The sequence below is a fragment of the Pantherophis guttatus genome, chromosome 5 (assembly GCF_059756535.1).
Source record: "Pantherophis guttatus breed Tessera chromosome 5, ASM5975653v1, whole genome shotgun sequence".
In the NCBI taxonomy this organism is placed as follows: domain Eukaryota; kingdom Metazoa; phylum Chordata; class Lepidosauria; order Squamata; family Colubridae; genus Pantherophis; species Pantherophis guttatus.
Window position 1 is genome coordinate 89981454 of NC_142067.1, and position 144179 is coordinate 90125632.

General features: G+C 36.6%; 1 long non-coding RNA gene across 1 annotated transcript; it reads left to right on the top strand.

The window, feature by feature from the left end:
- The first annotated feature begins 13078 nt into the window (after positions 1 to 13078).
- On the top strand, positions 13079 to 107659 carry LOC132710469 (uncharacterized). Its single transcript, XR_009621168.2, has 5 exons — positions 13079 to 13210; positions 37675 to 37743; positions 100234 to 100455; positions 103259 to 103313; positions 105392 to 107659. It is a non-coding gene; the product is annotated as an uncharacterized LOC132710469 (long non-coding RNA).
- Positions 107660 to 144179: the final 36520 nt, after the last annotated feature.

The window sequence follows — 144179 nt, forward strand, 5'->3', positions numbered from 1 at the left end:
ATCTCCTGAGAAACATATTGCATTTCATTTAGATCAGTGGTTCTCAACCTTCCTAATGCCGTGACCCTTTAATCCAGTTCCTCATGTTGTGGTGACCCCCAACCAGGGGTGGGTTCTAATTTTTTTTACTACCGGTTCTGTGGGCGTGGCTTATTTTGTGGGCGTGGCTTGGAGGTCATGTGACTGGGTTATGTGTATAGGGACTACTCAAAGAGCTGAAAAAAGTCATTTCTGACAGGTCCTCGGACTTTTGACTGGTCCTCACACTTATGACCATCCTCACATTTATGCCCATGCAGCATTCTTAACAACCATGTCACTCATTTCACAACTGCTTCTTTTCACCATGGTGATAAGATAGGGCAAAAAACGTAAAATGTGAGGATAGTCGTAAATTCGACATCTGGTCAAAAGTGCGAGGACCAGTCAAAAATAACTTTTTCAGCCCTCTGAGTAGTCCATGTGCACAAAAGGACTACCCAGAGGGCTGAAAAAAGTGATTTCTGACAGGTTGTCGCACTTTTGACTGGTCTTCGCACTTATGACTGGTCATCATTTATGCCCATTGTAGCATTCTTAACAACCGTGTCACTCATTTCACAACTGCTTCTCTTCACCATGGTGACAAGATAGGGCAAAAACGTAAAATGTGAGGACAGTCGTAAATTCGAGATCTGGTCAAAAGTGCGAGGACCAGTCAAAAATAACTTTTTCAGTCCTCTGAGTAGTCCCTATGCATAAAAGGATACAGCAATAGAGAGGGATGAAGGAAGGGAAGGGAAATTAGAATAGGAGGGAGGATAAGAGAGGGAGGAAGAGAGGAGGAGAAGGAGAAAGGAAGAGGAAGTAGGGAGGAGAAGAAGAGGGGGAGGAAGAGAAAGTAAGAAGGAAAGAAAAGAGAGAACTGGTAGGTTTGAGGAGAAAGATTGCTGTACAATAAAAAAGATGAAAGGGAAGAAAGCCAACCCCAAACAAATATAAAGATATTAAGATAAAGAATGAATTGTTAAACTTTAAAGAATAAAAGAGAACAAATATGAATAAATAACAATAATTAGAAACACACATACAAACATACAATGTATTTTCTTTGAACAGAGTATTTGCCGGTTCACAAATTTAAACAGTGTTTAGTCATTTCAATTAAATTTACAGTTTCTATATTTCCTTTTTGCCATATTTATTCCTCATCTATTTTTGTAAAAAAAACAATATTACCCTTCATCCTCATCTTTAATCTTAACCAAATTCAATTTTTCCCTTCTATTCTATATTATACCCCTTCCCATTGTCATCTATTTTTATATCCATCCTCACATTGGTTAATTATGTAATATTACAGTTGTTTAATATAAATTCAACATTTTAATATAAATCAATTAGTTATATAACTACCTTTTTTGTATATTAATCAATATGAACATGAATATTCCAATTTTTTCCATGCAATCCAATTTCTTACAAATCAATTAATTATATTTACCAGTAATAATAAACCAAATAATTTCCCCCATATATTCCTCCAAACCACAACTTAACCATTTCTGCTTTCAACACAATATACAATTAATAGTATCTCAATTATTACAATTCCCTAGTTAAATAGAGCTTTTTTTTCTTTTGTGTTTTAAAATCTTGAACTCTCCTCTTTTGCCCTAAATTTCCCATTGTTTGCACCTACCTTTTTTGGTGAGGAAAAAGAAGAGAAATCTGCCTGCCTAATTTTCCAACGTTGCAGCAACAGCAAAGCCAACAGTCTGCTTTACTTTCAGTTTCGTTTTTCAGCATAGCTAGGGGTAAAAAAAATCTGCTCCAGCAAGCAGCAGAGCCCTGAGCAAAACAGCTGAGAGCAAATCAGCTGAGAGTCAGGAGCCAATCTAATCAAGGGCTAATTAGCCTATGCTGAAGCTCCGCGGGCCAATAAAATTACAATTAAATTGCTGGCTCGCCCGCCCTTCGCCCACCACTATTTATTGGCAATAAATAGTGGTGCGGAGGGGTGGGGCAAGGGGCGGGGTGAGCCAGCAATTTAACAAACGGCTTGGCCGAACCCCCTAGAACCGGCAGAATCCCACCACTGGCTGTAGGGCGGCCCTTTGAAGCCCTGCGGCAAGAATTTAAACAGTTTTTTTTCCTCTAGCCATCAGCTGGGACTCAGGAGACACTATAGATTGGGAGTGGGCGGGGTAAGCGAACAGCCAGCGATCCAACAGAGCAGAGTGTGAGGGTGAGTGAAGGCATGGGGGGGCGAGAGAGGGCTTTGGTGACCCCTGTGAAATGGCCATTCGACCCCCAAAGGGGTCGCGACCCCCAGGTTGAGAACCGCTGATTTACATGAACCAAAGTTGCATCCTTTTGTTCAACACAACATGAGATTTGTTTTACTTTCTAAAGTAAGTCAAAATAAATAAAAAATAAAAAGGTCAAAATAAATAAAATTGCCTTGAAGGCAGATACTGAAGGTAGACTCATCTGCAGTAAATTATTTCTTTGAAAAGGTAAAGCAAACTTTCTCCACAATGTTATTCATTAATCACGATAGGAAATGGTGTTTATGATCATGCTGGCTATGACATGTTAAGAAAACAATTCCAATTTCCAGAAAATTATGTGTTTGCTATTGAAGAGATGCTAGTTTGAGATACGGGAAATGCAAACCGTCTTCTTCTTTTCACATGGTAGAGACTGCTAGCCTAGGAAAGCAAATTGGTGGTGATAACAGTAGATGATAATGTGGATTGACTGGAAAGGGTTTTTTACAAGTCACTTTGTAAGCTAGATCTCTTCCCTTCTTGCCTTGAATCCCTGGATTGTAAGATTAGAAAGGACTTTCCTGTCATCTGAGATAGCCCTCTCTATTGAAAAAGGTGTTTCCAACATTTCCAAAAGATTACCCAAGATAACAGCACGCTTTGCCACCCTGGCTGCATCATAAACAGTCCAAAGATAGGAAATAGAACATTAATGTATATACATGAAATAAATACAATAAAGTCTGGATATAGGTAAATACGTTTCTGTAAGAATAAACTTATCAGGTTGAGTGGCAATCAATATCACTTGTACAAAAATCTACATGTTTGTAAACTAAGTCAATTTTTATTTTTTAAAAAATATAGAAATAATGAAATGCTGATTAAAGCCTATTAAGCAAATTAAAGGAATAACAAGCAAAATAAACAACAACAGCAAATAGACTGTATGGGTCATTCAGTGACTGTTTTTCAGTGAAACAGATCAGACAGTAAATATTAAGCTATCAGTTGAAGTACCACTTGAGGAAAAAAATGGTTGCCGTCTTAAATCATGGTCACTTAGCATCTAAATACTTAATGTTAGATATTATGTAGAGTATCTCATAGCCCCTCTTTTAGATAAATCCAACGAAATATGTTATATACTTATTAGCCTTCTTTTATGCTGACATCAGAAGTACAGCTATGAGGGATGCAGACAGTAAATTTATGGTATCAGAAAGCAATCAGTTGTGAACACAGGTCTGCTCAATGTACAAAAAGGTATTAGAATATGCTCCCAAGCTTGTTCATGCTCTTATTTTCTTAATGACATTCCATCTGGATATGTACAGTCTTATTGTCAATTTTGTGACACCCCCAATCATATACGTATTTTGTATGCAATCTTGACTTCACATTTACTGATAATCTGCAAATCTTTTCCATAATTGTTACTTGTGTGTTAATTATTTTGCAAACATCTGAAATTACCTGCAAGACAAATACAATGTCCTCAAATTGACCAGAATTTTTTTGGTTATCCATACTCCATTTATATGGGAATGATGTTCATGAAAATTGAGAAAGTTCATAAAATGATGGATTGAAAGAAAACATTAGCCCATAGTAGGACAGAAACAAGCTATCAGACTATTAAATTTATTCAGAACCTTATCTATATAAATGTCAAGACAATCATAAGAGATATAAAAAACATAATTTTTACAATAGATATTTTGTATTTGCCATTTAGATACTACAAATCAAGTTAATCCCTTAGTTGTCTGACGAGGTGATATTTGCTTCTCAAATTTTCCTCTGAATATCCATATCAGGAATTCTTTTCAATAGGTGGGGTGGAGTAAGGTAGGGGGAAGGAATCAAACTGGCAATTATGAGCTGAGAAAAATGAATAGGAATACTGCTGTTGCTGTTATTTTTTTTTTGAGACAAGTTTCACTTTTGCTGTCTGCATTCAGGTCTTGCTAAAACATTTAACATCCCTTTGTGTATGCTGTAATTCACTCACCTTCTTTTGCATATAAATTACACAAGATATTCTTTGACAAATCCGGCAATGACCTTAACAGGAATGTCACAGTGTCCTGAATATTGGCTCCAGGCAGATTTTTCGCAACACTTATTACCAAGGATGTATCTCACTATATTAATTAATGAACCTTAGAAATACCATCTCAGTGTCATCCTTATTGAGCTAATTATGTGCTCTTACTGTCAGACCCTGTTGTAATCATTGCTCCCTCGGTGGCTGAAAATAGCAGCTTACCTCGCCAGGCATCAGACAATCAGTTATGCTAACCAACTCCTTGATGCTCGTGTAAAATAAGAAACGATTACTGTAGAAGTAAAAGAAAAATAATTAGAACTTCCTTCACAGGATTTTAATCCAATAAGATCCTCATTTTATTTTGTTTTCACAATATATTAATGGAGGAAAAACTAAGCTTCTGATTTCCCTTTCTTTTGGAAGCAAGGGAGAGACATATTATTCTATGGGTCTCCTTGAGTAGGGTATTGGAATAAAAAAATGTCTACCTACCTAAAATAAGAAGGCCAACTTGAATATTTATGCCATGCACAAAAATATTAGAAGTATATTGATTTATCCACAGCAGTTCTGGGTACATCTAAGATTACTGAAATTAATATAGGTTTTAACTTAAACACAGATCAGTCCAGGGTGTCTTTCCCCCCTTTCTTAAACTGTCAGCTTTGGATTGTAGGAGCTGTCATATTCACACATTCAGAGAGCAGAAAATTAGAAAAGAATGATTCATTAGTAGGAGATCAAAGTAGAATGGGTCTATCTATTTCCTGCAAGAAAGTTTTAGGAAAATCTCAGCATGAAGCAGTCACCAATTCTAGATGATTGAGAAAAAACATTGAGATGAAAGATTACTGCAGTCAGGCAGGCAATCATGTTACTGATTTAATTCAAAATTAATATATGTGTCTTCCAAAAATGCTATTCCTTTTGATTACTATTCTAAGTAAAGCAAACAAGCCAACTTCATGGCGGCTATTACTAAGACACTAACAGCTGGTCAGGTAATAAGTTTATAATTATTTTATCCACCAGCATGAATTAATAGCTGAATGCATTTTATTGTGATAGGCAGGCAGCACAGAGCCAGAGAATCTTTAAATATTAGCCATATGTTATCTTTGCTTCCTGTTTAATTATTTCAAAAATGAAAAGAAAGCATGCTGAAAATAACATTATTTACATTGTATTGTAAATAAATTCCATTACCCTGATCACTCATTCTAGGCTTGAGCCTAGCTTGAATGTGAATAAATATACTTATCTAAGCCAATAATACTTGCTTGTCTCTTTAAATTGTTTGCAAACATAACTTGCAAAGACATACACCTATAATCATGGTCAGTAGCCTGTATTACAGACAAGAGGTCATTATGTCCCTGCAAAATGTAGTAGCACAAAAACGGTCTCTACTGTGTTAACAATCCCCAATGCATTTACAATTCTAAAGTGATTATCAAGTGTTTTTCAATGAATACTCTGTAGAGTAATGGTATAGTATAGTACACATTCCTATTTGAAAATGTAATGCTACTGAAAGAACCGTATACTATATTTTTATTAACCATTTCTCCTCCTTCTATATATAGTGAGTGAATTTCAGCAATGTAGAAATTCAAGTACACTTTCCTGTCCCAATATTTGCTCTTGATTCTTCAAAAATTACCCCTTATTAGAATAAGATCTATGATGTAACCAGGATGGGAATAGTGAAACCATCTTGGGTCTTCCAATTTCTCAGTGGTTTTCATTATTGTCAATCATCCTATTTTTCAGGACCATTTTCAGGGACTGAGGATGGAAATATTATTGTGCTTTTCTTCTTTTCTCTGGGTCAATTCTAGATGATTGAGAAAAAACATTGAGATGAAAGATTAGTGCAGTCAGGCAAGCAGGAATTTCCTCTGGAAATCCCATTTAGTTGAAGAATTTAGGTCTGATTTACTTATATATATTTCCTCTGAAGGATGGACCTTTTAGTTATCTTCAGTGACCTTCCATTTCATCTACATTTACATTTTTTCTGTCCTTATTCAGTAACAATTGCAACATTTTAAAGAAGACTTTATGAAACTTCTTGTGCATTTTCATGCAATGTTATTAATATATGTAACCTGAATAATAATATGTACTTTGTATACTTAAAAACGTGAAGAACTATGGCACAACCTTTTGAATACTAATTTTATTATTCACATACTGTATTTTTCAGAGTATAAGACACACCTTTTCCCCCCAAAAAAGAGGGTGAAAATCTGGGTGTGTCTTATACTCTGAATGTAGCCCTGCCCAGCCTCTGAAATGGAGGTTTCAGAGGCTGAAAAAAGCCTCTGAAATGGAGCTTCAGAAAAAAAGCCTCCAAGGCAGAAAAAAAAGCCTCTGAAACACAGGTTTCAGAGACTGAAAAAAAAAAAAACAAGGCACAGAGCTCACAACCAATGAACCTGTTGCTAAAATTCACCTCTGGGAATAGCTGATTGGGGATATTCCGGGAGGCCGATCCACCTGCCAATCAGCTTTTTTCTTATTTTCCTCCCCAAAAACTAAAGTACGTCTTATACTCTAGTGCGTCTTATAGTCCAAAAAATATGGTATTTATTAGGGATAGATGTAGTAAATTCTTCTCAAAAACTGAACCCAATTGAGATCTTTTCCCTCCGTAAACTTGTTCTTAATCATCTTTTCATAAACTAGATTTGTAAATGTACTCCCATAGTTGTACCACTTTATGTATCATAAAGAACATTATACTTATCCTGATATTGTTAGGCTTACTATATCACAAGAAATACTTGCAGAGAGCTCTTGTCATGCAACTAGGCATATGAAATAGTGCCATATATATTTTTGCCCATCAAAAAATATAACCTCTGTGTGCTCTGTCTTTTCAAGTTACAGAAAATCACTCTAAAGAAATTATGTAATGCATGAATACATCCACAAAGATACATGTGGAGTTCAGTAATTAATACTACGCTGTGAAAATGTTTTGTTACATTTGAATATAACTGAAGCAAAGCCAACAGAGAGTTCAGAATATAGAAGTGAAAGTTTTTAACTGTTCTCCACACCAGCTCAAAAAGATGGAAGAAAATTCAGTGTTGCAAGAACTCAGGTCTGCAAAGTAATGCCCCAGAAAATGTGCAATTTCATATTCTTGTCTTGAAAATGGAGAAAAGGTATATTCCCATACTTACCTTCAACCTAGAGTGACCAAGGCTGTCTCAGATCAATGTTTACCACCACTGCAGAAGGCCAGAGCTTTAATGCTTGCTGCCTATAATGAGCTAGTCTTCATTTTCTTCCACCGTGGATCTGCAGCACTTTGTGCCTTCCAAGAGCTCCACTTCACTTAGTTGGAACTTATAAAGATGCTGTCCAGCTGAGAACACACACTGAGTAGTTTAATGAGGAGGGCACTCAGCAAGGGCACTTGGAAATCTCTGAAATGTTCCATAGTGTGACAATATTTTACTTCAGACAATCACTTTTTGAGTGTATAATGAACTTTATAGGCATTAGAATGCCAATGTCCTATCACTTGCTAATGGAAAAAAAGAAAAAGGAGTCTGATGTTTTAGATTTGCACTGCAAATGAGATTTGTTTTACAAAGAAATCTGTAGAGGAACAAGACTTTGAAGTCCATAAATTCCTCCCTCTGCATTTCCTTCCACTGGAGTACCACTCTTTCAGTCAGTAAGTGTATATTTAAATTCTCTTGAAAGGCTCTGTTCCTCTATTTGAAGATATAATACTTAATTTTGTACCATGGACATTTCTTAAACCTGACTTAATTCAACAGCAAATATACTCTAGGTATCTACATTATTTGAAGGACAAAGCTTTGATCAAAACCCCATCAAGGTAGATCAGCAAATCAAAGCAGGAGCATGCCTTAAATCCATGAAATAAAATATGTAGTTTTAAAGCACTTCCAACTTTTGCAGATTCAATGGTGGTGGTATTTGTACTGAGGGGAAGCTTTTGTGGTTGTGCATAAAATAGACAGTGCTGCCATTTTACTTCCAGGCACAAACAACCAGTTGCTTGAAACATTGATATTGAAGTCTTTCAATTAAAAGATGTTTCAACTATATACCCATCAAAGCACTTTGGGAATGGAGTAATATTTCCTTGGCTTTATTTACCTTTATCTATTCTCAGTGGAGATCATTGTAGATTTTAGAAAGAGCTGGCATAGTCATACTCCACTCAGTATCAAGGTGTAGAGGTGGTCAACAGTATTAAGTATGTGGGGGTGTAGATAACTAACAATCTGAATTGGTCTCTCCAGACATCATCCTTAGTGAAGGGTGCAAACCGGTGTCTGCATTTCCTGCATCGGATGAGGAGAGCACATCTTTCTCCTTCTCTTTCTGGTCATTTTTTACAGAGGCACGATTGAGAGCATTTTAAAAAACTGCATCACTATTTGGTTTGGTGGCAGCAGTGCCTCAGATAGAAGATCCATACAGAGAGTGGTAAGGACAGCCAAAAATATTATAAGAAGTTCATTTCCTGTTATTCAGGATACTGCTTATAAGCACTATTTTCTTAAAGCTCAAAGCATTGTTAGACCCCCACACACCCATTTTACACTGTTTCTGCTGCTCCCCTCTGGAAGGAGGTTTTTGAAGTATTTCTAACAGAACTACCAGATTCTGTAACAGCTTTGTTCCCTATGCCATCCATCTGGTAAACTCATAAGTTTCGTTTTTCTCTCCATGTACTTGTATAGGTCTGAACTAGACTGTATTCTTTCTCTGTGTCATATAATATATGTGGATATATGCATATTGATTGATTGATTGATTGATTGATTGATTGATTGATTGATTGATTGATTTTGTCATGTTTATGTAGTGTGCATTGGAGATGGTGACCCTTTAAGACACAACAAAATTTCATTTTAATGAATGCCAATTAGTGTACATTCAAAGTTTTTCTAAGTCTTATTCTAAGTCTAAGTGTCTTGATCACAGTCCATCAAAGGTGTGAACTTTGCTTTTCCTTACTCTATCACACTGTTACACAATTATGCTTGTTTTACCAAGAGATCTGGGAATTGAACACAGCACTATAGGATCAGCCTAATCAAGGGTACAAGTAAGGTGTTGATGCATGACTGGGAAGGCTCAAGATTCTAGTCCACCTTGAGCCACAGAAAGTCTTGGGATGACTTTTTGCTAACCAAAGCTTTCCTCACATGATTGTTGATGTAGGGATAGAATAAAAAGATAACATTTTTTAAGTTACCTATAAATTCTGGAGAATAGGTAGAATATAAAAATAATCAATTTAATCGGTAAATAATACAGCTATGAACATCTTTATTTTCAAATCCTGAAGAATAGGGACATATTTAAATACTCCAAATCAATTTGATGCCAAAACAATGCTGACAGGTGCTGGCCCAAACATTTACTAATTTAATAGTTGCTAATGACAAAGTTATGAATACCACTTTCTTTGTGACATCCTCTTTTGCTATAGTGTGTCTGTCAATGTGGCCTTATATTTCACTGTGTTAGCCCACTTTCATTTACTAATGAATTAACTAATGTTAAATATTGTCCAGAATCTTCATGCAGCTGAGTCCTGACAATGAAAAGAGCGTCCTTCTCACAAATCATGCCAAACTTACCAACTAACTATGCCAAATTTCCTGTCGTCCCATACATTATAAGTCAAAGTTTCTGGGCAATAGTTTTTCCTAGAAATTAGATTTATCCCATCATTGACTGCTTTTTGGAAGATTAAGGAAAGGGCTTTTCTGGAAGACATTTGGTGGTTGCTTAGATGATGCTCTCTATGTGATGATGCTTTCTAATGAATGTCTTAAATTATTATGTATTATTTATGTGAGCACCCTAATTCAAATTGATTTACTTAGTTAATTCTTGATTTAAGTGCCAGAAACAGTTGATCTTTTGTTCTGAGGGAAAAGCAATGTCTAACATTTATTACAATGTCTCAGTTGGGCACAAGATTAGTTGAGAAATGCCCATGATTGCTATGGGTGACTTGAATTCATAGGTTCCTCTGACTCCCAAGATATAGATCCCAGGCTGAGAATATAGCCCCAGGGCCATGTCTAAGAGCCCAGAAAGGGATTCACTAGGCAGCAGAATATCCACTGTGAGAACCAAATTCTGCAGCCTAATTTTAGATGTGGGCATTCACACCCAGAAAATTCCAGAGAAAGATCTCTGGTCACAGTTAGGATTCTTTTAACAATGAATGCTATGATTTCCTTCCAGTCCTGAAGCCAAAACTCAGAAAGCAGGTAATTTACAAGGCTGACATTGTCGTCCTTTTTCAATTAAGCCTCAGTAATACATGATAGGTCTATTTATCCAATGTGTTTGTTGAGTGGCTATTCTTACTAAGCTGGAGGATATTTGATTTTATAAATATGAATAAGGGAAATTGAAAACATGAGAAGAAAACAACAGTCAGCAAAACCTATGCTAAAATGTGAAATGTTTTAATGAAAAGATTCTTCTAGGCCTTTAAGTTGGAATGGAACTTTTGCTTTTTGGAGTTTCATAACAAAATCCTGTCATATTTTACTGTATACTATAATTATAACTATAACTGTCATAGTTAAACATTAAAATTCACCAGATTATACAAGTATTGTTAACAGACTTGTGTGAATATTCTTAATTCACCTTGATCCCACAAAGGTGATGATGTAACTCAATTTGCTTCAGTGACAAACAGTTTCATATTACTTCATAGCTTCTTAATTGTCCTCTCCAACAGTTTTAAAAGCTGGAATAGTTTTCTTCACAGAAGAAAAATTGTTTTGAGAAGCAACTTCAAATAGACATTTCACTTGAAATTTATACTGAAGCACTTCCTTCAGGATGTTCACAGTTCTAATGATTAATGAATCCAATGAATTAGATCCAAGAATAAAACCTAATATTAATCTAGTCAATGACAATTAAATGTAGTACAAATTACAGCTTCAATATATTGTACATGTATAACATGGGTTTTTTTTCAAATTAAAGATATTGTTTATTTATTGCTGATCAAAGATTATTGTTTGCCAACCTTAAACTTGAGAATAAGGCTGAGTTGTGACATCACATAAAGAAGATACTGGTACCATTTATCATGGACTGAAAGAGCCTGGATCAAATTCCTTTATTTTGATAACCAGAAAATAAATATAGATTATATAGACAGCCACTTTTTCCGTTTTCATGATACAAGATGGCAAGAAAGGAAACTAGAAGAAAATATTGAGGAATAGAAGAAATTATTGAACTTCTACAAAGTGTATTGGAATACTTTCCTGAAGCTGGAATGAAACAATATAAATTTAGTAAATTACTTAGCTTGTGATCAAGTTCATTTAATAATTTTCTTCATGATTTTTAAGATTTTCAACAGATAAAGAGTATACATGAAATAATATAAAGATTAAGACAAAATAAAAAGAATTGAAGTGAGAAAGTTAAAAAGTGTGATAAGAAATACAAATAGAAGAGTATATAAAGTAGCAACTTCTGTTCTTTATAGCAGTTACAAACTAATCTTCTTTCCTCCCCTCATTAAACTACATCATTATTCTCTTTTTCCCATATTCTACCCATTTTAATCAGCAAATCCATATATCACTTCTAGTTTCCAGTCCTTAATTAAAATATTTGTTGTCTTATCCTTGATCAAACAGGTCAATTCAATTTCACCATTTTTATTTAGACATTTTAAGATTGCAATTCAATGCAGTGAAACACAATCCCGGGAATAATTGAGACTTAATAGAATATAAGAATAAATATATATTATCCACTCTGACTTTATTGTTTCACATCCCATTGCACTGTAGCTATGGCATAAAGTAGAGTCAAATGCCTAGCTGGATTTATTTATTGGTTCAATTTATATGCCGCCCTTCTCTGGAGACTCAGGGTGGCTTACAATGCGTTAAGCAATAGCCTTCATACTTTTGTATATATCTGCTTAGATAAGCTTAGTAGGGCTTTCAACACCCCCGCCCCAGCGGTGTTCTTTTTTATACAAAGTCAGCTTATTGCCCCCACAATCCGGGTCCTCATTTTACCTACCTCGAAAGGATGGAAGGCTGAATCAACCTTGAGCCTGGTGAGTTTCGAACTTGCAGTAATTGCAGGCAGCTGGTGTTACTTTAACAGCACTTAGTTTGCTGCACCACCAAGGCTCTTCATTTCATATCAATATACTGAATCTGTACTACCACTGCTGTGAAAAGCATTTAGCAACCCTTCAGGTCACCAGTTTACAAAGCTATAGCAACAATTCAGTCCCTGGATGTTTTCTTCCATGAGTGTATGGCTCCCAGATCCCTTAACAACTTTTGAGAAAGCTTCATCAGCCTCAGTGTGAATGCAAATTCTTTTCTTCATCATCATTTCATTAAATGATATGGCTGGGAAAACAGGGGACTCATCCAAATTACTGCAGAACAAAACTGCAATATCTGGGAAACTGATTCTGTAAATAAGATAAGACCTAGTTTAGACTGCATGCATTTGGAAGAAGAGAAAATGTAATTGCTTCCCCACTACCTGGATAGAGAAGCTCCAGCATATTTCTGGCTGATCCTGATCTTTTATTTTCAAAGGATACGACTAGCAAAGAGCCATGTACCTGGCATTTCTCCTTCAAAGGGGATGGAACAGGAACAGCTGAATGTAGCAGATGTGTGGCTTTACCCCCGCTGTATTTATCCTTTCCCTGCAGAGAACCACATGGCTTTGATTGTATTTATTTATTTTTTATTTTTTTTAACAGAAAGTTGTAATTCCTGCCATCTCAGTTGGAGGGATGCTTTGGAGAAGAAAAGGGAGATCTCACTGGAGGCTCTGCAAACCAGATGGCCTGGCCTGGCAGGTTACAGTTCTGAACCAGGTATGTTCAATCCATAACTTAAAATGATGTGGTCTATATATATAATTGGATTAGATTTGGCAGGATAAAACCTTAGTTGGAATTTATGAAAAAGCAAGTTGGATGCTGTAAAACAGCATGGAAGCAGGGATGCTGTGCTTAAAAAGTGTTATTATAAAAAAATTAATTTAAGATTTCAGAACCGAAAAAGCATATATGACTGCATATAAGGATGGTATTGTAGGATGTGCTGCCTGTGGGAAAGGATTCGTATTAAAAGTTTGTAGTGGTCTTATGCTTGGATCCTGCATTTAGCAATAAGTGATTAATGCTAAAGTGCTAAGGAGTCTGTCTCTTGAATCAGAATGGAGTGAAAAAGAAGAATCAGAACAAATGGTAAAAGAAATTAATGGAAATGAACTCTTAATGAATTTGAAAGATCTTATTCATTGAACTCTAACGACCTGCTTTGAAGAAGACAGAACAATTGAGGTCTGGGTAACCTTTACACGGAGACAATGCTAAATATACAAGCAAATTGTGTATACTTACTTTTATAAAGAATGTATGACCCAGATTTTATATTCCAGTGCCTAATAAAGTTAAGATTTTATTTAGACAAGAAAAGTGTAGTATGAAAATATTCAGAAATATTGCTAGATGTTATACAAGGAGACCATGTGCAATTCAAACAGCTCTGATTTTGGATATTTTGCTCTTGTTGGAGTAATGTTCCTGATATTTATGTATTGACATCTACACATATGGCAGTTGTTTGAAGTTTATTGAGACAGCTGCCCAGCACTTTTTATCACCTCCAGCTAGAAGCCTGACAATAACAAATAATTTATTTTTAATAACTATAATTTATGATCAATATGTCACCTGAATCTCCAAAAAATTGAAATAGGGATCCATATTTTTATTACCATTATTTTTCAATGTTGAGTTTGGAGATTGTTATGATTTTGGAAGCCTTTAAAAAATTCAAAGTCCCAAGGCCCCTCTTAATCACCCCTATTTCCAGATGTGACAGATGCATCCTGTAAAGACTAGCATACTTAAGGAGCTAAGCCAAAAGTGTCATGATGGCCATCTGCTATTTGCTATTGCAGCAATACAAATGAAGTTTCTGAGAATTTAGGAAAAAAATAAAACAAAATAAATATACAAATTTCTTTAAATAAACTCTCCTTGTCGATGAATGGTACCCCACTCTCTCTCCCTCTCCCTCTCCCCCTCTCCCTCTGCCCCCCCCTCAATCCTCAGTAGGGTTTCCATCATTACAGCAGCAGAGAATTGTACATTCAGTCTGCCACTGTTAAATCCATTACTTAAAAGTTCAATATAATAGGCAAAGCTGAAATGATTATTAAAATTTTAAAGACAAACAAAGCTTGTATCTAGAAATGGTTAATTAAAATTTCTCTGCTTTTGTTTTAATCTAAAATAAAAAGCTTCTGTCCGCACTTTTTAAAGCTAATGGCAAATCCCAAGCATAACTGCAAATTAAAGCTAATGCTAAAATTATATGAAACCTCAATTTTATTAATTTGAAAAAAACACAAAACATAAAAACAATATTTTAAAGCAATTGTTCTCCTTGCTTCAAAAGTTCCATTTGAATTATGGTAACTTTATATTCTTTTTCAATCTCAAAAACTTGAAAAAGGATTTGCAGGAAAGATTTATAAATTCATTGTTCATTTTTTATATTGTTTTACTTGATTGTTTGTCTGGTCCTATACCCTGCTTACCTGTTGCTGCTAAAGAGAATGTGTTCTGATCTTTTTTAAAAAAGCTTTTTAATTGTCCCTTTTTAAACTTGAGTTGTTAATATGTTTTCCTCTTCTAATGAGGAAGGGTATCTAGGAAGGGTAGTATGTTGTTGTTTTGTTCTTTCCTTGTGAATGTTATTCCTTTGAAAATGATGTTGATACTTTCACATGTCTTCTCTAGTTGTTTCTTTTTCATTATGATGAAGGTGTTGTCAACATACTGGATTCATACTTTTAATTATATGAATGAGAATTCTACAGTTTCTAGACACGGTCTCTGCTATAAATCCTGAAAGTGATCCTATGGGTGTTTATCTGATTTGACCGTAAAACAGAAAGTAGGTAGTGATGTAGAGGTAGATGAGGTCTATGATTCCATGTATCTGGCACAGTGGTTAGAATGCAGTGGCTCAAGGTTGACTCAGCCTTTCATCCTTCCGAGGTCAGTAAAATGAGGATCCAGATTGTTGGGGGCAATATGCTGACTCTGTAAACCACTTAGAGAGGGCTGTAAAGCACTGTGAAGTGATATATATCGTAAGTCAAAGTGCTATTGCTAATTCAATTTAATGTATTTGACTCGCTTGGGTATGTTGTATAGTGCTGCTGCTATGGATTCTTTCACTCACCACCTCTGGTTATCTATCTATTATCTATCATCTTCATTTTAAAAATCCATTTCTCCAACTTACAATTTTATTTGGAACTGTCCTGGCACACTAAAACTTTAAAAATTAAAAGTTATATAATTAAAGTCGCCTTCAAGTTGAACTTGAAATCCTGGTAACCCAATGGAGCTATCTATATAATTTTTTCAGCAATAATACAAAATTTTTGTGTTATTTTTTTCTGAGATTCTTTTCAAACTCACAATCTGTCATGCAGTCTTGGTTTACCTAGTGACACCACCACCACCCAAATACTAAAGTCTAGCTTGCTTAGCCTTTGAGCAGGAAAGGATCATCAAATATCAAGTGCATAATGCCATCTGGATGTGTTATTATTTTATTATATACACTAATCTAATATTTAAACTATAGCCTGCTGGTTAGTCAGGGCTGAAACTGCAATTTAATTGGATAGCTGCTCAGATACCGTTATTTTATAGTTCTTTAGTTCACAACTATAAAAATTAAGGAGATTTCTTGCACAAATTCTCCTTTAATTAAACTGATCATTTTAAGAAAGAAAACAATGTTGATCAATGAAATTGAACAGGAGAACACAGTTTTGCATATGATAACATATTGCATATGTGCCATACATACTCTGAAGAGTTAAAGTTCAGCTAGTTTTAGGACAGCTTTGAACAGTTGGTGAGGGGGCTTTAAATCAAAAATAGTTTTCAAGTTTATTTATGGCACCTTCCATTCTGCCAGAAAGTCTCATTTTGGCACATGTTATCTCTAATGCTTGCTGACACCTGCACATACACTCTCTGCAGCAGGGCTGATGAATCTGTTTACACAGCTCAGCAGCACTCCTTTAATAAGCAATTCAAGCTAGCTGACTTTGGTAGACTAGAAATACCCTGATGACTTTTGCAGAAAGCAACTTCATATTGACGATGAAAAAGCAAATGGTTTTCTTTTCAACTGACGCTTAGGCAAGAAATATATTCCCACAATGCTATCGTTTACCAAATCTATGAGATCAGTGGATATGGGTTTGCTCAAAGGAGTATTGTCAATGAAGAACAACTTTGTGTCTTGCATTTAAATTGTCAGGACAAGATTCTATTCTCTCTCTCCCTGTCCTCTCCCTCTCTTGTCTGTCAGGCCTTAGCACACTTCCTGAAGGCCAGATAAGAGGGGGCCTGCCTTGCCACTGGAGCAAGTTCCATGAATTAATTTCAACATAAGATCCCCCCACTTTTCCCACATGAAGCCATATCACTTGGGATCCTCCTTTCTAAAGATAACATTGTCCTGCCAGGAAACTTATCACTAAAGGTGATTATCAGCATCTCACTCTTACTACACTGCAGAAAAAAGCCTTTTTGAATAATGAAGCAATAATGACTTAGTTTCCTATAATAAAATATAGATTCTTCAGGTGGATAAGCAAACACATTGAAGGACAGGGGAGAAGTCAGTCAAAGAATCTACAAAGAAGACAAATTTGAGGGAGCCATGTATATCTCAAAAAGGAATCTACTTTGATACTGGCATTTTGTGTACCCTTTACTTTAGTAGTGTTGTTTCCACGGTTTATAGACCAATATTTCTTACATGCGCCCCACATGAGTATTGCAAATAAAATGCTGTTTCTGCTGTCTCTAAAAACTCCTGGGTCCTGTAGGGATTTACCGAGCTCTTTCCTTTTCTCAGTTAGGTCATCAGACTATACAGGCCAGGGAGTGGTTATTCAGCAAATACAATTGTGACTGACAACTCTGTTCTAAGTGCCACAGTTGCTAAGGAAAACATCATGTGACTGTGACAGGCTTATAACCTCACTTCTGCTTTAATCGTTAAGCAAATAATTGTGATCAGTAAGTCAAACATCATATGACCATAATTTACAGTTTTAATTCCACCTATTGTCTATAAGAGCCAAGGTGGCACAGTGGTTAGGGTGCAATACTGCAGCTCCTCAGCTGACTGCTAGTTCAGCAGATCAGCGGATCAAATCTCACCAGGTCAAGGTTGACTCAGCTTTCCATCCTTCCGAGGTGGGTAAAATGAGGACCCAGATTGTTGGGGGCAATATGCTATTTAGTATACTGTCTTTGGTGTAAGCCGCCCAGAGTCCTTGGAGAGTGGGCGGCATAGAAATATGAATAATAAAAATAAATAAAAATAAATTAACTCTGCTTTTCACAAGCCAGTTGTGAAGGACGCAAATGGTGATCATGTGGCTGTGGAACTCTGCAATGATTGTAAATGTGAGCACTGGTCACAAAGTGTTTTTTTTTCCTTGGAACGAATCCAGGAAAAATACTGAAATCATTATTTTTAAGTACTCCTTAGATTTTTAAGTACTCCTTAGATTTAAACTCAATCTTGGTGACATGATGGACATATATCTGGTGAACATATGGAAAAGATTTCTGACTAACCTACTTCCCTAATATTTTCTGACATTCCTCAATCAAATACTAATGCTAACCTACCTTAGTTTTTGTAATGTCAGCCAAGAAGCTGTGATTATAAAAGGAATTCTAAGAGAAAAGATCCAAATAAAGTCTAAGCCAAACAGAATGCTTTTGCTTATTCAGACCAGTGTCTGACCAGATTTTCATAATCTTTAAATGGTTTTAACTTTTGGTATGTCAAAAGTACGGAATTAGCAATTCTCCCTCCCCCCCCCCAAAAAAAACCATTTATTTCAGAATTGTTTTTAATGGAAAAACAGGTAGTTGTGCAAAAATGTTTATATTACAAAAAAGTGTAGAAAACTTCTTATTTATCACAGTGATCCCTCTGCCACTCTTAATCTGTCTACCTCTCTTAATCTGTCTACTTCTAAATACATTTTGTGAAAGAGGGGAAAATCCATGAAGAACAAAGATATATGCTACAGAAATGTACAAAAAAAATGTTTATGTTAGAAGTCAATAGGAAAATGAACGACTGTGTAGAATATGAAGAATATGAATGTTTATTGAAAACACACTTGACAAAATAGACCATAATTAAATTATGTGCATTGCATTTCAAAACTTGATATATAGGCTAATACATAAACAGGAAAATATAGGATTGTATCGATTTGTTGATGTTTAAGTCCATCCCAAGGAAATAGTTAAAATTCTGCTGTCAAAAAGTATACTGAGATGGATATCTGTGCATTATCCAGGCATGATTGACACGGAGTTTGAAGAAAATTGTACTTGCAAATCATATTAAGTACATTAGAACTGGGACAATCTAGTCTGCAGGGACAAAAAAATTGCAAACACATCTCTTTCTGTTTTTGCTAGAAGCCCCAGAGAGAGAGAGAGAGAGAGAGAGAGAGAGAGAGAGAGAGAGAGAGAGAGAGAGAGAGAGAGAGAATTCTGTCATTTGTAAATGTCATTCATGTTCAATACAAAATGACAAAGTGCATATTTATGGCATCAATACTTCTATATTAGATTAGAAAAAAGCCAGCACTGTGTTTTTTCCTCTTCTGCTCAGTGTTGTTTTTGCTAAATTAGTGAGGAGTGGTATGAAAACTTAGGAGTAGGGAGCAGAACAATGAATCAAGCTCAGAAAGAGTTCCTCATAAATGGAAGACTTATAATGCTGAGTTGGGAAAAAGAGCTGGATTTAGTCTTCTTCCCCAGTAAAGTGTTGCAGATCACAATCCAGTGGTGGTTTGCACTCCTCAGGAGGGTTGAAGAAGTCAGGGAAGCTTAAAATAGACAACACTTTAGGATGCCATAGGATACAATACATGGACTCAATTAGTTCTAATTACTTTCTCACCTTACATTCTTGAACAATCTTAAGGATTCTTAAAATGCATTACGCTTCCATAGCATCTGACTAAAAGGAATGATACCTTATTAATATTTCAGAAAGTCCCGTCTTACTCTCTAGTCTTTGTGTAGGCAATTGTACATTCCTAATAGAATTGTTGTGGGTGTGGAGGAGAAAAAAAGACATATCCTTCATATTATTTACACAATGATGAGAAATTGACATCCAACGTATTTTGGAATGAAGTGACCTGGTCCAGACTGCACAGTAAAATGGGAATTGTGATCAGAAGAAACTTCATCACTCTACAAAGATCCTCACTTGGTTCTCTCTTTGTTATCTATTATTACCAATGGGGAGGGGGAATAGATTTACTGATGGCTGTGAGAGTGGATCAATCTGGAGAGAGAGTATGTACATGCACATGAGATCTTTATGCCTAGACACATGTACAAGAACAGTATCAATTACTTTCCTAAGACACTGTAGGGGTGCTTGGATCTTTTTCTAGTTCATATAATTCAATCTGAAGAAGGTAATTGTATTCACATGCAGGTGAAATCCTTCACAGGGCTTTCATTTGTTACAAATGTCATTGTCTCCAACAGACAGGAGATCAGGATTCACAAGGTCTTCCAAATAAAGGTTTCATAATTAGAATAACTTATGAACTGGAACCAAGGACTATTTATTTTTATCTATCCTTTTTTTTTTTCCTTTTCTAATGAAAAAGTACCAAACACTAAGACTTTTACTTTATAGCCAAGGGAAGGATTTCTTCAACTCCAAAGTGCCATAAAAGAAAAGCAATTTCAGCAAACAATAATCTTAAATTCTCATAGCAATTTAATACATACTCTCCTATTTTTCTCCTTTTCATTGTTTTTGAAATGTTGAAAGGCAGATTAATTCTCCCAGAAGCAATATTGTATATTTTGTCACATATAACTGTCAACCGATCAAAATACAGAAGCAAATTCTTACAAATATAAACTACATTGCTGACTCATAATCTTCAAGGCAATAATAAATGCAAAACTTTGTGATATACAATTTCTTGTGATAATTCCTCTAATAATCTGTAAAAAAAAAATAGTCTGCAGGTAACCACTTCTCTCTTCAAATACATTGAAGCTAAGAAGTCTTTGAAGCCACTTCAGATATTATAGCTCTTATGTAGAATCCATCTTTCAGAACTGGTACAGGTAGTCCTCTAGTTATGACAATTTACTTAGTGACAGTTGAAAGTTACAAGCCCCGCAAAATTACTTATGACCCAGTCCTGAAGTTACATTTGTTGCAGCAACAGTGCACTTGTTCACCTTTAAGACCGACTGCAAATTCTGCAACACTTGCCTCCACCTATTTCTCTCCCTCCTGCCCTGCCTGGGTCCACCCCACTCTATCACTGATCACTCACTTACCATTTGAAGGTATCCAGAGCTCAAGATTCTGGGGTATAAAGGTGGACAGGCTTCTTTGTTACTGCACCATGTGGCAAAAAAGTGGCCATCTTTTTCTGAGGCACTGGAAAAACCTCCCTGTTTTCCTTTTGTCACTAGACTTAGTTTTCCATTCCCCAGTGAAAGTAAATGGCAAGAGAGAGAAATCTTCCTTCCCTTCCTTGCAGCTTGACTTCAGTCCCTTGATAATGGCAGGTGGAGGGAAAACTTGGAAGGAACAGAAACGTTTTCCTCTGGGATAAGATTCCCTTAGGTGCTGATATCCTTGTAGACAAACACAGATGCAACTATGATGGGTGGACAGATAACTTGGAAGGAACAGAAAATGTTTCCTCTAGAATAAACTTCCCTTAGATGCTGATCTCCCTGCAGACAAGAAGACATTGAAACACCCATAAAACTCTTCCCTTCCCTATCTACTATTAGCAGCATGTGTGCTCATCTTCAGGGAGAACAGCATCTAAGGAAAATTTATTCTTCTCCTTCCAAGTTTTCCCTCTACTTGCCACTAGGAAGGGACCCAAGGCAAGCAGCCACTTTTCTTCCAGTGGCCCAGCAATAAACAAGCCTGTCTCCCTTCTTACCTCTGAATCCTGAGCTCTGGAGATCTTTGAAATGGGAGAGAGCGATCAGTGACATGGGTGGGGGATATGTGCAAAGGATGCACAAGACGGACCCCAGTTGGTAGGAAGTGGAGCATGGGATATCTTGGTGAGGGAAGGTCTTGGATGGTTGGAGACATCCTGCACTAGGCCCCTGATAGTGGTCCCCATGTATCAGGTATCCCATATACACTTAACAACCCATACATTTGATTAACAAATGCATTGGAAAGTTACAACCATAATGGGCAGGCTTTATTAGATTAATAAATCGAAGACTATCTGATTGCTATCTAAAGCAAGAATAGTAAGTATCCCCACACCTCTCAAGAGGTGTTATAGTTCCAGTGGATGCTGATGAAAGAGATTACCTAGATCCCTTTCAGTCAGGTTTCAAGCTTGGCATAGAAATGGCAGTGGCCACACTTGTCAATGAGGAAGATAAAGTAATGAATCTAATCCTCACTCTCCTTGACTTCTTTGTAGCTTTTAATGCCATCATCCATGGTATCCTTTTGGACTGGCTGCAGGATTTGGGACTTGGTAGTCAGTGTTGCACTGGTTCAGTTTCTTTCACCGCAGCCAGTTCTAGTCTGTGCGATAGGGGATGAGAGATCCAGCCCACAACACTCCTTTTTGGGATGCCACAGACCTTGGTGCTCTTTCAATTCCTTTCTAACATCTACATGAAGCCACTGGGTGAGATCAACCAACACCATGGGATGAGATAGCAACAGCATGCTGGTGATGCTAAGGTTGATATCTCCATCCATGATCCACTGATGGTGTGACTGCCCTCTTGCAGTACATGGAGGCTGTAGAGGCCTGGATGGGGACAACAGGCTGCAACTGAATCCGAATAAGATGGAGTGGCTGTAGATTTGGAAATGGAAGTTTATCATCAATTCTGGCTGGGGTGGCACTAGCCCAAACACACCCTGTGCGCAACTTGGGAGTTACCCTAAGAAACATCATCATAGCATTCGACCATGTATGCATTCCTTTCTGAACTTTGGAATGTCCCTTTGTGGTATTTTTAATCATCAGTAAATTATAACAGAATTCCAAGATGTTGCCCAAATACTATTTGGGAAATAAATTACATAGAAAATATTTCTTCAGATTATAGGTATTTTTATTGAACAAATAGATCTGGAAAAGTAATTGAACTCAAACTCTGTCAGCAGTTCCACTGAAATTATTTCCAGTTTTATTAACTATAAAAATTTATAAACTATAAAACTCTTCTCTCCCCCCCCCAATACCCTTCTTCAAGGACTTCTTATGCTATGTCTAGATTGTGTATTAGTTTGAAGATTTTGGCAATATATAATATATCCTCAAATGCAAATTTAAATCACAACTAAATGCAAACTCAGCGTTAAAATGGACAATATTTGTTTCTATTTTCATTCCCATTGTAGGTAGTACTTGTTAGTGATGATAGTTAAGAACCAACAATTCTGCCACTAAGTGAAGTGGTTGCTAAGTGGGAAGTCATGTGACTACAACTGTGCTTTCTTTTTTCCTGCTCATTGTCCTTTGGAATGTTCACCCTGGTGGTTCTGGAATAGCTAATTCAAAACGGACAAAACTAATCAGTTTCACACTCCTGGGTTTTGTTTGTCTCCTAAGCACTTTCCCACCCTTTGGAATGCTCCCCCCAGTGCTGGGATAATCAACAAGAAGGTATTTAATGTTTGTATTTATATACATCGGAGAAGAAAATATTACAAGAAAGTAAACAGGCACACAACAGGGAATACGCATGAAAAACAATGTGCTGGCAATTGTGATCGCACAATGTAGACAGACTGAATGCAAAAGATGTATTCCTCATTATATGGCTGCTTACTCTATTGTAATATTTTCCTCTCCAATATTTCAAGGAAGGAAGGAAGGAAGGAAGGAAGGAAGGAAGGAAGGAAGGAAGGAAGGAAGGAAGGAAGGAAGGAAGGAAGGAAGGAAGGAAGGAAGGTTGGTTCAATGATGACCACATGACTGAAAGACATGGCAAAGATTGTAAATACAGGCATTGATTGTAAAGTTATTTTTTTCAGCACTGTAATACCTTCTAGGGGGCACGGTGGCTTAGTGGGCTGTTGACCAGAAGGTTGGCAGTTCAAGACCCAAGTACCGCACGACAGAGTGAACTCCTGTTCCTGATCCAGTTCTTGCCAACCTAGCAGTTTGAAAACATTATAGTTACCACCTTGGTGGGAAGGTAACAGTGTTCCATGCAACTCAGCATATACTCATTTTGACCATATGACCATGAAGCATCTTCAGACAACACTGGTTCCCTTGGCTAAAAAATAGAAATGAGCACTGCCCCCTAAAGTTGGACATCATTAAATTTACCATAGCTTTTTTTCACAAAATCATAGGCAATTAAGAATTAATGTAAGTCATCCCTCAACTCTTCCACCCTCTATATAATATTGATAAAAGATTACAAATAAAAACTGATGTGGAAAAGTTTGCAAAAGCAATATCAAGCATTCTAATTTGTCCATTATTTATTTCAACGAGATGTGTTTGATAGCAAGGCTGAGATGGAAACAGATTAATACAGCAATCAAGTGATCCATACAGGCTGTGCCTTATTTTCCATCATGCTTTTTATTGAAATGTATGTCAGAACCATCACAATAGTAATCCATAACTCACAAAGTATGCCAGGTGTTATGTATTCCCATAAAACTGCATCAATAGATTGTTACAACTGTTGTCAATGGTTGTTCACTCAGCTAGCATGGAAATGCAAACTGTAGGTGAATGCTAACAGCTTCTGTCAGGCCTTTAAGAACAAGTATTTGTCCAACTATATTGGCTCCACATTTATTTTTGCTATCACCACTGATTCATCTCATGCTGAGATCTAAAGGTAAAAGACTTGATTCACCTTCATTTAAACTGACAGCAGCAACAAAAGACTTTTTTTCAGAAAGAAGAAGTAAACAGGCCACCCATAAGTATACTGACTTTTCAACTCTGGATGTCATTCATTGTAATTAGCTAGTTTAATCCTGGTACAATTAAATATCATAAACTAGTCATGTTGAGACTAAAAAAAATATGCTATTTTTTCTTAAATGTTCTTAAAACACATGGAATATAATAAATTTTAAAGTAGTACAATCTGATCTGCTCAAGTCCCTTTACATAAACAGTCAATTAACATTTGACCTAGCCATCTTAAATACCTGCACCCCAGCTGCAGCAGTGGGTAGAGCCTGCTGCCGCTACCGGTTCACCCGAACCGGGGCGAACTGGTAGCAACCCACCACTGCTGCAGCCCATTTAGCAAGGGATCTACTTATAAAATAAGAGCCCTATCACAAGAAATATTTGTTCTTGGAAGCTATTTATGAGCAAAGAATATCCGTAGTAGTTTCTTTTTCTCTTTTGAAAATTGAAATAGTATTAGTTAATCTGAGGATTTAGTCCTTTCTTAATTTCTTTTCTGCTAATATAGATTATTTTTGCTATATATTCAGTAAAAACAAATCTGACAATAAAACCCTTGATAATTTAGCATTGGAATCATTGGCTAAGTGCACTTCTGGAGAAGAAATAGTGAACTGAGGATGTCTCCATGAATAGTGAAATGGACAATCACAGAGAAATAAAGGGATGCGAGTAGACCAGCTCTTGATTATTCCTCTCAGAACAAGATGCCTATGAAAGGACATTAAATTTACATACTTCTTTTTCTAAACAAATCACTTTTGGAAATTGTTAACTGCTTTTCAGTTATTACATACCTTTGGATTGACAAGTTTGATGACACTAGATGAATGTAAATACAAATTTAAAGACTTTTTTAAAGGAAAAGTACAATTAAAAAATTCATTTTAGAAAGATACAAATGGATAAAGGGTGCAGAAAATTTGAAATAACATTTTGGAATTAATTATAAAGGATCCTTCCCATGTGAATATGTATTCTATTTTGCTTTTTTTTTTTTTAAGTGTAATAAGTTAAGACTTTACAAATTGGACAGTAGAAAGAACTAGAAGGAACTAAAAAATTACAATTAAAGGAGAAAAACACTCAAAAATTGACATTGATACAAAACGAAGCAAAATATTTTAACAATGGAAGTATTAAATGATATTTTTAATTAATTATCCAAAGGTTAATTTTAAGATTCTTCTTCTATAGAATAACTATTCTTAGAAGATTCTAGGGAAGAGGAACAGCTTTTATATGACATAATTGAAACTGATTTGATAGTAGATTTATAAATGACAGGCTACAAGAATGACATGGAAAAAGATTTTACACTGGACATACAAAAGAAATTGGATGATGTCTTAATAATTAAAAGAGGCATATAAACAATAAATCAAGAGAGTGAGCTGGATGATTTTTTCTTGTTAAAGGCTTGTTAAAGCTTTGAAGAATCTCGTGAAAAGGACAAAGAATAATGGAAAAGAAACCAAATGCTATATTATTTGAACGGACTATTGAGTAATATTGTCAGAAGTACACTGAGTGTTTCTGTACCAAAGACCAATTCCTTTTATATCTAATCACTCTTGATTAAATAAAATATTAAATTCAATTCAAGTAAAAGGAAGTAATACAAAGTTGGTTTATTTTATCAAGATTAAGATAGATGATAATAGACAGATGATAGATAGATAGATAGATAGATAGATAGATAGATAGATAGATAGATAGATAGATAGATAGACAGATTGATTGATATTGATATATATTGATATATATTGATACATTTATATTGATAGAGATAGAGATAGAGATAGAGGTAGAGATAGAGATAGAGATAGAGATAGAGATAGAGATAGATAGATTGATATTGATATATTGATATTGATATTGATATTGATATTGATAGATAGATGATAGATAGATAGATAGATAGATAGATAGATAGATAGATAGATAGATAGATAGATAGATAGATAGATAACGTATTTTTCGGAGTATAAGATGCATCTTTTCCCCCCAAAAAAGAGGGTGAAAATCTCGGGGTGTCATCTACTCCGAATGCAGCCCCGCCCAGTCTCGCAAATGGAGTTTTCAGAGGCTAAAAGAAGCCTCTGAAAGAAGCTTCAGAAAAAAAGCCTTTGAAAGGCTTTTATCTAAAATAATATAGCAAAAGAAGAATTAGTAAAGGTTCTAACCAAACTGTATTAACAAATCTGGAGAATGCCACAATAACCAACAGATTGGAAGAGGTTAATCTACATACCAATACCAAAGAAAGGAGATTGAACAGAGTACAGATAGTCCTTCAGAGATAAAAGCCTTTTTTTCTGAAGCTCTGTTTTGGAGGCTTTCAGAGGCAGAAAAAAAAGTTTTTCCTGAAATAGAGTTTCAGAAGTTTTAGAGGCAGAAAAAAAGCAAGGCACAGAGCTCACAACCACGGGAATTATTGCTAAAATTCACCTCTGGAAACACCTGATTGGGAGGCCGATCCACCCACCAATCAGCATTTTTCTTATTTTCCTCCCCAAAATCTAAGATGCGTCTTATATTCCAGTGTGTCTTATACTCTGAAAAATACGGTAGATAGATAGATATAGATATATTGAGAGAGGGTGGGGAGATCTGATCATCCTTAATGGACTTTTGCTGACATTGGGACTAATATGGAACCTGAGTGGCGCAGCAGACTAATGCTACTGTTAAAGGTAGTATTTAGCTTCCAGATGCCTGCAATTACTGCGAGTTCAATTCTCACTAGGCTCAAGGTTGACTCAGCCTTCCATCCTTTCTAAGGATGGACTACTGCAACACTCTCTACATGGGGCTCCCCTTGAGGAGCACTTGGAGGCTCCAACTGGTGCAGAATGCAGCCGCGCGGGTACTAATGGGGGTGACATGGCGCTCCCATGTGACACCTCTCCTGCGTGAGCTACATTGGCTTCCGATGGTCTTCCGGGTGCGCTTCAAGGTATTGGTTCTCATCTTCAAAGCGCTCCATGGCTTAGGGCCATGTTATTTACGAGACCACCTTCTGCCACCGATAACCTCCCACCAGCCAATATGCTCCCACAGAGAGGGCCTCCTCAGGGTGCCGTCGGTCAGACAATGTCGGCTGGTGACCCCCCAGGGAAGAGCCTTCTCTGTGGGGGCACCCACCCTCTGGAATAAGCTACCCCCAGGGATACGACTGATCCTGGATCTCCGGACCTTCCGCCAGGCTCTGAAGACTTTTTTATTTCAGCAAGCCGGGCTGGGTTAAAAAATTTTAATTGGTGAATTTTATGGGTAAGGGGTTTTAAATTGGGGGAAGCCAAAGATAAATTTAATTTTGTTTTATAGTATTTTAATGTTTATATTGTATGTTTTTTAATTTTGGCTGTTCACCACCCCGAGTCCTTCGGGAGAGGGGGTGGTATAAAAATTTTAAAAAATAAAATAAATAAATAAATAAAATAAGGTAGGTAAAATGAGGACCCGGTTTGTGGGGGCAATAAGCTGACTGTATAAAATATACAAAAGTATGAAGACTATTGCTTAACGCATTATAAGCTGCCCTGAGTCTCTGGAGAAGGGCAGCATATAAATCAAAATAAATTAAATAAACAAACAAATAAATAAATAAAATAATAAGCTTTAGGATTTGTTTATAAATAAGAGATAGGATATGGAAAAAAAGACACAATTCCTGGTAATTTAAGAGGAGGTGAAAAGGTACTAAAATTGTCTGTATTTGTGATTAAGTTTGGAAGTCATTTCTTTACATTTCTTTTTCTTTGCCATATTTTTACTTTTTGCTTTTATTTTTATTTAATGTCTTTTCTATTTTTTTCCCACTTGTACCTCTTACCCATTTTTCTATCTATTTTAGTTTCTATTAATTTTTATTAATAATTTTAATGAAATTATTGAAAAAGAAAATGTCATTGGTTTAAAAAAAATCTAATTAATGTGATCCTTTCTAGGACAGAGATGATGTTCCTATACTTGATCAAAGCAATTCCTGCAAGTCATTTCTTTAAGCATGCATATTTTTAATAATGCTTCATTAAGATGGTGGATAAATTCCATTGAATAGAATAAATGGATGAAATGAATGAATAGAAGTGAGGACTAAAAGCGTCAAAACAAATGGTTTTGAAAAATAAGTGGAAGAAAGTATTCATAAAATGTTTGATAACATGACCTTTCTGAGCTAATAGCCCTTAAGCATTTACACACATTTACCCATCTGCTAGAGAAGATGACCTAACACTTTGAACTTCAGACCTTCAGTCCCTTTGGTCCTGAATATAAAGCACTTTGCAATAGTGGCGAATATCTCTAAATGCAGCTGGCATCCATGACTTTTTTTTAAGTTTTTTATTTTTAAACAAAACATAAAAACATCCATCATCCATTCCAATTACAAGTAGTGTGTCGGTCGGTTACAAATCTTTTGTGCTTCATCTCATATTCATCTTTACAAATTCTTTAATTTCTCGCATTATCAATCTAACATATATCTTTATATCATTATTCTCATTTGTCATTCATTTAACAATGGCATTTTCATCCCATTAAAATCATTTCCATAAATTGTATTATAACATCTATTTCGTATTTCATATTTCATTGCCATGTTTTATTATCTAGCCATTGATAAAATAAATCCCATATCTTATAGTATTGTTTATCTTCCTGTTCTCTAATTTCAAATGTCAATTTACTAATTTCAGCCAATTCCATAATTTTCCTAATAACTTCATCTTGTTTAGGCATCCATGACTTTTGAAGGGTCTTTGTACAAATCTAATTTGTGTGCTAGTTGCACCTGCTTTCAGTGAGGACATCTCAACCATAATCACTCACACCTTGATCACCATTGTTTTGATTATTACAAAGTTCTCTATATCTTGGTTATGCCTTTGAAGATCACTTGGAAGTTAGAGCTGTTCCAGAATTCAATGGCATGGGTAGTTGTGAGTATGCCTCAGTATGCTTGTATGACAGGTCTATTTTGTGTAGACCGACACCTGAATGTAAGTTGCTAGGAATCACTATAAAGCCTTTCACAGCACAGAGCTGGGTTATTGGCAGAAACTGCTAGTCTCCAATTATTTCTGCCTGTCCTTCAATATCCGACAAGATGGGAATGATCCAATTCTCTTTTATTAAAGTATGTCAATTAATGGGAGTCAGGGAGTCTGTTCTATTGAACTGCATGCTTCCTGAAGTTCAGATAACTGATCCTGTCAGTCTATTACAATGTGCTGAAGACTTGGTCTCTTACCTGTCCAGACAGTGGGCCAGGCTATTGCATAAGTTTTTTTTTTTTTTGATTATGTGATTGCATGCTCTTCAGTAACCCTGAATGTGATGTACTTTTAAAATTCGTTTTGCTTATTTATATTTTAAAGGTTTTTAGCTGCTCAAAATCATGTGTTATTTAGCCAAACGTATAAATGGAATGAGTGAGTAAATGAATAAATAAGTACCTTCAAGACTCTTTCTTCTAAAGTTTTATAACTGGTATTTACTACTCTGGTCTTATCTATTCTCCATTGTGGGGGGAGACAGCAGCCAGGCATGGGTTGTACTCATCTGTTCAGATTGAAGGACTGAGTCTGTCATAGTTGTTAAATCCCGCACTTGTTGCTAGGGGCTTCCAGTTTTTGACTCAGTCCTTCAGACTGGACTGATGTGTGGGACTGTCTCTCTGGCTTCAATTGCCTTTCTCCTTCCATTCTACTGATCTGGACTCTTGGACTTTGATTATTTGGACTGTTTTTTTGACTCTGCTTCTTGTGAGTGCCACGGCTATTTCCACAGTTTGTGGATTAGCTTTTCCCCAGCAGCTAGCGTTGGCTGGCCTGCTGAGGAATTTGTTCTCAGCTCCCTATTTAGCCTCAGACTTCTCATTAGCCCCATTGACCAGACAAGCATTCCAGGGCATTGTGAAGCTTCGTGCTCCCAGGGGTAGCTGGATATTTCATTTCTGAGGAGCTTCACTCTCCTGGCAGTTGGAGACGTTTTTGTGGAGCTTCGCACTCCCCTGAGAGATAGTCAGGCAGCCATTTTGTATTACAAATGACAGCTGCTGCCCGACTCTTTGTTTTAAAAGTGGAGCTTCGCACTCTGGTTTTTGCTGGCTTGCCTGGCTTGGCGATAGCCTTTTTAGACATCTCTCCTCCCCGGCTTCGTAGAGGCAGGCTTGGAAGCATCACGCTCCAGCCTTCATCTTCTAGTGGTTGGCAGCCATTTGGAGGAGTTTTGCACTCCTGTTTGCAGCGTCATTTAGCAGCCATCATTTTGTTTACCACCTGAAGGTTCCTCAGTGTGGTTGCACTTTTCTGCTGGCCTCCAAGCATCAGCCTGTGTCTGGATTGCATTAAATTCCTTTGTGGCCATATTAAGGAATTTAGGGCTCTGAACTGGTCCAGTTGCCCAGCTTCTCTGGCTGTTTGAGCCTTGGCGATTGCAGCTGTATCACCACTAGTAGTAATTAGAGGCTTGTCTTTGACAGCCCTTTGAATTGGCTGTGGATCTAAGGGGCAGGACTCTTGGGCGGCCATTTTATGCACTGTGGAACTGTTTGTCTGGCCTTTTTCATCTATCTGGGTGACCTTTGGTACCCACAAATTTTGAGGTATCTGCAGCAGACCGCCTTATTATGCCCAAAGCTTTAGGTAAATCTAAGCATGGCCGGAAGCCCAGGTCAGAGGAGCAAGTGACCTCAAAGTCTAGGACATCTGTTCCTGAACCATCCCGAGCTGATGGCCCAAATGACACGCCTACCAGCAGCACGGATTCACATCCTCATCACAAGCCTTGCAGGCATACTTTAGCATCTTCCAAAGATGAGAGGTGCAGGGACAAGGTTTTGAAGAAAATTTGTGAGAAAGCTACTGGTCATCTGTCTCACTGTTGACAATCTTCAACAGAGTCTAAGGAAGGGGTTTATCCTTCAAGCACAGAGCTCCCTGTGGAGCGGCCTTCTGCGGTGACTCCAAACCAAGTGTCTCTTCGAGACTGCCCTGTGGCCATCCCAACATCTGGGTTGTGGGGGCCAGTTTTAACCCCAGAGTGACTTTCTTCATCACAATAAGTGTCAACAATTTCAATAAATTATTATCTTCTATTAAAATACAATAAATGATCTCTTTTTATATATACTTCATCTCTTATTTATAAACAAATCCATTAAGCTTCATCATTTCAGGGTTATGAGAGATAACAACATGTTCATTTTAACCTTGATCAAGTAAACTAACTTTATATTTTTTTATTTTTATTTCTAAATATTAATCTTTATTCAATTAAAATAATGTCCTAAAATTTGGTTTCCTTTTATTTATTTTTTATTTGTCCTTTCCTAAGTCTGTTTTGTCCCAGAACAAGCATATTTTTGTAAATCCAATATAGAAAAAATTATCCAGGTCAGTCTCATTTATTGTTTTTATGCTCTTATTAATTATTAAAATTACATGGAAACTTGAAAAATGTCAGTCTGCTTTAATGAATGACCAGAGAGTTATTTATGTTTAATGTGGTCAAAAGACTTCTTTTCAATCAGTGTCAAATTGTACAGAACCCTACTTCTTATATTATCAGTAGCCTAATAATCATGCATGTCAACATTATTTATTCAAAAGGAGACTTCACTTGCTTCAAAAGAATTCCTGAAACAACTGCCAAAAAGAATCACAACTAAAACTGTTACTTTTTCCTATTTTCTTCATGACTCTTTTTATATAACCATTATTTTAGTCCAAAAGATCTGCATTCCTTTCAGATATATTAGACAGCTGCTTGATTGCTTGATTGCTGCTTGAGATAATTTGGTGGAAGTATTTGTCAAGATAGCCATTTGTTTCATAGCTGTGATTATCATTCCATCTGCATGGTTTAACCAAATCATTTGAATTATATGAATAGCAAATGTATTCTGTTATTTCATAGCCTGAGGGAGCCTTTAGGCCAAAGAAGCAGTTGAAACCAAGTAACAAAATATTAATTACATTAGCGTTCTCCCTGTTTTTCAGTTGTAGCTTACTGAGATTTTGCAGAACTTGATCCAAACTATTCCATTAACGATTTCAGTAAAAAATACCCTGGTGACCTAGCTAAAGAAGATGCCATAAATGCTATTCAACTTTCCTTTCTAACTCCATCCCATGATGGAGTAAAAAGGAATTAGAATTTTTATTCCAGCCATACATGGCCCTTTTCCATCTATCAAATATATCTTTTGACTTTTCAAATTTCTGGATGAAGATACAAAATGATCATCATAAACCTTTCTTTTCTTTTCTTTTTTCTTTTCTTTTTTATTTTTGTATCTAATGCCAATTGCAAAATAAGATACCTTCTTAGCAGGGGTAAAATCTACTTACCTTCCATACCAGTTTGGAAGTGCGTGCACCGTGTGCTTCACGTGCGATTTTAGACCCTCTGCGCATGTGCAAACTCTTCTGCGCATGAGCAGAGGGTCAAAAACAGGTTACTTCCTGGTTAAAACCAGGAAGTAACGACATCCGAGTGGGTGGGCGGAGCCTTGTGTTGCTGCCATTACCAGTTCTCCGAACCACCCGGCACCGCTACCAGTTCGCCTGAACTGGTGCGAACTGGTAGCATTTCACCCCTCCTTCTTAGCCTTAGACTTTGGTTATGTCTGTGAAGCTTGCTTTAAAATTGCTTTGCTCTGCTGTGATTGATATCACATAGATCAGAACTGGCCTAATGATTAATCCAGGGCTAGTATTAGGCATGGTTCTATGAAATTCAGACAGATCTATTTCTTCAGAGCCCAAAGAAAGAGAAATTGCTGCTCAGAAAAAAATGGGTGGGTCAGTAACCAGCTTATTCTCATAAAGTATGTTGCAATTATAAACCTTTCCCAGTATGGTGATAATTAAGTTTAGCCACAACACCTGCTTGGTTTTAACACAATGTACTTTTTTCTTGATCATCTCAGGGGGTGGAATAAATTTAGGGGAAAGAAAAACTAAGTCTTACCTCCTTCTGGCTGAAATCTATGGTGGTGGTGGTGGGAAAAAAGCAAGGTAGTAATCGAAGCTCCACCCTTTTATATGTGGACTGATATTGTGGGGCCATAGTAGGACTGGATTTCAGATGTAGTTGCTGTAAATCTTTCTGAAAATATGTCTTCTTCACTCATCAATCAAATTTAGAAATGTAGCTCCCATTCTTAATAAATAAAATGATGTTTTAAATGCAATTGAAAAAAAAATGTTTTTGCATGATTTCAGTACTGGCAACTTCCAAAACTGCCCCCATTCAGAATGGGGATGCTTTGCTTTGTTTTGCTTTTAATTATATTACTAATCATTAAGATAAGGAGTGCAATGGCTCAATGGTTAAAGATGCTGAGCTTGACTGCCCAGGTTTGACACCTGAGCACCATGCAACATAGTGAACTCCTGTTACTTGCCCACAGCTCCTGTCCATCTAGCAGTTCAAAAGCATGCAAATGCAAGTAGATAAATAGGTACCAATTCAGTGCGAAGGTAACAGCATTCCGTGCACTGCACATATAGTCCTGCTGACCATATGACCACAGAAGAGTCTAGCTCCCTCAGCTAAGAAACAGAGATGAGCATCACTCCCTAGAGTCAACTGGACAGGGGAAACCTTAACCTTAACCTTTAATCATTAATGTAATAATTTAGGATTGGATGACAATTAAATTATTCTTGGCAAACTTTTCCTTCTGAGTACCTTCAATCAGAGATGAAATCCAGCAGGTTTTGACAGGTTCTTGAGAACCGATAGTGGAAATTTTGAGCAGTTTGGAGAACTGGTAGCAGAAATTTTGAGTAGTTCAGAGAACCAGCAAATACCACCTCTGGCTGGCCGCAGAGTGGGGTGGGAATAGAGATTTTGTAATATCCTTCCCCTGGAGTGGGGTGGGAATGGAGATTTTGCAGTATCCATCTCCTGCCATGCCCACCAAACCACACCCAGCAAGCCACACCACACCATGCCCACCAAGCCACGCCCACAGAACAGGTAGTAAAAAAATTAGATTTCACCACTATGAAATGGAAATGGAATCCCTATTTCCTCCTGATCAGCTGGGACTCAGGAGGCAGAGAACAGATGGGGGGGGCAGTCAGAGGTGGTATTTAACAGTTCTCTGAACTACTCAAAATTTACGCTACCGGTTCTCCAGAACTGGTCAGAACTTGCTGAATACCACCTCTGCACAAAGTGGTGAACAAAGAATACTGAGTAGCAGAAACAATTATAGGCATGAAAGGAGTATAGTTAAAGAAGCTGGATGAAATGAAGCAATCCATTGCATAAAGGGTCTTCGAATGTGGATATTTTAGGCAAACAAATATAATTATGACCATTTACATCTCAGAATCCAAAACATTAATCTCACTTGAGGAGAATCTTAAGCACATTAATATAAACTTTTAAACAGATATATTCTTAATGTAATCTTGAAGAGTAAACAGTTCAACAGCCAACACTTGTGAAATATTAAATTACTAGGATTAAGAAATGATTTGAAAGTTGATGTCCTAATACTAGCTGTAATATTACAGGAGTGTGTGACCCCTATTCATTATGCAGAACTTGTGTCTTAACTGACATACCAAAGAGAATAAATTAAGCTATGATTATATCAGAAAATAAATATAGCAGAGATTAAAAATGAATTTTGATTAATAACTTCACTATTCACTATACAAAATTAATTTGATTAATATCAGTGGAGGGTTATTTTTGCTTAATTAACTTTTCCTCAAAAAGAAGACACCTAATATCAACTACTGCTCTATTTCTGAGTGTTTTATTTACAATCTGCAATCTGCAACTTTTCTTACAGTAATAAACATTTTGCCCTACTCTATTTCATTTTTCTTCCTGTTATAATATGTGCAAATTTCAGATTGACAAATCTGTTAGATTTTGAGGCTGATTTATTAAAAGTAATGAGCAGAACTAAAGCAATGCTAATTTAACATATTGTTTACAATTTATTTAATAAATGGGATAGATGGAAACTGTTTTTTGTATTCCCAAGCATTACAGATACATCTACCTATCCATATGTATATCAATATTGATATATATGTACAGTATATGTCTCAGAAAGTACTCCTGGTAACTTTATACTGCTTTATGAACTAATGCAATAATGGGTAAATTGTCCTTTCATATATACATTTTATTCTCAAAGTTTTATTGGGTTTTCTAGATACTTACAGTTTTCAGAATTCCATACCAATAGTTTGGAAACTAACAGAAAATAGAAATGAAAATTGCATCAAAAAATCAATTACCCATTTTTGTCAATTATACTTTGATAAACTTTTCTTTCCTTGCATATTAAAATACCAATTTTGATCATTGGGAGGTCTAAGGGAAGAATATTTAGAAATCTGAACTGTATGCATTAGTTTATATGCTTAGTTTCAAGTTTTCATTTTCTTCTTATTTTCTTAATAATAAATTTTCATTTCTTATTCTTTTTCATATTCTGCTTACTTCTTATTAATCATAATTATTATTTAATTAGAATAATAAAGTAAGCTGAACTGAAATGTTAACAATACAACATCTATATAGATTTTTGAATGGTGCTTTGTTTTAGTAAAGACTAATGTGAAGCATTTTATCAAAGCTATTTTAAAAAGTAATGTGACTTCCTTGCTTTGCTAGATCTATCACTAGATTTACTTACGTTCTGAAGTCTTCTCCTGTATATTCCACAGCAAATAATTGAGACAACAATTATGTTAGAACACTTATTTATGGTTCTGCATTTTCCTGGATCATGTGGCATTTGCAGGTGGGGAATAATACTGTGCCTTTACGCAGGAATACTCTGCAAAGGTTGGTCATTTTTAAGTGAGTGGGTAAAAATAAAAATAAAATAAAAAACTTCAAAGTTTTGCAGCAAAACATTTTTTCAAAAATGTTAGTTCACCAAAAGCTTTCTCCTTTTTTATAAAAACACAATATAACAATGAGCACATTTAAAAAAAAAACAAGCAGAGATTTGATCACACCATTGTGACTATTATCTTGGCTTTTTGAGTATGCCCTGAAGACTCCTGACATTATCAGTTTTATGAATAAACATGCTGTTTTGCTTCTCTGTACTTTGGGAAGTCAACTAAGAGATTTCCCAACAATAAATAAAACTTATGTAGATTCCTGAGCTGCAGTAGATTTAATTTAAGCAAGAAACTTACTATACAATTACACCTGTAATTGTATAGTGTACATAATCATACAATAGCCTTCATGGACAATTTAAATGAAGAGTCATTCCTATGTACTGTATGTTGTAGCGCGGGAATAACGAGAGGCACAAGCAAGCTAGTGACAACAGCTCTTTAATTCAGGGTGAGACTTCAGCAAAGAAATACAGGCAACAGCCCTCCTTATATACAGTTCTGAAATAACCGTTAAGCAATCACAAGCATTCCTGCATTTGAATTTCCCGCACAAAATAGATACATACATAACACCATATTTCTTGGAAAAAAAGAGAAGAGCATTATAACCCTTCATGGTTACCCAGCATGAATACTACTCTTGTTCTTTCCTCTCACGTTTTTTGTTCCACCAGTTATTTTAATAACTACATCTCAACCCCAATGGCTATTATGCAGGCTCAGTATCTATTAGAAGTGGCTCTATTCTGTTGGGGAATGTATAGACAAACACGAATCAGAAATTTTAAAAAGCTGTTTTAGCACATCAGGCATCTTTTTTTAAAAAAAAAATTAAAGACAAATCTCCATATGATACCACATTCAGCTTTGAAAATCCCATTGCTTTCAAAATCAATTTGCTATTTGACATGAAGGCTTCTGTTCATGAAGCACATGCCCTAAACCATCCTTGCAGAATGAAATGGTAAAGCAGATACAACATATCAACTGGGAATAATGCATTCATACATAAATATCAGTAGCAAGTTTCTGAAGATTGTTCCTGATTTGAAAGTCTCTTCACTCCGACCCCTACCTAAAAGAACCACTTTCCAAATGTGATAATAAATGGTTTTGGATAAATAATATCTCAATTCAATTCAAAATTTTCATAACATAACATTTTAAGAATGTCTCACTAAATAATGATTTTCTGTTAGCATGTTACTCTTCTCAGCTTTGCTAAACTGTTAAATTTCTAGGATCTAGCCCAATAACTCTCAGTACTTCATCAATAACAGAAATAACTTATTTATTTATTTTTGAGAATATAACTTAAGCTATTCATATACATCTATAACCTTGCTTCTGTATCTCATAGGTATTCATCTAAATCTGATGGAGAAGTTTTACAGACAAGGACTTATATACCCAGAGGGAAGAGTCAAAGGTAAGGCGGAGTTGGGAATGGGATGGGTTTAAGGGATTTAACCCATGCTAAACCATAGAGTGCAGAATAAATACAAGAGTTAGATATTTTATCTGACAAAACCCCCTCTAAATGTCTAACTGATAGGTAGATTTTGAACATATATACATATATATACATATATTTGTATAAGCATTACATATATACACACAGTTTTTACATTAAATAGGCATGTTGTTTACATTGTAAAGGCCTGGTGAGGATATCCGCAGTTTGCTCTTCGGTTTCACAATGAACGGCCTTAACAAATCCAATTTCTGCTAGTTGTCTAACGTGTTTGTATTTAATGTCTATGTGACGTGATCTTTGTCCAATAGCATCAGACTTGGATATATCGATGGCACCTTTATTGTCTTCATGAACAATAATTGGATATGAAGGTTCAGTCCAGATGTTGCAGAGCAAATCGTTGAATCAGGTTAGGTTGTTAATGGCCGTGGATAAGCATACAAACTCTGCCTTTGTGGTGGAGGTAGATACAAGCTTCTGTTTGCCCGTATACCAGTGTATAGGGCTATTATTGAGGAAGAAAATGTATCCAGAAGTACTTTTTCTCCAACTTCTGATGTCTCCTGCCCAGTCAGCATCTACATAGCAGGATAATTTTGGTTCTTTCGAGACATCTGGTTCAAGGCATAAGTATGCATCAGAGCTGTATTTTAAGTATTTGAGTAGTTTCTTGATTGCATCCCAATGGTAAACAGTGGGATGACTGACATGCCTGGACAAAAGGTTGACTGGTAAAGCAATATCATAGCCAGTTGGCTATGTATAACAGTGAACCTATAGTGGATCTGTATAGTTTGTTGTCTGTGAATGGTTTGATTCGTTGTACATGTTATTAATAAAATCAGGCTGCATAGGTATCTCGCTGGGTTTGGTTTCCTCATGTTGCATCTATGGAGCAGTTCTATGATTTTTTCTTTTTGGGAAAGTCAAAATCCTTTATCTGTCTTGGTGATATGGACTCTCAAATATTTGTCAATAGTCCCCAGGGATTTAAGTGAAAAGTGTTTTTTAAGTTCAGCAGCAAAAGCATCACATTTGTATTTATGTTTACCAATATATAATATATCATCTACATAAACAAGAACATTTTCAATTAAATTATTTTCCCTCTTTACAAAAAAACATTTGTCTGCTGAGGTAGCCATAAAACCTATTGATTTGAGAGTCCTAGCTAGGCAGTCATACCATCTCTTGCCAGATTGTTTTAGGCCATACAGACTCTTATTTAAGAGCCACATTTTACCGTCCCTATCATCGATTCCTGGTGGAGCTTTAACATAGATACTTTTATCTAATCTAGCGTGTAGGTATGCTGTTTGGACATCGAATTGATATACTTCAAGCCCTAATATGGAAGCTATTACTAGGGTGCTCTCGGCTCTGACTGTGGAAAAATAGGTGTCAGTGTAATCATCTGGATATTTTTGTGCAACTAGTCTTGCCTTGTATAATACCTTGTTGTTTTCTTAAGGTTTGATTTTGTAAATCCATTTTGTTCCAATTAGTGTCTTGTGCTTTGGTGCTTCAGCTGGTTTATATACCTGTAAGTCTCTGAGGCTATTCATTTCTCTTGCCATGGCCTGTTCCCAATTCTTTCTTTCTTCCTGGGGCAATTTGAGTACTTCCTCATATGATTTAGGAGTGGTGTTATATGTATGTATGGAAACAATATAGTCTTCAAATATTTTGGGTGTTTTGTACCTATTTGTTCTGACTGGCCTGTCTGGTGGTGTGTCTGCTAGGTGTAGGTATTTGGCTTCTTTATCAGTGAGTTTATCTATTCTTTTTTATTATTATTTAAAAAGTTTTAACAACCATTACAACACTTTTCCCCCTCCCACCCCCATCCCCCCTCCAACCCCCCTCCCAACCCCCACCCCCTGGACTTCCCAGAGCAAAAACAGGGTATAGCATAACAAACATAAGCTAAAATAAGCAAACTTTCTGTGGTCTCCAAACTCCCCCTTGCTCTTTAACGCCCCTTTCAACTAACTAAACATATTCAAGAAGGAAATATAGATTTCATTCATAAGCTATTTGAAACTTTTTAGTCCAATATTTGTTTTGAATATAGTCATTCCATCTTCTCCATTCCAATATATATCTTTCATTTGAATTGTCCTTCAAATACGCTGAATTTAGCCATCTCTGCTAAATTCACTACTTTTAGTGTCCATTCTTCAATAGTAGGCAAATCTTCCTTCTTCCAGTACTGTGTCACCAAGAGTCTGGCTGCTGTTATTAAATTAAAAATCAACTTAGTCTCTATAACAGTACAATCTGTAATTATGCCTAACAAAAAGAACTGTGGAGTAAATTTTATCTTCTTCTTGAGAATATTTTGAATAATCCACCATATTTTTATCTAAAATGCCTTAATTTTTTTACATGTCCACCATATATGATAATACGTGGCATCATCACATTCACATCTCCAACACTTTGGTTGCACACTTGGATACATATGGGCTAACTTTTTAGGATCCAGATACCATCTATAAAACATTTTATAAAAATTCTCTCTTAAGTTTTGGGCTTGTGTGAACTTGACATTTCTAACTCATATTTTTTCCCACGTTTCCATTATTATTGGTTCTTCAATATTTTGTGCCCACTTTATCATACAGTCCTTAACTAACTCCGTTTCTGAATCTATTTCTACCAACGCATTATGCAACCTTTTTATATGCATTTGACTTTGATCTCTAATCTGTTTTACCAAGTTCTCCTCATTTTGCAAAAAACCAATTTTCTGATCTTCTCTCCGTCTAGCTTGCAACTGTACATATTGAAACCATGTTCGAATTGTCCTTTCTTCTCTTAGTTGCAAAGTCCCAGCATTTTTGGGGACAATAGCCTTAATTTGTTTTGAAGCCAATTATAGTTTCCCATTTAAATTTAATCAGCTGCCAGAACAATAGATCCACCAAACCCAGAAATCAGTCTTTAAATAATATCAATCCTTTTTTAAAAATCACTGCTGTAATCTTTGATCTTCTCCTTTTAAAAAAAAAACCCCACAAATCTCTGATTTTGAACAGGGGCTGCCACTCTAAAAGAAACTTTCCTTTTTAACTTTCACTTTCACGCCCCATTAAAGGTCAATCGCCATCTTGGTTTCACTTTCTCCCCTTAATAAATCAGAAGGAAGTAATACTCATTTGGAGTTAAAGCTCAGTACTTGCAGATCTAATCTCTCCTGAGTTTGCTCAGCCTGCTTCCGAACGATGTTTATTCAAGCATTGTTTGCAGGGGTGGTTGCGGCATCTTCTTCTGCTTGAAGCAGAAACGTCCCAGATCCGGAGCTCTGTCGGGCTTCCAGGGAACTCTCATTCTTCGAGCCCCAGAATTGTTCCTGGGGCTCCTGTCTGCTCTCTTCCTCCCCTTTTCCCGGGGAGAAAGTTTTCAAGCCACTAGACGGCTGATTTGCACTGTTCTAGCGGCTTTATGAGATCGCGGGGCTGCCGCTCAAGAAAAGAGCGTCCTCGGCACCTGCGGTGCCACCGGAAGTCCCAGGTTTGTCTATTTTTAATGTTGGGTGTCCTTCCTTCCACTCTTTGATCTTAACCTCATGATGTTTAGTTCTATATTTTTTGTGTTCTTTTGCATTGTCTGTGTCTTGGTTTCTGTTATCTTGTTTGAGGTTAGAATGTTCCCTTTTAAAGAAAATATCGTTTAAGTGTATTTTTGACCAGTTGGACTGTTCATGAAACTCTGCTGATCGTGATACTATGAATTTGTTATTATTGTCTATGAACCTAAAACCTTTTGTCCCTGGTTCGTATCCTATGAATCTCAGTCTCTTGGAGACCTTGTCTCCTTTCCTTCTTAATTGTTTGGGTATGTGAACATCAGCGGTGACACCGAATACATGTAGGTGTGCTAGGTTGGGTTTTCTTTTGTGCATTATGGTGTTCTGTTTATTATGCTGGACCATAGTCTATTTAGTGTATAATTGCAGTAAAAGAGAGCTTCTGACCAAAAAACCTGACTCATCCCTGCATCTTCTAGAATGCATCTCATCATGGTTTGGAGAATTCCATTTCTGCGTTCCGACACTCCGTTCTGAAAGGCTGAAAAAGGAGAAGAGGTGAAACGCAATACGCCATGTTCTTTTAGCCATTTTGAGAAATCCCTGGACATAAACTCGAAGCCTTGGTCTGTCATTATTTGTCTGATCCTAATGTTATGTTGGACTTCTATCCTTTTGTAAAACTCTGGAATGCCTTGCTTTTCTTCCTAAGAGTGTATACAAAGCCGTAACGACTAAATTCATCTACAATTGTAAAAAAGAATCTTTCTTTGTATCTAATAGAAGGTTTAAGTGGGCCTACCAGGTCCATATGCATTAATTGAAAAATAGAGTTAGTGGTGCGTCCTGACCTTTTTGGTCTTGGCTTTACCTTAAGATTCGAACTTTTTCACCAAATTTTCCTCATTTTGCATAATCCCAATTTTTTGATCCTCCCTCTATCTAGCTTGAAGCTGACCATACTGAAACCAAGTATAAATTATGCCTTCTTCTTTTAATTCATCTAGAGATTTCAATTGCAACTTGCCCCTTTCCAAAAGAAGAAGATCTTTATAAGTAATCACCTCTATTTTTTGCTCTGTACTTATATTTTCTATTACATGTCTGGGGTTTGCCCATATAGGTATCTTATAGTTCAGCGTATATTGATACTTTTTCCAAACCCTCAACAATGCATTTCTAAGTATATGACCCTTAAATACTTTATCCACTTTTTTTCATACAACAAATAAGCATGCCATCCATATAACAAATCATAACCTTCTATGTTTAACATTCTTTCTTCAGTTAAGTTAAACCAGTCACTAATTTGTGATAAAGCTGCTGCTTCATAATACAATCTTAAATTAGGCATTTTAAGACCTCCTCTCTCACGTATATCCTGTATAATTTTCAGTTTCACTCTTGGTTTCTTCCCAGCCCAAATAAAAGTATTAGCCCCTTTCTGCCATTCCAACAGATTTCCATCTTTTTTAAGCACTGGTATCATTTGAAACAAAAATAAAAACCTAGGTAATACATTCATTTTTATTGCTGCTATCCTTCCCAGTAGTGATAGTTGTAACTTTTTCCATTTTTCCATTTCTTTCTGTACTTTTTGCCAAAGAATTTCATAGTTATTTTTATACAATTTCGTATTTGAGGCTGCAATATATACTCCTAGATACTTAACCTTTTTAACTACTTCAAACCCCGTTATCCTCCCTATCTGTGAAACAGATTAGAGATCAAAGTCAGATGCATATTAAAAGGTTGTATAATGCATTATTGGAAATAGATTCAGAAACTGAATTGGTTAAGGATTGTATGATTAAATGGGCACAAAACTTTCAGGAACCAGTGATGATGGAAACGTGGGAAAAGATTTGGGTCAGAAATGTTAAATTTACGCAAGCACAAAATTTGAGAATTTTTATAAAATGTTTTATAGATGGCACTTAGATCCTAAGAAATTATCATGTATGTACTTGAATTTGCAAGCAAAATGTTGGAGATGTGAATGTATTGATGCAACCTATTATCATATATGGTGGACTTGTAAGAAAATCAAGGCATTTTGGATAAAAATTTGGTGGGTGATGCAGAACATTTTGAAAAGAAGGTTGAAATTTACTCCTCAATTGTTTCTATTGGGTATAACTACGGACTGTACAGTTTCAGAGACTAAATTGATTTTGAACTTAATATCAGCAGCTAGGCTGCTGGTAGCTCAATATTGGAAGAAGGACTCTTTGCCTACTATTAAAGAGTGGATATTGAAAGTAACAAACCTAGCAGAAATGGCGAAAATCTCGGCGTACTTGAAGGACCACATGCAAGAAAGATACGTATCAGAATGGAAAAGATGGATTGATTATATTCAAAATAAGTATCAGACAAGAAAATATCAAATAGCTTATGAATGAATGTTAGTATTAGAAGTTATCTGTTGGTTATCTGTTGTGGAGTTAAGGTTTCAGTGGGGGAGGTAGTACTTTGAGGATAAGTAGATTAATCTAGTTTATGTTTGATTAAATGAAATACCTTGTATTTTGTTCTGGGAAGTTGGGGGGGAGGGGGGATGAAGGGGGGAAAGGGTGGGGGGAACGGGGGGGAAATTTTTTGTATTTTTTTTTTTTTTTGTAAAACTTTTCAATAATAAAAAAAAGATTCGAACTTTTACAGACAGAGCATTCGAGGTAATTTTCACTTTTTACTTTCAAACCTTCAGTACAGTTAACCATCTTTTTTATAACCAGGAAACTAATGTGGCCCAATCTTCTGTGAAGGAGATGGGCGCAATTGTCGTGTATGGGTTTCCCTATAGAAAATTCATTATCTTTAGGCAAATTACAATCATTGTCAGCATTTTTTAGATCGACCCCCTCTGTTTCTCTATTCCTTTTTACATTGGTTGAACTTGCATATACACATTGTTGACTACTCTTTTTTGGTATAAAATATGATAAACCACCATTTACTATGACATCTCCTATTCCTTCGCCATTATTGGACATGAATACTCTACCATTTTTGAACACAACCTCCACATTGATATCTTGGCATAGTTTTATGGTGGCTAGTACATTGTATGGTATTTCAGGTACAAATAGTACCGCCTCTATTTTACCAATCCCTGGTATGAATACATTCCCTTTACCTACTACCCTGGCGTTGTTTTGATTTGCTACCTTTATCATGAAATCCACTTCAGTAAATGAAATGAATAGTTTGACATTAAATGTTGTATGGCTAGTGGCTCCTGAGTCTATGAGCCATATGTTCTCCTTCTCTTTTTGGCTAAAGATAAAATTTCCATTTCTAAAACCATATATGGAACCCATATTGCTGTCTTGTGAGTTGTCCCTGTGTTCTCTTACTTGTCTGGGGGTAGGGGACCCTCTATGCCCTCTCCCGCCTGTGGATCTGCGTTCTGGGGAATGCCTTCCCTGATATCTTTGCCTGGAATCAGATCTTTCTCTGCATTGATTGTACACTCTATTTCTGATGTTTCTAGGGCAGTCTCTTTTAAAGTGATTTCTAAAACCACATAGAAAGCATTCGGGAATGCTGTTTACCCTTTCCTGAAATTCTACCCTCTTAGCTGGCCTGAGATCCTTGCATGATAGGGTTCGGTGTCTCCTTAAATTATCCTCAGCGATTAACCTATTGGTGAGGCTATCTAGTGAGATATTTTCTATACTTAGACTAACTAATTGGGTGATGAAATTGTCCCAGCTGGGATCTAGAGAGTTGATGATGATGCTCATCATGCTTTCCTCTGTAATTATTTCACCCCTCTGTAGTAATTCTACTCTAGTGGCATTTAATTTTAGTAGATGTTCACTCATGGTCATCCCAGGTCTAAACCTAGCTGAGTGGAAATCCCTTGAGATCCTTGTAGTTGTAGCTCTGCTCTTACTATAAAATAAACCATAAAGTTTTTGTATAATTTCAAATACAGTCATGTGATTACCAAAACTGGGATATATGGCTGGCGCAATACTAGCTAATAATAGACAGTAAGCTTTATGATGTATGCAGTCAGTTTCAAAAGACCATGGTTTCTTTGGTGGTTTTAAGATCAGGAACAATACATTTTCTTTCATGAATATGATCGGAAGTTGTTGGTACCACTCTAGAAGATTTTTTCCATCTATTTGCAACTTAGGAAATTGGTAAAGTTCCAGAATGATGAGAATTGCTATTTGCAAATGGCAGCTGTCCATGGTCCTGAATGTGTGGGTAATCACAGTAAATAATTGGTATAGCAGCAGCTAGGTTAAACAGGCAGGCTCCAATTTTTTTTCTTCAGTTTTATTTGGAAGGTTCTGCGCATGCGCGAAGCCCATTCTTCGCTGGAAGCCATTGGGTGAGGAGCTCTTAGCCGCGGCCTCTGAAGCTAGGCCCAGTCCTGTTAGGGGAAGATCAGAATTATCCCAGGGATGAGTCTGAGTTGTAGGATCCTTACCGTACATTGGTAGGAAGCTCGGAAAAGTTGCGGTTGCTGGGTGGTGTCCCCAGAAGTTCGGCTGTGCAGTCAGCATGGCGATCGGCTTTAGGTCAGAGGCGTCGGTCATGGAGAGAGTCGGGAAGCCCGGTGGATGCTGCTGCACTGGTAAATAGTTTGTTTGATTTTTGGATCTTGGTGTTTGAGGCAGCAGCGTGACAGGAGGGTGATTCGAGGAGTGTTGTGGTATGCGATTCGGAGCTGCGGTTATTTTGTTTTTCAGATGGCTTGCAGTTGTTGTTTGTAAATCATCTAGAGGTTTGATAGTGTTTTGTACAATCGGGAGAGATGGAAGTGATGTAAAAATGGAGCCAAACACCACAGTAAGGGTTTCTATAGCCTTTTGTATTTCAAGTTCATTGGGAGAGCTTATGTTATTTTGGGTTTGTTTTTCGCTATTATTTTTGGTGAATTCCTCATTCTTTTTCACGTCAGGACTAGCTCCCGCCGAATGATTTGAATCTTGTTCTCTCATTGGGTGCTGGTTTGTTATCTTCTGTGGCAGTTCGTATAAAGATGGCTGCCGGAAAAAAAAAGGCGGGAAACTAGATCCTGTTGTGTTTTGGCAAGATGGCATTTCTCTCAGTGACCTGTTGCTCATTTGGTTTGATTCTTGTTCTTCAGTCGCTGCTCCATGGCTTTTGAGTAAGCTCTGGAGGTTCGCGATGAGATCTTTGTTAGTGATGGGCAATTCTAGTATTTTAAAAACGGCTAGCCTGAGGTCTTCCCTTTTTTGCGTTGTTGTTTTAGATTCATTCTTTCCTTCATTCCCTTGTTCTTCTTTTTTGAGTGAGGTGTATGGTTCAGGAGTCTGCTTGTTTTTGTCTGAGGTGATTTTTGGTATGTTTCCGTTGGGTGATAGTTGTGCAGCCATTTGTTTTGTTAAGGCCCTAGTAGTTATTCTATTTCTTTTTGTTAAATGTTCAGTAGTCTCTGACATATTTCTATTTGGAGTTATGGGCAACCATCCTCTGCTACCATATTTGTTAAATTTCTAGGATCTAGCCCAATAACTCTCAGTACTTCATCAATAACAGAAATAACTTATTTATTTATTTTTGAGAATATAACTTAAGCTATTCATATACATCTACAACCTTGCTTCTGTATCTCATAGGTATTCATCTGAATCTGATGGAGAAGTTTTACAGACAAGGACTTATATACCCAGAGGGAGGAGTCAAAGATAAGGCGGAGTTGGGAATGGGATGGGTTTAAGGGATTTAACCCATGCTAAACCATAGAGTGCAGAATAAATACAAGAGTTAGACATTTTATCTGACATAAACAATGAAAGCTTTTCTGTTTTGTACAAACAATATCAAATTCAGTAATTCAAATACCTTTATATTTCAATGACCCAAATCCCCTGGCAATACTAGTTAAAAAACTTGGTCCAATATTTTGACATCAAGCATAGAATTTGTTCAGATATTTCAGGGTTTTGATGTCAGAGCCCCAACTTTATTAAGTTTAGAGCTCCATCATTCAGATGTTATCCATTGTGATAGGCTAATACATCTCAAAGAATATATGAATCCAGTTTCTCTGTTGAAAGAAAGTAGAAGTCAGATAAAAGGTATTATAGCTATTATATCTCCCAGGTTTGGAAGAAATGAAGCAACATCATGTGAATACTAAAAGCTCTGAATAAATAACACTTCAAGGTAATTTTAGGCAGAAGCTTCAGGTTGTCAGGTGGTGAAAACTGCAATTAGATAGCTAATGTGAATGATTAAGTGCAACTTGTATCTCTCTGTAGAGGATTCCCCAAAAAGTTGTTAAAGCTCAGAGACACATTTAAAGAAATGACCATACTCAATTTCTGGCTCAGATTACCTGTTTTCCCCGTGGGCTTGCCTTCTCTAATGCTGGAGGATAGATATTAATCTTCATGGAAGCAATCTCAGCTGGTGTAACTTTCATTAATAGGGTTCTTCGTTCTAATCTACTTTCCCTGGACAAGGTACAATCCAAAAGGCTTCTTAGACAGCTGGTATTGGAACACAGAGCACCAAAATGATTTAAACAGGGCTCCAAATCTCCTATGGTGTGCTGTACACCTGCTATGTACAGTATATCATTCCAAAGTCCCACACTGTAGGAAAGTCTTTATTTTGTTTCATTGCAGTGTTTTGGTGCTTTCTTTTTCTGCATTGTCAGATGGATAATACAGGAAGATCCATTTTGAGAATAGCTGTGCTATTATAGCACTGGGTAAGCTAAACTATCAAGCACAGCCTTCAACTCTATTTATTTTATAAAAGATTTCATAGTAACATTATTTTTCCATTAATTGTCAAGTTGCCTATGCAGACAGACCAATTTTATGACCCTCTATTGCACTTTTGGCTGTGATTTTTTGAAAACAAGTAATGTTGCTAGCTTTTGTATGACAGCATGCAAAATTAATCAAGAATGGATTGCTAATCAGAACTAATCAAGACTGACATAGCTTGTATCTGCATTATGCTTTATCCCATACTTAATGAGTATTACTGTTAAAATGTACTTAGAGGTTTTCTAAATTCTGTAGAATATTATTATTGTTTCATAACATAGACATTGTTTTATGTTAACCTTAGCAAAGCTTGTAATTGTAATATATTTCAAGCTTAGAATAATTTTGTAGTTTTGTGTCAATATTTTTCATTTTTATATCTTCCTAAATTGTGGGAACAGATTATCTTTCATGGAATGAAGAAATATTAATGTTGTCAGATTTTAATTTCTTCTGGTGAATGAACAAAATAAAGATATTATTATAACATATTAAAAGGAAAAGGGTGAAATTTTGCCTAGTTTAGCTTCATTTTCCTATACCTAAAAGAGCATTTTTTCAGAACCTTTATAGCAGGGGTGAAATCCAGCAGGTTCTGACTGGTTCTGGAGAACTGGTAACAGAAATTTTGAGTAGTTCGGAGAACCGGTAACAGAAATTTTGAGTAGTTTGGAGAACCGGCAAATACCACCTCTGGCTGGTCCCAGAGTGGGGTAGGAATGGAGATTTTGCAATATCCTTCCCCCAGGAGGGGAGGGAATGGAGATTTTGCAGTATCCTTCCCCTGCCACGCCCACCAAGCCACACACCTACCAAGCCACGGCCACCGGTAGTTAAAAAAATTGAATTTCACCACTGTTTTACAGCACACTGTCGTAATCTGATAAAATATATTAGGATTCCAGTTCTCAGAATTCTGAACTGCTTGTCTAAAGGCCAGATGTTCTAGGATGTCTAATTACAACTTGATTTTCCCTTGGAAATATAACAGACAACCCTGAAAATTGTCATGCTGACCTGGTATTAGGTAGTTCTGGTGATATGTTTTTATGCCTTCTGTTGATAGGTTTTATCCCTGGTCAGTTCATTTAAATAAAGAAACCCCAATTGGAACCCCAATTCCAATTCATCTGGAATTTTTTCCAAGCTGGAAAACACTGGAAAGATTGGCTCTTTGACAGTTCCACTCATCTTCCCCAAAAGCCAAAGTGAAAATATTGGATAAGATCTAAAAAAAGACTACGTTGGCATTTTTCAATAATATTGAGAAATATGCTGACAATTATACAGTACTTCATGTTTGTAATTCCACTGCATCAAGTGTAACATCTCTAACAATGGGACCAATCCAAGTATTTCTTTTCTATCCTACTGCTGGGCTGTTTCTATATAAGAAGCAAAACACTTCCATCATAAAACAGTTCAACTGATCCTTCTAATTGACACAATGCCACATTTGCTTTCAGTTCACCTGATGGTCTATGCATAATGCCATATATCAAGGCTGAAGTCAGAACAAATAGGAATTAATCTTTCAGAGTTTCTGCAAGTGGACTTTGCTTCAGAAATTAGTCTCCAAAAATGTATGGATTTAGTTGTTTTCAGAAACAGGCCATCAAAATAGAATAATTAGAAGGAACCTAAAACCAACCTGAAAGAGGATATGATAAGCATATTTTATATTATTCTCAAGCTAGATCACTTGAGCCAAAATACTTCTGGTTGGCATGCTATCCTAAAAACTGGGAAATGGTCCAGTCTGGTTGTCATTTTCATTAATGTTGATGTCAGCAGGACCAATCACATTTCCACCCAGGGAAATTTGTTCACTAATACATTTCCTAAATTGCTATGGTGGGAAAAGCTTGGGTAGTCTGATAATGAGCAAGTTTAATTTGGATGCAAGCTTCATACATATTTTCATTTTATTAACCTTAACCCTGACCTCCTTTCTTGATGTGGCTGGATAATTTATACTCACACACTTGTTTAATTTGTGCCACTTACATAACAGCTGGTAACTATGATTGTGCATTTTTTCCCCTTTCATTCAATTATGTCCAATTCTTGGAGACTGCTTGAACAAGTCCCTACAGTTTTCAGAAATGGTTTGCCATTGACATAACAATGGTAAATGCATACCTACCACCATTACCACTCTTAAGAATTCTTTCTCCATCCCTCCTCCCAAAAAACACATTTCTTTGTCTTCTAACAAAACAGCAGCTCGGTTTTGAATAAGAAATATTGGACATAGCATGATTGATATATATCTTGCTCATATCTTGCTCATATCTATGGAAAAGACATATGATGTCATATGACTTGATCTTTATAAAATACAGTTCTTTAAAGTCAATAAAGATTGACTTTAAAGTCAATCTTTAAGCACCGTGGTGGTGCAGTGGTTAGAATGCAGTACTACAGGCTACTTCTGCTGACTGCAGCTGACTGCAATTTGACAGTTTGAATCTTACCAGGCTCAAGGTTTGACTCAGCCTTCCATCCTTCTGAGGTGGGTAAAATGAGGACCCAGATTGTTGGGGACAATATGCTGACTCTGTAAACCACTTAGAGAGGGCTGAAAAACACTGTGAAGGGGTATATAAGTCTACGTGCTATTGCTATACAACAAAAAAGGCATTGTAAATTAATATCATGCATCTGTGCTTTCAAATCACAGACACACTGATATTTAATTAGGAATTATTCCTTTTCCTATTTGCTTGATCTCCTTTTAAAAGACAACACTTGAGATTACTGGTACTTTTTGTAACATCATTGGGTTACATATTTCTAAGCCTGCTTGTTGGTTGAAAATTATTTTTAGACTGAGCTTGCATCTTAACTCCAAGTAAATTCTTCCCTTAAATAACTTATTCAAATAAAATCTAAATGCCTCTTAAAAATAAAGTAAGTGTGTGTGTGTGTGTGTGTGTGTGTGTGTGTGTGTGTGTGTGTGTGTGTGTGAGAGAGAGAGAGAGAGAGAGAGAGAGAGAGAGAGAGAGAGAGAGAGAGAGAGAGAGAGAATTTCCTGGAAATATTGGTTTCACAATTATTTGGTACTAATGGTTTTATGTTATCTTGTATACTAATCTGGGTTATTTCTACAAGTCATTGCCTACATTGTGGTGTGTGTTTTTTTGTTTGTTTGTTTCTCATCATTTTTTCACTGTTGCATGAAGCCTGAATATGGGAGTAAATAAACCTGACCTTTGTTTAATGTTTTCTTATGAACTGTAAGACAATTAACAGTGATTAATGCTCTTTGAGCAGAAAAGCAAAACCAGAAATCATACTGTAGATATAAAGCCAAGAAGAGGGAAAAACAATTAGAAAAATAATCTTTGTGCTGGAGAAAGAGTGTTGTTTTCAGCAGGAAAAATTAAGTGCTGAAATTATGTTTTGGTTTATCTCTTTGAGTATTTCTTTATGTATCTTATTTTGGACATGGTCCTAATGAATCTTTCAAGCGAAAAAAGGGATAATACAGATATTTCAATATTCTTCCACTTAATTAAGCAGTATTGTTTCCCTGTTATATGTATTAAATGTATATCATTTTATTAATAAATTGGACTAGGCATGTTAGGTAAACCAAAATATCTATTGATATTTTGCAAACATCAATTAAAATTAATACAATTAGAAACTTAAATATTTTTAAAACAGTGGTATTTTTCTTTTATAATTATTATATTCGAATGTAGGATTGTTTGTAGAAAAAAAACCCACCTATTTGAAGGCCTTTATTAAAGATGGGTGAGCTAGGCTTTCTTCTCATCTGCTGATTTCATGTTTGAAGCCATCTCTTTCTATGTAAATCAAGGAGCACACAGCATCTATTACTTTGGATGCTGGGAAATAATGTCTGCAGCTCCTGCACTGTTGATTTGGGTTCCAAAAGCTTTAGTCCTAGGTTCTGTTCAACTTGATTATTAATGCCTGGGTTGAGAAAATAGAAGAAATGTTTATCAAATGTAGAGATGACACAAAATTGGTGGGATATTTCTAGAACAGGGAAATAAAATTCTAAACTAATTATGGTGGATTTTATTTATTTATTTATTTATTTATATCATAAATTTATTTTATTTTTACAAATAACTCAAGGCAGCGAACATATCTAACGTATCTTTCTCCTCATGTTTAGCCCACAACAACAACCTTGTGAGATGGGCTGAGAGAGAGAGACAGACTGACCCAAAATCAGTCGCCCAGATTATGGAATTATATTGAAATTAACAGAATTAATTTAACAAAGACGAATTGACTCAGACCTCAGATATGGATTTATGGCCACCTGGGTAGAAATCATGATGCATGATGATGACGATGATGATCACGTCATCAAATGGGTATAACTTATAAAATAATTCACTCAATGATTTGAAGATCTGATTAAATTACTGTTTATGACCAGACTGTCTACAGATTTTGACTTTGTCCATGTATGTATTATGAAATATGAAACTTATTTATACAGACTATATGGTTAAAAAAGCATGATATTTATATAAATGTGTGTATGTGTGTGTATGTATACACATACATAGATAAACACAGTGGTGGGATTCAGCCAGTTCTCACCAGTTCAGCCAAACCAGTAGCTAACTTTTTGTGCAGTTCGGCCAACTGGCTGAAAATAAAGTGCAAGAGAGGGGTTTTTTTTTTTCCTCTCTCTCTCTTCAGTTAATAGCTCCGGGCAGCCAAGGACTACTTAACAGGCAAATACTTAGTTGTGATAACTAAAACTGCAGGAATGCAGCCGGCACACTCCTTGAATAAACAATAGAAACTGACAGGATTAGGACAGGGAAACACCCAGGAAACCCATCAATCACTCATGTAGGGATGGGATTAACCTCTTTCCTTCAGGAAGAAGAAAAAGATTACAAACATGTTCATTATAAAGGATATTAAGTAACACTTCTGTGATCTGCTGATACTCCCTGGAGTTCCCCAAGACCTTTGATAGCTGCTGCAGTGTTGGCTACTTCTTGTTTCTTCCTGGGGAAAAAGATACAGGATGGGACAAGGATGCAACTTGCTCATACAGGCCCTGAATTTAATGCATGTGTGGTCCATCCAGCTGTATTGCTTCTGCTGTGAAGCACCCAATTTAGAAAATAGAGAACATAGAATAATAGAATTGGAAGGGACCTCAGATGTCTTCTAGTCCAAATTCCTGCTCGAACAGGAGACCCTGTATCATTTCAGACAAATAGTTGTCTCACCTCTTTTTGAAAGCCTCTAGTGATGGAGCACCCACAACCTCTGAAGGCAAGCTATTCCATTGGTTGATTGGTCTCACCCTTATGAAATTTCTCCTTAGTCCTAGGTTGCTTCTCTCTTTGGTTAGTTTACATCCATTGTTTCTTGTCATGCCTTTTGATGCTTTGGAAAATAGATTGACTCCCTCATTTTTGTAGGAGCCCCTCAAATATTGGAACAGTGCTATTTTATTGTGAGTTGTGAACGCTATTTTATTGTGACTTGGGGAGATGTTTGGCAAAATTGATTAAATGGAAAAAGGTTGAATTTGCTTTTTAAATCTTGTCAGCACTTCTCTAGACAAAAAGTGAAAGATCAGACAGGATTATGTAATGAAAACTGGTTATTTTTCATCTGCCACTTTAGCTTTATTAGAAAGTTGTACATGAGCAACTTGTGATCTGTTTCACAATCATCCTCTGGCTACATATTTGCTGTTATACTGAACTATTTCATTTATTTGCACCTGTAATGAAGTAAATGTGATTTTTGTATGCTCCATCTGGTGATGTCCATGTACATACACATTATTTTTGTTGTTTTAACAATGTGTAAGCAATGAAGAATTAATTGTGTTAGTATAAACTGGTAAAGTCATTTTCCTGCTTCATTTCAGTTCCCCTGGCTATACAGTTTGACTGTGCTTTCCTCCTTCCAATTTCCAATTTTGGCCTACCAGTCTCCAAACACAATTAACACATCTTGCTTTCAGCTTTCAGTTTCATATTGAACTTGACCATAACACTCATTAACCTTCTCTTTTTCTGCATTAGTGGTTGCAGCTTATATTTGAATAGCCATCATGTTAAAAGCTTTTCTGACAAATCTAGTTGATATTCTTCAGTCATTTATTGTATTGGAGCCAAGTACTGTTCATGCTGTATCCTTCCGGACTATGAACGCAATATTATTCCTTCTTTGTTGATCGTGTACTAAGTAAACAGCATGATATTCTGACTGAAAGTGTCAAATTGCAGTCCATTTCAATTCTCTGATGCCCTAGATAGCAATTCATAGTTGATGTATTGCAGTTTTCATTGTGTTAATCATTACTGTGGTCATGCGTCTTATATTCCACTGTAAGTCTGTCTTTGCAGTTTTGAATTTTCTTTTCCTACTTAGTAATCTTAACAACTAGACATCCAGAAAGTTTTAATTTATCTGTGTCTATAAACACCAAATAGACATATGCTGGTATGAAATTTGCTGTTATCAATCTGCATCCTGTCTCTTTTGTTTTTGTTTCAAGTCATTTACCTCCAAGGTAATGAGTCACAGAGCTGGCCTTGGATGATGTTAGAACCCAGGAAAACATCCATTTACCATTTCTTCTTTAGTAGTCTGTTAAGTGTCATCTAACCTGATGGGCTTCAGTTCCAGCATTTTATTGACTTTATGTTAAAAGCTGGTAAAATACAGGAGTAGTTTAATATTGCCTCCTCCACTGAGTAAGTAACAAGGCCTTTATCATTATCGGTAATGTGATAATGTCCTCTAACACTTTCCTGTATTCTGCTGTCTGATAACATATCTACTTGTTTTTCCTGGGCAGCTGGGATAAGTTTCATGTCTTGGGTGACCGTCCTGGAAATAAGCATTCTTTGAATATACTCCTGGTCTGCTTTGCTAATCTTCCTAGGAGTGCCCCTTGCCATAATGTGGCAGCATAGCTATCTTTGAGAAGGGGAGCAGGCAAAATAGTTTTCTATTATGCTCTGAACTGAATTGCTATAATTTAGTTTAAGGTGAAAAAGTGTATAGCGTACAAGTTTTGTGGTTGCAGTAATTGTAACTGAGGATACATTCTATCATTTTGCAATGTCATCATCCCTAAAGAAATGGCTAATATTTCCACGGTATCTAAAATTTACTGCAATAAGTAGCTCTATAGTTTCTTGGGTCATAGACTTTGATCTTTTTTAAAAATCCAGCCAAAAGGATGGATTTAATTTCTTTGTTACAACCAAAAGGAATCATATCGTATCATATCATCATAGATATCATATCATATCATAATGTACATAGTGAAGACAGCAGACGCCTAACAGCATGGGTTAATTTTTGTAAGGATTTATGAATATAGCCAACTCTAGGAGCCTTCTCGGCTTGAAGCTGATGAATTATGACACACACACACCCAAAAAATTATTCTAGATTAGAAAAACTGTGAATGTGGCATTCATGGAAAATCAAGTGTAATTATGAGTTCCACACCGCAGCAGGAAAATAGCAACAAAGGGCTTAAAGCACAGGAGCAAACACTCTTGAAAGCAGCCACCTGAAATTATTGCTGAGAAAAGCATTTGAGAAAATGATCATGCATCTGGTTGGCTCTGATGTTTTTGGGGAAGAACAGGGCCTTGCATTCCTTTAACATTGCAAATATCATTAAGAAAGCCTATTCTATCCAATTCTCAGAAGCAGATGGAAATATCTGAGTTTCTTTTCTTCAGACATTTTCCACACAGCACTTGAGTACTACACTTGATTGAAACCCCTCTGAGATGAATTGCAGTCATCAATCAGTATTTCCTGGAAAGGCTGATTAAATTCTCATATGCCATATGCTTCAATAATATCAGAGGAGAATAGATAATGTAATAGCAAGAGGACAGAAGTCAACTTTGTTTGATAAGGTCACTCCTACATATTATCATTTCACTCTTAGTCTCTCAAAACCTCTAATTCACAGCTGTCTATAGGATTCAACACTTTCTTCAACATGATAGAAGCAGTGTTACATTAGGAAACTTCCAATGATGACTTGACAAGTTAGATGTTCCTTAATGAAATGGAATGTATGGGGAAAGAAAGGAGATGCCGCCTAGGAAACTATCACACAAAAGTAGCAGGACCTTACTGTCATTTAAGAGAAAGAATTTTATGAAAGATCCACCCTAGTTGATCAAGTAGTTAAAAATGGAAGTGGGAAGTTTGTGTCTTCAGACTTGCAAGATTTTGTTGCTGTAGCTTAACAATGAAGTAGTTCATTTTGCTAGGTTACCTGTCTGATTTACCTGGGAGGGCTGTCACTGAAGGATCAGGGATGGTGTTTATGGAAGAGATTGGTGGCTGGATGCTGTAGCTGGTGAAATCTCTCCAGAGAAACGAGATTGTAAGATGCCCAGACACCTTCTCTGTAACGGTAGACTGAAGGAACTGAGGGTTTTAGTCAGCTTATAAATCAAGTGTTTGGGAGTTGAGGAATTCCCTCTAATGTCACAGTCACAATATAACCCAAAACTCAACTGAAAATTATTCAGACTTGTTATGAAGGAGTAAGTTTGTATATATATTCTTTCTTTATTTCTATTTTTAAAATATTTTGTATTTTCTGCACTTTTTCATTTTTCTTCTTACTCTTATATTTTTTAGTTTGTATTAGTTTTTATCTTTTCAACTGTAATCTTTAATAAAATTGTGGAGTCCTTAGTGCTCTGGGTTTGGTTGTTTATTTGCAGATGTTTCATTACTCAACTAGGTAACATCATCATTGATATTAATTAATGAGTAATGAATGGTTAATGAAAGATCTGTAAGCAAATAACCAAGCTCAAATAGTACGAAGGACTCCACATTTCGACCTGAGCTACAAATATTCTCGTCTGTTTCAACAAAAATTATTATTAAAAGAGCAGTGTTATGTTCTGCTTCTGTCATACATGTGACATCATGATGCATATATAGGCATAGCATGTTGTATGGTAGCATGACACTCTTTTTATCATTTTCCCCATCTTTATTTCATGTTCTTCCAATATCCTGCCAAATTACTGCAATAATGTAGAGGAAATGAGATACCTGCATACCAGTTTGTGGAATTAGAACCAAGGATACAAAAAACTAAAGGTTATTTTCTCTTTTGAGACCAATGTAAAAAATATTTATCTGAAGGACAAATACTGTATGGAACCAAGTAGTAATCTATAAACTTAAATCAGATTAATCACCTCTGCTTTTACCTGAAGCTAACCCATTTAGGATTAATGGAATCCAATCTATCCTACAATGCAATAACCAGCAAAATCTAATCTTTTGAGTTTCTACAGGAAAAAAAAAATAAACAGTGGATTTTTTTCCTCCAATAAATGATGCTGAATGTTATTAGAATGAGAATTTCTCTTCCAAAAGGTAAGGACTGGCTTTAAAGTATCCTATTACTGGATCTTAGGACCTTTAGTCAACTAATTTAAAAGAAAAAAAATACCTTGGTCCAGATCTTTTCAAGTTTAAGATGAGACAAAAAGTAGTAGATTTGCACTTCAAATTAATTAAAACAAGTAAATCATTATTTTGGCAGTGAGTGCCATACCTGACTTGAGGTGATGTTTATTGACAATTCGTGCAGCATTAAGAGAATGGATTGTAAAATATTCTAGAAAAGTATTAGTATTGACCCGTTTCATGGAGCAGAATTATATCAAAATAATGTATATACTTGAGAGGAAAGTTCCCAGTAAGCTATTTTTTATAAAATGATTTTAAGTGAGATATATTGACTCAAGAAATATCTATTATCAATCTCTATCTGTTAAGTATTCCTTAGTCATCTCTAAAACACCATAATTGTGAAAGGATGCCAATTTCACCAAAATTCTGTAAAAGCAGAGTAGTTTAGGTTTGTTGAATGTCAGGAGATATTTTTCAGTGAAAGATTATGGTAACAACTTGCCTCAAACATCGTTTATCAAAGTACCATTATTCCGTATGATTTGAGTGACTTATGAAATTCCACACAGGAAGATTCCATTTTGTGTATTGGTATGAGAGGAAATGTCATCAGTTCAGATTGCACACCTAATAGCTTCTTTGGCCTTTTGCTTAACATTAAACTGTCAAAGTTTAAAGCTATTAGCAGTTGGAATTGAATAGACCAATACTGATTTTCATGCCGATAGCCAATGCATGCATATTTGTCAGTTTTGCTCTGCATTGGGTTAGTTTGCATGTTTGCCATTTGAATGATGTGTTTTTGTTTCCATTCCTATTAACACCATAGTATGACAAAATTAAAACATTTACATAATTAAAATAGTCAATGATAGTCAGATAAGAATTAAGCAACTATATGTATCAAATCAAATCAAGTCAAGTTTATTACAGTTGAAGACCAGAGACCAGAACAAATAAAAACACTCAAGGAATATCCAATTAAAAATTATAGAATAAAATAATAAATAACAGATAAAATCTATATTAAAATCACAATTTGGCATCCAATCTGTCAGTTACACATGGCCTAACTATAGTATAATATTAGTCCTTAAACTGTGAGGCCCATAGTCCTTGAATACTAAAATGCAAAAGAGCAATTATGCAAAAGGGATTGAAACATTAGTTGTGTAAAATAGTTATGATTAATCATGTGCTTCTGATGAATTTCCAGTTCTGCTGTACAGAATCTAGGCACCTGCACTGTAATCACAGTCTGTTCATCCTTAAGCAGCCAGTGTAGATAAGCAGGGTCGGGACAGCCAGTATACCTATAGATTATTGGGAGGATATCCCCCCCCCCGAATATCTCTATAGAAAGAGCATTGAAGAGTGTGTGTCCAATGGTACCCACCTCTCCTGACCCGCAGAGCAGAGTCTTACATTAAATGGTATCTTTTTATACTTGCTGTACAGGATAGCTGATGGAAGCCATGGCACCGTGCAAGCGAAAATGCTTTCCAGTGGTTCAACATTTCCAACTGGCTAAGATAACTGGCAGGAGTAACAACTTATCTAATAGAGTCTGGAGCCAAAAACAACAGAACTTTACCTAAGTCCACTTGCCTCTCGATATCCTCTACCCTTTGTCGCAAGGTTTGTTTTGTTTAGTCATAGTCCAACTTGAGTATTAAGGCTGGAGAGAAGCCTAGTTTGGCAAGTTTGGACTGGATGATTTTCATCCATGAAGATGAGAATTTGTCTTGGAAGTTTAACGAAGCAAGGCCTTGAAGGAAGAAATTAAGCTTTAGCCAAAGATTTAAAGAAGTTATACAGATTCTTGCTTTGACTTTGATCAATCCTATGTCCAGGCACAGAAGTGCATGTGATACACAAAGTGGCATCTGGAGAATTGCTCTAATAAATTTGGATTGAATATCTTTCCAACTCTTTCCATTCTTTGACAAAGTGAGTAAATTAGTAGACCAGCAAAATGCTATGGACATAGTATATTTAGATTTCAGCATGGCATTTGACAAAGTAGACCACAATCTACTTCTTGGTAAACTAGAAAAATGTGGAATAGACAGCATCACCATCAGTTTTGGCTTTGTAACTGGCTGATAAACCATACTCAATGAGTAGTCCTTAATGATACTACATCTACATGGAGGGAGTAAGCACTTGTGTACTACAAGGTTCTGTCGTAGGCCCAGTACTCTTCAATATCTTCATAAATGATTTAGATGAGGGAATAGAAAGGGAAACTCATCAAATTTGCAGATGACTCTAAACTGGCGGGAATAGCCAACACCCCAGAAGACAAGCTCAGGATCCAAAAAGATCTTGACAACTTGAACAATGGGCCCTATCCAACAAAATGAAATTTAATGTTGAGGAAAGCAAGGTCTTACACCTTGGGCAGGAAAAATCAAAGGTACAAGTACAAAGTAGACAAAACCTGGCTCAAAAACAGTAAGTGTGAGAGGGACCTTTTAGTCTTAGTGGACATCACTAAAACATCAATCAGCAGTGTGCAGCAGATTAAGATTAGTTGTTTTTTATCTTTTCCTATTGTTTGGTTCTGAAAGACTGGTTAAAGACATATGTCAAAGACATTAAAAGATGTCTTGATACAGATAGATAAAATGATAACAAAAAGGATACCCAGTACTTTGGATTAGTATGTACAAATAAAACTGGCTTCTTACATATAGAACATTCTTTTCTATACTAGATGTTTTCATTTAATATTTCCAAAAATTAAGACAATTCAGGAATTATAGTTTTCAGTTCCAACAGCTTGATAGCAGCAGCTTGGATAAAGCTATTGTATGAAGATTACTTATCAGTATTTTTAAAAAGCTGCTAAATACTTTATTAACTAAATTTGGGGGAAGCAAAAAGAAGTCCCTGCAATATCATTTTATATTGATTTTAGGAATCTAATTTGGCACTAATATGTAGTCAGTATTTCCTATTACTTTGTTAATGTATTCCTACAGGACTTACAGTCAAAAGTTTATTCAAAATCTGATGATTATGCAATAGCCTTGATAGCTGTTGATGTCAGATTATCATCTAACAATCTGATGTTAAATCTTTTATTTTGATTGTGTTGTAGTTTAGCAATCAATTAGAAAAGAAGCCCCAATTGTGTGTTATATTTTAGCTACAATCTTGTGTTTTAAAATGGTAAGAGAAAAACTTGAAATGTCCATACACATTACCTTTACTAGCTCTTAAAATGGAGAAAATCAAAAGTAGATAAAATAAATAGGAAGGTGGGATAAAAAGGGTTATTAAAATCCTAAACCCCTCAATTTCATTGAAGAGTACATTACAAATGAATGGCTTCATCTGTGTAAATCATGGATATATTCCCAATTAGGGCTTACAGCATCTTCTATCTATACAAACTAAAAGCTGCCAACATTAAAAGCAAAGATCTGAATTGCTCTGAGGCAAGAGAATTTAAGAAAGCAATTGAATTTAAGGAGAATGAGAATGAAATGAATACTACAAGGAATACTATAACATATATATAGTAACCAAAAATGTTTGGATATGTTCAGTAAGGAGTTAATAATGCCATTTAACTGGAGGTTGATGGACAGAATTCTACAATTCTCAAACACAGATCTTTTGTTCCACTAGTTCCAAAAAATTTTTGGTGGCGCAATGGTATTACAGGCTAATTCTGCTGACTGTTAGTGGTTTGATTCTCACTGGGTCAAGATTGACTCAGCCTTCCATCCTTCCGAAGTCAGTAAAGATTGTCAGATTGTTGAGGGCAATATGCTGACTCTGTAAACCACTTAGAGACGGCTGTAAAGCACTGTGAAGTAGTATATAAGTCTATATAACAATAGCTATTGCTATTGTTATTCTATAGTGAATACACAATGAGGCAAAAACTTTTAGATCAGTATTGAAAGAGATTAGAAGAACATATGCCATCATTTGCCTAGTTTAGAAAGAAACCTTTTAGGTTCATAATTTGGTAAAAACTGATAATTAATATTTTCAAGTAGGAACATGAGCAAGAATCAATTATAAGAATTACAGAATGGTTAAGATTATTATTTTTAAAAGTTCATCTATGGATCACTTGAACATAAAACTTTTGACATACCTTAACAATAAAGAAAACCATACACAGAAATGCATATTTAAGAGATGAGTTACAAAAAATGTACATATTAGGAGGAATTGCATGCAGAAATAGCGAACAAATGTTTTCAGGTATTTTATGTTTGCAGACGTGTGTGTGTGCACATGCACACGTGCATGTATGTACATATATACACACAGTACATACACACGTGTATTTAAGAAATATTTAAGGAATATTCAAACAAGTGCTGACATAAAATGAAACAACTTTTGAAATGGATAAAAAGTTTAGAATAATACTCTTCTTTTCCTTTCCAAATTGACCACGCAGAAAATAACACAAGATAGTGCAAAAGCCCCAGACTATGGCTATGAAACTATGGAAATACTATATAATTATACAACATTAGTATTTGCACTGTATAATAATAGCATTTCCATGATGTGACAGATTAGTTTAACCAAGGTAATTTCACTGAGCACCTAGCTATTTATACTGTCTATGAAATGATGCCTCACTAAAGAGATAGTGGCAGATATTCAAAGGCAAGGAAATGATTCAAACTGTTGGAAGTGTGGATGAGAAGGGATATTGTATTGAGTATGACATAGATTCAACATTTTTCAAAAATGGTATTTTAATCCTGGTGCTAAAGGAGCTATTCTGGTCACTTTCCTCCTAACTATGTGAGGGCAGAAGTGTTTTGAAGAAGGAACCCCAGCCTCGTAACACTACATGAAAGAATAATAATCTAGATCAAGGTTTCTTTCGATTATCTGACAGTAGATAAAAACAAGGTAATCTGAACCATATTATGTTATTGATGTAATACATACTTTGGGTTATAAATTTAGTATGCATAATTTCAGAAGGTGTGTTATGACTAACAGACTTTGTAGAAGAATAATCCAAATAGTAAAGATCTAAATAAGTACAGCTCATTTCATCATTTTACTCTGACAATTGAAAAACACCTATTAAATTAAACTGTAAACATTTTGTAACTTTCCACTTACATTGGTGAGCTTTAATCTTTCATTGATTCCCTGCAAGATTTATAAGATGTAACATCCTTAATCACATACTTATTATATTTTCAAAAACTGCATAATAAAAATATAATTCTATAAATGAACAAAGTATTATACTATACTGTAAAATGAAAAACAATTAAGATTTTTTTTCTTTTCACTAATCTCTGATTTTAATTTATCCCTGAGTAAGTAAGCATCCAAACAACCAATTCTGGCTATTTCTTTATTCTTAACAATAAAATATTTGTCATATTTTATCCTATTCATTCAAACAATACAACTAACAATGCCTAATATTTTATGCTTAATTCCTTGCTTCTTCCTAAGAGGGACATTTCAATTCTCTTTCAAGTATTATGAATCCAGTCATCTGAGTAAGAATATATGTTACAAAATTATGCACATAAATACATACAGATAGTGTATATACATGCAACTATGAAGAAATAGCAGTAGCACTTAAACTTATATACCGCTTCACAGGGGCATTTCTCCTAAAGAATAGAGACAAGAGAAATTAAACTCAGTTTAGAACAGGTATCAAAACTGCATGTACAACTCACTTAGCACAAGGATAGAAGTGACCCAGATGGATAGGAAAAGAAGCAAAAGTCAAATCTGAGAGATAGGTAAGAAAAATAAAATGCCTAGTGATAATAAATACATAAAAGCAAGAGTGTTACAAAAACATTATTCATGAAATAATGAGAAAGAATTCTCTTGGCAGCACTAGCCACTGCTGGAAATCTCTCTACAACAATGAAAGGAGATTCAACTTGAAGGTTTATAAGTGATTTTCATTTGTTGGCCCATTTGAACAACAGGGATAAAGGATATGAAAGTTTCATCTACTGAGAAATTAGCCAGTAGATTGAGATGGTAGCAATTATGGTTTACAAAGGCATGACAGGAGAAGTCTCTATTCAGCTGGGCCAAATGCATGTTTAAATGTTTAAAAATTTTAAAATGTTTGAAAAACCAAATAATTGGAGTTTACATTTCCTGCTTTTAATCCGCTTAGGCTGATATAATTTGATGCTATAACAAATTCCATCAGAATTCTGGATAGATTGGTGACTTCCTTATTGTCGTTGGAAGCTTTCCATATCCAGAGAAAAGGGAAGATCTGCGGGATCTGCGATGAGATGTCAGAACCACTAAAATAGCTTTTGTTTAACATTTTTTTATTCATTTCAGTGATTTTGCTGCCCAGTAAAAATTACCAAAATGATTTAAATATCATATAGCAACAAGAGCTTGGTTGTTTTGATTATCATCTGATATTTTAAATTTGATGTTCCATTATGTTTTAATATGAGAAATTTTGACTATAAGAGAGCCTCTAGTGAATGGATGTCAAACTGATGTTGTCCTGGTGGTGTATCAGGACTTTTTTCCCCTTCGCTAAACTGGGTTTGGGCATGGCCAGCATGTGACACATCTGGCCCATGGGCCAGGAGTTTGACAGCCCTGTTCTGGTGAATTACTAAATCTTGAAGATATTCAAAAACAATAATGATCGTGCGCTCACACACACACTCACTCTCACACACACACACACACACACTTTGCCTGCAAGAATTCAAAAGTTCTCTTGCTTGCTTAATATGCACCATTATTGGCTTCAAATATGACCATCAAAGGAGAAAGGGCATTCGTTTCTGGAATACATATAACATTAGTCTTTTGTGATTCTGTATGTTGTTTTTGGATTTGATGTACAGCAGCACCACTCACTGTCTGAACTATCAAATAGCTTCAGAAAATGACATAATTCAACTTATTCCAGGGATTTTTTTAATATCACATCTTCACAGTATATACACTGCTCAAAAAAATAAAGGGAACACAAGCAGAAGACATCCGAGATCTGAATGAATGAAATAGCCTTATTAAATACTTTGCTCATTACATACAGTACAGTAGCTTTGTGTTCCCTTTAGTTGTTTGAGCATCTTCCAAAAAGCCTGGATTCAGAAGCTTGGTTAACAGTGGCTGTTTGACTTTTATGCATGTCATTTCTAATTTTGATAGGAAAAATGAGAAGAACACTGGGAAAAACATCTGCTGTCTTCTGCAAGTAACTTTCTGAAGATTATCAATCAAAATTTCCAGAACCCTTTTAAAAATCTTTCAGGCTATACTTCTTTTCAGGTTAATTGCTAGTAACCTTACTAAGCACAATAGGGCTTAAACCTGAGCAGAGCTGCTCACAGTGTAAACCCAAGAAATGTCTTTGTGTCCAGCTGCTGGAGAGTGTCTTATACTTGAAGGCAAAAAGTGCCTCCGAACATGCCTCAGAATATTTCTCTGCAGCTTTTTAAAGCAACTAATCTTTTTCCTGGCATCACACAGATGCTTTGTGCATCTGCTGCATAATTCTGGACAAACCAGAATTTTAAGCACCCCACATATAAACCAATGTACCTGTTTGCTTTTCTATCTGAAACCCTGCACCACCTTAAATGTAACCAAGAATTGTTGTCTTTCATTAATAAGCTTGAAGTTCTGAAAGTCACTTGGATTTCTTTTTTCTTTTTAAAATGTTAAGCATGTTTTCCACTTCATTTTACAATGTTTTGCATCACATCTCTTCTTATAGTTGTTTTAGTTTCCTGAAATTTTATTATTGAATCCTTCAAGTCATAGCTTGTTGGCATAGCTACTCTCTTTAACATTTTAAGCTTCAAGAACTGAACCCATTAATGCAACATCCCATTAATGCAGTAATAAGACTGTTTTTAACATCAGTTCTAGTTCCAGACACTTTGAGTCTTCACATGTAAGATAAGATATCTAACAACAACTAACTTGGACTGACATTTAAAATTGTCCTCCTCAACACAGATTGGGAACTAGTTATTGGAAATGGGAAGAGCAGGCCTACCCCAGGAACATAACCTTTTCTTTGTCCGTAGAAGGTCATAACCATATTGCAAGTATCTGCTGGCTAAAATGATAATTTCATTCTTTCTGAAAATTTGTAAGTATATTTGGCACACTAGTAGTTCAATGTGATGAACCAAGATGTTTAGTATCCAACTGGTAAATAGACATTCTCAGCCAGCTAGTACAATTCATTTATTCATGCTACAAAGTTTAAAGAGGGAGGGAAATGGTGAAAGAGAGAGAGAAAGAGAGAGAGAGAGAGAGATCCGAATAAAAATAACAGGAACCTCATGTAGAGAAGAATTTGATTCAAGTATATAATCAAAGATAGTTATAGAGACATTTTTATTCAGCTAGTATAATTCATAATTCAGTCTATGGAGTGTATTAAAAAAAGAGATCAGAATCTAAATAACAGGAACCTCATGTAGAGAAGAATTTGGTTCAAGTATATAATCAGAGCTAGTTTGTAAGCCATTTTTGTATATGCCCACAGCTGGTAGTCCAGGAACTGATTTGTGTGCTGCTGATAATCATAGTGAATTGTGTTATTGATATATCTTATTCTGCATTTGTCAATTATTTTATTGTTTTGATATTCATTCCTCCTGCTGCACAATAATAATTGCAGTTGTTATCTATAGCTATTTTTTTCAATTGTTGTTATGAAATCATCATCATCATCATCAGATGAACATCAAAGCTAAAATAGGAAATAAATCAGATCAATATAATTGGAGAAATTCATTTCCCTTTTACTGTAATCATTGTTGACATTTCTTGAAAAAACAACCACTTATACTAATTTCTGGCAAATAAAAATGTAGACTAGTAAATATAATAGACAATATAATATCTTTTCACAAGCTCCCACATCGTAGTGTTCAAAGTCATTGCATTTGTTGTTCAATATACAGAATATCACTAAGGAACTGGAAGATTTCCAGTATTAGTTGAGGCTGCAAAAAGCTAGTGGTAAGTCACTTTGATTCTACCGCGTTTTTTCCTTATTTTTCCCTACTGCTTCTTCTATACAATATCTTCTCTTCCTATTCCCAGTCTTCATTTATTCTTAAATTTGCTTCTTCCATTCCTTCTTTGATGATTTTTAAACTAGTATTGGGCAGAAAACCTATCATTTTTTTCCCCCATCAGGTCTCATTCTGCTGATAAAAGAGAATTTGTCTTAGATCTTCTAACAAAAGGGGAACAGTCTTTAAAGAAATTCTTGTGGATATAATGAGGTATCTTAAAGTGTCCAGGTATATGTAAATATTCATTGTATAATCGTGTTTGATATGCTTAATATCATATCCAATGGAGACTAATGTTATATTATATACCTACGCTCATTCTGATTGTGTTACATTACTCACAACTGAGCAGCAACTTCATATATAGTGTACAGTGCTTCAGGCCATAATGTTCTACATTTAATCCTATGCATTAGATGCTTTGTTTCATATTGCTTGAAGCTGTAAGTAGTTTACTTTACTTTATGACATAACCACCAACAAAGATTTATTATTCTCTGACTGTCATCTCTAATCCTTTCAAAATAACTAATCAACCAACACTTGATGTAAACTAGATTGCTAATATACTCAGATGTGTAAGAATTGATAAAAATGATCATTATGTATTTAGAAATATAACAAAGATGTAAATTAGTCCAGACTAAAAGTCAATGAAATCAGGGCACATGATAATTATGATGACTGGTTACTTCCACATGCATATTGGCAAAAAGACTGACCCTTTAAAGCACAAATAGGTAAAACATGATCTTCCAGAAGTTCTTGAATTAAAACCCATGTTATTTCTCACCCATGCTTATGCTGGAGAGGCCTAGTGGATTTAAAAAAAAAAAAATCTGGAGGATCATACATTGCCTGCCCCTGTTGAAGGTATCTCAAAATATCACAGATTACTTTTCTAACTTTCCACTTCCAAATTGAAATTTTTTGAACTGCTACATCAGCATTATTTCAGTTTTAGAATGAAGTATGCAGAAAAGAAAACACAAATTGAAAAACAAATCTGGTCTACAAGCTATATATACTGTATAAAATTATTTACTAAAAATATAAAACTATTTACTAAGTCTGCACTACAATTAATCTTCTCATCATTCCTATCACCCATCTCCTCCCACTTATGACTGTAAGACTGTAACCTTGTTACTGGTATCCTGATGATTTATATTCACTGTTTCCTAATATGATTTGATTGCTTATTTGTACCCTATGACTATCATTAAGTGTTGTACCTTATGATTCTTGACAAATGTATCTTTTCTTTTATGTACACTGAGAGCATATGCACCAAGACAAATTCCTTGTGTGTCCAATCACACTTAGCCAATAAAGAATTCTATTCTATTCTATTCTATTCTATTCTATTCTATTCTATTCTATTCTATTCTATTCTATTCTATTCTCTCACAAAAATTCTAAACATTCATACTGAAACTAGAATTCTCTGTGTATACATGACTATCTACGTACCAGGGCCTAACACTATACACAAATTATTCTATGTGAGAGGGAATTGTGCATTACCAGGGCTCCAGGTTATGATGAAGTATATCAGTAGCATTCAGTTTCTTACTATTCCTTGTGTATTGAGATTAAATATGCAATTGCACTGTCAATCAATTTCTCCTGATTAAATTGAACTCAAGAATATTGGCAAATTCTAAATATTGATGTTTAGAATAAATGCTGAGCTGCAAAAAAGTATGGAATTCAAAGAAGGCATTACCATTAGAACATATTAAAATTCTGCCTATATTCCTAATTATTTCATGAATGATTGATTTAAGAGAATGTTTATCTATATCTAATTCCAATCATTGAGTAGTTGGAATATATGGATACAGCAATTTATGGAAAGAAATAATATTTCATTTTATTAAACTTATAGTCATTAGTCTTTGCTTTTTAGAATTTAATTTTTAAAAAGTTAGATATACTGATAAGAAGATGCATGCCTTCTGAACTGAATAGTTATAAAATAAGTTTACTGTTTGTGTGCATTGCATATATATAAAGCATGCTCATTGAAGTATGAATGTAGGGTAATATTGTTATCAAGGTAAGGAGAAAACAAACAAGTACTTGAAAATGGGAATCCCATTTAAAATGAAAGAAAATATACAGTGAGGTGTGTAGCTGGCTTTGAACTGCCTGAAAATCCCATTAAAAGGTCTTAACTATGTCATGAATATCTAACTGTACACAATGATTTTAATATTTTGCCCTATTCATTCACACACACACACACACACACACACACACACATGTTTTCTGAGGTTTTCACGGATGTTTCACTGCATCATTAGCCACTTTAAACCCCTCCAATCCATACATGAAGCAAACTGACACCCACCATGAAGATGTGGCACAAACGCGAAGCCAAACAACCTCAACGCAGCTCAACAGCTCAAATCCCCCAGCAACTCAGACTAATCCGAACACAACCAAGCCCCCACCCAAACAGAACACACCCCATCCAATCAGAGCACAGCCAAGCCCCCATCCAATCAGAGCACAGCCAATCAGAACACACCTCCACCCAATCAGAACACAGCCAAGCTCCCACCCAATCAGTTCACATCCCACTGGCAGTTAAAAGGAAGAAACAGCTGCGATCACACATTGCTCCTTGAAGCATGAAGCCAAAAACACCAGCCTGAAGATGACGAATGAGACTTCGTCGAAACGTCGCCAAGTCATTCTACCCCTAATCTATTCCAGCTCAAAGGAATTTTCCCCCTCCCATCCCATCTACTAGGGGATATTATCTCCAGGGAAAATAAGTAGGTGAAAAGTCAAACGTCCCTTTCCAGATGCCTTCGCTTCTCCTTCTTATGTCAGCACTAGAGTAAATGCAGCTTGAAGTGCTGACACATACATACATACATATATACATATATGTATATGTATGTGTATATGTATGATATATACCCAGGAAATATTTGATGGTCTTTTTTGCTATTTTTGAAGTGCTTGTTACTATGAATGGTAGTAGATTCATAGCAGATTGGAACTCAGAGATGGATCATTAAGATTGCGCACAAGCAATAAATACACTGTGGAAAAATACAATGATCTGAATGTGTTATGGCATCATACAGCAGGTATATATATTGTAAAGTTCTATTGTATCTGCTATCTGTAATAAACAGAATTGATTTGTATGTAGTATGTACCTTGTCACACTAAGATCTTTGTGGATCCCACCTTGATGGTATTGTGGAAGGCCTTTAAAGCTCTTTTCTGCAGTCTTGGATTGATGGAACTCTTCTGCTTGTGATGTTCTATATTTTTATGTGTTTTGGGAATTGCCATCTTGCAATTATTTTCAGATTTGTTTTTACTTTGGTAATTTGTTTCAGTCTGATTAACTGTATTTTGTTGAAATTTTTATGTTGCTTTTTGTGTTTTTCGGAGCCACCAAGAATCGGCTGAAGTTGGGTAGCATCAAAACTGAATAAAATAAGTAATGTGTGAATAGATGCATCTGAACTATCATGACTATTACTTTGGCTATTTTTACCATACTCTGCTAATCTTTTCTCTCCTGCCCAACTCCCATTTTGGGATAACTGCATCCAAGATATAGTAATGTAAGTATGGATTATTAAATTTATTATGAATTAGTATTTAGTATTAGTACTTAGTACTAATTAGTACTGATAATAAACTGCTTCTGCTTTTTTGTTTTGTACTTTTTCTCTTCTTTGTACGCTTTATAGATCTAGCAAGAAAAGATTTAAAAGTGAGCAATTTGTAGGTCAGGGGTTTTATGTTTGCTTTGTTCAACATCCTTCTCTATTAGTCTAGCAGTGCAGAGATGATCACTATGCCCTATGTGGGAATAAAACAGATTGAGTGAAATTTGCTTGTGACATTGCCACTGACATTCCTGCACATTTTCTCCCTAGGGAAAAGAGAAGCCATATATGGTGGTGATATTTTTTTTTCCTGTGTCTGTGTGTGTGCAAATATTTACATTCAGCATAACCAAGCACATATGCACATATGCTTCTTGTATTGCCAAAACCACAAAGGATGGGATGAAGATTGAACATCCATGCCTACATACAAGCATGGATGTGCATTTTTTTCCTAAAATGCAGAAGGTTTTTGTTTCTACTAAAAACGAAGCAGTCAATCTTGAGTAGACTTATGGGACTTTGAAAGTTCCCTGCCTCTACACACAACCTTTTCTCTAAAGTAACTGAGGAAGAAAATGCATCAAGGTGACCTACACATGTACCTTTTCTCAGTGGAATTTCACATTTGACCCTCTGACAAACAATTCACTGCTCCTGGAAGCTGATTTCACTGAGGATTTGGACTGTGAGCCTCCCATTCCTTCTCTAGCATTGTCACAGCAATGATGGTTGCACCAATTCAGTTTCAAATATAAGACGGGGGAAATACACAGTGAGCAAGTAATCCAGGAAGTCTTTAAGGAGTCCATGGAACCCAAAGACTGCAGGCTTCTTGCCCTAATCCATAGAAGCATAGACTACATGATCCCTTTCTCAGCTTTATCATCCTCTTACATGATGAAAGTCCTCATACGAGTATAATAAAAACATTTTTTATTTTATTTATTTATTTGTATCCTGAATTTACTCTTCTTAGAAATAACTCAAGGCAGTGAACACATCCAATACACCTTTGTCCTTCTATTTTCTCCACAACAAACCTGTGAGGTGAGTTGGGCTGAGAGAGAATCGCTGACTCGAGGTCATCCAACCAGTTTTCATGGGGAGTTTATCTACTTTTCTTAATAAAATCCAGTTGATAGAATGTATTTTTATAGAATAGAATACAGTATTGTTTTCCTAATTGTAGATATATCCAAGATAATTCACATTACAACTAGCTAAGAAAGCTAACTGAAACCCATCAAAGCCTATAATGTGTGCAATTCAATACTTACTTGAATTACTTTTTTTTTCCTGAGTAGTCTTTGCATAACTGGATACCAATTTTTTATGTTTAGTTTTACTTCAGTGAATGTAATTAAATCTCTCTGTGTGATTGCACAATTATACAGTGTGGAACACTTAATTTCAAGTTTTATGGACAAGGTGAGAACAACTAAACATAGAGCTATTTTTAAATGAATGAGGCCCTATCAGCATTGTTTGGTCTCTTAAGAATAAATACAGATTGTTTAATTAGTGAGTGAAATCAGAGGATAAAATTGATTCCTAGTCTCAACCTCTACTTTTACACCAGCTATTAATAATTCCAGCTTTACAGCTATAGTATATATATTTCTACATGGACTATATTATGGATTGAAAAGTCCAACCACTTGGTGAAAACCAGAAAGGAATAAACTAACCTAAAACATATGCAAATTAACCCCATCCCCAAATTTACTTTCAACACAGTTGGAATGATTGGTCATCATATTTTAAGATATACTTGCATGGATAGAAAGTAATTGATAATTGTCTGTGGAGTTTCTCAGTCATCCAGGTCATAGCTGTCTCAAAGATATCTATCCTTCCATTCCTCCCTCCCCCCGACATCACAACTGATGAAGCTTCTTGGATGAGAAGTGAAGTGTTTTCTTCCTCTTCCTCAAGGGAAAAACTGCTCAGTTTCCTTTGAAAAAGCACATTTGAAATAATTAAGGCTGAATTTTAAAGGATTAATTTAATTCAAAGAAGGTTTGATTAAATCATATATTTGAACTGAATCTTTATGTTTAATCCCAAATTGACAGAAAACATAAAGTAAAATCAGAGAGAGTAAAATCATTATGCTTCTATATGCTCAAGACTTAGTGATAAGTATAAGAAATGAATTGATTTTATATTGATACTATATGGAGGTTTAACTTTTTATTATTTTCATTAGTTGCTTTTTCTTTTTTATGCCCACTGTATTTTGAGTTGAATTTACTTTATTGATTAGCCCTTGGGCCATATCAAAGTGCAGAGACACAAATTATTATTAAAGTTTCAGACACAAATTATTATTAAAATCTGATAAAAACAATTTAAAATGTAATTGGATTAAATACGATTTAAAATGAAATTGGAATAAAATATAATAATTTAATATAGAGATAAATAAAATATGATAAATGTCGGTGTCACCCCTACAATCTACTCCAATCAGCCCCACATATGCCGATCTCAACCGAACCATTTTGATTAAGTACTGTGCTATGTTAAATGTTATTTTCAGATTCTGGCCACACATAAGGTAAGTTGTTTTGATATGGGGATCCCAATTGGTCATTTATTTAGCATATAAACCAAGATACCTGTCTCTCCCCCGCTTATACAGGCAACAATCAAATAAGATATGAGCCGGGTCTTCTACCTCTGCCGCTCCGCAAATGCAGAGATGTCCATTGTAGGGTAGAGAATGGAATCTCCCATATCTGACCATTGTGTCAAGCTGTTCAAATCTTGCTCACATAAATATCTCCCTAAAATGTTTTGGCAGTTGTAACTTTAAATAGTTATCTATTTGAAAAGTTGTATTTGTATTTGCTTCTATAGCCTTAGTTATTTGGGCAGCTTTTTTTTTTTTTTTTTAATCATTCTCCTGTCAGTTTGGTGATCCAGGAGATTTTTTATTGTGATTTTTTTTTTCATGCTCTAATTTTGGATAATGCATGAATTGTATAAATTCCCAATTCAGCTCTAACTGGTGCAACAGATGTTCTTAGATCTACACCCAAAATAAATCTCAAGTGCTGGTACTATGTTTGTTCTAATACTGTAGTTGTGTATAGACTCCAAACGTCTGTGCCATACAAGAGCATAGGAGTAGCTTTATATACTTTAATTAATGGCGTATGGTGCCCACTGTATTTAAATCACTGCAATGCATGTAATTATTTATTTTTACATATATTCACTGACTCTTTTTGGTGTTGTCTATCTATATACTACTAAAACTGCCCTGTTTGGAACCTTTCATTGGGTGAAACGGTGTACATAGGGCAACAATGTACCTCAAATGGGCTAACTTAAAGAATGCATCCAAAATCTGGAACCCATTACGCCCTTCATTATGCAAGTGAAAATTCAAACCTCTTCAAACTGGTTGTATTTGCATAGTTGTAGCAGGAGTGAAATTCACTTACCTTCCCTACCGGTTCGCAAATGTGCACGGACCATATGCACGGTCGCTTCGCTTGCATGCACTGTCATCAGTGCATATGCAAAGCCTTCTGCGCATGCGCAGAGGCTTAAAATCATCGCAAAAAAGTGACGTCCTGATGTCCGCAGACGCAGAGCCTCCCACAGCAGAACTTACCGGTTTGCCTGAGCCCCCCATTGCGAACCGGTAGTAAAGGTAAGCAGAACCCACCCCTGATGAGCCCCGCATAATACATCTACAGAAGAGGCTATTCTTGCCATTTGAAAAAGCTTGCCAGATCAAATAAACAAGTGATAGGAATGATAGACTACATATTTAAATATTATTTTTTTCAAAGAGAAACTTTTGAACAATTTTTTTTTTTTTAAGTTGGAGTAATTACTTTGACTTAGTGGAATTCTCTGTACATTCTTTTTAAAACTGCTACGTTGTCATATCATAGTAGACATTATCATACTTCTGGTGGAAAGTGTAAATCTGGTTAAAATCCATGAAGGCATCTGGTTAAAATTTGGTAAAGTTATTTTTTTTTCTTTAAAAAAAAGATAGAAGCAATCACAGGGATTGCTATTCTTCTTTAAACACTTAGATTGAACCTTGCACTACGCTGAATCTTGAATCTCAAATTAGTATTCCATTTTGTTGCATTCAAATTTGGAATCTCAGTTTTGAATTGAATTGTGTTTATTTCATACATACTTTATCATTACCTAATAATCATCTTATGCAACCAAGCCTTGTAAAAACTAAAATTGAATAATCCATCTCTAATCAATTTTTAATGGCAGTTATTGATGTTTTAATTGTACAAATCATTGACTCATAAATTAACTTTAAAATGTGTTTTGCATGGATTCAGCTGATTGTTCTTAATGCTTCTATTGATGCTTTACCCAAGATCCTCTTATGCCATTTATTTTCTAAACATTGCAACAAGCTATTATGTGTGCATGTGTTCTTAGAATATTTAACAAAAGCAATGCCATTTTAGAAGAGAAGTAGAAAGACCATTCGAAGGAAGCTTGTTTAAGCAGATCAGTGATGGGTTTCAACCAGTGTTACCACTGGTTCGCTTTGTGCATGCACTTTGCATGCACATGCTCACTTGGCTCGCAAGTATGCCAAACTTGCGCTCCAAGCAAGCACATTGCATTTCAAAACAGCTGAGCCGGGGCAATCCACTCTGCCGCACCTATCAGCTCGGCTGATAGGTGTGGAAAGAATATAGGTAGGTATAGTGCAGGGGCAGGCGGGAGGGCCCAGCTGACAGTTGGAGCAAACCGGGTTGCTGTCACCTCACCATCACCACTACCGGCTCTCCTGAACGAGGGCAAACCAGTAGCAACCCACCACTGAAGCAGATGTAAGATAAAGAAACAAGTAGTCACTCAGAAAGAAGACATTCCCAAGTGTTGTGTACATCCTAAAGAAATAAAAAGTAAAGTTTGAAGGGGGAGGATATTTAACAGTGGTCCTGAGTCTCAAAGGTGTTTTTTCCTAAGGGAATTTTTGCTGTCTTCAGAAGTGTCAAATTATGTAACAGCTATGTTATGTAACAGATAACAGCTGATTTATTTGTTTTGTTGCAACTAGGGCAACACCTACAATGTTATATCTGGATTTTGGGGAATGAGATATAGTATTTCATGATGAACATATTTATATTTGTGAAATGCAAGAAACAAAGTACATAACACATACATTATTTTAATGTCAATTATATAAAAAAGATAGATAATATCTTGGACCACTCATTAGATGAATGGATATTAGGAATGTTACATTAAAACAACATGATTCATTTGCACATATCAGTACTACAGACGATAGAAAAACTTCAATCAGTATTCAGAGTACTTATTCGGATCGCATATTACATAAATTTACAAGAAACAATATTTAAAGATAGAAAAAAATATATGAAAAGGCTTTTATTTTTTCTGGGAGGAATTTGAATAATGATGCTTATCTTCAACAAATTGATAGACTGAAGGAAATTCAGATCACGTCATATGCCAGAATGTTATAATTAAGTTCAAATATGCTATATTTGAAACTAAGGAGTCATTCATGAAATACTATGTTGTATTTTTGCTTCCTTGAAATTTCTCACATTTCTTCCAGTGGCCAGCCTTCTCGTTCTAATTGTTGCTTCTATCATCCAAAATCTAATTTTCTTTCCCCTATCATAATACTACTCAAAATGCTACCTGGAATCATGGCTCAGTAATTAGCTCTTAATACTACTGTACCAGAATTCATAATCCATTAATTAGCTCTTATCACAAAAAAGTGAGAGCCGGTTTGGTGTGGTGGTTAAGGCACCAGGCTAGAAACCAGGAGACTACGAGTTCTAATACTATTGAAGACATAACGTCAGTTGAGTCTCCATGGGCCAGTCACTCTCTCTCAGTCCCAGGAAGAAAGCACTTCTGAAAACCTTGCTGAGAAAAGGGCAGGGACTTGTCCAGAGGCTGTCAGGAGTCAACACTCAAAGGCGTACACACACACACACACACAAACACACACACACACACACACACACACACACAACACAGAAACAAATCACAAAAACATGAAGCCTATTTCAGCATTTAAATCTGACTTAACCTAACCTAACCTAACCCTACACTATAATGCCCACATATCTTTCTATTATATTTGCAGAAAATATACGGGTTACCTTTGAATGCTGCACAAAAATGCTTCAAAAGTATCTGTCAGCTAAACAAGTGATTGAAATCTTTGCAAAGGCTTCTCTTTTTTTTTCCTAACCACCTTTTGATGGAAGTCACCAGCAGCTAGAGAAAAAACTGATTTTGGATTATTTTCTTCATAAATATATAAAAGTGACATTTGACCTGCTTGTTTTCCCAGAAGTACTGCAAAATGGGATTGTTTTATTATTTGCTTGAGATAAATGATTCAGTATCAAAGAGACCCAGACAAGTCTGATATCTGGAAGTAATACCTTTGCAAGAAAAGAACACCAAATAGATTCCAATATTGCTTCAGGGGAAACATTTTACGAGAAACATAATGATCCTGTTACCCATGTTAAAAAAACAAAAAACAAAAAACCCTAGAGGTTCACTTTAGTTCATCCTGTCTTCACATTTATCCATTTCCAGAAATTCACCTCAAAAGCTTTTTCTTTAGAGAAAAATCTTTGAAGAATCTAATACAAGCCAATCCTCTTTCATTTTATTGTTTCATATAAAACAGGATTTCTCAATCTTCACAACTTTAAGCCACATGTACTTCATCTCCCAGAATTTGCCTACCATTCTGGGAGTTGTAGTCCATGCGGCTTAAAGTTGCCAAGGTTGAGAAACCCTGATCTGACATGTTATACCGAGTGGTGGGATTCAGCCAGTTCGGGCCAGTTCAGGAGAACCAGTTGTAAAATTGCTGGCTGGCCCCACCTCTCCCATCCCCGCTCCTTCCAGGAGTCCCCCCGCAGCCCGTTTTTGATCCCGGGGGGGTGCTGGAGGCCGAGTGCTCCCTGTCATACCCCTGGCCACGCCCACCATGGCCACGCCCACCCAGCTGGTCATTAGGGCAGGGAACCGGTTGTTAAATTATTTGAATCCCACCACTGGTTATACCCAGATAGCAGATTATAGCAAAATCTACTTTCCTAAAGTGTAGGGGAGAGAGAAAAGTCTAGGCTGTTTTTAGGTGCTTTTCTTACCCTTTTTAGCAAGAGAATTATTGCTGAACAATCCAACCTTGAGGAACTTTTGTGTGTTCATATTTTCCTACATACTCATGGAGAGAAGATTTGCTTTCCACGACAGAAGCTGGCTGCTACACAGGGATGTGACAATTGCTTTATCTATGAGTGAAGAAATTTTCTGATTTCTAAACTGGACATTTTCTCAATCTCTGCAAAATGAAGTTGTGATGTTTTGTTTTTCAAAAGCATACATCTAAAACGTGAGAGTTAAGGAAACCATATATTTGTGGATGAATTAAAGGATTGTTGATTGCATCTGGAATGGTGACCCTCACTTTTAGAAAGATCATGAATCTTTTTAGAGTTGAAAGAAAGTAGCATATCTTAACACAACAGGTCCAAGTGATCAAGGATGACCATTTTCCAGATAACTAAATATCGAAAACAAAAAAGAAATTGGCTTCAGACTGAAGAATTCAGTTAAGTAGTTTCATAAAAGCTGAGGAATTAATGGGTAGAATTATCCTTGGATAACTACCTTCTACAGATTTGTTTTGAAAATCCAACCTTTGTATTGATAATGTGAAATATCAGAGAGGCATCTCTGTTATTTGGGTATTATTGAATAACTATGCAACATGTTCTACTTACTGTATTTTTCGGAATATAAAACGCACCGGAGTATAAGACGCACCTACCTTTTTTGTTTTGTTTTTTTATAAAAAGTTTTTTGTTTTTTTTAGACAAACACACATACAAACATACAATGTATTTTCTTTGAACAGAGTATTTGGCCGGTTCACAAATTTAAACAGTGTTTAGTCATTTCAATTAAATTTACAATTTCTATATTTCCTTTTTGCCATATTTATTCCTCATCTATTTTTTAAGAAAACCAGTATTACCCTTCATCCTCATCTCTAATCTTAATCAAATTCAATTTTTCCCTTCTATTCTATATATACCCCTTCCCATTGTCATCTATTTTTATATCCATCCTCACATTGTTTAATTATGTAATACTACAGTTGTTTAATACAAATTCAGCATTTTAATATAAATCAATTAATTATATAATTATCTTTTTGTAATCAATATGAACATGAATATTCATAATCAATATGAACATGAATATTCCAATTATTCCATGCAATCCAATTTCTTACAAATCAATTAATTATATTTACCAATAATAATAAACCAAATAATTTATCCCATATATTCCTCTAAACTACAACTTAACTATTTCTGCTTTCAACACAATATACAATTAATAGTATCTCAATTATTACAATTCCCTAGTTAAATAGAGCTTTCCCCTTATGTTACTCATTTTCACATCTTAAACTCTCCCAATAACCTAAAGTTTTGCCCATCTAATCCTCCAAATCACAACTTAATCATTTCTAATTTCATCACAATATATAATTAAAAATATTTCAATGGTTACAATTTCCCTAATTAAATTTAAAAAATATTTTAGCTGTTATCTAAGCTACAACTTAATCCTTTTTACTTTCACCACCATATACCATTAAAGGTATTTCAATTGTTACAGTTTATACTTATTCCTATTTCTAAAAAAAAATAAAAAAAGAAAAACTTATCATTGTCTAGATTTCAAAAATACAAAGGCAAATATTCCAATTATTATTCATTTCATTTTTACAATCATTATTTTCCATTTATTTCTTACTACTATTCATATTTCAATTCTAAATATGTATAACATCTTTCTCTTTCATTTCTTTTTCTCCCTTCCTATTTTTATTATTGCCTTTTTCTTTTTCCTTTTTCCTTTTGTGTTTTAAAATCTTGAACGCTCCTCTTTTGCCCTAAATTTCCCATTGTTTGCACCTACCTTTTTTAGTGAGGAAAAAGAAGAAAAAGAAATCTCCCTCTGCCTCTGCCTAATTTTTCCTTGCAGCAAACAGCAAACAGCCTGCTTTACTTTCAGTTTCGTTTTCAGCATAGCTTGATTAGCACAAGGGAAAAAAAATCTGCTCCAGTGCAAGCAACAGAGCCCTGCCCAAAACAGCTGAGAGCAAATCAGCTGAGAGTTGGGAGGCCAATCTAATCAACTTGTGCTAATTAGCCTATGCTGAAGCTGAAAGGAGCTGTTTTTTCTTGCTGTTTGCTTGCAAGGAGGTAACTGCTGCGAGGCACAGGCCAAAGGGTGGGGGCCAGTGGATGGATAGGGCTTCATTCGGTGTATAAGATGCACCTAAATTTTCACCCCCTTTTAGGGGGGAAAAAGGTGTGTCTTATACTCCCAAAAATATGGTACTCTTTATACAGATGAAGAAGGGAATACAGATTTAAATTCCTGGAATTCAATCTAAATATTTCCTATAACTAATGGCAAATACACAACTCATGGCTTTAACTCTGAGAAAGCCTGCACTGAGCTTTTCTATGATTCTGATGAATATCTCAATTGATGGCATTCAAACTTTTATAAACTCTAAGATCCAACACAAACTGGATCACTAGTACTTATACTTGTCATGTATGCTATGGCTACAATATGAAATGAGAGAGGGTTGATTGTTTTTCTAAGAACAGGACTACATTTTTGAGACTGGAAACTATAATATCACAACCAAATGAATTAAGATTTTAATCTAGACCAAAGTTGTGTTTGCATCTCAGACTAGGCCATATTATGATTTGTTGATTCTGTTTAAGCATGATACACTATATGAAACTTATATGACAGAAGTAGAATTTAGACAGAGCTCCAGAGAATCAAATAGATTAGCAAATGACAATACAGTCAGTCAGGAAAAAAAATAGGCTAATTGTTCTGTGTTGAGGAAATTCAGAGATAACTACCAGTGAAATCTTTTATATACCAGTATTTACTTCTGAATAAACATCATGAAAGTATTATCATGCATAAACATGGAATGCACAATTGCACATTTTCTCTAAAGTATGGTCATTTAACTGACAGAAACTGACATTGTAGAAACATTGCTGAAACCAAATGATTAAAGAAAACATGACAGGCTTTTGGTCATTTTATTTTAGTTATGTTTCGTATAAATGTTATAGTAGAAACTGCTCACAAGAGGATTCCTGCATGGTTCTAGTTCATAGTTCTGGAAACAAGTAGGTGATAATATGGATGGGTGGATGGATATATGGATGGATGGATGGATTGATGGATGGATGGATGGATATTTGAAATGGAAATGAATTAACAAGAGATATTTAAGAGATACTTAAACATTAACAATGATTGGTGTACATCTAACATTGGTATGTGCATGCATATATTTGTGGAATTTAAATTGAATTTTCACCCAGTAGACACCAAGTCTATAGTCCAGGCTTGCAAACACTCAATGATTATGTCGATTCTAACCTGGGCCTGCTCTAAAATATATATGAGTGCTTTATCAGAAATCTCAAACTCTGAGGAAAACTAAGAAATTCTAAAGTGTTGCCGTAATTCGAGGATCGGACTCAATAAAGAATTCAGAATTATAGTATTCAAACAAAGTATTGTTTATTTACAGCAGGCATTCTATATTCACTGAGTGATTGTAGATAGAAGCAAGTAGGAGGAGTATGCATCTCCTTTTATATCATTGAGGCGGGGTTAGAAGGTAGGAGTGGTTACAGAGGAATACATTAGGGAAGGAAGAATAAATTAACCCTTAGTACTCTATGAGCATATGTCTCTTTCATCTAAGAATAAGGCATTTATCCATGACAAATCCCCCTCTAAATGCCGATTCGACATACAGCAATAATTACATTCAGATTCAGATTCAGGACAATATAAAACATACAGTTTTGAAGTTAAATATTTATGTTGTTTTGTTTGTAAAGGTTTAGTCAATATATCGGCTATTTGTTCTGTGGTTTCACAGTGAATAGCTTTAATAAATCCATTTTGAGATAATTGTCTTACATGTTTGTATTTGATATATATATGTCTAGATCTCTGACCAACGGCATCTGCTCTGGATATCTCTATGGCAGCTTTGTTGTCTTCATGTATAATAAATGGTAGTGAAGGACTTTTCCAAACATTGGTTAATAGATCATTAAACCATATGAGATTATTAGAGGCTTTTGACAAGCATATATACTCTGCCTCAGTAGTTGATGTAGCTACTAGATCTTGTTTTCCAGTATACCAGTAGACTGGACAATTGTTAAGAAAGAATATATAGCCGGAAGTACTCTTCCTGCTTTTAGTGTCGCCTGCCCAGTCAGCATCAGCGTAACAAGTGAGAATAGGCTCTTTAACATTGTTGGGCTCTAACAATAGGCAAAAATCTAAGCTGTGTTTCAAATACCTTAACACTCTTTTAATAGCTTCCTAATGATAAATTAAAGGCTTACTGACATACCTGGACAACAAATTGAGGGGTAGAGCAATATCGGGCCTGGTTCAATTAGCAATATATAAAAGGGAACCAATAACTGATCTGTAAAGTGTATTATCATTAAACTCAGGGGATGATTCATTCATATTCCTTAGAAAGTCAGCTTGCATTGGGGTATCACAAGGTTTTGCATCATTCATATTGCATCTATTCAATAGTTCAATAATTTTGTCCTTCTGGGACAGTCTAAATCCTTTTTTGGTTTTACTAATCTGTACTCCAAGATATTTATTTACTTTCCCCAATGATTTCAATGAGAAATGTTCTCCTAATTTAGTTACAAATGTATCTCTTTTATCTTTATGTTTACCAATATACAAAATGTCATCTATGTAAATTAACACAAATTCTAATGAATCACCATCCCTTCTAATAAAGAAACAATTATCTGCAGTTGTGGCATTGAAGTTCATAGTTTTGAGTATGTTGACCAAACATTCATACCAACGTTTACCAGATTGTTTTAATCCATACAAACTTTTGTTTAGTAACCATGTTTCGTTTCTATTTGTGTTTTGACTATGAGGAGCTCTTACATATATTTCCTTATCAAGTTTTGCATGTAGGTATGCAGTTTGTATATCGTATTGAAAGACTTCAAGATTAAGGGCTGAGGCTATTACTAAAGCTGTCTTAACACTTTCAGTTCTTACAGTGGGAGAATATGTGTCGGTATAATCCTCAGGATATCTTTGAGCAAACCCCTGTGCAACCAATCTTGCTTTATATAAAGTGTTACCCGCTTCTAGATTCTTAATTTTAAATATCCACCTAGTGCCTATAATTGTTTTATCTTTAGGAGCTGGTGTTGGAGTGAATACTTTGAGTTCTCTTAAACTGTCCATTTCTTTGGCCATGGCTAATTCCCATTTCTTTCTTTCTTCTGTGGGAAGTTTCAATACATCTTCATATGTATTAGGTGTTGATGTATCATTATTTATATGCATTATGTAATCCTTATATCTTTTTGGTACTTGATTCCTGTTACATCTAATTGTTCTTTGTGGTCTGCTGTCATTATCATGTAAATATCTTGCTTTCTTTTTTGTTAATGAGTCTGTTTTGATTTTGGGACAATTTCCCATCCATGTTTTGGTGTTGCCTATTTGTGTACTGTAGTTTTGTCCTTCTCTTTCTGTTTTATCTTGTGTCTTAGTATCTGGTCTTGTTGTTGGAAGTATCTCATTAAGATGTATCTTAGACCAATTGGCCTGTTCGTGAAATACAGCTGTCCTAGAAATTATGAATTTGTTATTATTGTCAATAAATCTATATCCCTTTGTACCCGTTTCATAGCCCATGAACCTGAGCTTCCTAGATACATTATCTCCCTTACGTCTCAATTGTTTCGGTATATGTACATCTGCTGTAACTCCAAATACATGCATGTGGGCTATCTTGGGTTTTTTACTATACATCAATTCATATGGTATTTTTTATTTATGACACTAGACCAAAGTCTGTTAAAAGTATAATTGGAATATAATAGTGCTTCTGACCAGAAATGTTTGCCTAAACCAGCATCTTCTAATGTACATCTAATCATGGTTTGTAATGTCGAGTTTTTTCATTCCGCTACTCCATTTTGAAATGCAGAGAAAGGACTAGAGGTGAAATGTAACATCCCTTTGGCTTTTAGCCATTGGGAGAATTCCTTTGACATGAATTCAGATCCTCTGTCTGTCATGATCTGTTTTATTTTTATGTTGTGTTGTGTTTCTACACGTTTATAAAATTCTTTAAACTTTTGAAATGTTTCATCTTTGTGTTTTAAGGTGTAAACAAAGCCATAACGACTATAGTCGTCTACAATAGTAAGGAAGTATCGTTTTTTGTATGTAATTGATGGAGTTAATGGACCAACTAGATCCATATGTACCAGGTTAAAAATATGATTTGATGATCTTGTTGCTTTTTTGGGTCTGGGTTTGGTTCTGAGTTTTGAGGACTTACATACTGAACATTCCAAGTAATTTTTACAATCTTTTATTTTAACACCTTCAGCATGTTCAATCATTTTTTGTATTACAGGAAAACTGGCATGTCCTAATTTTCTATGTAATATATGTGCACATTCATCATGAATTGGTTTTCCAATTATTGGTCTTTTGTTAGTATGTGTATTGTTGACAGATATGGTTTCATCATTATGTTCTGGTTCGTGTTCCTCATTGTCACTGTCACTGTTATTTTCATTTTCTATACTAGTGTCATTTTCCATGTTTGAATCAATGTTGTGTAGCCGTCTTTCCTCTGTGATTAAATATGGTAAATCTCCTTTGGTAATCACATTACCTAAGTTTATTTTGTTTTTCTCTAGAGTTACTTTTTCCTTTGAGAATATTATATTTATGTTAGAGTCCCTGCTTAGCTTTATTGCACTAAGAATGTTATGAGGTATTTTGGGTATTAATAAAACCCCCTCTATTTTCCCTAGACCGGGTAAATCTACATTTCCTCTTCCAATGACTTGGACTTCTTCTTGATTGGCTACTTTAATTACAAATTTATCTTCTATGAAGGAAGATAATAATTTTTTATCATGCGTTGTGTGATTTGTTGCCCCGGAATCAATGAGCCAGGCATTATCCTTTGAGTCTTGGTTTTTGGTTATAGTGTACTTATCTAATCCATACAATGATCCAGACTTTCTATCTCTTGAGTTATCTCTGCCCCCTCTATGTTCTCTAAAGTTTGGTGAGTTTCTATGTCTGCATCTGTCAATAGATGATTGTCTGTTGTGGTATCTGTTTCTAGTGTCATGTTTTTGTCTTTCTCTGAGAGGTTTTGGACAGTCTCTTCTATAATGTTCTTTGGATCCACAATTATAACACTCAATTGATTCTTGATACCTGTCTTGAAATACTACCCTTTTGGTCTGTCTGTGTTCTTTGTATGTGCTGTAGCGGCTTCTTCTCAAATTATCTTCAGCTATTAATCTATTTGATAAACTCTCTATAGATAGATATCCTAAATTAATTGTATCCAAATGTGATATGTAATTATCCCATGATGAGTCTAATGAATTAATGATAACACTTTTCATTGTCTGATCTGATATTATTTCTCCCCTTAAATGAAGTTCTGCTCTAGTTGTGTTTAGTGATAGTAAATGTTCACTTACAGTAGTTCCAGGTTTTATCCTGGCTGAGAAGAAATTTTTAGACATTCTAGTTGTGGTTGCCACACTTTTACTATGAAACAATTTAAACATACAATGAATTATTTCTGAGACAGTTAGATTATGCTTAATACTATGATAGATAGCAGGTGATATACTAGATATTAGTAAATAGAATGCTCTGTGGTGTAAGCAGTCCAATTTTAGGGTCCATGGTTTTTTAGGAGGGTTAGTTATGAAAAATAATAAATTCTCTTTTAAGAAAACAACCTGGAGTTGTTGACTCCATTCCTGTAAATTAATACCGTCTATTCTCAATTTTGGAAAATCATTAGGCAAGTTTCCAATGTTATTTGTTGCATTACTTACAACTGGAGGCTGTCCATGGTCTTGTAAATGCTGATAATTGGAGAATGGTGTAGGTATACTCGCGATTAGTCTGAATGGTTCTCTCTGTTCTTCATTGTCTCTATATTCATCTGGGTGTATTTGCGCATGCGCGTTGTTCATTTCGTTCCTGAAGCTGTCGGAAGAGGTTCTCGTCGCTGTAGCTCCCTCGTAGTGTTCTTCCTCTGATGATTCGCTCTCTGGTTCGACTTTAGGTGTCCAGGTGATGATCGGGGCTTGCTTCTTTCCATCGAAGTCGTCTCGGTTGAAGCCTCTGGCTCCCGGAAGCGTTTGTGGTGTGGGCGAGTACTTGCAAGGTTCTCTGGGTTCGGACGTTGGTGTTCTTGTCGTTTGGGTTGAAGTGGATAGATGCTGAGACGTTTGCTTGCTTGCTTCTGCGTCTTTGCTTTTGGATTGTGCTGTCTTTGGTGTTTTCGTCGATTTCTTTGATATTTTTAAATTCGGACCGAAAGTTGCAAAAAGTGTTTTCATAGCTGTTTCGATTTGTAGTTTGGTTGGTGCTTCTTCGGTGTCTGTATCAGATTCTTCTGAAGAATAGAATTTTTCTTTTTTATTTTTCATGCTGTGTAAAGCTTTTCGCGCCAGCCATTTTGAACTCTGCTTTCTGATTGGTTCTGATTTGGCCATTTTGCTGGTCTGGTGAAACCAAGATGGCTGCCATTCAAAATTTTGCACGGGACCATTAGTCTTTCGTTTAGTCACACTCTCATCTATAGGTAATTCGCTTACCATTTTGTGAACTTTAGATTCTGTTGCGTTGGTGTGGTTTTCTCTCGCTGCACTGCTATCTTTTATGATGTCTTGGAGATTCGCAATGAGATTTTTGTCGTCTTTTTGGCTTTTCAGCAGTCTTAGTATTTCCGATCTGAGAGTGTTGTTTTCTGTCTCGCTTGCTTCTTGGTCGTCGGGTTCATCGATTACCTCTTCGTCGTCTGTAGTGAAGTCTTCAGATTCTCTTGTCATTATAGTTGTAGATTCATCGATCATTTCTTGATCTGTTTCCATTTCTTTGTTGTGTGCCCTGGTGTTGGGTCTTTCTCTTTTGTTTCTGGAGTTTTCTTTCTTTGGCATGTCTGTTTCTTATTGAGCCAGCCAACCATCCTCTGCTACCAGATTGTTGCCGTAATTCGAGGATCGGACTCAATAAAGAATTCAGAATTATAGTATTCAAACAAAGTATTGTTTATTTACAGCAGGCATTCTATATTCACTGAGTGATTGTAGATAGAAGCAAGTAGGAGGAGTATGCATCTCCTTTTATATCATTGAGGCGGGGTTAGAAGGTAGGAGTGGTTACAGAGGAATACATTAGGGAAGGAAGAATAAATTAACCCTTAGTACTCTATGAGCATATGTCTCTTTCATCTAAGAATAAGGCATTTATCCATGACATAAAGCTTCAGTACAACTCTGCAGACTGCTTTGAAAAAGAATCATATTATTTCAAAGAAAGTAAAAATCCCCTAACAATCTACTTCAATTTGACATTTGGATGTTGTTTAAGGACCACTTGTGCATATGTGTGTGCTTGATTGCTTGACATTGAGTATACTATTTAAATAACACTGGCTTTTCTTTTCTTTTTAAGCTCAGAATGAATCAATGTCTTGAAAGAAACGAAATAGGAGCAATAGAAAGAAATATTCACCCTGCATTAGTGCATGATAAAATCTGGCTTTTTTGTGCTATATCATTAGACCCTTTTAGCTTCTAGCCACTAGAAGTGTCACTATTACCTTTGAAAATACTGGTTTCTATATTTTCATTTATAGATAAAGAGCACATACAGAAGCTATCTGACCCACAACTGGAAAGTTATTTATTTCCTGGGTCTTTGGGGAAAATGAAATTGAAATGTGCATCATAGCATTGAAATCTTCATTTATTACTAGCATTTTTTTTAGAAATTACTTGAACACTATTTGTACAAAAAAATGGAGTAGACTGAATATAATTCCACAGCATCCTGCTCTGCCTTTTTTCAATAGAAATGTTACATGCAATATCAGTGTTATCACTGGTGAAGGTGATTCTCTATCAGTTTTCTCTGTATCAAGACTGTTAAACTACTAAGCAAGCATTTTGGGTGATCCAAAAAGAATACTTATTTGTTTTCTTTACTTCAGTTTTCTATTTTCAGTTTTATTCCCCTAGCACCTTGGGGAAGGAATGAAACTAGAGAAACATAATGCTGCTTCAATCCATAGAGGGGTTCTCCCTCCCCTTCTCTTTTCTAATGGCATTTTATGGACTTCTCAACAACAACAAAAAGTCTCTCAGGGTTAGAAGGCCTTGAAATGATAAACTATCAGAGATTCACCAGAAGCAAAAATCAGTAAGAATATCTTGAAAAATATTTCCTAAAGTGAACAACTGGGCTTATTTAAACAGTAATCCAGATGTTTTTGTCCTTATTTCTGTTTCAGTTCTACAAGTATTTTACTTGGCAATAGGCCTTAGGGCACTTCCAAAGCTAGTTCTTTCATTACCCAAGTCTTCATGGTCAGAACTGATGGACTGTTCTGATTATCAAAGTTTCAGAATGCTCTGAGCTTTGCTGTACCATGAATCTCTGGGACTTGTTGAAAACAAAGAACAAAACAGAATTTAGGAACAGAGAGGTTGCTGTTTGCCTAGTGACCACTAAATAAGTAACTCATTTCTGCTCCTTAAGAAAAACAAACTCTTTCTTGTTCCCTAAAGAAATAAAAATAAAAATAATATGGTGCAAGCATCTTATGCATTCATTTTGGTTTCATCATCTGGCCATTCTGCCATCTTATAGAAATGAAAGAATTGGAAAATGGTGCATGCTTGCAGTGACAACATCGGCTATCCAGTTAAAGATAATGAGGTACTGTTCTGCACAATAATAACTTTTAATTTGTCTTTGTTAAAGGTCTTGTTATCTTGTTAAAGGTCTATTTATCCAATTGATCAAGATAGATTTGCATTTTCTTATTAATTTCTAGTGCATCCCATTTTAGTCACCACAATGTAAAAAAGATGTTGAAATCCTAGAAAGGATCCTAGAAAGATTACAGAAAAGAGCAACAAAGTTGATTAGGGGACTGGATATATGTCCTAATGAATACAGAACATATTGCAAGATCCAATCTGGATCGGTCCCCAGGACGAGAGGTTTAGTCTTCCGAACTTTTAGACTTGTGGTGGAGCCCATCCTCAGTGAACTTCTCTCTACTGGAATTTGTGTTCTGGGCTACTCTATGCATCAAATTTGTGTGGTTCCTTCTATTGGTTGATTAGTATGTTAATGGCCAGTGATTGGCTGTGGTTTCCTTAAGGATGGGCTCCAGCGTGAGGCCAAAAGCTTGGAAGATTAAACCTTTAGTCCCAGTGACCAACCCAGACTGGATCTTGCAACATTATTCTGGGACACATATATTTGCTTTCATTCATGACAGAACATCTTGTTTCTCTATAGACTTGCATAGTACTATTACAATCTGTTCACTAACATATCAAATATGTTTATCCTTTCAGTCTCTTACATTCTGTGATTCATTGAGAATATGGTTGGCTTTAGATAGCATACTGTAAAAATAAATGTTCAGTCTATATACTGTTAAAACTCTTATGCCTATAGCCTTTAACTGGGTAAAACAGTGCCTCATAAGGCAGCAATTTTTGAACAAAGGTACCTAATTTAGAAAATGTGTCCAAAATCTAGGACCTACAGGACTTTTTTTGGGACTGAAATTAAAATGACTTCGTAGAATGATTTGATCTGATTATTCAACCACATGATTGGTTTGTTGTCATGTACTTTGGCATTTGAGTAGTTTCTACTTTTCTTCTACATTCAAATAATAAATAAATAAATAAATAAATAAATAAATAAATAAATAAATAAATAAATAAATAAATAGTTATTTTCTAAATAAATAAACCAAGGTAAATTTATTTAAATAACATATTTCCCTGACAACATCCTTCATCATCTGGCTATATGCTAAAATGATTTGTGAAACATCTGAGAATATCATAGAGACTGAGAAGATGAGGCAAATGAAAATGGTTCTTCCTTTTCCATCCCAATAGAAACCTTCCTTTCCCTGGCAGGAGCATTGATGTTGCCTAAAAGAAATATTTTATTGAGCCCCTGTACCTTAAAATTGTTTGGATATTTCATTTGATATACTTATAAAATTACATTTTTAAAATTAAGATAAATTTAAATATTGACCTTGATCTGCTTTTTCATTTTGTTAATCTTAAAACCATACCTATAGTTACGTACTAATTTAGATAGCATAAGAATGCTATGAGATTAAAGTTTAGCTCAGATGCAAAGTCATTAATTAATTTTTATTTCCCCTCAGTAGATGGTATTATCAAGACCTTATAGCTACAGGCAGGAACAACATGCACTGAATAACACAACCAAGTAGCTGGTATGCATACAGGAACATCTGCAGAATGTATGGGCTAGACCCTCCCAAATTCAGATGAAAAATTTGCTATACTGATTCAGCAAATCCAAAATATGAGGAATAACAAGGCTAAGATCCTATATAACTTCCAGATGAACAGACAAGTACTTGCCTGTCAACCCGATATTGTGGTAGCAAACAACAGAAAACTTTATAGTAATACATAGTGGTGCCAAGTGATACCAAAATCTGTCACACAAAGAAGAGAACGATAAACGAAGCAATTTTGTCATTCAATACATTGATGGAATATCTGAAAAGCTCAGGAGGATCTTCAGCCAACACAACATACACGCACACTTTAAACCCAAGAATAACTTAGTGCAGAAGCTTGTCCACCCCAAGGATAAAACACCCAGACATAAACTGAGCAACGTGGTATATGCAGTACAATTGTAATGAGATATGCAGATCTGTACATCGGGTAAACAAAACAACCACTTCATAAACAAATGGCACAACATAGGAGAACAAATCCATTAGGACAAGATTCACCAGTCCATCTGCATTTAAAAGACAAAGGCCATTCTTTTGAAGACAGCAAAGTCCACATTTTGAACAGAGAGGACCACTGGTTTGAAAAAGGGGTCAAAGAGACCATATATGTCAAAATATTCTAATATACTTTAAGCTCCTATTTTAATATGTGGGTTAGACAACTTGTTTTGCTCTTTTATTTTGCTGGTTTATATAGCAATGATAGAATTATATTTCACTGTGTTTTACATTAATTGGCTCCCTCTAGTCCCTCCCTCCCTCTAGTGAGGGAAATAATTTAAACAACTTTTCCCCCAAAAAAAGTACAAACTTCACAACATTACAAACATTCTCCATGCTCCCAATACATTCAAAATTATCAATATTCTATTTGTCTAAGCAGCAGGAACAGCAACAACAACATTTTCTTTAATCTGTCTTTAGGTGTTAGTTTATGAAGACCAAAACTAAAAACTTCGGCCATCCCCCACCTTCCAAACAGTTTCCAGGGCCAATGGATTTGCTGAATCTGTATAACAAACTTTTTCTTCAGCATTTGCTAAACCGGATGTAGGATTGTCCTGTGTGGGGTGATCTTAGGCTCATGGCAATTGTCAAAGGCAAGAATATTGCTTCTTGCCTTCTTTTTTCCTCTTCAGGGGATAAAAGAATACAATTACAGAACTTCTTATTCTACAATTCAAGGCCAATCAGGATGATTTAACTTCTGTTATGAAAATTAAGGTAAATGAAACAAGAAAATGAGAGGCTAGTATTTCTGCTCTCAGGCACCAATATCAAAATAAAAGAAAGCCTAACCCTTCTTCAAAGAACTGCAAATATTTGCTTCCCTGCAATATACATATGTTGCCATTTGATAAATGCTGTTTAAACTAAGAAAAATTGCAGGCAACAAAAATCCCCTCTCTGTGTGGCACAGAAAAAAAGATTGCAACTGCAGGTTTCAAGTCCTTATCTGAAAAGGAAAAGAGATGATTGCCTTAACCTTTGTTATCAGTATGAGACTTGCTTTAATGCTCACAAAAGCTCAAAAAGACTTAAGAAGTCTGAGCTAGAGGAGCTTAATTTTTTCTTTTTTTCTGGCAATGAAGTGACTCCCTCTTGAACAGAGAAACCTCTATGAAATGTGGGAGAACATATATTAAATGCAGAGAAACAGTGCCACTCAGAGGTTATGTCCCACGGCATGGTGAGTTGGTCTCACACAGGGTTTAAACACAGGAGCATACAGTCTAATAAGAAATAAAAGCTTCACACTATATGGACAGGAGACTGCATCTCAGTAGTTAGCTGACTCAAATTTGACCCAGAAGTGCAATAATTAGCACTTGACACTACACTGGATATGTTATAAATTTAAAATAATTTCCTAGGAAGCATTTCTGCCCATTTGAAAGCAGGGAGGGCAGTGTAAGTTAAATTTATTTCCTGCTCAGCTGTATCATAACCGAAAGCCTAATTTTTTATGATTCTTTAAGTGATAATGGCTTTTTTCCCCTTTTTCTTCATTCCTAATCTTATATTGGAAAGACTAGCATGACATATTTCCATTTTGTGGACTTTGGTAGCTCTCCCCCAACAAAAAAGGAGAGCTAGAATTGATTAATCTTTTGTTAGATTGTCTGCTACTTCAGCAGGAGAGGAACAGCATGCTAACTATCATTTTTTCTGTATCTCCCTCCCCCCTCTCCCCCTTCTCTCTCCAGTCCTCTTGGCAAGATGTGTGTCTGAGTGCACAGAGTGGGATTGATGACATTGTTTGTTGCTTCAGAACCTGCAAGAAGTTGTGATGGGAGGAGTGGTTTTTACTCCTTGCTTTCAACATTGATAATCCTTAAATTGCTCCTGAAGGTTTCTTTGAGGAGGGAAAATGAGGATAGCATAGAAGAGTTCAAAGTAATTTGAACGTATTGTATAGCTGATATAGAATTCTTGGGTTCTACTAAAGTGATCCCTTTAGTATGAGGCGCTCGAGATGAGTATTCTGTGCTCATCTTGGAAACATGGTTTTAATTTTTGACACTCTGCTAGAGAGAAGTTCCCTGAAGATGGGCTCCAGCACGAGTCTGAAAGTTCGGATGATTAAACCTCTGGTCCTGGTGACTGACCCAGATTGGATTCTGCTACATTATTCTGGGACACATATATTTGTTTTCATTTGTAACCTATGTTTATCTTGGAAACATAGTTTTAATTTTTCTGAAGCACTGAAGAACAGGCATGGCCCTCTCCTTAAATTTATAGAGGTAGATTAATTTGAATGTTATCATTCAAAGGCTGCAACCTGAGCTTTGGTAAAAGGAGATTCTTCTATCTCAGGTATCAAATGGATCATCTCTTTCCATTCCATTCTGAAATGGAGATTCTTCTGTCTCAGGTATCAAATGGATCATCTCTTGATATGTTCTGAGCTAGAAAAGAGAAGCCATATATCTTGTGTTGAGCCACAAAACCTATGGTATTTGTTTGTAGCATTATGCAAATATTATTTAGGCATTTATAAACAGCTGCCAATGATCTCATCTCAAGAAATATTAGAATAAAACTAATATATTTCAATATTATTTGTATGCCAATAATGAATGAAGTAAAAAAAAAGCCTGATTGAAAAGGCTTCTGATTTTGTCAATCTTTGAATTTTCAAAGGAACCATGTTCTAACTCCCCAGAGATAATCTCTGACAAGACTTCACTTCAGGTCATTGTAGACAAACCAGAATTTGCAAAGGCCAAAGCTCATGTTAAGAAACTCTATAAACTAGTTCCCAAGTGTATAATCATTGTAATGTCTGCCTTGTAGTAACTGTCCCAATAGCTTTGCAAATTAGATGAAGCATTTCACTAGGGCATCCTTGCGGCTATGATGCAGTGTCCTCAAAATTTCAACTAATTAAGCATCGATCTTATTCACTCCTCAAAAGCCTTCAAGACATTTCACTGTTCCCCATTTCACTTTATTGCCACATTTAAGATTGAGCCAAAGCACACAAATAACTTAAGTCAATCTTGCCCATAGGCTGAATGGTTCCTTACATTCTTAAACAATATTCTGCCGAAATCTGTCTTCCAATTTTCAGAAAGTTATCTATGCAATAAATGGGTTCATCAAATTCATTTTTATGATGCTTTCAACATTAGTTTAAGTTGTCTTTATTGTGAGATGACAGAGGGTGCTGTTGTTAATTAAGTTAAGTACATACATTAAGTAGATACATACAATGCCATCACTCTGCAGTTTGTCTGGATGACTACACTCCTTGATCTAGGGGAAAAAAATCTAAGAGAAGTTCTTCATGATGTCTTCCCTCAGAATTTAAGGGAAATGTAGGAAACCAGGGAGAAATTAAAGACATTTAATACATACCATATCATATCATATCATATCTTATCATAACCACATTATAATGACAGCCAGTTTGATATAGTAGCTAAAGGCAGCAGGATGGAAGCTGTGAGTTTTAATCCTGACTTCTATTTCTGCCTTAGATAAAAAGCCAGCTGGATGACCTTGGACCTCTTTCTTGGCTTTCTCTTTTATTGAATGTAAGCATTCAAGGGCTGTCAAAGTCAAAGATTTTCCCACTTATTAATGGGAAATTAATTAATTCAGTAATATTAATATTACTGAAATAAATTTCTACTCAAAAAATAATAGCAAATTCATTTTTCATTTTTAACAGGAAGGGAGGGAGGAGAATAAAATGGTCAGCATATTATTCTCATGAAAAATAAGCATTTCAGTGACAATATTGTAGTCTAGCCTTCATCTAACACAGAAATTATATGAAAGGTACGATTATATGAATCAGAATATATTTTTAATTTTATACTTTTAATCCAAAGTACTGAACTTCAGCCATTCTAATAGAGTGAAGAAAACCAGAAGTGAAATGAACCACTTTACATTTTGTTGGAACAGTGTTTCTCAGAGGTCAGAGGAAGGAAGGAAGAAGTAGTAAGTTTTGGATAGAATTATGAATTTGCTCATAATAAATGTATATATCAATCTGACAAAAATATCTACTAAATTAGGTAAGCTTCAATGCTTACTGAATAATCAGGACATTTACAGTCCAAACACAGAAACAAGTTACTATTCTTTTCAGGGATCATATTTTTTAAAGTGCCTGAATATTACAATGGATGGGGATAATAATACCAAGTGTGTGGACTCATCACAAATATGATATGGCCAGTATTTGCTCCTGGTGCTGTAGAAGTGAATTGGAAAGGGATTTTTCCTTAAAATAATTTAGAGAATATATTGGTGCTTTTTGTGAATTTCTTGTGCCGCTGATTATCAGAAATTCTGAGTGGGCTTCCGGGAGTAGTTGCAAATATAGGTTTAGGGGGTTGCATACAAAGAATAATAGTTATGCATTCCTATTCAAAATTGACCATAACTTCATTACACTGGATGATTATGTTTGAGGACAGGAGCTTCCTTAATTCCATTTCTAACTCTTGTTTTGATTAGAACTGGCCAGTTGAAAATTCAATAACCTATCCCAATCTTAACAGCATAGGCAAAGCAACAGATATCATCGGTATACAATAGATTGTACTGGTATAGTACAGTTCTCTTTTACAGTAAACCAATAACCTTAAGCAGTAAAAGAAACTCCAGTAAACACATCAGATTGGAAAAAGACCACAGTTTTAAGAAAAATGTGGTGTCTTCAACAGCCCCTTCCATAACTCCCTAAATACTACTATTCTAAGAAGTAACAGAGAATAAAAACAATACTAAAAAAAACCCAAGGAGGAAATTTTTGCAAACATGCCCTTCAACTCTTCTCATCTCCATGTTTGCAGCCTTGCTACAAAGCTCAAAGTCTACCAAGCAGTAGTACTAACCAGGGATGAAATGCTCCCGGTTTGGACTGGATCGCCAGATCCGGTAGTGATAGCGGTGGGTGGTTCGGAGAACCAGTAGCAAAAATCCCTGCGCCTCCCCTACCATTCCCAGCTGAGCTGCACGATCATCAGACGCTTTTTTTTTTTTTACTTTTAAAAGCATTTTTTCTACAACCTCTTCCAACGAAAAAATGCTTTTAAAAGTAAAAAAAAAAAAGCCTCTGATGATCGCACAGCTCAGCTGGGATCATCAGAGGCTTTTCAAAGCATTTTTTTCTGCAACCTCTTGGCCGAAGAGGTGGTAAAAAAAATGCTTTGAAAAGTCTGTGACGATCCCAGCTGAGTTGCCTGATCGTCAAAGAGGCTTTTCAAAGCATTTTTTAAAAAGCCTCTCTGACGATCCCAGCTGAGTTGCCTGACCAGCAGAGGCTTTTCAAAGCTTTAGAAAAAATGCTTTGAAAAGTTAAAAAAAAGAAGTTGGCCATGCCCACCCAGTCACATTACCACCACCACCACCACCACCAAGCCACGCCCACAGAACCGGTAGTAACAAATTTTACATTTCTCCCCTGATACTAACTACCCTGATGTATGCCAGTGAGACTTGGACTGTTTACAGGAGGCACGCTAGGCAATTTAACCACTTCCACATGACCTGCCTCTGTAGAATTCTGAGGATCCGGTGGCAGGACAAGGTGCCAGACACAGAGGTCCTCTCAGCAAGCCTGCCATCAGTTCACACCCTGCTGATGAAAACCCAGACATGTTGGGCAGTCCATGATGTTGCAAGAATGCCAGACCATCACATCCCTAAACAGCTCCTCTATGGTGAACTGTCTCAAGGAAAGCAATTGCACAGAGGACAAAGGAAGCAATACAAAGACATGTTGAAAGCCTCCTTCAAGTCCCTGGATATCGACACCACCTCCCGGGGAATCCTGGTACAAGATCGATCGACATGGTGCACACTGATCCACCAAGGCTGCCAAACATCTGAGGACAGAATAACAACCATAGCACAAGAGAAGTGAGCACTCTGCAGAGCTGCAAATGCTGCAACAATAATGCCCACACATATCTACCCGACATGTGGCAGAACATTTCGTGCCCATATAGGCCTTACCAGCAGACACATCGTGGACAGCCAACAACTTGTTAGATTCAAGGTCCTCCTCGAACACGATGGACAAACATCATTTCCATGTTATTATGGCTAAAACAATGGCAGGTGGTTTTAAATGATTCTTTGCACAAGAGAATGTTGCCAGAGCCGTGAGCTGTGTTTGGGTTATTCCTTTCTTTAAACAGAGCAATAGGCATACAACAGTATGCTTTTTAATGACTGTTCTCTGTCACTTCATAGTTTTTTTTTTCTTTCTTTTAATCAAAAGGTGCCTGGAAAGTCTTTTCAAACCAATCAGCTTTTGGCATTGCTTTTTGTCCTTGATAGGAGAAAAATCCATTAACCTAACCCAGACATCTGGCCTAACGTTTCTCACTTTTGATTTTCGGGTTTTCTTTTGTTAGTCTTGACACCACTTCTTTAGTCTTCCTTTTTTCTTGGTAAGATCACCTGGATTAGCAATACTTTTGCCTCAGGGCAAAAGTATTACACCTATAAAAGGAGAAGAAAAAATCTACTTCTCTCTCCTCTGTCTTTTTTACTAGTAGCTGAAGTCACTCAGAAGAGCCACAGAGGATTGCCAACTCAGGTTTCCACCTTATTGCCTGACTTTTGTTTATCACAGAGCAAAACTACTTTGAGCCATCTACAGTCAAACCCCTCTTCACAGATTGGACTTGAGTTTAACCAGTATAATATTCAAAAGGGTGGGTAGGTTTAAAAAGTCAAAAAGGTGAGCAGTTGAGGCCTCAGTAATCTAAACTTTTATGTTGCACGTACAATCTATGGACAAAAGGGTTAGAACTTCGTTATCCAGTTGTAGACACCAGCATGTCTCCCCCACTAAAGCACCTATCTTTTGGTGTGTGTTTGTGTGTGGGTGTGTGTGTGAATGGAAATGTTACAGCTCATTTTGTGCTGTGGCAGGAAGCTTCAAACAGTCTGCTTTTTTGGAAAGGAGCGGGGTTTGTGGCATTATTATCTCTATTACCATTTTCTTCCTTCTACTCCAATGAACATTGTCTAAATTGAATCGCTTCCTGAAGCTTCCATTTTACTTGCCACTTTCTGAACTCATGCTTCATCTTTTTTTAATCAGATATGTTGTTTTGAAATTCTTTGCTTTTAACTCTGAATCACATCTATTAATTCACTCATAGACTGTTGGTTCTTATTTCATTCCTTTTTATTCTACGTCAGATATTTGTGCAATATTCTCCATTATTTGTCAACTACTAGAATTGTTGTTTACTATTAGACTATTATTAAATACATTGAATTGTTTTATTTATTATAGTTTCAACTTTTGAACTGAATATACAATTCAGTTTTAACAGAATACATAAGCATGGTTAAGCATATTTAGCATCCTGGTAGAATTAACCTATGGGAACCACATTTTTTAATAGCATTAGACTTATATACCGCTTCACAGCCCTCTCTAAGCAGTTTACAGAGTCAGCATGTTGCCCCCAACAATCTGGGTCATCATTTTACTGACCTTGGAAGGATGGAAAACTGAGTCAACCTTGAGCCTGGTGAGATTCAAACTGCCAAACTGCTGGTAACCAGTGATCAGCAGAAGTAGCTTGCAGTACTTCACTCTAACCACTGCGCCACTGCGGCTCATTTAATGGGCTAATAATAGCCCATCCATTTTATTGGAACAGTTATGGGCCAAACTGTCCTAATACACATTAGAGGAATAAAACTTTCAGCTGAAAGCAAACTGAGACAGAAAAGACTGAAAAAGAAAGAAGGAGAAAAGAGAAAAATTACAGACAAAAGGTGAAGAGAAATAGAGGAAGGACAGAAAGAAAGCATAAGCAACAGAAGAGAGTAAAAAAAATCACTGAAGGCGAAGGATAAAACCATCAGCAGGGTCTTCTGACAATATCTGAATAATTGTAAAAGATGAAATGTTAGAGACATGAGATTGGCTGAATTAGAATCCAATCAATCATAATCATCTGAATTTATTAAGCAGATATCATCACAGATGTCCCCATGGAATGTCTTTGTTGGGAAAATATCTTAGCACAACTTTGTGATTGGCTTTGATTTGTTAATCTAAAGAAGATCTTTCAAAGAAAAAAAGGAAACTTAGGCAATTTTGCTGAATCCCCTTGCTAGACAACTGTTTTATATTATCCCAGAAACATTTCTCCAGGAGTCTGATTCAGATTCATTGCCCATAAAAGGCCAGAGTATTTGGACTGAATACCAGGAAGTGAGGAGATGCTAAAGCACAGATGCCAATGATTACATATATCTGAGTAGCCCTAAAACCAGCATCAGTTAAATTATGCCATGAAAGCTACAGACCTCCAAATAAAATTCATTTCTGGAAACACTAAACTTTATATATTAATTTATGTCAGTAGATATTTTTTGCCTTAAATCTTGATTGCATACTGATCTGCTTGGGATATAGGATAACTCGCGGCCAGCTCGCCATGGCCAGCTCACTATTGCTAATTTGCCTCTGCCAACTCAACACTGCCAAGTCGCCACAGGACAACTGCACACTGAGGGAGAATTGGATATATGGGTGAATGAGCAGGTGGGCAGAACACAGAAAGTATTGTGTTAGGGGGCTGGAGGCTTTCTATTTTCACACCCCCTGCACTGCCACATTGGTCTCCAAGTGGAAGAGGCTGGGGTCGGGGCAGGTGGCGGAGAGGTGGCAGCAGCAGCCAGAGGCTTTCCATTTTCACACCCCTTGCTGCCACCGCCACATCAAGCTCAGAACCTGGTGTGGCGGCAGCTCCAAGCCTGACATGCTGCTTCTAATGCCGCCACTATGCTGTGGGCAGAATGGCCGCTAATGCCCCTGCCACACCAAGTGCAGAGCTGCAGAGCCAAAGTAAACCCTTATAATTACAAAGCTGAATTTCTTTGTTGTAAATATGGTATTTAAAGCTTAATTATGAAATAAGGCAACCAACAGAATGGTATACAAGGGAAAAAATAGAATACTGAGTGACAGCCCCCTGAAAGGGAACATTTTGGTGCACAATAACTGATTGTGCTGATTGGCTAGAGAGAGACAACTAAAACCAAGGTTTAAAAATTGCCTGTCATACTTAGGGATTATAGCTTCATCTGTCTGGTGGTCAAGAGTATCAAGAGCTATAGACAGTTTTTATAACACTGACATTCAGGAAAGGCCACCTTAGTTGATGACTTGATCAGAATCCTGACTGGAATGGATCAGCACGATCATGAATGAATAGTCAATTGTGGAAAGGTCTAACTCTTTCAAAAATTTTAGACAAAAAGAAGAAATACAATATAGCAATTAAAAATACTAAGGAATCTGGCCCAGATCTTCAACACTTTGCTGAAAAAATGGTGGATTAATACAGTTTCCATCTAATGGGGTTTGGTTTATTGAATATAGCCAAAATTATAGATACATTATCATTTATACATTGCAAATATTGCCCTATCCTAAAATGAAAATGACTTATTCTCAAGAAATGTATCAGGCCAGTATGAACACACATGATTTCAGTGAGTTAAAGTTATAAATTGCAACTGACTAACAAACCTTTTGAAACAGAACTACTTCTAAAATATAGAGTGGTATTGAAAGAACAGGAAAAAAGAAATATTGGTTATCCTTTGTTGCTGGAATGAGATGGCATGGCTATTAAAAGGGAGAGAGGCATAGCATTATTAAAACCAGGATACAAATGATTAGAGAAGATACATGATGGGGAGCAAGCAGATGTGGAAGAAAGAGGTAGTTATAACAAAATTAAAGTTTGGAGAAAAAAAATGTTTAAAAGAATCCCTGAAAACTGGGTTTGAAGAAAAAAAAGCCAGAAAGAAACATAACTTCTTTATTACCTCTCTTTTCCTGAGTGACTAGGGGGAAAGTGACAGTTTCCCATTCCTACAGGCACAAAGCAGCTGATGGAATGGATTGAATAATCTAGGTTATCCCAAAGTTAAACAACCCTTTCTTTTCCCCTAGGCATTCATCAGGCTGATATACAATAGATGAAAAATGAACTCCACACCTCTGGAAGGTTTTGATGACTAAGGAGGGAAGAGGAGACAAAGAAGCAATAACATTCTGGGCTTCCATGTGAACTTCAAAAGATGATTTAGAAAGCAGGCATACATATTGATCTCTGCTTTTCAAGAAGAAATGCTGTGTATATTTGTATTTTAAATGGGGGCAGGTGACTCCAAGGTAATATATTCTTATATGAACATCTGATAAGGTTCCACAGTGTAGCTGGATTGACAGATCTCAATCACTGCTGAAGTTTATGAGTCATTCTGTTATTTACTGATTTGTCTGCATTCAAAGCACACTTCAATGAAAGTATCCTGTTCTTCTTTCCAGCAATCAGTAAGTAGTCATTGACATCCAGGAAAATAGAGTTCACAATCTCTCTGTGTGTGTGAGAGAGAGAGAGAGACAGAGACAGAGAGAGAGAGACAGAGAGAGAGAACAGAGAGCACAGAGTTAGCTTTTATTATTAACATTTTTAACAAATCTGATATTCCCATCAGATATCATGAAAATAATATTTATTTTCCCAGTGTACGAGCACATCGAAGCAAAGTGAAGGTTTAATATAGTGGAATAGGTTGCCTCCTGAAGTGGGATATTTCCATTTACTGGAAGTCTTCAAACAGAGTGTGGATAGGCAACTGTTCAAAATCATTTTGGTCTACTGGTTAAGGTACCAGAGACTGTGAGTTCTAGTGCCACCTTAGCCATGAAATTTAACTGATGACCTTGGTACAACCACTCTCTTTCAGCCCAATCCACCTCATAGAGTTGCTATTAGGGGGAAAAGAGGAAGGAGTATTTTGTGAAAGAGAGATGGGTGATACTTAGATTTGATAGGTAAATAAATATTTGCTGCCTTGACTTATAAAAATAATAAATACAGGACAAATAAATTTTAAAAAATGAAAATGCTTTAGTAGATTGTGTATCAAATGATTCTGTAGCTGAAAATGGAAGTCCTTCCAAGTCTCTTTTACAGCCCTGTACACATTTCCTCAAAATTTTGCGAGCTTAGAGGCCTAATTCTAGTAGATGATATAGAACCATACAATTAAAAATAATCACCATTGTATCTTTAATATTCAAAAACTAAACATGGCAAAGTATGCAAAGATACCACATTAATAGGACTAATTCTAAATAACTTGCATGCATTTTCTTTTGTATATATATTTTCAGTTTTTGAGTTTTTAAGATATTCAAGCTTTGATTGAATGGTTTACAACAGGGGTCACCAACCTTTTGGACCTCAGGGACCACTAAATTCATAATTTTAAATCCCGCGGACCACTAATATTATCTGCTTAATGACTGGCTGGGTGGCCATGGCCAGGTGGTCATGTGACTGGGTGGGCGTGGCCAACTCAATGTCACTCACATTGAGGGGTGCCTTGGCAGCCTCTACTCACCCCTCCCCTCCCAACTACTCCTCGCCTCCCTGTCCAGGCTCCTTAGTGCCCCAACAGGAAGCAGTTGTTGGAGCTAAGCAGCCACCACGAGAAAGAGTTGGCAAAACAGCTCCGTTCAAATTGGATCCGAGAAGGAGGCTTAGCAGAAGCACCTCACTGAGGACTACAAGCATAGGCTTTCCAAGCAGAGGGAAGACCTGCGGGAGTGCAAGACCAGGTATAGACACCAGGTGGCTCAGTGGGCTGAGATGGTCAGCCAGTTCCAGGCCATGTTACAATCCCCCTGGAACAAGGCCCTCCAGCTCTTCGTCACTAGCAGCACTTCCCTCCAGCCTTCGTCCAAAGGTCCCCCTCCGACCCACACAAAAAGACCTCAAAGGGGGAAACTCTCTGCAACAACACAAACGTTCATTACATGTATCTGTCCCAGGGGGCATAGTTTGAGGACCCCTGATTTAGTGCAATATAAAAAATGCAAATAATTTTTCTGCAGGCCACCAAAATTTTCACGGACCACCAGTGGTCCAAGGACCACCAGTTGGTGACAGCTGGTTTAGAATGTACCTTAACAAAATTAGCAAAAAAGGAAAAATAATTTTCATTATTTTCAAAAATCATCTATTAGTAATTGGGACAATTATTCGTCTCACAAAAGTATTTTCCTAAAGGGAGATAGCAGTATTTTGCCTTTTCTTAAATAGTATTTGTACAGGCTGCTGATAAGAAATCTTGGCTTCTAACAGCCAGATTTGCAAGTATTTATTATTCCTTCATGATGTCTTCTGAAATAACATTCCACAGAAATTACTAATTTAAAATTGTATTTATAATGCTGACTGTACTTGACTTTGAACCCACCAAAATAGATTAAGGAACTTGTAGCTGTGAATTATAGCAAACTCAAAGCATAATTGAAAGGTAGCTCAGTTCTGTTTGTAAAAAGGGGAGAAAGCACTTTGGAGCAAACTAGAAGCAGAGAGAAAAAACAGTACTGATAGCTGAATACAACCAGCATCCAGAAAGGTTCTTACACTTGCTATATAAAACATTTTGTTGGTGTATTTGATATTACAAAAGCAGCGTGGCAAATAAAACAATATCACTCCAACCAAAGTGACAGTCTTATGAATTTGTTTACTTACCAAAGCTTTAAAAGCAATAATATTTTTAATTTAATTTTTAATTTAATTGTATTTGCTAGATAGAAAGAGAAGAGAGATATCATTTAGACCAGAGGTCTTCAAACTTGACAGCTTTAAAACTTGTGGACTTCAAGTCCCAGAATTCTCCAGCCAACATAGCTGAAGTCTTAAAGCTGCCAGGTTTGAAGACGTCTGATTTAGACTTTTTAAAAAAGACTTGGCTATGTGACTACGGCTCCCATGGAACTGGACACTTATTTAGATGACCCCATTGTTTATGCAGACATTTTTATTTCTTTCAACTATTGATTGTATTTCTGTTATTTTAGGTTATTATTTATTTATTTAATATTATAGCATTTGGAACTGCATTTGCTGTTTTTATATTCTCATTTTTTTTATCTATTGTTGTGTGCCATCCAGGATCATCTTTGGTAAGATGAGATAACAAGCCAGAACATGACTCCTGTTTTCCTGGGTAAGTTGGAAAATATTAGAAAAAATAAAAGAATTCCAGGCACATATCACAGTTAACATCTCACCTGCAATGCTCAGAATAATTGGTACAGTCAAATGTATGACATGAATCATCCAGATTTTATTTGGAGCAAAGCTAAAAACAATGTTTCCTATACGTTTATTTAGGATTATTTCAAGGTTGAAAGATAAGCCTATATGTGGAAAGTGTACTTTAAACTATACCAATGTATTAGGAACTTATGGTATTTTTAAACAAATTATTCCTGAAAGGCACTATGCAAAAACCACACCTAAAATCAAAGAAACATTTATATATATTATATATATATAAAATACATTTTGGAACCTAGCTATATTTTTCTAATTGGACTTGATGGAAAATAACTACGGCAGCAAATATTTTATTCCTTATTGGCATGTAGCCTCATAATATGAATGTAAAAAAAAGTAGATTAAAAAACTATGAATAGTTAAGGACATTTCATAAGTAAAGCTCAGCTAATTTTAATGACAAAGTTGAGCAATTGTTACTTTGTCTTCCCAGTTATAATTGACACTTTTTTGTCTATATCCATTTTGATTGGAATAGTAGAAATTAACTTTTCTATATTCTGATGTGACACCTGTTGACAATGTCTACATGCAGGGGGAAAAAAACATAACCCTATGAATAGTTGTATATTTTTCACTTTGTAACTAACAGTATATTCAGGCTAATGATACAGGCTAAAGAATTAGCCTAAGATAAGAAAGTTATTTCCCCTTTCTCTATGCAATGAACTTAATCCAAGTTGGACTTCCAGGCAACATATGATAACAACAATTTATTATAGATGCATTCATAGATCATCAAACTTGGTGAATGTTTCATTTGGAAAAGTTCAAAGCATTGAATGACTACTTTATTCTGAAAAGACAGCCTTGGGTTCTAAACATAAAATATCCCTATGTGGGTAATAAGAGGGCACAGTGGCCTAGCAGTTAAGGCTCTGGGCTTGTCAACTAGAAGGTTGGCAATTCAAGATTCAAGTACTACATGATGGGTGAGCTCCTGTTCTTGCCCAAGCTTCTGCTAACCGAGCCATTAGAAAGCAGGCAAATTCAAATAGATAAATAGGTACCACTTCATTAGGAAGGTAACCGGGTTCTGTGTGCCTTGGTGTATAGCCATGCTGGCTACATGACCATGGAAGAATCTTTGGATCCCTCAGCTAAGAAACCAAGATGAGCACTGCCTCCTAGAGTTGAACACGTTTGGCAGGTGACACCTTTACCTTTTTATATGGATAATGCTGTGAGATATTACAGCATATAGGTGTCCCTGGTCTTTATTTTAACAAGGCATTCTTGCTTAAGGGAACAATAACAACCAATTATTATCTAGTTTACTGACTGGTGCATCAGATAAACTCTTTCAAGCAGTCACTGAATAATTTACCATAATCTGCATTTAAACCTCAATGAATTAATCTATATTTTAATTCTGGATGTCACAGAAAGTCTTACAAAGTTTTCAAATACAATTTATATATAACAGGTTTTTTTAAAAGAAACCTGCTCAACCAGATTAAAAATAAATATAGACATCTCCCTTATTTTACTTTCCTGTAGATGAAACATTATATTAATTCTCTGAAAAGAAACAATATGCAAGATCAACCTTGGTCATTGTGAAAAGCTCTTACAACTGTCAATCACAATGCACTAATTTGTGCATTTCAAAACTGCTACATATTGCCTTTTCATTTTTTTTATAATTATATAAATTTATCTTTCTCTCAAATACACAATGTATGATTGTGTGATATGGAGTTATCTCATTCTTGACAAATGCTCATTTGGGTGGTGATTTCTTAACTGCTAAATCTGTAAAACAAAACACTCTGTGAATTTAGGGTTAAATCTGTATCACAAATCTATCATTTTATGTTTCCACTAGACTTCTTTCTCAAAGCAGCTTAACTTAATCTACAAATGTCATTTGTACCACAGGGAGCCTTAGATCTTTGAACACCAAAGAATACTCTATTATTTAGTACCAGCTATAAAATAATCTTTTCAATTGCTATTTTCTAGGAAGAAAAACATCAAAGATGAACCGTGAAAAATAAGTCGACATATTTTTTGTCAGTCAGGAATATTGTTATCGGACTGATTTTTCTCTTTGTCCAAAAAAATATTGATTTTGTGATATAGATATCAAGGCGACATATGTCATAAGTGTCAAGTTTCAAAATATTTCATTTTTTTCTTCATCAGATATATATTCCAAAAAAGAAGAGAGGAAAGAGGAAATTATTTTGTTTGTTTGTTTGCTTGCTTGCTTGCTTATTCATTCATTCATTCATTCATTCATTTAATTTATTAAATGAATGATTAAAGACAGTTCTGTCCAAATGTGACAACTGTAGCAGAATGAAGAGCAGGCAGGTAGACCAGCTCTTTGTAATTCCTCTCTGGACAAGGAGAGGACTAGTATCACTCAAAAGTGTTCTAGACAGTTGCTTGTCGTGAAGAGACTGCAAAACAGAGGTCTCTGATAGGTTAGAGTTCTGAAATAAGGAAATAGCTATCTTGTTCAAACTTCAGTAGTGCCCTTGAAAGACTGTCTTTGCTTTTTTTTTTTTCTTTTCTAATGATTTTCAGAAATTGCTTATAACCATCTTTTAGATATTAGAAATGTTTGGATTGACAGGTTTTACAACAACAGTGAATTTCCTTTAATCCTTAGCAAAAGTTTTAAATATATGTTGAGGGACTTAAACATTTATTTTGAATAAACAGCAAAAGGGTGACTAAAACATTGATTTTAGAAAGTTTTATTTGATTGAGCCAAGTAAATTAGAAATATGATTTTGGAATTAATTATAAAAATATTTATTGTGGGGAAAATGCTTTTATTTTGAATTTTTAAAAAACACAATAAAATAGAACTTTAAAAATTGGATATGAGAGGGAACTAGAAGGAACTATAGATTGCAATTAAAGGAAAAGAACCTTTAAATTCAACTTACAAATACAAAATGAAGCAGAATATTTTAATAATGGACATATTGAATGTATGTTTTTGAATCCAGAAGTTAATTTAAGTATGTGCCTCTATAGATTTGTTGTATTTAAAAGATGTAATGGAAGAGGAACAAATTTTACCTGACATGATAAAGGCTGATCTTGAAGTTGATTTTAAAATGGCAGGCTAAAAGAATGACATGCAAAAAGATGTTACATTGGATATGCAAAAGAAACCAGCTTAATAATTAAAAATATATAAAAACCAAGAGAGTATATTGAATTTGGAAGGAGGCTTGTTAAAACTTTGAAAAAAATTTGTAAGAAGGGACATTGAAAAAAAAATTAATTTCTTAGAGATTACTTGAAAGAACTAAAGATCAAGATTCTTAGAAGTAAAAGGAAAGAATATACATATTGATTTATTTGTTCAAGCTTAAAATTTTTATTGTTATAAAATTGTTATCTCTGGCAACACTTTTGTTGACATCAGAACTAAACAATGAGGCTTTAAGGGGTTTGTTTATATAAATAAAAGATGAGGTATCAGAAGAAGAGATCATTTGTTGTATTTTAAAGGAACTGAAAATTAAAATTGTTTATACAATTATTTATTGAATTTTCAGAAATGATAATAAGCTACTAATATACTTGTGAAGGGCAAATCATTTCTTTACATGTTTTTCCCCTTTATTTTACTCTTATTTTATCTTTTCTGCTTTTACTGAAAATAGATATAAAAGAAACGTTCGTTCATTTTTTTTTAAATGACAGGCTTTTTTAAAATTAAATGCAGCAGCCTGAATTTCAATTAAGTAACATGAACAAAAGGCAAGAAACAATTCAAGTTGCAATAAAATGAATTAATGTAACATCAGGCCACATATTTAATGAATACCATGATTTTTTACAAAAAAAACTACCCCTAAATATCTTAACAGAAAAGTGTTTTTATTATAAATTATTTCAATACAAATATTTTAAATGTATCAAAGTAGAATTATTTAGTCTCCATTCCACAATAAATTAGAATAAATTTGTTTGGATTTATTTTGCAAATGTTACCATTTTTAAGTCTATGGAATCTTTAGCTAGCTTTAGACTACAGTATGTCACAAGTAAATGCCTTATTCTCCATTATGTAAATAGTACATGAACAGGGTATCAGGGGTTAACTTATTCTTCACCTCTTAATGTATTCATATTTCACCACTCCCATATCTAGCTCCACCCATTGTATATATAAGGAGCTGCATACGTCCATTCTGCGCTTCTATCTGTGAATATTCAGTGAATATAGAATGCCTTATGTAAATAAACAGTGATTTAGTTGAATTGATAATTCTCAACTTATTTATTGAGTCTGATCCTGAAAATATCGTAACAATCTGGTAGCAGAGGATGGTTAAATTGACTCAATAAAAACTTAAACATGTCTAAAAGAGATAGGCCCAACACCAGGGCATACAGCAAAGAAATGGAAGCGGATCAAGAAATAATCGATGAGTCCACGAATGCAATTTCGAGAGAATCTGAAGAATACACCACAGACGACGAAGAAATAATAAATGAAGATGATGACCAAGAAGAAAACAAAATAGAAAACAACGAATTCAGGTCAGAGATACTAAAACTTTTAAAAAGTCAAAAGAGCGATGAAAGTCTCGTCGCGAACCTCCAAGATATACTAAAAAACAACGGAGCAGCGAGAGAGAAGCACATCGCTACTGAAAAATCAAAAGACTCAAAAATAGTGAGTAATATGCTTGCAGATGAAAACTCAACGAAGAAGAAAACCAACAGTCCTGCGCAAAATTTTGAATGGCAGCCATCTTGGTTTCAACAGACCCCTAAGATGAGCGAAGCAGAGCCAATCTGAAAGCAGGATTCAAAATATCTGGCGCGAAAAGCCTTACTCGATGCAAAAATGAAAGAGAAAAAAATATATACCTCAGAAGAATCAGACACAGAAAACGAAGAAGATTCAATAGACATGCAAGTAAAATCAGCAATGAAAACGCTTTTTGCAGCATTTGGACCAAAACTGAAGATCACCAAAAAATCAACAAAAAAACAAGCAAGCGAGCCAACGCCTCAAAATCTACCCGCTCCTATCCAGACGGCGAGAGCACCGACGCCTGAGCCCAGAGAGCCCTGCAGATACCGCCCCACGCCGCAGACTAATCCAAGGACCAGCATCTTCAGCGAAAGAAAACGAGCGCCCGCTATCACCAGGACTCCAAAGATCAAGACGGAGACTGATTCATCGGAAGAAGAACAAAGCAAGGGAGCTGCAGCAGCGAGAACCTCTCACGGTGACTCCAGGAACGAAATGAGCAACGCGCATGCGCAAGACTACGCAGACAACTTCGGAAGACATGAGATGCGGAGAGAATCATGCAAACTTGTCGCTAGCATCCCCACGCCGTTTTGCAACTTTCACCATTTGCAAGACCACGGACTACCTCCGGTTGTAAGTAATGGACCCAACAATGTTGGGAATTTACCCAATGACTTCCCAAAGCTGGGGATAGATGGCATTAATTTGCAAGAATGGTATCAGCAGCTCCAGGTTGTCTTTATGAAAGAAAATTTACTCTTTTTTATTACTAACCCCCCCAAAAAACCTTGGACTCTAAAGTTAGATTGCCTACACCATAGAGCATTCTTCTTATTAATTTCCAGTGTATCTCCTGCCATGTATCACAGTATTAAGCAAAATCTGACTGTCTCAGAAATTATTCAATGCATGTTTAATTTATTTCACAGTGAAAGTGTAGCCACTACCACAAGAATGTCTAAAGATTTCTTCTCTTCTAGGATAAAGCCAGGGGTTACCATAAGTGAACATTTAATATCTTTAAACAAAATTAGAGCAGAACTGCACTTAAGGGGGGAAGTGATTTCAGATCAAACGATGAAAAGTGTTATCATCAACTCACTTATTTATTTTATTTATTCGCATTTCTATACCGCCCTTCTCCTTTCGGACTCAGGGCGGTGAACAGCCAGATAAAAAACATCTATACAAACATCACAATTAAAATAGAATTAAGATAATTTATAAATTTGGCTCATAATTTAAAACTTGTCAATTAAAATAAATATTAAAATTTTAAAAATTTTAAAACTAACCCTAAAATCAGGACAGACCAGCTAGTTGAAAAAAATGAGTTTTTAGGGCCCGACGAAAAATCCGGAGGTCGGAGATCACTCGTATCTCTGGGGGTAGATTGTTCCATAGGGTAGGTGCCACCACAGAGAAGGCTCTCTTCCTGGGGGTCGTCAGCCGGCATTGTCTGGCCGACGGCACCCTGAGGAGGCCCTCTCTGTGGGAGCGAACCGGCCGGTGGGAGGCTATTGGTGGCAGAAGGCGGTCCCGTAAGTACCCTGGCCCTAAGCCATGGAGCGCTTTAAAGGTAATCACCAACACCTTGAAGCGCACCCGGAAGTCCACCGGAAGCCAATGCAGCTCGCGCAGGAGAGGAGTCACATGGGAGCGCCCCGTCGCTCCCATAATCCCCCGCGCAGCCGCATTCTGCACCAGTTGGAGCCTCCGGGTGCACCCCAAGGGGAGTCCCATGTAGAGAGCGTTACAATAGTCCAGACGAGAAGTGACGAGTGCTTGAGTGACCGTGCGTAGGGAGTCCCGGTCCAGAAAGGGACGCAACTGGCGTATCAGGCGAACCTGACAAAAAGCCCTCCTGGCCACGGCTGTCATATGCCCTTCTAAGGACAGCCGCGCATCCAGGAGGACACCCAAGTTGCGGGCCCTCTCTGTGGGGGCCAATGATTCGCCCCCAATAACCAGCGATGGCGTCAGCTGGCTATACCGGGACGCCGGCAGCCACAGCCACTCGGTCTTGGAAGGGTTGAGTCGAAGCCTGTTTCTCCCCATCCAGACCCGCACGGCCTCCAGGCACTGGGACATCACTTCCAAGGCATCATTGGGATGGTCTGGGGTGGAAATGTACAGCTGAGTGTCATCAGCGTACTGATGGAACTCCACCCCAAAACCACGGATGATCTCACCCAGCGGCTTCACATAAATGTTGAACAGGAGGGGCGAGAGGACCGACCCTTGCAGCACCCCACAAACAAGGCGCCTTGGGGTCGACCGCTGCCCCCCTGTCAACACAGATTGCGACCGGTCGGAGAGATAGGAGGAGAACCACCGCAAAACAGTGCCCCCCACTCCCAGTCCCTCCAGCCGGCGCAACATGATACCATGGTCGATGGTATCAAAAGCCGCTGAGAGGTCTAATAGGACCAGGATAGAGGAATAACCCCTATCCCGGGCCCTCCAGAGATCATCCACCAATGCGACCAATGCCGTTTCCGTGCTGTACCCAGGTCTGAAGCCGGACTGGAGCGGATCCAGATAGACAGCTTCATCCAGGTACTGGGGAAGCTGTCGCGCCACCACACTCTCAACAACCTTCGCAATAAAGCGAAGGTTGGAGACTGGACGATAGTTAGCCAAAATAGCCGGATCCAGGGATGGCTTCTTGAGGAGAGGCCTCACCACCGCCTCTTTCAAGGCGGCCGGCAGGACACCCTCGCTCAAAGAAGCGTTAATAATCCCCTGGAGCCAGCCTCGTGTAACCTCCCGGGAAGCCAGCACCAACCAGGAGGGACACGGGTCCAATAAACATGTGGTTGCGTTCAGCCGTCCCAAGATCCTGTCCATGTCCTCGGGAGCCACAGGATCGAACTCCTCCCAGATAACACTCTCAAGGCCTGCCTCAGTCATCTCGTCTGAACTAACCCAGTCGGCGGCCAAGTCTTCCCGAATCTGAGTTATTTTATCATCCAGATACTGTACAAAATCCTCAGCTCGGCCCTGCAAGGGGTCCTCCCGCGCTCCCAGATGGAGGAGGGAGCGGGTCACCCTAAACAGGGTGGCTGGGCGGTTATCTGATGACGCGATAAGAGCGGCAAAATAGCTAGATTTCGCCGCTTTTATCGCCACTAGGTAGGTCTTAATATGAGACCTTACCAGTGTCAAGTCAGACTCGGAACGACTGGCCCTCCAACTGCTCTCTAGGCGTCTTTTCCGGCGCTTCATCTCCCTCAGCTCCTCGGAAAACCAAGGAGCTAAGTGAGTTCGGTGCCGGGTCAGAGGCCGCAAAGGCACGACCCGGTCCAAAGCCCCGGCAGCCGCCCTATCCCAGGCGGCCACCAGGTCATCAGCCGAGTCATGAGCTAGAGTCTCAGGAAATGGCCCAAGCTCCATCTGGAACCTATCAGGGTCCATCAGGCGCCTGGGGCGGAACCACCTGGTCGGTTCCGCCTCCCTGCGACGGGGTACGGCGGTCAGAAAGTCAAGTCGAAGGAGCGAGTGGTCAGACCATGACAAGGGTTCGATATCTACATCCCCTATATCAAGGCCACTCAACCACTGACCAGAGATAAAAACTAGGTCCAGAGTGTGTCCCCCCATATGAGTAGGGCCGTGAATTACTTGGGTCAGGTCCATGGCCGTCATGGAAGCCATGAACTCCCGAGCTACCTCAGATGTTTCACCGATGGATGGCAGGTTGAAATCCCCCATGACCACAAGTCTGGGGGTATCAGCCGCCACCTCGGCTATAACATTGAGGAGCTCGGGCAGGGTCGTTGCCACGTGGCAGGGAGCCAGGTACGTGATCAACAGACCCCTCTGCACCCCGCGACCCCACTTCACAAAAAGGGACTCACATCCGGCTATCTGAGGTACAGTGGTCTCCCTCGGATCAAGACCTTCTTTTAGAATGACCGCCACCCCCCCGCCCCTGCCCTGAGCTCTCGGCTGATGAAATGCCCGGAAGCCTGATGGGCACATCTCCACGAGGGGAACTCCCCCCTCATGGCCCAACCAGGTCTCCGTGATACCTGCCAGGTCCGCTCCCCCCTCCTGAATAAGATCACAAATGAGGGGGGCTTTATTTACCACGGACCTGGCATTACATAACATCAGCCGGAGACTCGGGCGCTGAGACTCTAAGCAGCCTGGGGAACGGGAAGAGCTAAGGGGGCCGGGGCACGCAATCGCTCGAAGATAGCGAGCACGAGCCCCCACCACATGATATGGCCCCCTGCTCCCGCCATACCTGCCCCTCCCACTCAGTGTGTTAATAGAGAAGCCCTCACTAGAGGGCATTCTAACAGTCCCCTTTCCCCCAGAGTCCGCACCCCCTACGGCACCATTAATAGCAACCGGACTGGTCTGCAACCCCCGTGGGTTTTCCCCCAAACCCACATAACCTCCCCCACCCCCAGAACCCCTTAAAAGTCTATTTAAAAAAGTCTTTAAAAAACCCCTCAATCCCCTTTTTGCGACATGCCACCTCTCGGGGTCCCAAGATCCGTCATTAAGGTGGGCCCTCGATAACATAGAGGGCCAGGCCTGCGAGAGGGGGGAATCTCGCAGCGCAAGAAGCTTTGCCCTAGAATACATTTTAACACTAGAGTAATAATACAAGTTTGGCCTAGACATGGCCTAGGGGTTTCTAATGATGGTTTCAGATGTCCAGGAAGCAAGACTAAGTTAATCGGAAGAGTCGCCATTACCCTCTCACGGTAATGGGTAGGAGTCCTCACGTTCAGTCCAGCTGAGGGAAACTATCCAACCACCCTCTCACGGTGGTTGGCCATCCTAATCAAGGCAAGATGGAAAAAGTCAGAAAAAGTCCGAAAGCCACCCTCTCACGGTGGTTTGGGCTTCCTGGCCCTGGAAAGATGAGACCCATCCGTGGCGAACGAAGTCTGGAGCTGGCTCCATCCATCCTCCCGTAACTGCCTTGTCCTCCATACAGTCAGGAGACAGGACGAAAGACAGAGCCAGGTCCCAAGCTCTGGGGAAGAAAGTCCACATTGGCCAATAGGCCGATAACAGGGCCAGAAAAAGGGAGGGGGGGGCCATCCATAGCGACCCAATACTTGAGCCGTCCACCAGCCTCTCCAACCCAGGTCTTTCCATACAACCCTTAACATCAGCCATGTATCCTTCAACCCCTGAGCACAATGGGGTTCAGCTCCCCCATTTCAATGTCAAGGCTTGATGTTCTTCTCCTCTCCTCCAACGCCAACAACTCTCCAGCTCTCCAGCACCACCGCCCTCAACCTGGTTGCCACGCAGCAGCCGCCATCACCACAGCGTCGTCCTCGGCGCCGGCCACACCCAAGCTCCCAGCGTTCCCCAGCGCCCCCGGAACATCCAAAAGAAACCCCCAGGGGCGTCCAGGGTCAGGGGGGAGCTCGCTGGGCATCACCGCCGCCGCCGCCGTCGCCAACGCTCTGGCCGCCGCTGCCTCGGTCAAGCAGGGAGGAAAAAAGCGGCGGAGCCGATGCAGCCGGGCTGTCGGCGTTCAGCCTCGGCGTTCTTCCACCCGCGCCGTCTTCCGCTCGCTTCTCCCCAGCCACGAAGTTCCGGAGGGCGAAAAAGCCCTCATCAGGCTGGGGAGAGACTCCTCCAACTGAGAAAGGGGTTGCCGATGTTCATGGCAGCCCCAGAAGACCCCTGCCAGCCCACGAGCCGCCCATCCCTAGACGCGATTTAGACGGGCGTCACCATCTTGGGGCATGCGCAAAAGGTATATCTTGACCCATCATGGGATAATTATATGTCACATTTAGACACAATCAATCTAGGATACTTATCCATAGAAAGTCTATCTAACAAGTTAATAGCTGAAGACAATTCAAGGAGGAGTCGTTATAACAACCACATAGAACACAAACAATATAAAAAGGTAGCATTTCAAGAAAGATACCATGAACCATTTGGATGCCACAATTGTGGGTCCAGAGAACATAATAGGAGGGATTGTCCTAAAATTCTAAGAGAAAGACATAGGTCAGAATATAGAAATAGGTACAACAACAGACAACCTTCCATTGATAGACACAAGTATAGAAGTCCACCCAACTATAGAGAACGTAGAGGGGGCAGAGACAATTCAAAGGATAGAAAGTCTGGTTCACTGAATGGGTTAGACAAACATGACAACATTAACGTACAACAACCAGAGAACAACAATTGGCTTATTGATTCTGGAGCAACCAATCACACTACAAATAATAAAAATATATTATCTTCTTTTGTAGAAGATAAATTTGTAATCAAAGTAGCTAATCAAGAAAAGGTTCAAGTAATAGGTAGAGGGAATGTAATCTTACCAGGCCTAGGAAAAGTAGAGGGGGTATTACTAATACCTGAGATACCTCATAACATACTTAGTGCAATAAAACTAAGCAGAGATTCTGACATTAACATTGTGTTCTCAAAAGGAAAGGCAACATTAGAGAAAAACAGAACAAACATAGGCACAGTAATAATCAAAGGAGGTCTACCTTATTTAATGACAAAGGAGAAATGGTTAAACAACATTGATTCAAATATGGAAGATGATAATGAAATAGATAATGGAGACAATAGTAACAGTGACAATGAGGAACATGAAGTAACTCATAACCACAAAGATACACACAATGAAAAAAAACCTAAAATAGGTAAACCAATTTACGATGAGTGTGCTCATGTCTTACATAGGAAATTAGGACATGCCAGTTTTCCTGTAGTGCAAAAGATGACTGAACATGCAGAAGGTGTTAAAATAAAAAATTGTGAAAACTATTTGGAATGCTCAGTATGTAAATCTACAAAACTCAAAACTAGTCCCAGACCTAGAAAGTCAACGAGATCAACTAACAAAATTTTTGATTTGGTACACATGGATCTAGTTGGTCCATTAACACCATCAATTACTTATAAAAAACGTTACTTTCTAACCATTGTGGATGATTATAGTCGTTATGGATTTGTTTACACATTAAAACATAAAGATGAAACCTTTCAGAAATTTAAGGAATTTTACAAACGTATAGAAACACAACACAATATTAAAATAAAACAAATCATGACAGATAGGGGATGTGAATTCATGTCTAAGGAATTCTCCCAATGGCTAAAAGACAAAGGAATGTTACATTACACATCTAGCCCATTTTCTGCATTCCAGAACGGAGTGGCAGAGAGAAAAAACTCAACATTACAAACCATGATTAGATGCACATTAGAGGATGCTGGCTTAGGTAAACAATTCTGGTCAGAAGCCCTACAATATTCTAATTACACACAAAACAGAACTTGGTCCAGTATTGTAAATAAGACACCGTATGAAGCGATGTATAACAGAAAACCAAAACTAGCACACATGCACATATTTGGAGTCACTGCAGATGTACACATACCTAAACAATTGAGGCGCAAAGGTGAGAACGTATCCAGAAGACTTAGATTTATGGGATACGAGACAGGTACAAAAGGATACAGATTTATCGATAGTAATAACAAATTTATAGTTTCCAGAACAGCTGTGTTCCATGAACAGGCCAACTGGTCTAGAATACATCTTAATGAAATATTCCCAAACACCAATCCAGGCACTAAACTCCAAGAAAAAGGGGATAGAGAAGAACATAGTAACAACACGCATAAAAATAAAGTCAAAACATGGACAAATAGTCAACTCAAAATAAGAACAGATTCATTAACTAAAAAGGAAGCGAGGTATATGCATGACAATGATACTAAACCAGAAAGAGCAATCAGAAGTAGCAGAAACCAAGTGCCAAACAAATACAAAGATTATGTAATGCATATGGATGGAGAATCACCAACACCTAACACATATGAGGAAGTGTTAAAACTTCCTCCTGAAGAAAAGAAAAAATGGGAATCAGCCATGAGTAAAGAGATGGATAGTTTACGAGGGCTAAATGTATTCACACCTACAATTGCACCAAAGGACAAAACCATCATTGGCACTAGGTGGATATATAAAATTAAAAATTTAGAGGGAGGCAATACTCTATACAAAGCTAGATTAGTTGCACAAGGTTATGCACAGAAATATCCCGAGGATTACACAGATACATACTCCCCCACAGTAAGAACAGAGAGTGTCAAGACAGCTCTGGTTATAGCATCAGCACTCAACCTCGATGTGTTCCAATACGACATACAGACTGCGTATTTACATGCAAAATTAGATAAAGAAATATATGTAAGGGCACCCCACAGTCAATACACAAACAAAAATGAAACTTGGTTACTAAATAAAAGTTTATACGCGTTGAAACAATCTGGTAAACAATGGTATGATTGTTTAGTAAAAGTACTCAAAACTATGAATGTCAATGCCACTACTGCTGATAATTGTTTCTTTGTCAAAAAAGAGGATGATTCACTAGAATTTGTATTGATCTATGTGGATGATATTTTGTACATAGGTAAACATAATGAGCGGAGAGAAGCATTTGTAACAAAACTGAATGAACATTTTTCATTGAAATCTTTGGGTAAAGTAAATAAGTATCTTGGTGTTCAAATCAGTAAAACCAGAAGAGGATTCAAGCTTTCTCAAAAGGACAAAATCATAGAGCTCTTGAATAAATGTAATTTAAGTAATGCTAAGCCTTGCGATACTCCAATGCAAACTGATTTTTTGAAGAATACAGATGAATCATCCCCTGAATTCAAAGACAATACATTTTACAGGTCAGTCATAGGTTCACTTCTTTATATCTCCAATTGGACTAGACCTGATATTGCTTTGCCTCTCAACTTATTGTCCAGACATGTTAGCAAACCATCACTATACCATTGGGAAGCTGTCAAAAGGATATTAAGGTACTTGAAGAATAGTTTAGATTTCTGTTTGTTATTGGAACCTAATACTGTCAAAGAGCCCATCCTCACATGTTATGCCGATGCGGATTGGGCTGGCGATACCTCATGTAGAAAAAGCACATCTGGTTATTTATTCTTCCTTAACGGTTGTCCAGTTTACTGGTATACTGGCAAACAAGATCTAGTAGCCACTTCAACAACAGAGGCAGAATATGTTTGTCTATCTAAGGCAGCAAATAACCTTGTATGGTTTAACGATTTACTTTCTGATATTTGGAAGAAACCCATTTTGCCTTTTATTATGCATGAAGACAATAAAGCTGCTATCGAAATATCTAGGTCTGATGCTATTGGACAAAGGTCCAGACATATAGATATAAAGTTTAAACATGTGAGACAATTATCTCAAGATGGATTTATCAAAGCAGTTCATTGTGAAACATCAGAGCAAATAGCTGACATATTAACAAAGCCTTTGCCGTCTAAGCAACATAAATACTTGACTTCTAAATTACGTCTTATATTGTTCTGAATCTGATTGTAATTGTTGTAATATATCGAATCGGCATTTAGAGGAGGATTTGTCACAAGTAAATGCCTTATTCTCCATTATGTAAATAGTACATGAACAGGGTATCAGGGGTTAACTTATTCTTCACCTCTTAATGTATTCATATTTCACCACTCCCATATCTAGCTCCACCCATTGTATATATAAGGAGCTGCATACGTCCATTCTGCGCTTCTATCTGTGAATATTCAGTGAATATAGAATGCCTTATGTAAATAAACAGTGATTTAGTTGAATTGATAATTCTCAACTTATTTATTGAGTCTGATCCTGAAAATATCGTAACACAGTATATATCTGAAAAACTGGGAATATAAAGTTTGGGAAAGGAGAGACATATAGTGCTAGTAGAAAAAGATAAAATATAGTTATAGTGCAGTATTACATATCTACTCAGCTCCCATTTAATTAAATGAGAATTACAGAGAGTAGTTTATTGAGGATTGCCATCTGTCAACAGTCAATAACTGGAGACTTGTTACATAGAATTCTGATATAGAAAGAGTAGCTAACCTACTTAGAATGTCCTATCTTTCAAAAGGATGAAATACATTTTCAGTACTGTCAGAAGAAAAGAATCTGATTTTAACACTGTTCGCTGCAAATATACATAATACAATTATCTTACTTGGTTCATAAGCGGGAGTTACAACAGACATTGAATTATGACAACACAGACAATTTAATATAAATAAGTTGTGGCAACAGAAAAATAATTTATATATATAGATCGCAAAATCACACGTGTATCACTTTCACTTATAATATTTTATTAAAAACTGTATGCTTTACTAAGTTTTATGCTTTATATATTACAGTAGCAGGTATTTAGAATGACAGAAATTTTCTCTTTCAATATTTTTATTGGTTAGTTGGAATCTTTCTATTTTTTTGCATTTTCATATTATGTGATTATTTTGTTTCCTCTTAATCTGGGATATATTTTAATGAGCAAAGAAAAAATGATACGAAGACAGAAATTTTAAAAAGGGGTATGATTCATTCTACAAAAGATATGGGTAGTGAGAAATGGAATAACAATTCCATTAAAATTTGAAGATTTCTCAGGTAAGAAACAAAACTGGCTCACAGAGATAATGGTAGAAGAATGCAATTCTATACATGTTCTCTCCTAGGAATCTGATGTGATAGAAATGGTTAATAGTTTCTGTGACACTGACAGCAATACTGTGGAGAATGGGAGCTGTGGTAGAGACCTCCTTTTTCATGAGGTCAAGAGATCAAAGAGGTCAAAAATAATTCACACAAGGAATGAGAATAAGAGATCTACAAAGATAAGTCTTTGGAGGTCCCTTTCTTTTTCCTTTTTTTGCAAGATTATTGTAACAGTTGCAGATAGATTTTTTAAAACTTCCGATTTATTCTTAATAAAACTATAGTATATGGATATACTTCAAATATTTAGACAAATGTGGGTTCCAGACCATGAGGTTTAAAGCTTAGAAGGCTTTCCTGTAGCAACTGCAATGAAACATTAAATTGTCAAGAGAAAGCGATGTTGTATCCAGATTATGCTGCAAGAAAATCTGTTCAGTGATGGTACTAGCATGAAATAAGTTTCTTGTTTTGCATGGAATGTTCAAGGAAGAACAAAAATCAAAATTAACATGAAACAAATTAGCTGTTTTAGGGAAAAATGAACTTAGATGACCACAATGATTAAAATCAAAAAGGACATGCTACTTGAGATCATGAGACTGTATAAAACTAAAGAATGGATATTATATTCCAAAAGGACAGTATTATGTATTATATCACTTATATATCCACAATAAAGTAAATAGCAATCAGCTGAACCTAAAAGCTTATATGTTTATGTCTCAGAGGCAACAGAAAAAGTTAAGGAACTCTATAGAGCAGTGGTTCTCAACCTTCCTAATGCCGCGACCCTTTAATACAGTTCCTCATGTTGTGGTGACCCCCAACCAGGGGTGGGTTCTAATTTTTTTTACTACCGGTTCTGTGGGCGTGGCTTATTTTGTGGGCGTGGCTTGGAGGTCATGTGACTGGGTGGCTGTGGCTAGCTGGTCATGTGACCAGGTGGCCATGGCTATGTGTATAGGGACTACTCAGAGGGCTGAAAAAAGTCATTTCTGACAGGTCCTCGGACTTTTGACTGGTCCTCACACTTATGACCATCCTCACATTTATGCCCGTGCAGCATTCTTAACAACCACATCACTCATTTCACAACTGCTTCTTTTCACCATGGTGATAAGATAGGGCAAAAAATGTAAAATGTGAGGATAGTCATAAATTCGAGATCTGGTCAAAAGTGCGAGGACCAGTCAAAAATAACTTTTTCAGCCCTCTGAGTAGCCCATGTGCACAAAATGACTACCCAGAGGGCTAAAAAAAGTGATTTCTGACAGGTCCTCGCACTTTTGACTGGTCTTCGCACTTATGACTGGTCATCATTTATGCCCATTGTAGCATTCTTAACAACCGTGTCACTCATTTCACAACTGCTTCTCTTCTTTTTTTTTTTTTACTGAAGTTTTATTGAATAAAGAATATATTACATTTCAAACTCTACAGTTCGGCAATGTGTAGTCATCTTGTATATTTACAAATATGGAATCTAATCAATTATCTAAGTATTATACAATTTATACATAAATTTGTAAGATTAAATACAACAATAATATATAGATTTAATTAGTAATTATACATTGTCCTAATAAAAGTTAACTTTTGCATTTATTTTTCAACCACCTATACCACAGATCCCAAATCATGTAGAATTCTGAGTCTTCCTTTCCGTTTAACACATACGTTAATCTGCACATTTCTGCACAGTCCAATACTTTATTGACTACTTGTTCCTCAGTTGGACATCCTTTCTCTTTCCAGCAACTGGCGTAGGAGAGTCTAGCAGCTGTGACAATATGAATAATCAGATATTTCTTTTCCTTAACAAATTTTCATTTTAGCACTTCCAGGAGATAGATTTCAGGCAGAAAGTTAATGTCCTCATTTAATATTTCTTGGATCCATTTTTGTATTTTTTTCCAGAAGTTCCTCACTTCCGGACACGTCCACCACATGTGGTAGAAGGTACCTTGATGGTGGCCGCATTTCCAACACTTGGGGCTTGCATTCGGATAAATCTTTGCAATTCTAGATGGTGCTAAATGCCATCTATACAACATTTTGTACTGATTCTCCTTATAGCTTATTGCTCTTGTCAATTTAAGATTGCTGTTCCATATTTCTTCCCAATCATCCAAGTTTATCTTTGAGTCAATATTTTTCCCCCAAGCAATCATTTGGTCTTTAAGTATTTCTCCTTCTCTATCATATTCGAGCAGGTAGGAGTATAATTTAGCTAATAATTTATTCTCATTGCCCAACCATATCTTATCAAAACTATTTGTACCCGCTTCTATTCCCTCTTCCTGTTTATCTTTCTTATATCAGGATTTTATCTGTAAATAGGACCATCAATCTATAGACCAATCTATTGCTCTTTCAATATCTCATTAGATTTAAGGTTACCACTGTTATCTAGAATGTCTTGGTATGTGAACATTTTCTCTCTGCTTATTGTGTTTGGGTAGATCATTGCCTCCATTGTAGAGATCCATTTTGGGATTTTAAAGTAATGTTTACGCCTAATTGCTTTCCATGTCTTCATTAATGTATCTCTAATTTTGTGTCGGTGGAAACATATCCCTGCCCCCTTTCCTTTATCCCAAAGGTAAGCATGCCAGCCTCTTAGCAGGTCATGCCCTTCCAATTGTAGAATTCTTTTATTTCTTAATGTGGCCCACTCTCGTAGCCATACTAAATTGGCAGCTCTGTGATATATCTCCCAAACTGGAAGCCCAAATCCACCTTTACTTCTTTTTTCCTGCAAAGAACGTAACGCAATTCTCGGCTTTTTCCCTTCCCAAATGAATTTCCTTACTATCATGTTTAGATCCGAAAAAAAATTTTTGTCAATGCTAACTGGTGTGGTTTGAAACAAATATATTAATTTGGGGAGAATACTCATCTTAATGGTGGCTATCCTACCTAGAAACGATATTTGTAACTTCCCCCAACGGTCCAAATCTTGCTTGATTTTTGTCAGTAATGGTGTATAATTATCCTCCTTCAAGGTTGAGCATCTAGCAGTAATCCATATCCCTAAATATTTTATCCTTTTAACTGTTTGGATGCCCAAATTTTCTGTTAATATTTCCTGTTCTCTTTTCGGGATATTTTTCGTTAACATTTTAGTTTTTGTCATATTTAATTTAAATCCAGATAGCTTCCCGTACTCGTCTATCTCTTTCAATACCTTTGGCCCAGTCATTAACAGGTCCTCCATGATCAACGCTACATCATCGGCGAAAGCTTGAATTTTGAAGGTTTCGTTCCTAATTACCAGTCCGCGTATTTTGTTATTTTGCCTAATATTCCTTAACAATATCTCCAGAGCTAATATAAATAAGAGTGGAGAGAGTGGACAGCCTTGCCTTACCCCTTTACCAATCCGGAAAGTTTTGGTCATATGTCCATTCAGTATAATATTTGCACTCTGCTTATCATAAATTGTTTTTATCGCATTCTCGAAGCATTCCCCAAAATTCATTCTTTTAATCTGCTGGATCATAAATCCCCAATTTAGGTTATCGAATGCCTTCTGGGCGTCGAGAAAGACCAGGGCCAGCTGTTTCTCAGAGTGTATTTTGTAATACTCCAACACATCCATTACCACTCTCATATTAGTTCTGATCTGTCTTCCAGGGAGGAACCCGTTTTGGTCAGGGTGGATCCAATTATTTAGTATTATCTTCATCCTACCTGCTAGTATTCCCATAAATAATTTATAGTCCGTATTAAGTAAGAAGATCGCCCTGTAGTTCTTTATTTGTTTGGGGTCGGTACCTTCTTTTTCTACCAATGTGATGAACATCTCCTTCCACGATTCTGGAATCCTGGAGCCTCTCAGGGCCTCGTTGCATATTGCCAGAAGTTTCGGTACAAGTATTTCTTCCAGTTCCTGGTTTTTATACAATTCTTCTGGGAGGCCATCAGGGCCAGGGGTTTTATTGCTCTTTAATTTAGATATTGCCCCCTTCAATTCCTCTGTTGTAATTTCTCTATTTAACATTTCCCTTTCCTCCTCCTTTATCTGTGGAAGTTCTCATTTGGCGAGGTATTGATTAATACTATCAATTGAGGTTTCCTCCTCTCTATATAATGTCTCGTAATATTGTCTGACGAACTCGAGTTTCTCGTCCTCTTCCTCTAATATTTTGCCTTCCTGATTCTCCAAGCAATCTATAACCCCCTTCTCCTTCTCTTTTTTTAACATATACGATAACCATCTCCCTGGCTTGTTTGCATTATCAAAAAAATATTGTTTAGATTGTTTGATTTTTTTTGCCAATTCTTCCTGTTCTAATAAGTTTAATTTATGTCTTATTGTCATCCATTGTTCTTTTTTTTACAGTATCACTGGGGTCTCATTGTAGACTCTTCTCTGCTTCTTCCAGATGGATTAGCAGATCCTTCTGAGCCTTTCTTTTTTCTTTATTATTATATATATTATGCGATATTACTAATCCTCTCAGATAAGCCTTCATTGTATCCCAAACGCATGTTGAGGGAGTTTCCTGGTTCTCATTCTCCTCAAAAAACAATTGTAAATCTCTCTGGAGCTTTTTAGTAAACCCTACATCTCTAAAAATATGGGTATTCAATCTCCATCTCCTTCATTTAACCCTGTTTGGGCTCTTCCACTTTATCTCTAATGGGTTGTGATCGGTCCATACATTTGGGGCGATTTCAACCAAGTTGATTTCTAACCCCAAACTTCCACTGACCCATACCATGTCAATCCTTGAACAGGACTTCTGAGGGTTTGAATAATAAGTAAATTGCTTATCGTTCGGATGTAATACTCGCCAGAGATCTACTAAATTGTGCTCATCGACTAGGTCAAAAAAAGTTTTGGGGAGTCTTTCCCTTTTGTTCTTTTTCACTATTCCATTCTTATAATCCATTTCTGGGTTTACTACCCCATTAAAATCGCCAATGATACAAATATTTCTATGCCCCAATTCTCCTATTTTGTGGCATAATTTCCTATAAAATTCTCCTAAATTCCTATTTGGAGCATAAATAGCTACTACTAAAATTGGAATACTGCCCCTCTTGATTTCAATTGCCAGTAACCTCCCTTTATCATCCGAATATTTAAGTTCAGCAACAATTCCTTTCTTTACATATAACGCTACTCCCCTTTTTTTTTCTCTGCTAGAGAGGTAAAGGTTTTGCCAAATTTCACGAATTCCAAATATTTCCTCTCCTCTCTCCTTATATGAACTTCTTGGAGACATATTATTTCCGAATTAGATTTAATTAGTTTTGAGAATATTTGTTTCCGCTTCCCTCCATTATTTAGACCATTGACATTGACAGACAGCAATTTCCAACCCTCCATTTCTCTGACTAACTACCTAGTTCTTATTTGCCCTTACTGCTCTTTGTGGTCTTTGTCTCTTTCCTTTTGTTTCTTTGACTTCCTTCTCCTCTAACTCCTTTTCCTCTGGTGTTCTTTCTTCGGATTTTTTTAACTGTACGTTAATTTCTTCTGGGAGGCTATATCTAATTCCTCCTTACTACTTTGGTCTTCCTCCGCACCCCTCAGCTGATCCAAAAGTTCTTGTGTGGAGACAAGGCTATCAATCTTAATTCTTTTCCCTTGCCAGGTGATGAGCATCCCTTCTGGTAAAATCCATCTGAAGGGGATACTTCTCTTGTTTAGCTGTATCGCCAAGAACCTATAATCTCTTCTCAGATCTTGAACCCTCTTCGAAACTTGCTTCAATACTATTACCTCTTTACCTTTGAAACTTACAGGCTCTTCTCTTACTATGTTGTATAGCATATCTTTCACTTTCTTCCAGGCGAATCTGACATGGACTTCTCGAGGGAGCTGATTCCTCCTAGCATAGTTGGTTTGGACCCTGTAAATTTCATCCAACTCTTTTATAATATCATCTTTGTCCTGTTGCAGTATTCCAGCTACTAAGTCCACCATAACATTTCCCAAATCTTCGTCCTTGTCCTCTACCATGTTTTGAAAACGAAGGTAGAAAGCTGCCCGGTCCATCTCAAGCTGGATAATAGAGTCCTCCAACTCCCTATTCTGGGCCGTTAGTTTCTGGTCAATCGAATCGAGGTTCCTTTCATTCTGCTCCACCATTGTCTCGACCTTCTTTATCTTTTTCTCATTGTTGTGAATGGACTCCTGAATCTCACTCATATTCTGATCAATAGAATGAATATCAGTTTTTAATTCTACATGGTTATTGGTCATCTTTTCTTGTAGCAGAAGCATAGTTTCTTGAATTGTTGATAGGGTCACCTGTATCGCTTGAATGGTTGGTAACATTGCTGATTTGTCTGCTTTAGTTAGCACCTTAGTGGATTTTTGCGGAGCTGGAAAAGACATTGTTAATGCAGGATTAGATGACGTTTTCTTTCCAGCTTTAAATACTGCCGATAAAATGCTTGTCATTTCTTTTAAAATTCTCTTCTGATTTGTCAGAATTGCCTCGATATTCTTCCAAATTATCATACACTATTCTCTCTCTAGTAATAAAATTGATCTAATTCATCCAATCGTGGATTTACTCAATTTCCAACTCAACTCACAACAATTCATTCAGCTATTGTTAACCAAAGTTATATATAAATATAGGCTAGATATAATACAGTAATAACTATCAATGAAATATAGTTATCTAAGCCAGACCAATATATATTAATAAATACTGAAACCCTTCAATAATCAATTTTCAATATTCATCCAATCATGCTATTGCACACTTATTAAGTTCATTAAATCTAATCTATAATTTAATTTTATATAATCTAAGATAGATGTAAATATAGGTATCAATTTAATAGCGACAGGGAGATATAAATAAAGATATAAATAAAGGAGTGATTATAGAATTATAGAATAATAAATAAGTTAGTATTAGTAATTATTAGTAATTAATATCAAAATCTATCAATAATATTTTAAAAATTATTTACTCTTATTATTTAATTAAGTACTACCACAATTGAAAAAGTTCTTCCACATAGCAAGGTAATTCAGTTAATTGAGGGGAAATCTCCAATAAATCCAAAGGGCAATTAAGTCTTAATAAGCAGGATACTATTCGAAGAAAAAGACCGCAGCTCAGAGCAACTCAAGATCGTTCCTGCTGTCAAACTTCAAATGCGCGTTGTAATTTATGGCTGCACTTCCGGTTTCTCCCTTCGGGGAGAGCCGGGTAACAAAGAGTTGACAGCTACAAAATTATTGTTTTGATGTTTCCTCGCGATGTTATATTCAAAGTCCAGTCTGAGCTATTTTATCCACATTCGCTGCAAAGTTAAGAAAAAAAATACCAACAGCTTCTAATTTCGCCTTCCCCCACCTCAGCAAGTTCTCCTTCCTCCTCGCAGTTTCGCCAGCAATCCACATTTCCGATCTGCTCTATCACTTGTACTCGCCGCCTCTCCACCGCCCTGAGCATTTTGGCTGGCTACACTCGCGGATTCTTAAGATCAATTCCCACAATCACCAGGGATTATGGTTGGGTTTCCTTCTCACGTTAACCGTCCCGAGCTTCTCGCTTCCTTGTTGTTGTTGGTTGTTGCGGCCTCAGGTCCGCCATTAGATGGCGGACGCACCCATGCCGGTTTGACAGAGGAAGCTATCCAAGCGGGAGACGTTTGCTCATCGATCTCCCACTTTTCAGATCCCCTCTCTAGTCCGAGACGCTCTCCGGGCTATCTCGCCCCTCAGGGTCCCCAAGACACGGCGAAAGAAACAGTGCCGTGGAGCAGAGCTCGCTCACACAGCAACCTGTCGCCACGATTCCCAACCGGAAGTCCCTCAACTGCTTCTCTTCACCATGGTGACAAGATAGGGCAAAAACATTAAAAAAATGAAAAAAATCTGCTCCACCAAGTAGCAGAGCCCTGAGCAAAACAGCTGAGAGAAAATCAGCTGAGAGTCGGGGGCCGATCTAATCAAGGGCTAATTAGCCTATGCTGAAGCTCCGCGGGCCAATAAAATTACAAAAGAACACCGAACCATTTGTTAAATTGCTGGCTTGCCTGCCCCTTGCCCACCACTATTTATTGGCAATAAGTAGTGGTGTGGAGGGGCGGGCAAGGGGTGAGGTGAGCCAGCAATTTAACAAACGGCTCGGCCGAACCCCCTAGAACCGGCAGAATCCCACCACTGGCTGTAGGGCGGCCCTTTGAAGCCCCGCGGCAAGAATTTAAACAGTTTTTTTTTCCTCTAGCCATCAGCTGGGACTCAGGAGGCACAATAGATTGGGAGTGGGCAGGGTAAGCGAACGGCCGGCGATCCAACAGAGCAGAGAGTGAGGGTGAGTGAAGGCGTGCGGGGGGCGAGAGAGGGCTTTGGCAACCCCCAGGTTGAGAACTGCTGCTATAGAGAATTGCAAAATGGTAGTAGTAATATGATAAGGGGTAGGATTGAAGAGTTCTATGTTCAAGCCCACCCTAAATCACAAAATTTCAACCCAACCATGGAGTTTTAAATGTTAATAGAGTTTTAAATGTTGGGGAACCATCAAGGAAACCCTTGAATTCCTGAAGAAAAGATGCTACAATTAAATAAAAGCTGTTTCTCCAACTAATATGAATCACTCATGCTATATGAATTTTATCTATTGTTTTAGATTGTGTATGTATCAATAGCACTTTCCAAGAATTATTCTTCTCCTCAACCATATTTGTGGTTCTAGATAACCAAGACATCACAATTACAAAATTAAATCATTATTTCGCTAATATAATGAGGAGATGATTCCTCTGGAATTCTAATTAAGAATTTTCATCCTATTTTCATGTGTGCTACACTGCAAGACTTTTCCAAATGTTTCAAATGTGAATGTAGAGATGTTTTAAAATAAGTTTTGTATGTATGAATACATATGTTCAAACCAATGTGCTGGAATATAATCCAAATACAAGTAATAAAATAACATGAATATGAATCATTGGGAATATTTGTTTTACCTTCTTGCCTTCTTCTGTGAACACTTAAAGTTGCATTTGTTAAAAATGCTTAACTCTGTTGGGCTTTATTGACGAAAAGGAGGGGACTCTATTCCCATAGACAACATTTCATGGCTCATGGAATAACTGGCACAAAGATCATTTGTATACACTGTTGCAAACAAGATGCAGTAGAGTGCACAGCATTACCTACCACTACCATATTAGCAATGCTCTACTTGAATTTAATTACTTCCTTTGTAAAGAAGGACACTTGGGTAAATATAACCAACTCAAAAAAAAATCTTCCCTTGTGCCTCCATCATGGAAAGAAAAGGAAAACAAGACATCAGAGTAAGGATAATTATTTGGATTAGGTGTGTTGTCCAAGGAATAATGCATTCATCAGCAACAAAATAAGCTTAGTTTCATTTTTAAATTCATGTTATGAAAATTAAACTATAAATGCTGGCTGTTTTAGGAGAACAACAATGAAGTGCAATTAATTCATTTAAATTGGATGTGGAGAATAAGCTATGGAACATAGCCACTGGACATCTGAAATCTATTTCATTTTAAACTGAGCCTTTGGAATTAGCAAGGGCAATTATCCTCCTTTAACTCTTTTAACATAGTCTTAATGAGATTCTCTTCTTTGATAAGCAGAGTATGAACACATTAAAATTACACACTAGGCATTACTTTATTAATTAAAAATATTTTTATACCTTGTCTCTTTCTCTCTGTGAGCCCACATCCTTCTTCCATAATTGATTGCGTGCGCACATGCACACACAACAGAGAGAGAGAGAGAGAGAGAGAGAGAGAGAGAGAGGGAGGGTGGGAGGGAGGGAGGGAGGGAGGGAGGGAGCGAAAGAAAGAAAGAAAGAAAGAAAGAAAGAAAGAAAGAAAGAAAGAAAGAAAGAAAGAAAGACATTGTGGGCCATATACAGAAACCAGTCACTTCGGAAATCAACTTTCACACTTTCAGTTCCTTTTCTGAAATAATATACATTTATAATATTACTATATATACATTAATATATTATATCTTAATAATATATTAATGTATATACATTAATGTACATTTATACAACCCTAATATACATTTTATATTAACAAATTAATAGTTGTGACATTTGAAGAATATACATTTATATAATTATAAATATAATGTATTTAAATAATTTAAAATATAATTATATAATATGTATAAATATAATTATATATTTATTCTTCTTAAATTGTGGGTGTGTGTGTGTTCCTTGAAAAACTATGACTTTTAAAGAAAAAATGCAACCGCCTGCTATTAATTCTCAGGACTCATTAAAAAAAAATATACACCATACAGAGCCGTTCCTATGCTCCACATCAACTTTTTTTTTTAATTCTTAGCATATCGATTAACATTTTCAAAGGGTTGACTTTTACAGTCTGCCAGTCGGAGGAGGATGGATTGTAGCTAAATTGTTATGGCCTAATTGGTCCACCATTGCAAGATAAAGTAAATCCCTGCCAGCAATAGTAAAGCCTCTGAAAAACTACCTTTCCTAAAATATAGCCAATACTATTTTCTCCAAAGAATTAATCAATGATTCTAGTTAAAGCTTAGCTGGCTACCTCTCATAGCTGGCAGAATTTGGAACTTCTTTGTGGTGACATCAGATCCTCTTCTCCTTCTAGATATGTGTCTTGGATAGAAAATGCCATGCTGCGTTGTACTTCTTGGATAGCAATTCCTATGCTCAATCCTATTTACATCATTTTCTTGAAATTATCTTCAAATGCTATTTTGTTGGAGAAAATATCAGAATGGCTAAACTATTATATGGGGTTTTTAAAATTACATTTATTTGCTGCTCATCTAGTTTCAGAATGACTCTGGTGGCTTACAGCATAAAAATATTGCAATATTGTATTTAAATACATATAAATACAATATATATGTATTTCTAATTAGGACCATTATTTGGGACTCACAGTTTTTTCCTTTGTCCTCACATTATAATGAAACTAACAGGAAATTATAACTAGGGTACCCCTACCATTCATTTGGAACAGTACAACATGTAAAGATTTAATGGGCAACATTCTAAGGCCATAACTGATAGTTTCTTTGGCTGAAATCCCAGTTCTAGCCAACATTATTCAACCTCTAATGCAGGGGTGTCTCACTCTTGCAAACCTTAAGACTTGTGGACTTTAACTCCCAGAATTCTCCAGACACTTGGAAATATCACTGCTCAAATGGCATGCACAATCCTCTGGTTATTGCATACACTTCTCACCCCTCCTATTATATTAAGAAAATCTTTTAAAAATAAACTTGAAAAATTGAGTCAGTTAGTTGACTTCTGAACTATTGACCACTAAGGGTAGCATTTCATATTTTTTGGTTGCCATTTAGCGGTAAAATGGATTTATGCACCTGGAACATTGTGAATCTGAGAAAGGTAGTTGGCTTTGACATTGAGAGGTGAGAGGTGTAAACTGCCCTACAGATTATTAGATGAGGAGAGAAAGTGAAGACTATATTAAAAAGGAAATTTGTGGGGATGATTGCTTTCTCAGTGGCTGGCAAACCACACTGAGGAATGCAACGTCAGCATAATGATCCTATCTCAGGAAATGTGAGACATGAGGTTTGGCACGTAAGCAGATCACATTGTTTGCAGCAGGAAAGCATGAGCTGTCCACATGGATATCATGAGCTTTGTTTAGCCAATCAGTACAAGTGTACTTTGATCAATGAATCAGCTTCTGCCACGGAGACTGTAGAGAACAATAAAAGGGAGCTCCCAGAAGCTGTTCGGGGTGCCTTCCCATTAACCTTCTTCCTGCCTATGCATTTTTTCTTCATCACAACAACATCTGGTGACCTCGACGTGATACCCCTCTGCACTCATTCGGCTGGATGAGGCCAGGTGCACCACAGCGAACTTCACTCCCAAAAAATATGTGAGTATGGGGGGGGGGAACTGTCAGCTCCGCAGAAGCATCATGCAAAAGAGCTACAGAAAATACTTAAGAATAACGGAACAGCAGGAATTAGTTTAAGTGATTTAGAGCAGTTAGTAAATGAAATAGGTTGTCAATGCCCATGGTATCCTGAAGAAGGAACCTTAGACATACGGGATTGGATAAAACTTGGAATACATTTGCATTTGCCACCATGAGCATCAATACAACATTTGTTGCTGTGGCAAAAATGTAAGGAAGCAATTGAGGTTATGGGAACTCATAAACTCAAGGCACCGTCACCATCTCTCTCTTTGCTTCCTGAGGAGGGGTCTGCTCCCCCTCCGCCATATATGCAGCTGACTCTGCTGGCAGCAACTATGCTGAAGCCAGTGGAGTCTAGCTCCCCGACTGCTTCCTTACCGATCGCTCTTTCACAGGAGCCACTTAGCACAGTCAGAGCAGGGTTTAGGGAAGAGCAGCAAAAAGGAACCCTCACTGGGATAGAACTTGCAGAGGGTCTCCGAGCTTTTCCGGTCACACAGACAGTCAATCCACAAAGGCAAGCTCAATATCAGTGGAATCCCTTGCCATATCAAATTTTGAGAGAGCTGAGGAAAGGTATCACAGAGACGGGTTTGTGTTCCTTCCTGGAATGGTGGAAGGCATATCTAATGGTTATAATTTGATCCCACAAGATTGGAAGGATTTGTTTCACATGCTTCTCACACCAGCACAGTATGTTGTTTGGGATTCAGAATATCAGAGAGAGGCAATTCATGCAGGAAACAATTCAGGAGGTTTATATATACCAGACCAACTGTATGGAGTTGGTGCTTTTACTACAATACAGCAACAAGCCACAGGTACACCCCCGCCAGCTTACTCCGTGATAGGGCATTGTGTGCTCAAAGCATTTAAGAAAGTGCCAATCTCAGGCAAACCTAGCAAGTCTTTTGCAGCAATTCAACAGGGTGCTGGTGAAACATATTCTGATTTTATTGATAGATTGCAAGAAGCTATTCAGCGGCAAGTAGATAATGAGGAAGCTAGCAGAGAATTAATGAAAAGACTAGCTTATGGACATGCTAATGCTGATTGCCGCCACACATTGCAATCTGTTGTTAATAGAGGGGATTACACCTTGGCTGATATGTTGAAAGCATGCACTGATATAGGCACAAATGTTCATCAAATGGATGCCTTAGCAGCTGCCTTACAAAAAGGAAAATTTGGCAAGCCCAAAGGTAACTGTTTAATTGTAATAAACCTGGTCATTTTAAACAGCAGTGCAGAGCCCCTGGTGGTGGAGCCCACAAAGGCAATTGGCCAGGAGGAGGTTAAAGTCTCCTATGTTCAATTACAGCAACTTTTGGGTTCAATTAATTGGTTGCGACCATACGTAGGCCTTCCTACTAGTATGCTTAGTCCTTTGTTTGATGCATTAAAAAATAAGAAAGATCCATCTGAATTGATAACACTTACCCCAACTCAAAAAGCGGTCTTTACAAAAATTAATGAAGCATTAAAATTGGTTTGGGTGGATAGATGCCAGGAAAATATTCCCTTGATAATGATTATCATTCCAACCGCAAAACAATCTACAGCAGTATTAGCTCAGGAAATACAACAACAAAGCAAGAATAAGCCTTCATTATTAATAATTGAATGGCTATATCTCTCACATAGCCCAAGTCATACTATTAGTGTACCGGCACAAATGCATGCAGAATTAATTTTCAAAGGAAGAGAACGATGCAAGGTACTTATAGGTCAAGATTTTGTCAATATCATAGTCCCCTTGCCATTGAAAGATTGGGAGCGTATGGTTAGCCTCTTCTCTTCTTTACAAGCAGTGCTGACCGATTATGTTGGGAAAATTTCTTACCATATTCCTGCAGACCTGCGCCTGCTTGCCTTTAATCAAGTAGAAATCATAGTCCAAAATGGTATCTCATTAAAACCTTTGGTGAATGCCCTCACAGTCTTCACTGATGGGGGGCCAAAGCGGGGCGCAACTGCCTGTCTTGAACATGGGAAATGGGTTACGAAAATTACACCTCTGCAAAAGTCCGCTCAGCATGCAGAGGTTGCAGCCATAATTTTGGCCTTGCAAATCTTCTCAACTCAAGACCTCAATATTATTTCAGATAGCCAGTATGTCTGTCAAATTGTCACCTCCCTCCCTGGTGCATATGTTACACCATCTTTGGATGATGATCTTCTGTCCCTCTTTTTGACATTACACCAAGTTTTGCAAATTAGAAAGAATCAAATTTACATCGCACATATCAGAAGTCATCAGTCTTTTCCCGGCATATTGTCAGAGGGAAATGCTGTTGCAGATGCCGCAACAAAGCAGCATGTTCTGTTTGTTACTTCATGGGAAAGTCATTCTATGTTTCATCAAAATGCCAAGGCTCTTGCAAAACAATTTCACATTCCTCTAGATCATACTAGAGCAGTCATACAACAATGCCCTCAATGTTCTCAAATCACCCCATCTGCCTCCATTGGGGTGAACCCAAGAGGTCTTAAAGCAAATGAACTTTGGAAAATGGATGTAACCCAATACCCCTCTTTTTCCCCTTGGAAATATCTTCATGTAACTATTGATACTTTTTCTCATTTTATTTGGGCTACTCCTCAGAAAGGGGAAGCCACCAAACATGTTGTTAATCATTGTATTTGAACATTTGCTGTCATGGGCCTACCTTCTACATTAAAAACAGACAATGGCCCTGCATATTATAATCGCTCCTTTGCTGAATTTTGTGACAAATGGCAAATTAAACATCTTTTTGGCATACCTTATAACTCTACGGGACAGGCCATAGTGGAGCGAGTAAATCTTACATTAAAATCTGCTTTGGATAAACATAAACAAACAGGAGGGATTCCTATAGGTCTCCCTGGTAAACAGGAATGGTTGAGTAAAGTTCTGTTTACTCTGAATCATCTTAATATCAGAGATTTATCAACTCCAGTAGATAATCATTTTGGAAGTAGAATAAGTCATCCCCAGCCACAGGTAATGTATAGATTATTGCCTAATCCCGAATGGCATGGATCTGTTCCCTTATTGATGTGGGGACTGGGATATGCTGCTGTGCTTGCTCCTACAGGTCAGTGTGGATCCCTGCTCGGTGTGTGAAACCGTGGAAGGATGGTGTGGCACCAAGGACTGAAAAACCCGATCCCGAAATTCTCACTCAGCCTGCAGAACCCTCAGCAGGATCAGGACCGAGCACCTCATCAGACACATCAAGTGACCTGGGGGCAGATTAAGGCCCTCTCTGCTCAATCTACAAAATGGCTATAGGAAAAGGACATGCCACAGACACCAGAGAACTTTTTGGTAGCAGCATTTGCTTGTTTAAATGCTAATTCTGTAACTATTGTAATGTGTATTCTTTTTATGTGTATTTTTCCTCCTGGCATGGCTACAGTGACTTTGCAAGATGGAATTCCAGAGCAAGGACTTCGGGAACGAAATTCCTATATATGTGGGAGTGGTTATGGTCTTGGCTCCCAGATTTTGGATTGGTGTGACAAATAGTGCCCATTGTTATTTTAGTTATCATTGCCTTAATTTGCTGTTGCTGCTGCATGCAATGTTTGCCTGGTTTGTTAACGGTATTTCGTCCAAGAATTCGGCCCTCCAGATCTGAAGTTATGTTTGCATACAAATTATTAAAAAATAAAGAATAAAATAAAAAGGAAGACATGTGGGGATGATTGCTTTCTCAGTGGCTGGCAAAACACACTGAGGAATGCAACGTCAGCATAATGATCCTATCTCAGGAAATGTGAGACATGGGGTTTGGCATGTAAGCAGATCACATTGTTTGCAGCAGGAAAGCATGAGTTGTCCACATGGATATCATGAGCTTTGTTTAGCCAATCAGTACAAGTGTACTTTGATCAATGAATCAGCTTCTGCCATGGAGACTGTAGAGAACAATAAAAGGGAGCTCCCAGAAGCTGTTCGGGGTGCCTTCCCATTAACCTTCTTCCTGCCTATGCGTTTTTTCTTCATCACAACAACAGAAATTCCCTGCCAGGAAGACCTCAGAAGTACAAAAGCTACTCCTTTAATTGCATTTCCAATTATGTGTATTACACCAGGGACAGGCCAGTCATTTTCAAGGTGTTAACACATTTTTAGACCAACCAATCCATTCACAAAAAAAAAAAAAAAAGAAAGAAAAGTGATTGAAGTAGAGTTTTTGTCTACTTCCTATGCAAAAGAGAATTGAGGAATGGGAGATCGAAGCACAAGTAAGACATCAGATGGATGGGTACAGGAAACTGACAGAGCCAATTGGAACCCCAGTTTGCTGATGCAGAATATATAATTTCAAACCATTTCCTCCATGAGCATCAACATTCCTCAATCCCCATATGCAGCATATGGAATATGAAATGAGAGAAAATACTAATTCTAAGGAGGCTAAGTATGGATCCTCTCCCCCCCCTCCCCCGGAAATAATAGGAAAAATATATTTATTGCATTCATTGACTCTGTACCTAAGAGGGATTTACTATGTTTTCATCTCAATAGCAAATAAACAGCAAGAGCATATAATCTTAAATCATGGCAAATCATTCTACATTTTAGGAGCTGCAATATATGAGGAATTAGTATTATGATCATAGCTATTCATGGAAACCTGTACAACAGAACTAATATATGTACAAGCACACTCAGCATGTTGTATGATAATAAAATATAACTACATGTATTCTTAACATGCCAGTGCAGACAAAGACAACATAAAACACACAGGACCAGATTCTTATAGAAAAGCAAATGGAAATTATATCTACCTAATGAGAGAGCCAATTTGGTGTAGTGCTTAAGATGATGGCCTCAAGGTCCAATCTCATCTGAGGCACAAAGCCAGCTGGGTAACGTTGGCTAATCACACTCTCTCAGCAATAGGAAGAAAAAAAATCAGTCTATATTGGGGTGAAAAGAATGTCAATATCCTCTAAATTACATGTCTAAAGAATGCATCTATTCTCTTCATTTCTTAATCCCTACACATTCTGGATTTGGTATAACCCTGCATGAAGCACTGGAGAATTGGCAGGTATCTAGCCAATATATTTTGTTTGATTTGTATGGCCACCCATCTCAAACAACTACCCATCAGAATAGAACTGGAAGGGACCTTGGAGGTCTTCTGGTCCAACCCCCTGTTCAAACAGGAGACCCTATACCATTTCAGATAGGTGGTTGTGAAGTCTTTTTTAAAAAACCTCCAGTGATGAACTACCTACAACCTCTGAAGGCAAGCTGTTCCACAGGTTAATTGTCCTCACTGTTAGAAAGTTTCTCCTTAATTCTAGGTTGCTTCTCTCCTTGATTAGTTTCCATCCATTGTTTCTTGCTTTGCCTTCTGGTGCTTTGGAACATAAATTGACCCCCTCTTTTTTGTGGCAGGTTCTAAAAATATGTGTTTTTACACCAAGAATTCAAATCTGCTGTTATTTTTGCAATTGCACAACTTTTAGCTTGGTATGGTAAATCCATGTTTGATCATATACCCCACAAAAGTCTCTTGTAACCCATAAACCCAGATTATCTGCAATCACCTGAGCAGGTTTTCTGTTTTTGAGCCTTTCTCTGGAGTGAAATGATAAATATATTTTCCACCTGGTTCACTGCACACAGAATAATGTTCTTTGATGGTACTGGGGAATTGCTGGTCTGGGTTGTTTTCTCTCAGCATAGCTTTAGTTGCATCAATATGGCCATCAAGAAGACTCTTTCTATTTTGGCCTTCTTACAGAGCTCATCAAATCCTTGATCTAGGGACGTCATAATTTTTTTCCTGGGCTCTTTTGACTTTATTGTGGTCAACTACAAGTCTCTTGTCTTCTTCAGTGATCAATCCAGCATCTATGAAAGTGTCTGTAGTAATGGCACATAGACCAACACTGTATCTTAGGCTCTGCATAGAGACATTTGTTATTTCTAATCTATAGTATTCTGATTTTCTTTTGAAGTACAGGACACATGTGTTTGGTCTAAGATCTCTTCATAATTTCCATCACATTTCCCTTCTTCTTCATCATTAGTCATCTGTCCTTCATTTTTATAAGAGATAATTACTTAATTTGTCAGTATCAAAATGTGTGGAATACTTCTCTGCTTATATTTAAGCGAGACCTTGTCTCTCGTTGTCTTGCCGTTTTTCCTTTTGCCTAATCATTTCTGCTTGTGTACATCTGGCAAACCAATCTGGTGCAATCCAAAATAATCAATCTGGACTTCCGGTTGGCACCACAGGCGTCGTGGATGGTCTCTTCAGACCACCAGCCCCGCGATTCCGTAAAAGCTGCTTTGACAGCGCTAATCGGCTGTCTGGTGGCTTAAAAACCTCTTCATCAGGAGAAGAAGGAGAGGAGAGTCGGTGGGTGTGAGAAGAGCTCACCGAAAGCCCTCTGGAATAATTCCAGAGGCTTGGAGGGTGAGAGCTCCCCGGTCAGCCCACTAAAAAGCTCCGGATCCGGGACAACTCTGTTTTAAACAGAGCCAGACGTCGCGACCAATCCTGCAGGCAAAAGTGAGTTTGATTGAATACAAGAGCAGGCAGAGCAGAAACAGGAGAACAAGCTTTAAAAGTAACAGTGCTTAACTCTGGATTTACATTGTTTCTAATCGAATGTCTCTGAGCTGGAGGCTGAAGATGGCGCCTTTGTTATGGGTGTGAAAGTGAAAGTTAGAAACAAAAGTGTTTATTGAGAACTTTGCACTTTGAAAGTGGATTAAAGCTGCTGGGAATTGAGAGCTTGTGGAAAAAAAGACTATTTTGCTTGAATTAAATTATAGACTATAAATTACAAGCTTTTGAAAACTGTTTAAGGGACTTTGTGGCTGTGAAAGGAAAAAAGATTTTTTTAAAAAAAAAGATGGCTTCTAAACAAGTTAAGCCAGGAGCTTCTGAAGGTGGAGGAGGTTCTCCAGTAGTGTCAGTAGTGACACAGAAAGCACAACTTCCAGCTGATTCACAGAGTCAGGAGGCTTCTTTTAATGAACTCAAAGAATTTATAAAAGAAGCCATGAATAATCAAGCTGCAGCTATGAATAACCTAACAGTAATTGTGGAAGGGAAATTAAAGAAATTTGAGGAGGATATAAAGTCAATTAAAGAAGTTGTTGAAGCAAAGCATGATGAAATAAGAGATGATATTGTTTTTGCAGTCTCAGGATTGGCAAAACTTATTATTCAGGTGGATGAGAGAGTGGAAGAAATCAATGAAGCCAATCTGAACCTGGAAAACAAAGTAGGAGACATTATGACTAAAACAGAGAAGGTGGATGATGAACTGGTAATGTTACAATACAAGATCTATGGAATTTGCCCTGAGACTGAGAGGGCTAAAAGAAAATAGCCGGGAAACGTAAAGAATATTTGTGCAGAAGCAATTGCAGGGCTAATCAAAGAAAGTCCAGATGATGTGGCAAGTCGACTTGATAAAATCTACAGGGTTAACTCTTGGGTGGCAAGACAAAGGCAGTTGCCAAGAGATGTGGTGATTTATTTCACAACCAGGAGGATCAGAAATGACATCTTACAAGCTTCCTACAAGAATAAGGTTCAAGTGGCTGGACAAGAAGTGGTGGTTCTGAAAGAGATCCCTCCAAAAATGTTAAGAAGCAGAAAGGACTTTGGCTTTTTGGTAAATGAACTGAGAAACCAACAAGTACAGTACAGATGGGATGTTCCAACTGGTCTAATAATGAATTATAGTGGAGAAAGATACCGGTTAAACACAGTTTGGAAGGCAAAAGATTTTTATGTTAATGTTCTAAAGGCTGGACATCCACCCTTACCGGGGGGTTTTTTTTAAAAAAATGGAGATGTTACAACAAGAAAAAGAGGGAAAGCAGATACAAACTTATGCTGAAGTTGCAGCTGGAGGAACCATCATGGAAGAAGATCTGGATCTTGGGGGCCCACCCCCAACTCTGGAACCACTTAAGAAGGAAGAGCCAAGAGAACAACGACTGACCCGAGCAATTTATAAACGTCAAGAACAACAATTAAAAGTACAACTTCAAGATTTACCTCAAGAAGTTCAAAAAACAGAAGCAGTGGGTGGGGGCTAGGCTGAAGAGTAAGGTGGAGGAGGATGTTCAGCTGATGCTCTTGAAGCTTCGAAAGGCCAAAGATGGCAACTAAATTCCTATCTTGGAATGTTAATGGTTTAAATTCACCACAAAAAAGAAAGAAAGTATTTCATTATTTGAAACAATTTAAGAACGATGTTATTTGTTTGCAAGAAACACATATTAGACTATCAGACCAAAAATATTTGATAAATTCAAGATTAGGTACACACTTTGCGGCATCAGCACCAGAGAAGAAAAATGGGCTAGTTATATATGTAAAGAAAGGATTATTAGCTAATTTAATTGAGGCAGATATTCAAGGAAGATATATTGCAATTGAATTATTAACTCAGACTGGAAAAATGCTTTTAATTGGAATATACACCCCTAATCAACAACAAGATAAATTTTATAAATTTTTACACACTAAAATAATACAATGGGACTATAAATCTTTTATATTAATGGGTGATTGGAATGGAGTAATAGATATATAGAAAGATAAAAAAAGTTTATCAAAGATCTCAACATGTGCGAAATTACCTAAATCCTTTTTTGATATGATGGAAGATATGGAATTGAGAGATATTTGGAGAGAATGGAATGTTGAGGAGAGAGACTTTACATTTTTTTCCGATAGACATCAATCCTTTTCTAGGATTGATTTCATACTAATCACAAATGATTTTATTTCTAGGGTGAAGAAGACGAAGATATGTCCAAGAACTCTAACTGATCATAGTCCAGTTTGGGTGGAACTGGAACAGGAGAGGGGAGAAAGGAGGTCTTGGAGACTAAATGAAGATCTATTTAGATATGAAGAAAATATAAATGAGCTTAAAAAACAAATGAAAGAATTTTTTGCTATTAACATGCATAAGGGTACTTCTATGGACATGGTTTGGGATGCAAGTAAGGCTTATATGAGGGGAACTATAATACATATGAATAATAAACATAGATTAAAACAACAAAAGAAGCAGAAACAGATAGAGGAGGAAATAAAAAAGAAAGAACAACTACTCATACTTAATCCAGGAGATAAGAAAGTAAAAGAAACAATAAATATACTACGAGAACAATTTAATATGTTAATGGCTGATCAAGTGGCAACTAGTTTACAATATGCTAAACACAATACATTTTGTAATGCTAATAAACCAGGCAGGTGGTTGGCTTATGTGTTGAGGAAAAAACAGAAGTTTTTTATACACGAGTTATTGGTAAGGTAGAATTTAGAGGTAAGGAAGTTTATCAACAGAATATGATCAAAAAGGCTTTCTTAGAATTTTATACAAAGTTATATACTAGTGATTCAATACAAGGTATAGATATAGATAGATACCTAAAGGAAGAGAATATTCCTGAATTAACGTTAGAACAGAGGGAAGGACTGAATCAGCCAATAACTTCTGAGGAGATTATTGCAGCAATTAAGGAGTTAAAAATAGGTAAAGCTCCGGGAACAGATGGATTAACAGCTGTCTATTACAAGAATTTACAGTCTGAAATGGTAGTCCCACTTAGAGCTTTATTCTGTAAAATTCAATTAGGGGGAGGAGTTCCACCCTCTTGGAGAACAGCTTTTGTTTCACTGATCCTGAAGGAAGATCAAAACTGTACCAAACCTGAAAATTTTAAGCCAATATCACTTTTGAACACTGACTACAAAGTTTTTGCCAAGATATTAGCGAATAGATTAATGCCAGTTATGCAACAAACAATTCATAATGACCAATCAGGTTTTATAAAAGGGAGGCAAATGAAATATAATGTTAGACAAATTGTAAATTTATTGAAATATCTGGAAAAAAACAACCAGGTCCCTGCAGCGTTTATATTTTTGGATGCAGAGAAGGCATTTGATCGATTGAATTGGCAATTTTTGTTTAAGATAATAGAAAAAATGCATTTTGGACAGTATTTTATACAATCAATTAGAGCAATATATCAGGAACAAACAGCACAAATAATAGTTAATGGAGGCTTAACAGATGCTTTTAAAATTGAGAAAGGTACAAGGCAGGGTTGTCCTTTGTCTCCATTGTTGTTTATTTTAACTTTAGAAGTTTTGTTGAATAAGATATGTGACTGATAAAATAAAAGGAATTGTAATTAGACAGCAAGATTATAGATTAAGAGCATTTGCAGATGACTTGGTCGTTACTTTATCTCAACCTATAGAATTGGCTCCACATATGTTGGACATAATAGGTCAATATGGTAAGGTATTTGGATTTAAAGTAAATCAACATAAGACAAAGATGATAACTAAAAATATGTCCATATCTCAAAGAGAAGATTTAGGGAGAATAACGGGGTTTGAAATAGTTAAAAAGGTTAAATATTTAGGAGTATATATTGCAGCCTCAAATACGAAATTATTTAAAAACAATTATGAAGTTCTTTGGCAAAAATGCAGAAAGAAATGGAAAATTGGAAAAAGCTACAACTATCTCTACTGGGAAGGATAGCAGTAATAAAAATGAATGTATTGCCTACGTTCTTATTTTTGTTTCAAATGATATCAGTGCTTAAGAAAGATGGAAACTTGAGAGAGTGGCAGAAAGGGGTTAATACTTTTATTTGGGGTGGGAAGAAACCAAGAGTGAAACTGAAAATTATACAGGATGTACGTGAGAGAGGAGGTCTTAAAATGCCTAATTTAAGATTGTACTATGAAGCAGCTGTTTTATCACAAATTAGTGACTGGTTTAATTTAACTGAAGAGAGAATGTTAAATATAGAAGGTTATGATCTGTTATATGGATGGCATGCTTACTTGTTATATGAAAAAAAAGTGGATAAGGTGTTTAAGGGTCACATACTTAGAAATGCCTTGCTGAGGGTTTGGAAAAAATATCAATATAAGTTAAACTACAAGATACCTATATGGGCAAATCCCAGACATGCAATAGAAAATATAAGTATAGAACAAAAACAGGAGGTGATTATTTATAAAGAGCTTCTTTTTATGGAAAGGGGTAAATTGCAATTGAAGCCCTTAAATGTATTGAAAGAAGAAGGGATAATCTATACTTGGTTTCAGTATGGTCAGCTTCAAGCTAGATGGAGGGAAGATCAAAAAATTGGTGTTATGCAAAATGAGGAAAACTTGGTAAAACAGATCAAAGACTTACAGATCAAAGTCAAATGCATATTAAAAGGTTGTATAATGCATTACTGGAAATAGATTCAGAAATGGAATTGGTTAAAGATTGTATGATAAAATGGGCACAAAACTTTCGGGAACCAGTGATGATAGAAACATGGGAAAAGATTTGGGTTAGAAATGTTAAATTTACGCAAGCACAAAACCTAAGAGAAATTTTTTATAAAATGTTTTATAGATGGCATTTAGATCCTAAAAAATTATCATGTATGTACCCAAATTTGCAAGCTAAATGTTGGAGATGTGAATGTGACGATGCAACTTATTATCATATATGGTGGACTTGTAAGAAAATCAAAGCATTTTGGATAAAAATTTGGTGGGTGATAGAGAACATCTTGAAAAAAAGGTTGAAATTTACTCCTCAATTGTTTTTATTGGGTATAATTACAGATTGTACAGCGTTAGAGACCAAACTGACTTTAAATTTAATATCAGCAGCTAGGCTGTTGGTAGTGCAATACTGGAAGAAGGACTCTTTGCCTACTATTGAAGAGTAGACACTGAAAGTAACGAATTTAGTGGAAATGGTGAAAATTTCAGCGTATCTGAAGGACTATACACAGGAAAGATACGTATCGGAATGGAGAAGATGGATTGATTATATTCAAAATAAGTATCAGACAAGAAAATATCAAATAGCTTATGAATGAATGTTAAGTTTTAGAAGTATTATATTATCTATAGTGGAGTTAAGGTTTCAGGGGGGGATTTTGTAGTTTAAGGATAGATAGGTTAATTTAGCTTATGATTGTTAACTGAAATACCCTGTATTTTGCTCTGGGAAGTCTGGGGAGGGAGGGGGGATACGGGGAAGGGGTGTGGGGGTAAAGAAAGAAAAAAAAACCAAAATAACCAATCTGGTCTCTCTGACTTTTAACGAAAGCAAGTTCCTTCAATCTTCGTCTCCTTGGAGCAGGTACAGTTAATGTGAGCTTCTTTTTTGCAGCCACACAGAACAATTTGACCCTTGCAGTTGGGGATGTCAAAATTGTCAAGTTTCACAGAGAAAGTCTCTTTGACATCTAGCTTTCCTCTACCAAGAGATATCATTTCTAAAATCCTTTGCTTCCTTATTGAATGTTGGCCTTTTGTTGGAAGTATAGATGAAAACACCACTTGTGCTCCTAATTCTTTAACTTTCTTCTCTAGCTGTTCTTGTTATTGTTTTCAGAATCATTGTTGGGCAAGATCCCAACAACTCTTTTGCTCCCTTGTTTTTTCTGACCCAGGAAACAAACCAGGTCTTATCTTGATGGTCCTTTTCAGATAAAGATAATGTTTGCTAAAGCTTTGGATACTGCTTCTATGAGCTTTCTGTCCAAGGTATTCAGGGATTATTGAATCTATGCCATAGTCCCTTAATTATCTCTTTCACTTGAATTCTTTTTCCACACCATACTACTCAATCTTTTTAAAGCACTATCTTAGCTTATAGCTCATTGCTGCTTTCTCTGCTGCTAATGATGCATTCTGTAGTTGCTACCTGGGTCAAATAAAAAATATTGGCATTTTCATTCTTTCATTCTATACCACTCTAAATTCCATTTGACTGTAATTGAAATCTTGGGTGTTAAATGAATTCTTGCAGACCTTTGACTGCATTGCCTAATAATTTGTGCCAGAAGAATATGTCAGATGTTCTGTGCATTGTCTTGGATACCCAACATAACAGTTACATGAGGGATGGATGTGCAATTTCTCTCTGAACACAGTGCAGTACACTGTGTTGCCTGAATGTGGAAGTACAAAATGTATTCATTCAATACAACATTACAATTGCCTCTCTCTAATTTGCATCCAGCAGCAGACCATACCATTGTCTTTATATAAAGGATATATAATGGGATAAGGCAATCTTATTGTGTTTAATAGCACAACATTCTTTTGGGGGTGTTTCAGAACTGCACCTAATATAACCATGCAAAATAGGCAGTCTCTGTTCCATTCCTTATAATTCTGAGGAACTGAAGAGTATGGGATTCTCGTTGTTTTTGAAGAGGGATCAGGGAATTAGAAAGAGTAATTGCATATCTATAAATAGATGTAGGTAACGACTAACTCAGTTGAGCAAGCATTCATATATCTGCAAAGTAGCCAGTAAAAATAGCCTAGAAGAAAATAGTGTACTACAGTCAAAGCAAACCACAGTGCTTAAGCCAACAGAAACACAGAAAAAATACTTTGAAAGGAAAGCAGGAAAACATATTTACTGTATAGGTTAGTTTTGCAAGGACTAAGAGACAATATAAAGCAATGTTATTTGTTTGTCCCATCCAAAATGGCTGTTCTTCTAAACTGGTGATG